General features: G+C 54.4%; 1 protein-coding gene across 2 annotated transcripts; it reads left to right on the forward strand.

Moving 5' to 3' along the window:
- The first annotated feature begins 9,549 nt into the window (after positions 1 to 9,549).
- On the forward strand, positions 9,550 to 92,194 carry GFRA2 (GDNF family receptor alpha 2). 2 transcript variants are annotated; one of them, XM_006180211.3, is made up of 9 exons: positions 9,550 to 10,306; positions 15,432 to 15,746; positions 21,466 to 21,549; positions 40,643 to 40,997; positions 78,477 to 78,586; positions 79,267 to 79,407; positions 81,378 to 81,550; positions 89,944 to 89,997; positions 90,787 to 92,194. In XM_006180211.3, exons 1-9 carry the CDS (start codon positions 10,267 to 10,269, stop codon positions 90,910 to 90,912), a joined length of 1,398 nt encoding a protein of 465 aa, XP_006180273.2. In that variant the 5' UTR covers positions 9,550 to 10,266; the 3' UTR covers positions 90,913 to 92,194. The 2 variants fall into 2 exon arrangements, with proteins under 2 accessions (XP_006180273.2, XP_032326740.1); XM_032470849.1 differs by lacking the exons at positions 15,432 to 15,746; positions 21,466 to 21,549 and having other exon boundaries at positions 9,551 to 10,306.
- The last annotated feature ends 48,276 nt before the right edge of the window (positions 92,195 to 140,470 follow it).

Below are 140,470 nucleotides of genomic sequence, written 5' to 3' on the forward strand. Positions count from 1 at the left end.
CGATGAATTAACAGTACCTGCCACGGTTAGGAGAGGCGGGTGGCTGAGGATGCTGCAGATGCAGATTCGCCTTCTTGGATCTCATCTGAATCTCTTCTCCTGGAGCCTGATTTCCACTATTAGAGAGCCATTACCTTGCATTAAGGCCTGTCTGTCTGTTCATATTTCTTTAAAATGCATATGCATCAGACAGGAGTACCAAGAAGGTATTGAAGGATTCAGTGATGATTGATTGGGATTGATTACAGAAAAGATCATTATCAGTTTTGCTAGTTCTGGAAAATGCAAAAATGCTCTGGCATCTCTTAAAATACATAGATTAGACCTTAGCCTAGGATGGATTATCCGACTGCCTTCCAAAGTGGCAGCTGGCTGAAAGGAAATGGGAAACCAGTTGGGTCTGGTGGAAGGCAAGACTGGATACTGGGGGTCTCCCATCAGGGGTCACCCTGCAATGGGGACCCTAGGGGGCCGGAGCTGACCAGGGGCACTGACCACCTGCGGGCGGGCACGAGTCCAGCTCTACTCTTCCCTCTGTTCAGAAACTCCCTCTTGGGGGAGCCCCCTGCTCCTGGCACTGTGGTCTGTTCTCTGTGGGCTGTGCTGCTGTCACCCACTTCAGGGGGCCGGGCTGGCGGAGAACCAAAGGTTTCATACTCAGCCTGAAGTTACTGGAGTCACTGGGCGGAGCGTGGGGGGTGGAGCATCACGTGCTATCAAGTAAGAGAGTCAGTTCACTGCGTACATCGGGAATTCTAACGAGTCCGACTTCCGTTAATGTACTAAGTCTTTGCAGAATTAGACTTTCAAGTGAAGAGCGTAAGTCAATCTGGTTTGAAGAGAACATGAATGGAAAAAAAAATCCTCTGGTCAGATTTATCAATTTTCCCTAAGAAGAACAAAAGAGGAGGAAGGAGAGGCATTTAGACATGGGAGACTTACCCCAGTGAGTCCAGTGACAGGGGTTCGGTGCTTTGAACCAGGTCAGTGATCCCAGCTCGAGTCTCTGTACTAAGGTTCTGTCAGGTAAGAGGAATCATTGGTTTGCTAATTCATTCATTCATTCATTCATTCAACAAGCACTAACTTAGCACTTACCATGTGCCAGCCTCTGATGATACGCGGATGAAGAAGTTAGGTCCTGTCTACACAGAGCTTTGAGTCAATGAGGAGTAGAGACAGAGGTGTGGACTGCCCATCCCTGGAGCAGGTGGAGAGGGCGGTCGCAGTCATCACCCTGGGGTGTGGGCTGCCCCCAAACAGAATGACTGCTGTCTGCACCTGCACAGTGCCTCATCCATGTCCAAGCACGACCACATTCAGCGTCTCATTTGATCTTCCTTCTCCCTCGTGAGACTGGCAGGGTGGGGGGTTATCATCCTGGGGTGCCTAAGGTCATACTTGTAGCTGGGGGCAGAGCTGGAGGCTAGAACTCAGGGGTACTCTTTGCTGGCTCACTCCATGGGTTGCACTGGGTAGACAATAAATCGGGGAGTTAGCACACGGAGACAGAGACCAGGAGAGGACAGAGATTCCAACAGAACATAGTCCGCCCTTCCTTTCTCCTTTTGTCCTTTCTTCCAACTTGGAAATCTTTACTGAGGTCCTACTACGTGCACCGTGCTACCCCCAGACAGTACTGAACTCCTTCCTGGGCCAGCAAACCCAGGTCAGAACTGGAACTTGAACCCTCATCAGACACTCATTCCAAAATGCCACGCTTGCCAGTTATGGTGTTGTCCCAGGAACCAGCTGGCAAGAATAAGGAGAATGGGACCATCTGAGGGGCGGGAAGACTGCAGGATCCTGGGGCCCTCAGCGCTATCAGCAGTGCAGACCCCCAAGTGCAGCGAGCCCTGCCCTCTCCAAGGAGCGGGGACTCATCCATTTTGGAACAGGGGGCAGCAGGCGCCTGGATCCCCTGGGAATGGCTCATTCTGGAGCCCCTTTCACGGGTGTGATGACCTCTTTTCCATGGTGATTTGGGCTGGGGAGTGGGAGGTGGGAACTGCACTCATGGCTCTGGTTGGGGCAGACACTGTTTGCACAGGGCTGCTGCCAGGGAGGCTGAGGGGCAGCTGGCTGTCCAGGGGCCTGTGCAACCTGAGGGACTTCTGGGAGACTCCCCAACACTTCCCATCCTTTGGGATGTGGAGTCAGGGGGAAGCAACTCAACCATCCAAGTTGCCTGGAACCTGGAAGGGGGGCCCCGGGAGCACCCTGCCCTGGAAAGTGTTTCTATGAAATGGTCTTACTTTTCATAATTAGAAAGTATTTTGTCTTGATTCTATTTTACTGAAGTGCTTAAGCAAAGGCCACCTCCGAATAAAAGGAGTCTGAAATCCAGGAGGACTGGATTCAAGTCCTAGGTCAGCCACCCACTGGCGGTGATCACGGACAAGTCACTGGGTGCCTTGTCTGGAGGTTTTCTCCTCTGAAAGGTGCCCCCCTCAGAGGCTGTTTGGGAGGCCTGAGGGAGACGAACTTATAGAAAAAAGCTTTGTGAGTTGTTGAGTGCTCTGCACTTGTTGGCTGTTTATTATCATTGTCATAAAAAGCTCCTTCGAAGCCTAAGAGCCTGAGGGCCCATGATGATTGGAATTCATTCTTTCCAGTTAAACAGTACTCCTGCCCCTGGGAGCAGGCAGACAGATAGGAGAGCAGGAAACACCAGCAGGTGAGGACTGCGGGGGTAAGGAGAAAACATTCTGGACGACCGGAAAAGAAGTTTCCAGGATGGGAGGCTGGGGTGAGGGAGGTGGGCATGCAGGGAGATGTTCTCATCTGGCCAAACTCTGGGTCGGGCCCAGGGGAGATGTGTCTGCTCAGAGAGGGGTGATCTGGTCCCCATTTTCTGTCCAGAGCCCTTGTGAGCTGCCTTCCAGTCCCTGGAGACGGAGCCGGGCCCTTCAAGTGACAGTCCATCTCAGGCCCAGCTCCGATGCTCCACCCACCTTGCCAGACTTAGCTAAATAAAGACATGGTCCCTGTGGGGAGCCGCTGGGGCTGAGAGCTCTCCTGGGGGGCTCCAGGCAGCAGAAGCCGGCTCCCCACAGCTTGGCAGAAGCAATCACTGCCCCTCTTCCTGGATTCTGCCTCTGACCTTGGGTAACCTGGTAGATTGCCAGCGCGAGACCTGGGGTGGGTGGGCGTGCTCAGGAGAGAGGCTGTGGGGTGGTTCCAGGCAGTCAGGGTCTGCCAAGTGCGGTGCTGGCACCAGCACAATGCAGGGGCGTGGCCAGGATGGTGCCAGCACAGGAGGAGTGCAGTGGAGTCAGGGCCAGTGGGGAGGAGGCTTGACAGTCAGCAGGGGATATTTTAAGCTGCCAGTAGCTCATCAGAAGGGCGGTTTACCATCTCAGCTCCTGCTGCCACTGGGGACTTGCGAAGGTGGCAGGGGAGGTACGGGGTTTCAGTGTTCTCAGGACACCTGCGATTTCTGGTGAAAAAGTTTAGAGAAACAGCCTTCCCCAGATCTGTCCTGGATGAAACAAACCACCGAAAAGCGATGGATACAGTTGCCCTCTCCTCGGTGATTCCCTTTGTGGGCGAGAGCAGCAGAGAGGCCGGGGGCCTTGGCTGTCTGCATGCTTGGTTTCTGTGTTAGAAGGTGAAACCTCACCCCGCCAGCGCGTGGGAGGACCTCATTTCCAGCCCTGGCTCTGCCACTTGCTGGCCGCATTGTGACCTAGGCCACGTCATGGGCCATCTTCAAGCCCACTTGGAGAGGATGCTGATTCTGTCATGCCTTCCTCCCAAAGGGAGCAGGGCTGGTGTAAGGGCTTCAATATCTGGGGGAAATAAGGTGTGAAACTGTGAGGCGTTATATCCACACAAGGTGGTATTGAGAGCTTCCAGCGAGTAACTCCCGCATCTGCATTCCTGCATCCCTGCTGAGCAGCAGTTCCTCCCCCTTCTGATGGGCTACCCTGGGGGCCAGGGCGGCCTCCCTCGCATAGGTGGGCTGCAGAGAGGTTTCTGAGGCCCTGGGGAGAGGCTAAGTAAAGCTAGATTCCCACCTCTTGCTGGTGTCTACCTCCAAAGAGGATGATGAAATACGGAGAACATTGACCGAAATCAATTAGAGGAATCAATGTCCCTGAGTGCAGTAAGCATTTCTTCCTTCCCACCCTGCCCCGAACAGCCCTGTTCACTCTATGGGAATCAGAAGGTTTAGTTAAACCCCTGACGGTCTCCATCCCTAGACTAGTTCGCTCTGACCAGGCTGGGCCTCGGGAATCTGGAGCAGCCCTGTGGGAAGGGAATGTAGGTGAGTGGGTCAGCCTGCCATTAGGAGGGAGACGGGGACGGGAACAGGGATGGAAAGTGCGCAGATGGTCCACACCTTGGGGCGCTGAGCTGGACGCTGGCCTGTGTCGTGATAAGACAGGGTCCTTTCTAGGCTCTAGACTTGAACTCCAAGGAAAAGGCCAGACACAGTCACAGGAAAGATAAAAAAGAAATTTCAATTCTCCTGATTTCTTTCCTCTGCTTCTGGACAGGGCAGGGAGAAAGGGAGTATTTCAGATGTTCTGAATTGGGACGGGAAAATTTATAGCCTGGAAAGCTGTCACTTTATTTATTCAGGGCACAGAGGTTACCAGGGCAGACCTTGGATCCCAACTGCCAGGGTTTGAATCCTGGTTCTGCCACTTAAAAGATGACCTTAGGCAAGTTAAATCACCCCCTTTTATTGGCCTTAGTTGTCTCATTTGTAAATTGGGGCTATGAATAGTAACTCCCCCTTAGAGATATTATAAGAATTAAAGGAATATCAACATGTATCTTGTCATAAAGTTGGTACCTTATTATTTTTTTCCAGTGACAAAGTCTGAGAAGTCAGGGCTGGTCACTTTACCCTGGCCTGGTCACTTGAGTAGAAGGTAACTTTCTGTTCTTTGAATCTATCACCTGTGTTGAATTTATCACCAACATCTTGCTGATTCACCTTTGAGATGGAGATTTTTTCCCCCTTTTTGATGGGGGGAGGCAATTAGGTTTACTTCTTTATTTATTCTTGGAGGAGGTACTGGGGGTTGAACCCGGGACCCCACACACGCTAAGCACGCGCTCTACCACTGGAGCATCCGCCCTTCCCCTTGCTGACTCATCTTTGCCCCGTCTCTGACAACTCCCTCCTCCCGTCCAGGCCCACTGCCACCTCCCGTTTTGGACCCTCGTTACCTTGGGCCCAGACTGTTAAAATCACCTCCTCACTGGTCTCCTGTCTCCATCCTTCAAAGTGCTGTCAGATCAATCTTCTGAAACACCATTCTCATCATGCCACTGGCCTGCTCAGAAACCTTCAGCGGCTCCTAGGGGAGCAAGTGAGAAGGCTTCAGTGCTTGTCCTCTGCCGTGCATCCCAATCAGACCCCCCAGACCTTCCCCGCCAGGCCCCTCCCCGCCAGTGTCCTTGGTTCCTCCCAACTCTTGGACTCTTCTCCAGCCTTTCTTACCGCTGTGCTTTGCCACGCTGTCCCCTTCCCACAGTGCCCTCCTCTGTGTTCAGCCAAATCCTACCATCCTTCAGGGTCCAGCTTGAATCCTACTTCCCCTGGGAAGCCCTCCTGAAACCCACCGGTCCTAACCCTTCCTTTCTCTTATATGGCCCCAGGGTGCTTTCGGGTTGCTCAGTGCTTTCATGGGTTCCTGACCTAATGTCACCTGTGCTTCCATGACAAGGGCAGTCCTGCTAGGGGTCATATTCCCCATAGCCCTTGGCACTGTGGTGGGGGATCCGGTAAGTCTGTGCTGGTTGATGGATTGTGGGAAGCCCCTGGTGGGAAGCGGCTGTCCCATGGCTGAGGGGACCTCTGCTCACCAGCTCCAAGGTTTCTGACATGTCTTAGCTGGCACCTTCTTTTTATGCATGATTGGCTTAAAAATTTTTTTGGGGGGGGGAGTGGAGGTAATTAATTAATTAATTAATTTTTAATGGAGATACTGGGGATTGAACCCAGGACCTCATGCATGCTAAGCTTGAGCTATACCACTGAGCTATACCCACCCTCTCCTGGTTGGTTTTCATCTCTGGGGCAAGGGAACCCTCTCGGCTTTCTTTGCTCTGCGGAAGGAAAAGAGGGGCTGAGATTCTGCTGGGAGCTGCACAGGTCTGGTCAGTTGAGCTGTGTGGTTAACGTGCGTGTGCGTGCGTGCATACTAGGGTGGGCCTGCAACCCTCCCTCCTTCCACTAGTCCTTCTGCTCCCCTGCTGCCCTTGCCCTCCAGAGAGTCCACTCCACCTGACATGGTGGCTTAAAGAGGTGAGGGGAGAGGAAGAGATTAACGGCTCAAGTGTCCTCTCTACCCCTCCCTGCACATGGTAACTCCTGGATCTGAGATGGCAGAGGGTCTGTCCTGGGTGGGCAGGAGGCTCATTTGCCCATGAGCTGAGGAGCAGCTGGGATGGGCCCTTGAAGGCTGATGCAGGGTAAAGTCCCGGGGGGTGTGTGAAGGTGTATCTGTGAACTTAAGTGTATGTGCTCGCGCCACCTGGGAGGCTCGCCTTTCTCCATGACTCCCTCCTGCAAGATCTCCTACCCTTGCCCCTCTACAAAGTCGTCTCCATTTCCCTTGAGTCCCCATTGCCTTTTATCACTGCTTCTTATCTGCCGCTTAGGGTTTTATGTCTTGTCATAGGTTCCTAATCCCTCCCCTGGATCCTGGAGGAAAGGGGTGACATTTTCTGAACAACCTTCAAAGAGCTGTTTGACCAGCTGGCCTGTGTACGGCACCTCATCTCTCCCAGGTTGGGTTTTTTTTATCCCCATTTTACAGATGAGATAACTGAGGCTCAGAGAGACTAAATTGCCTATGGCTAGTACATGTCTATCTGTATTTCCTCTGCAGATTTTGGGGGCAGGGGGTGGCAACCATACAGGAGATGCTCAGGAAATCGTGGAGTGACACTTGGACTCTGCCATATCTAAGAGCAGCTCAGGTGGAGGGTGGGGTCAGCAGAGAGTGAGGGGTAGTGGGGGATGCTGGTATAGGACAGGAGGAAAGAGAGGGCCCAAGGTCAGAGGGCCCCAGAGCCGTAACAAGCTGAATGTTGGTCTGACTGATGTTGTCTGCTGTCCTTGTGAAGACTGGGTAACCAGGAGGCCCTAAAGGACCTCAGCCACTCATTTCCGGCTACTAGATTCCCCTCCCTCCGCCATGGGAAATCAGTGGGTGCCTCTCCTGGGTGTCCATCATTCCTCTTCAACAAAGCTTCCATATATGCTTCAGAGAATTTTCCTTCTTATGCCCAGACAGAGTTAAAAGAAAGCTGAAAAAAATGTTTTGAGGTGGAAGGAGGGAGAGATATGTGCTCAGCAGTAATTTTGGAGCTTGGAGTAGGGCCCTTGGAAGAGGGAAGGCGTGCAGTGGGATACCAAAATGGGGTGGCGGAGGGCATTTGGACAAGTAGAAGGCTCTGGAAGCAGAAATGAGGGAGAAAGTTCATTTACACCAGGCTTCTAGCCTCTGGCCTCTGGTCCAAGCCAACCCAGAAATACAGTTAACAGATTTTCATCCTTTAACCGAAACTTTTCTGAAGCTGATTCCTTAAGTCCCTCAGTTTTTGGAAATAAGTCAGGAGAAGCTTTCAGATGTGAAGGCATTTCCTAGAAGAGGAGAGGCCCCGAGGAATGGCAGGGAGGGCGCCCCGAGGGGACTTTCCCCAGCTCCAAGCCCCAAGCCTTCTTGGGCCAGGTCCTACACTAACCCGCTAGGGCCACGCCTCCAAGTGGGGACCATTCAATGGCAGGGGGACAGGATGGCACGAGGGCCGATGCTCCAGGACAGGCCAAATGGGAGGCGTTCGACCCTCGCTCTGCGCTTCCAAGCCTGGAGAAGCCGCGTTCCCGCCTAAATCCGCAAAATGGAAGTTGCTCCCTCTAGCTTTTCCACTAGCGAAGGCTGCCGGTTCTGCGAGTGACCCCTCCCTTCGCGCCCAGGTCCATTACTAGCGTTTACTCTCTTCCAGAGTCTTGTTCATTTAAAACTGCTTCTTAAAAGGCACTACCAAATCCACCTTAGATCCAGCCCAGATCCGGTTTGGGGTAGCGCGGAAAGTTTACGTACGAGGCACTGCGTGTACCCCGCCCCAGCACACGGGGTGCGTGCGCGGAGCTGCGTGCAGGAATGTGTGCGCGAGAGCCGGGGGATGCAGGGCAGCCCTAACGTAGCTGAGGATGTGTCAGGTGGGAGCGTGAAACTGGGGTGCCCAGTGTGCGTGGGTGTGCCCGCGCGTGTCCACAGCCCACCGCCTCGCCGCCCCCGCTTGCCGGAACGTGTCAGCAACCTCACCTTTTCTTCAGCCCTCTCCCAGCCAGACGCTTCCTTTTTGGTGCTTCTGGGCGTTTACAGTAAATTCCGTGACTAAAACACGCCGGTGAGCCCGGCCCATGGACAGATGGATCAATCGCCCCCTTCCCGGATGGGGGAGGGGACCCCCACCCGGAGCCTCGGAAGCGGGGAGCTGCCGGCTGCCTTGGGAGAACTCCCCGGAGCCCAGCCCACTGCCGAGCTCCCACCGCGGAGCCCGGCGCCAGAGCCCGGGCCCGGGTCGGTCCCGGGCGCTCCCGCCGGGGCTGGGTGCAGCCCTTCTCCCCGACCCCTTAACGCGCGGTTTGGGGAGGTTCCTCGGCCAACGAGAAGGCGGCCAGGGCGCCCCGGCTCGGCAGCCGTCTTTCTGCACCCGGGAAAGCGAGACAAGTCTCGAAGGGCTGCGCCGCTGGGACGTGCGGGGGTCGAGCGCGCCGCGGGCGTGCGGGGAAAGTTCTCGAGCCCCGCGTGGAGAGCACACGTGTATGCGTACGCGGGGCTCGACCCGGGCGGGCAGGCGGCGCGAGGACGCTGGGGGCTGGCGCCAGAGCGAGGGTCCTTCTCCCTTGCGCCTTCGGGGACAAGCTCTGCTTCGGCTCCCTGGCCGAAGGATGCAACCGCCCGCGGAGGGTGCAGCCCCCTCCCCAGACCCCCGCCACCAAGCTGGAGTTTTTCTACCGCCCTTCCCCCCACGCCCCCGACATGGCTCGGGCGCCCGGGACTCCACGCCCTCGGGCCTCCGCTGAGACTTCCCAGGCCGCCGGGAGCCGGCAGCCCGGAGCGGGGCGCGGGCGGGGGCAGTGGGGGCTGGAGGGCGCTGCCCGTCCGCAGTGGGGAGGGGGTGTGGGGGATGGCGCGCGACTTGGCGGAGGAGGATGGTGCGGAGGCTGTGGTGGGTTTGGGCTGGCGCCCGAGCCTTGGCCGGGGGAGCCGGTCAGTTTCCGGCTAAGGCTTCGGGTCAATCCGGGGAAGGGCGGGCGGCACAGCAGAGGGAGCCAGCGGCGGAGCTCTCCTCTCGGCCCGCGTTCCCCGGCGCCACCGCCACCGCCGTGTCGCCGCCGCTGCAGAGTGTCGCTGCTGCGCCGCGCGCCCGCGCCCCGCGCCGCCAGCGCCTGGGAACCGGAGCGCCGAGCCCCGGGTGGAGGAGAGGGGCGCGGGCGCGAGAGCCGCGGCGAGGGAGCCGCGAAGGGGGAAGGGGGCGGGCGGAGGGAGGAGCAGGGAGAGGGAGAAGGGGGAGGGAGAGGAGAGCGAGGGAGAGCCGGAGAGAGCGGGAGCAAAGAGCGAGAGCCAGGGAGAGAAGAGGGAGGGAGAGGAGAGAGAGACACAGGCACGCAGACACACACGGTCACTGGAATTCCATTAGAAAAAAGTGACACGAGCAAGGGTTAGCGGGAGAAGATTTTTTTGAATCTTTCCTTCGTCTTGTGCGAAAGAAGCGACTCCGGTCTCTCGTCCTCGAAGCTCCCACTGGATTGTTCCTAGGCGCTGACACCCGTCGGTGGATTTCTTCCCTATTTGCGTTTTGTTCTGACCCCCGCCTTCGCCGCTTCCTTCCAGCCCTTCACTCTCAGATCGCTTCTCCCCCACCTCCCCAGTCCCCTCCCGGGAAGCGCAGGGGAATCGGACCCGCGGGGACTCGCGCCTTCCTGGACGAGCCGAGGGGAGGGCAGACCTGAGGACCAGCTGCCGGCTTGAAAGCAGATATACACACAAATACGTGTATATTTGATTTTACTGGGCAAGGGGGGCGTCGAGAGGCAGCCCACCGCCCTCCATTCCCACACCCCCTCCAGCCAGAGGCGAGAATCACAGGACTCAGGATCTTCCTCGGTGGACTAGCTGGGATCTCCGCATTGGATTTGGGGCTGATTATCGTTGCTTGGCTATTATTATTGTTGTTGTTGTTGTTTTTATCCAAGGAAGAAAGACAAAAAAACTGTGGGATTTATTTAACATGATCTTGGCAAACGCCTTCTGCCTCCTCTTCTTTTTAGGTGAGTACCTGCGGGCGGCGAGGGCAGCGTGTCCGCCGGAAGCCTGGGGCGGGGGGGAGGGGGCGCCGCGCGGGCCGCGCGTTCGGGCGCGAGCGAGCAGTCGGGAACGCCGGGGGCGAGCGGGGTGCCGGCGGGGTACGGACCCGCGGGTGCAGATCGCGGCGGGGCCAGCCGGGCCCCGGCGCCCCGGAACCGAGCGGGGCGGGCGGCGAGGATGCGGGCGGAGGGACGCGAGCCGCGGCTGGCTGGTTACGCGGGGGATTGGGAAGGAGACTTAGAACACCCAGACCCAGACCGTCCCCGCACACACGCACGCACACACACGCTTGCTCACTCGCACGCAGTGGTAGCGCTCATTTGCCTCCAAATAATTGGGTTCAAATTGCCGCAACTTAAGGAAAAATAATCCAACTCTTGATCTGGAAGAGAGCAGGGGAGAGGCTCAGTGTTGGGGAGAGAAGAATCCTGCCAGCCCCCCCTTTCCCGGCGGCTCCCCTAGTCGATCGCGGTGGGGGGCATGGGTTTCTCCAGGAGCTCCTGATTGGACATCTGTGGGGGCAGCGCTGGCAGCCTTCCCCCACCTGCCAATCAGCCTCTGGAGAATGCACCCTGCTTACCACTCTCCGAACCCCTTCTCAACGGCTCCACTCCCTGGAACACTTTTCAAGTTTCTCCCCACCCTATACCCTCCCTCCTGCCCAGACCCGAGCCAGATGGATGGGCTGGAGTGGGGGGTTTCCAGCCACTGTTCATTGCCTTCCCTTTGCCACCTCAGGGGCAGGAGACCCCCTGGCTGGTGGGAAGGCACAGGAGGGAGGCCAAAGTTTGCTTCCCTTGGGTGAAGGAGAGGGGTGAGGGAAAAAAAATCTAACCAGAACAAAGACCCCTGCTCATTCCATAAGCCCCCTCTCCAAAGGGCAAGGGGAGGGGCTGCCTGCTGCCCCCAACCCTGTCAGTCTCTTTCCCACCCCAAATTCCCAACCCATTAACCCTCTTTTTGTGTGATACGAATTCTCAGCTGCTGGGGAAACAAGGGTGTAGAGTGGGCATTCTTGGGGGTGGAGGTGAGGAATAGGGGTGTTTGCAAGGCTGTGTGCTGACCTGGCTGACCAGGCTGCTGCCCCAGCAGGTGCTCCAGAGAGGGAGCTGGGTAACGGTGTGTGTGGGTCCAAGGAGCACACAGCTACTTCAGTGTGGGTGCTGCTCCCACCACCCTGGTCTGCCTCTCAGCCGGTGGTGAGCCAGGCTGCCCAGCTGGGGCATGAGGGCACCCTTTTCCTTCTGACGGAGGGGAGAGGGGAGGCTGGGGGGTAGGTGCTGGTCACTGAAAGACATGGGAGGGGCATCTAATAAGTGTCCTCCTGACTAGGACTGAGGATTCGAGTTGAGGCAAGGTTGGTTGGCCCTGGGCCCTTTGCCAGCCCTTCTTCTTCCCCCTCCAGCAGGCCCCAGGTCCCCAGGAGGCCAGGCCCTGCTCTAGGGTGTGGCCTTCACTGTCCTGCCTCCCTGAGGCAGAGGTGGCTTTTCTCCGGGCCAAGCGGGGTGGGAGGGGCTGAGGGAGGAAACTGGGAAGGTGCCCCGGGTCCACGGAGCTCCTGCAGCCTTTCCCGGCAACCCTCTGTAAGCAAGACTCTCTCTCGGAAGGGGCTATTATAAAACCTGACCTTTTCTCCCACTGCCGGTTTGGAAACAGCTTTCTGGGGCCAAAAAAAACCGAGCAGGGCCAGGAAGAAAAGAAAATTGTATTTCAGGAAAAGCAGCTAGATTGCCTGCTTCTAAGCTGGACGTGCCCCTGGCCGGCAGGGCTCCCAGGTGTGGGTGCCTTCCCTTCCCAGGACCCCGGGTGGAAGACAGCAGCGCGGTGGAGGGGGGCCTCCGTCACCTCCAGGCCCTGCCTTGCCCCCATGCTGCAGGCAAGCTTGTTCCAGCTGTGGGGGCCGAGGAGTGACTGTGCTCCTGTGCACGTGTGGGTGTGCCGGCGGTCTGTTCAGAGATGCCTTCCCAGGTGTCTGTGACCCTGGTGAGAGGAGGGGGTGACAGCAAGGAGGGTTGGTCGGCATCCTCTTCGGTTGGAGACTTTCAGTTCCCTTCCCTTGAGAAGTCCGTTTCTGAAGCTGGGGTGCGGGGTTAACTGGGTGACCACAGGACACTGATAGGCTCTGAATTAGGCCAGCCAAGATCAAGGGAGAGGTTTGCTGTTAAGGAAATTTCAGCCGCAGGGCCCTTTCCTGGTGAGGAGCCCGCAGTTAGGAGTTGGTTGGAAACTCCACTTTCGGGAGAGGTTTTCTGGAGCTTGCGAGGTGGTGGGCCGTTTGCGTTGGGGGTATAGGGAAGCCCATTCCTAAGAACCAGGGCCTTTGGCGTGCCCCTCCCCAGCTTCTGAGTGAGGTGTAGGGGTGGAGAGGCCTTTCTGGCCCAGCCATCTTGACCTCCAGTGTTGACAAGCTCAGAGAGAAAATGAGATGGGGAAGTGATGGGGGAGCATTCTTGCTGGTCAGAGGGCCCACCCGCCACTGTCATTCTAGCTCTTGTGGGGGCATTGGATGCATGAGGGGGATTTTAGTTCTGTGTGGTCTCCCTGCATCTTTAGAAATTGTTCCGCGTGTCTTTGCTTTTCTTGAGGGATCTGAGTTTCCTTCTGACCTAGAACTTGGGAGCAGCACCAGGATGCCCCACAACCTTTACTCTCCTAGAATTCTCGGCCAAAGGTGCCACGTTGCCGTGATTTCTTTCTCTGGCTGGCCTTAATTGGTTCTGGGGGTCATGACACCAGCCAGAAGGGTCAGAGACAGGTGGCAGTCAGGGGGTTTGGCCAGAAGATGCACCGGCTCTCTGGAGAGCATCTCCCTGCTCTGGGAGCTGGCGGGATGAGGGAAGCCCTTGCTTTTGGCTCAGGCACCCAGGATACTGTAAGGATCATCCCTTGGGGCTCTAGACCCCACCTGTAGGGCAGGGCAGAAGTGTCCCTGTTATCCCAAATCCCTAGGCTTACTTCCTGACCTTTAAGCCTGTGGAGGATGCCCCTTTCTCATTTTACTTAAGACAGTGCAGCCTCAGGCAAAGCCAAGGTGGCGGGCGGTCAGGAGCCTGCTGGGATGCTGGGGTGAGTGAAGCCAGTGAAAGACCCAGGGCTGGGCTGGTCTTGAGGCTCCAGCAGGCCGGCCAGCTGGCTGGCTAGATGGGGCAGCAGGTGACAGCGAGGCTGGCTCAGCTCAGCTGCTTCTGGGTGGCCCAGATGCACCCAAGTCCTGCTCAGGGGCCTAGGAATTTGCTGAAGTCGGGCAATCAAGCTGCTGCTTGGGCTCGGGTGGAGGACTCTTCTCCAGCCTGCGCCTGAGCAGATGCTCCACTGTCTGTGGCCACATGCCACGCTGGCTTCTTCCGCGATCTTAGCCTTGCTACAGCCGTCAGCTCCTCCTCTCCCGAGGCAGAGGTATGGTCAGCGGGAGAAGGGAAATCTTTTGCTCTGGACCCTGAGGCCTTCTCCCCTCCAGCCCCGCCCCCTGCTCTCCTCCTGGGGTAGCCTGGGTCTCTCTGTTTCCTTTCCCCTCGGCGGCTGTCGGGTGACAGGCTTGCGGTGCAGCTCTCTGCCTCTAGGTGTCGCTGTCTCCCTGCAGTAGCTGCCCCCTGAGCGGGGCCTCCTGGGGGGAAGGAGTGAGAAGTGGTCACTGTGGGTAGAGATGGGAGTGAGGCCGGGGGGAATCTACGGGATTCTGAGGAAGGGGGACTTCTGCCTAGAATCTTGTTATGTCTGGGGGCAGAGTGGAGTAGAGGAAGCCTCGCAGATCACTCCTTGAATCTTGGAAAAGCCAGTCTTGGCTCTGGGCGGTGATGTGGCCCTTTCCTGGGGGCAGGATCTGAGCCAGGGGCTTAGAGAAGACAGGGGACAGGGAAGGTGTCTGTGTCTAGAGGAAACCTTTTTGGGAGCTTGCTTTTGAAAGGTCCAAGTGCCTTTTCCCTGTCCTTCCCCCCGAATCTCCTTCCCCGACCCGTTCCCTTCCGGGGACTGTGGGTTTGGACATTTGGGGCCATGGGTCAGGAGGGTGGACTGAGTTTTGCTCGTTCACCATTGGGGAGGTGAGGCTCCATGTGCGAGGCCAGGGTCAGCTTGCAATTGACTTATTATTCGGCTTCTAGGAAGAAGGAAACAAAGGAGAGACAGAGGGGAGAGTGTTTTAGGGGAGGGTGGGGAGGAGAGGAAGAAAGAGAAAAATAATGGGAGAGGGAGAGAGGGCGAGAGGTGAGGGGGTTTGAAATGGAGTCCCTGGGCCCGCAGCATTCCCTGGGGCTGGGGCTGGGGTGGAACCTTCTGGGGATGGTGTGTGGTGCGTGCTGCCTCTGGCTGCACTGCTGGAATGGCACGTGTGGAGGGTGGGGCCCCCAGGAAAATGCCTCCCTCTGGGTTCACCTTGCCCTTGGGGTCAGGTAGTCTCTCCCCGTCTCCTCATGAATTCTAGGAACCCAGATGGAGAGACTGGGGGGTCAGAGGGGCCTGTTCAGCCTGCGTGTGACCTTGAGTTGTCATTTCCCTTCTTTGGGCCTCAGTTTCCCCAGGGTGAAGTGCGGGTGCGCGCTGACTGCCGTCTCTAAGGGCCTAACGGGCTCTGAGAGTTAAGTCATCTGCTGCTGTGTTCAAGGCTTAGCTCGGTGCCTCGGCTGGACCTGAGGTTGCCGGGAAGAGGCCTGGGTGCTCTGAAAGTGAGATGCCGCTCTGCGCACCCCAGGAGGCCCTGGGGCCACCAGCCCTCTGCCGAGGCAACCAGCTCTCCGCTGAGGCCGTGGCATCCTTCTCTGGCCTCCTGGCGTCTCAGACTGTCTGTGGTCTTGTTCGGGCCTCTCGCTTTTCTGTGCTGCGCTCCCAGGCCCAGGGAGTCAGGTGGAACCAGGGCAGAGGGTGACTTTCCTCCTTTGGCTTTGAGGAGGGATGGTGGCCTCGTGGGGTCCTTTAGCAGCCCTTGCTCTGACCCTCTGTCTGTCGGGGGGGGGCTGCCTTTAGTCAGCCTCGATGAGCGCCGAGTAGAATGGGTGCGATGCTCCCAGAAGGGCCCAAGCCCCCAGGCCTGCCTCTGGGGTGGGAGCCTGCGGCGCCCCTCATTCATGCTTGTCTTCCCTCCCCACCACCCAGACGAGACCCTCCGCTCTTTGGCCAGCCCTTCCTCCCTGCAGGGCCCCGAGCTCCACGGCTGGCGCCCCCCCGTGGACTGTGTCCGGGCCAATGAGCTGTGTGCGGCCGAATCCAACTGCAGCTCCCGCTACCGCACGCTGAGGCAGTGCCTGGCGGGCCGGGACCGCAACACGATGCTGGCCAACAAGGAGTGCCAGGCGGCCCTGGAGGTGCTGCAGGAGAGCCCGCTGTACGACTGCCGCTGCAAGCGGGGCATGAAGAAGGAGCTGCAGTGCCTGCAGATCTACTGGAGCATCCACCTGGGGCTGACCGAGGGTAAGCCCGGCGGGGCCTCGACGGAGGCACAGGGATGAGGGTGGCAGCCGCATGGGGCCAGGGTGCAGCGGGAGGGCCTGGTAACCGGGTGGACTGGCCAGTTTTCTCTCTCTCCACCTGCCTGGGGAACCTGGAACCCAGAGGAAGTAGCTGCCAGACCCAGGAGGGCAGCTGTTGTTTGAGACACAGGGAGGAGAGAGGATGAGGCGGTGGTTGGGGGAAGGAGAAGGGGCCGGGGGGGCAGGAGAGGAAGTAAACCAGGGATGGCTGGATGGCTGTGTGGAGCAGTAACGAGAGAAGGTGAGGCCAGGGTACCCAGGTAGATGGAGATGTGAGGACCGACAAGAGAGAAGGGGCAGGTGCCTGCGTGCAGAGCTGTGAGCTGTGTCCAAGAGCAGACCGGCCCCTGCCACACCCTGATGGGTCTCCTGCCTTCCTGCTCCCAAGAGGCCTGCCCTCAGGTGGCTTCCTGATCCCACGCCTGGAACTAGGCGGCTTCACCAGAGCTCAGAGCAGCCTGGGCCAGCCTGCCTCCAAGGCCCGAGGCAGACCTGCCAGCCCCTCCCCTGACAACCATGTCCCCCCTCCCTCCCCCTCCAGACTGGAGGGTGGAGGATTTGCATATAATGGGGGACGGCTGGCCACCTGGGTCAGATGTTCTTTTAGTAATTCAGCCCCTGCTTATGGAGAGTCAACTGCCTGCTAGGCATTGTGGGAACAGTCAGAACTGCCAGGGCAGCGTCTTCCTTCATGGAACTTGTAGCCTGGGAGGGTGCAGGTAAGTAAGGCGCTTTCTGTCTTTTGGTGGCGTGAAAGCGCTGGGTGCTGTGGTAGCTCCCAGAAGGGGCATCTGACCCCTTTTCACAAAATCTAAAGGGCCTTCCTGGAGGAGGCAGCCTCTGAGCTGGGACTAAAGAGTGAGCTGCAGCTACCTGGTGAAGGAATATGGGAGGAGTGCAGGAGGCGGAGGGAGAGCGTGGGCCAAGGCTTGGACGTGAGAGAGCTGAACTCGCTCAGAGGCCTGCCAGTCGCTCAGTATGGTCCAGGCGGCTGGGAGTGGGGCTGGGTGAGTTGACCAGCACGTCTGGAAGGTTGTACGTGATGTCTCGGCCTCAGGACAATGTTCACGTGGTTCCAATGAGGAGAGTAGGTGGGAGAGACTGGAGGCCGCCTCTGTGACGCAGGCCAGGAACAATGGCAGCTGACGAGGCGGTGGCAGGAAAGAAGGCTTTAAGTGCTGTTCCCGTGGTAGAGTCAACAGGTCTTGGTGGAGGGCCAGAGGAGTCCGTGTGGGCCCCCTGTGTTCTGTCCTGGGTGTGTGATGGGGCTGTTCACTGGAAGCCACGAAGGTTTTGAATTGGGGATGGGCTGGGAGATGATGGGTTTATTCTGGGGTGGGTGCGCCTCACTGGCCCTGCCTGCAGACGGCTGGATGTGCAGGGCTGGAGCTCAGGTGAGGAAGGGGGACTGGACATAGGGCTTTAGAAGTGGCCATCAGCCTGCAGGTGGTAACCGGGGCCAAGGGAGAGGGTGCAGTCACTGGGAGGTGGTCAGGGACAGCCCTAGGACTGCTGACATTTAAAGTGACAGCAGACTCTACAGGAGGGCCACTCTCAGAGGAAGGCGTGTCAGCAGCCTCCAAGACTCTAGATCCAGCAGGAGAAGGGTGGAATGTGTCTCTGAGGTCCTTGAGGTGAGCACCTGAGGTGGCTCCTGGGAGTAGAAGCCTGGTTGGGGGTAAGGGCTGGGGCGGCAGGGAGCTGGGAATGACCGCTGTGGACGACTCAGATTTTGTTGTGAAGATGGCAGAGGAACAAAAGATAACTTTTTAAAATAAAAGATGCGAGAGGGTTGAGCAGTGTAAATTCTGAGGGAGGGCAGTAGCGATGGAGATGCTCAGGCCAAGAGGAGAGAGAGGTGCTCTGTGGAACTGTCCCCTTGGGAGAGGGGAGGGGTGAGCCTGAGATCTGAGCAGCAGATCTGCCTCCAGCTCCCGGAGAGGAGGGAGGAAACTGGGCTTGGGAGAGGGGTCTGGATAGCAAGGGATTCCAGACCAGTGGCCCAGAGGGTTTAAGGTGCCCTGAAAATAGGAAAAACCTGGCATGGAATGATTAAGTGTATCACCACCATTAGTAACGAAGTGATTCCTCTTAAATTGGGTGGTCACCTCTCCCATGTCGAGCAACCTCGAGTCCCAGAACTAGAAGTCAGCAGAGAGAGGGAAGCGGCCACAGAGCCGGGCATCCCCTTCTCTGTGAGTCAAGGAGCGGTCACCCCCCAGGCTGACTGTGTGCCCAGAACATAAAGGGCCCTGGTTCAATGAGCTGGATTGTTCGAATTCTTGTTTTCTTTGGTTTCAGTCTGAGGGAGATGGGGCAGAAGGTGGGTGGGTGGGCTTGCTTGCTGCGGGTGCAGGATGGACCAGGAGGGGGTGGAAGAGCTGCAGGCGAGAGAGTCTGGTGGACCGCCCGAGAACCTTGCCATCGGAGGGGCTTCCTGGGCATCATTGCATCAGAGCTCTGGGGACCTTGGTCGGAGCCCTGGGCGACCAGACGGTCTGATGACTGGATTTATGCTGCATTCAGGGCCCCTTCAACCCAGGAGGGCCTGACTGGAGACGCTTAGTTCCAAGTCTTAAGATGGTTTGTCAGTTTATTTACTCACCCAACATCTGTTAAGCACCTACTGTGTGCTTCCGGGGGTGAGAGCACTGGAGAAGCCGTGGTCCCTGTGCTGGTGTGTGCGGCCTGGGAGACTCTGCCCCCGGTCCCACTCTGGAAGGACTGACTCCTGCCTTTCTCCTTCCTCAGAACTCCCTCCCCTTGCAGATGGCACTGCCCCCCCTCTCCCACTGGATCTTGGAGCCAAAGGTGGTCTCTGTGCAGGGCTGACCAGGGCCTTTTAATAGCAGGTGGTGTTCGTCTGAGGGATGGGATCTCCCTGGGCGGGAACTGTTCCTGGTGTGGGGCGAGTGGCCTCCCGGGGAGGCTGCAGGCTTTGCCTCCTTTTTCTTTAAGACGCTTTGTAACCTGGTTTGAGCTGGGGGTGGGGGGATCGCGGAGAAGAGAACCCACGTGGGTTTGCACTTTGATTCTGGCTTCACTTGGGTCCCTGCTGGTGAGTGCCATTCCCCAGAGACTTGGGCCTGGCTTCTCCCTGTCCCTGAGGCTGAGCTCAGCGGTGCAGGCTGAGGACCCCAGCACGTGGGCAGAGCTGGCCGTGGCGGGAGTGTGGCCCCTACTGAGCTCCTAGACAATGCCAACTGCAAAGCACCTGGAGGTCGTCAGGTCCCACCCCTGTTCTGGTGGGAAAGCTGAGGTGCAAGGAGGTAGGTCGAGGTCTTCCTGCAAGCAAGCTGGTGGTGGGGCCAGGGCCCCGACTCCTTATCCAGGCCCCTTCCCGCTGCCCTGGGGGAGAGCTGTGGCCTTGGGCCTGTCTTCCCTTCTGCCATCACTGCCTCTATAACCATCAGTATTTACGCAGTGAGGCTGTCACCGTTGGCTGCACGGGGAACTTGAGACCAGGCTTCTTGCCGTCTGCAAAGGTGACACTGACGTTCAGGGTCTCCCTGGGCCTGCAGACGGGAAGAGCAAAAACCTCTCCCACGAGTCATCTCCCAGGTCATGGCCCCGGAATCTGACATCCTATGTTTGTCTTCAGCCTGGCGGCTGGGCAGGTCTCAGATCTCCCCCTAGTGAATTCCGCTGCCAGGGCAGGCGACAGGAGTTGACTTAAATAAGATGGGCCCCTCCCAACCAGTCGTGGAAGAGGCTCTTTTCCCCAGAGACCCACCTCCTGCCCCAGTCAATCATGCTAGCCCGTCCGTGCCCAGGCTCAGGGCCATGCCAGATGCAGGAGAGACGGACAGAGACAGGCTCTGCTCTGGGGTGCAGTCCAGCCGGCCGGAGACTGACATATGAGAAGTTAAGCAGCAATGGTGCTTGTGTAAGAGCAATTTGGTTTTAAAATAACACTTTTTATTTCGGGGGACAGTATTTTTAATGTTTAATGGACTCTGGAGCCAATTGCTTGGATTTGAAATCTGGCTCGGTCCACTTACCAGCTGTGTGACTTCAGGCAAGTGACTTAATGTCTCTGTGCCCCAGTTCCTTATCAGTAAAATACGGAGAATAATAGTGCCTACCCTCTAGAGAAATTAAGAGGATTACATAGTTAGTACATCTAAAGCACTTTCGTAGTGCTGGCGCGGAAGGAGCACGATCTAACATCGTTTTTATTCCAGAATGGATTCCTAAGCTCTAGTGTTATTTGCCCCTAACAGATAACCTGGCTAGTCACCCCACCCCGGGGAGTTTCTCCAGGGCTGGTGGGTGGAGTGGAGGATGCTGAGATCATACAGGCCCGGGATGGCTCTGCAGGTCCTGGGGGGAGGTGGGATTGGAGACAGGCCTGAAAGAAAGAATAACCTTTGGATTAGGTGAGTCGTCAGGGACCAGTGGGCACCCCCTGTGCGGGGTGTGGCCGGGCATAAGGATGCTCCTGTGAGGTGAAGTGAAGAGCGGGGGCCACTTCTCCAGGGGGAGTGCTCCTCCTCCGTGTCCTCTGGGGGCCGGACCCTTTTCTGGGGGTCCGTACTCTCTTCCGGGTCTCTGCCTGGTTCTAGCAGACAGACGCCTGGTCTGCGGACCAGTGGATGGCTGGCTGAGCCTTGAGGGCTAGCGTCTGGGTGACCTCAGGAGCCTGGCTGAATGAGTCCCTTGCAGGCAGGTTCCAAGGCCCTTCTTCCCGAGGCCGGCACCTTCCTGCCGGTGGCCCCCATGGGTGCTGCCCCACAGTATGTTCCTCTTTACGCAGGGGTTACCTGCCTGTGGCCCTGGGCCCTGGGTGGACAGGAAATCAATGTGTGAGGCTGTGGGTCATCACCTGTCTCCCCCGTCCCTTTCACACACACACATTCTGAGTGATTATCCATCGATTTCTCCTCACCATCCAGTCTCGAGAGGATATTTCGTTTCCTGCCGAGGCGCTGGCAGAGGGGGCAGGAGCCCCGATGAGGTGTGGTGGGTCTCCAGGGCAGCCTGGTGCCATTTATCTCCTGTCACTCGCTTGCTTTTCTGTTCCCTGAGCCTCCGCTGCCCTCCAGAGCCTCCGGTGCACCCCAGGGCCCCCAGGAGAGGGCTGAGAAGCAGCAGGTGGTGGGAAAGACAGGTAGGGAGTGCAGGAGCCGGGAACCAGTCAGACAGGAGCAGAGGGTCTGGCCTCCACTCAGCAGACCTTTAACCTGGATTCTTTTGGTGACATGATGAGGAACAAAAAGGAAATCCTGTCCCCTTAGCTTGGGCAGGGCCAGCCTGGTGTGATGGGAAGGAGTGCTGGTGTGGGGGCCGGGAAACCAGAGTCTAGCTCAAGCTCTGACATGAGTTGCTGTGCGACCTCAGGCAGGTTGCTTCACCTCTCTGGGCCATCTCCTGTGAAATGAGGATGTTGTACAGAAGGTTTATGGAGGCCCTTTGGCTTCAAATCCTGGGATTTGTATCTGGCCTTCCATGGGCTATCTCCCTTGTGCCTTCTTTCCAGAAGCATTCAGAAGTCCTCAGAGGGCCGGATGTGCAGGGAGGTCATGAGAGAGACATACAGGCTGTTCTGACCTGCTCTGGTCAGAGAGGAGTGTTCGGCACTCCATTCCTGACCTGCCCCGTGCCGCGCTTTCCCTCCGAGAAGCCTGTGAGCCTGCGTCTCACGTGCTTCTCTCTTCCAGGTGAGGAGTTTTACGAGGCCTCCCCCTACGAGCCGGTGACCGCCCGCCTCTCAGACATCTTCAGGCTTGCTTCCATCTTCTCAGGTGAGTGGGCTCACTGGGGCCTCGCCAGATCTGCTCTGGTCCCCCGGGGCGGCAGATGGAGCCTGGGGCTTGGCTCAGGCATCCTGCTTGCCAGCCGGCCCCTGAACACCTCTGAGCCTGGGGTCCTCATCTGTAGGAAGGAAGCCAGGTTGGGCGCGGCCTGAACCATTTATGGGAATTGCCTATAATTAGCCTGCCATGGGGTAGGTCTTGAATCCAGAATCTGGGATCGCTCGTCTATTTTGTCACCCATCCTGCCTGGCTGGGTCCTTCTTTCCAGCTCTTCTGCTTTGGGCAAGGGGCTGGACCTCTCTGTGCCTCAGTTTCCTCAGTTGTGCGACGGGGAGGGTACCTAACTCGAGGGATGGTCCTGAGGTCTGAGGGTGGGCTCAGTGTGCTACCGGGCACGTGGGAGTGGTTAGCCATGGTTGCCGGTGCCTCATATCACATCCATTCTGCTCCGGGGTTCCCTCTCTTCCCCGAGGGCTCCGCTGCTCACATCCCACTAGGTGGGGGCCTCCGATTCCCAGCCTGTCCTCCCTGGGCTTGCCGGGGAGCGAGAAGACCCATCTGAGCTCCAGCATTGCTCTCTGCAGTCTGTGCATAAGATCCCAGGGAGTTTTTTGGTTCTTTCTTCTTGGCCTGGTTCCCTCTGGCCTTTGGGTGACCAGTGGGCCCAGGGCAACCTGCCCCTGCTCGGGCCCTGGGGTAGGGGAGATGCTTTCCAGTCTTGGGAGCTCTGTCGGGGCTGGGATGAGCTCTTCCTGGAGTCACCACTGGTGCTCAAAGGGGGTCAGGGTAAAGTTGCTCATGGGACCCCTGAGTACAGGGCCCCAGGCCTCAGGCTTCCCGGCACTTTGTGGCGGGATGTGAAGCCTTCCAGAGTTTCCTTTGCTCTAAACCAGGGTTTCTCAGCAGCAGCACCATTGCCATTTGGCCGGGGTAATGCTCTCTGTGGCAGGAGCCGTCCTGTACACTGCAGTGTGTTGGGCAGTGTCCCTGGCCTCTCCCCACTGGATGCAGGCAGCAGCACCCCTCCACTTGTGACAGCCCAGTGTGTCCCCTGGGGGCATGGTCACTGCCAGTGGAGAAGCACCACTCTAAACTGGGAAAGGAGAGACTCTCCAGTGAGACCCCAGCCCTTTCAAATGAAGGATTCTCTAGGACAGTGTTTCTCAAGATTTTTCTTTCATTATTGCCCCTCTAAGGAGAAAAAAATTCCCTCTAACTAGAGAAATGCCGTCTGCTTGGGCTGCTGTAACAAGTACCGTGGACTGGTTAGACTTAAACAACGGAAATGTATGCCCTCCCAGTTCTGGAGGCTGGGGTCCGAGATCAGGGTCTGGCAGGATTCAGTTTCTGATGAGGGCTCTCTTCCTGGTTTGCTGACGGCAGCCTTCTCACTGTGTCCTCACAGGGCAGGGGTGGGAAGGAAGTGGGCGATTGGAAGGGGAAGATAGAGAAGAGAGAGGAGAGAGAAAAAAGGGAGAGAGATTGAGGGAAGGGAGAGAGGAAGAAAGACTAAGAAAATGAATTTCTTCCTCTTCTTATAAGGACACTAATCCTGTTGCGTTAGGGCCCCACCCTTATGACCTCACTTAACCTTAATCACCTCCTAAAAGCCATATCTTCAAATACAGTCATGTTGGGGTTTAGGGCTTCGGCATTTGGGAGTGGGGAGGGGACACAGTTCAGTCCATGGCAGCAAATGACAAGTGATACAGTTTTGTCAGGTAGGGTTGAGTCCTGGAGGCCTGCAAACCATTGTAATGTCTACATTTTCTGGCCGACCCAGGAACCCATTTTTGCTCCCTTGCGGGTGACACCTTCCTCTCTGGTTGAGAATGTGTGCTCCAGGGGATTGAGATGGGCTGATACACATGTACCTGGTGGAGACATCCTGGGCCCCATGAAAAGGGAGGCACTGGCCAAAGGCTGACCATCTGGATACAACCTCGGGCCCTGGCGGTGGGCGGGAGTGGTGGTGGGTGGAACAGAGATTTCGAAGATGGTCTGTGCATGGAGTGCCCTGCCAGGGGCTCTCACCATCATCTCGGCAGTGGGGTGAGAGCTGAGCTTCCCTCCTGGCCCTGCCTGTGGGCTCTGTGCTGACTCCCTGAGGAGCCCTTGCGCATCCCTCAGGGCTGGAGTGGGTGATGGGCTGACTGAGGCCCCTCCTTGTGCACTTTCTGATTCTCACAGTTGCTGGTTAGTTTTGGATGGGAATCCACCTTGGGTCACTCCTTCTGAGACAGAGCCTGGGGGCCCCAGCAGATGGAGGAGATGGGTGGCACCCGTTTCCTGCCCTGCCAGGAGCTCAGATGCTACTGCCTGGGTGGGGGCCATTGGGTTTACCTCCATTGTTTTGTTTGCCTCCAGGCTTCGTGTTGCTCCCTGTAGGTTGAAGGGCAGAGGCCCTCACCTCAGCCAAGGGCCCTGCTGCTTCCCGGACTGACACAAGTGTCTTCCGAGCAGAAAATCTTTCTGTAACGGACTTGACACTCCGGGACAAGGGTGTTGACAGGACAAATGAGGAAATGACTGGATCTGCAGCTCATTGAATTGGCTTCCTTTACCTGCTGCTCAGACATAACTGGGCCTCAGCTGACCCTGGATCCCTGGGCTCTGGGGACCGCTCCCCACTTGTGGACAAGGCCCTCCTTGCTCCTGTGAACCCTGCTCCACCCACAGCAGCCCTGGGGTTGGTGTGTGGGTGGCTCTTTCTGGGGAAATGTGGCCACATAGCTGGTGGTCCGGCCACCAAGAAACCAAGTGAGCGGGCCATGGTTGGGGGGGAGCATATAGCAGAGAGAATGCCGGATGGGGAGCTGGGAGCCCCATTCCAGCGCATTCTCTGCATGGATCAGTTGATGGGCTTGGGCGGGCCATTTCCCTGCTCCAGAACTTACTTTTTTTCCCTGAAGAAGGAAGGTGTGAGCTTGGAGCAGCCTTTTCTCCCTCCAGGCTCATGGATGGTGGCCGTGTTGTTGGCACCAGGGGGACTAGGGCAGCTTGAACCTTAAGGTGGTCCCAGGCCTCTGCCTGGCTGCCCGGTGGCCTGAGAGGTGCACCTGTCACCCCACTGTGGCTCAGTGGCTCGGAAGGCCCAGCCTCGATGACCCAAGGTCCTGCACTGATTCTTAAGGATGGGCAGGCCGCCGCCTGGCAGGAGTATATGGAGCCCCTCCCCACGTGCACACACTTACATTTGGCTGTGTGCTGCTCTGTCCCCAGCACTGTCTCTGTGCGGAAGCTCCCTTAGGCCGCACGGCCCCAGTGGGGCCCAGGGACTCAGAGAAGGGTGCTCTTGTGTCTTGGGGGCTCGGTTGTTACTGTCCTGGAACGTGTGTGTGTTCTTCACCTCTGCCCGCTCTCTCTGTGGGGGTTCTTAGGAAAGTCTAGCTGGGATTCTGTTAGCCAAGAGGGCTGCTGGGACCCCTCAACACTCTCTGACGCCGAGGCCCTGGGGGAAGGGCGTGTCCTCCCCTGCCCTCTGCCCGCGTCAGAGACGGGCACTGGGCTTGGTGACTGGGTCTGGGGGTCCTGGTGTCCAGTTAGTCCTGAGTCCAAGGCCAGGAGGGGAGCAGTCTCTCTGCCCTGAACCATGGGGACAATGTTGCTGGAGGCATCCGGGTGCCCTGCCTGGGGCCTTCTAGATGGGAAGGGAGATTTCACGGAGAAGAAGTGAGGTTTGTCCTGTTTCTATGGATTCAAACTTCCCCGGGAACCATGAAATGAGTGTTTCTGGAGGCAGCTACGTGCCCAGGAAGAGTGCGGGCTTGGAGCCAGACAGTGCTGGGTTTTGAATCCTGGCTCAACCGCTTAGGGCAGTGTGATCGTGGGCCTTGCTGGGCTTTTTTGAGCTGTAGTGTCCGTGTTTGTAAAATGAGAATGTGATGCCTGGTAATAGGGGCGGTCCAGAGGACTCCGTGAAGGTGGGCACAGGCAGTGACAGCCGTCCTCTCTGCTGAGGGTGCTCAGTAGAGGTGGGAGGCCTCCTGGGGGCTTGCCGTGGTGGAGGAGCTGAAGTTGAGAGTTCCTCCGCCCTCACGCACCTGTGACCCCATGAGTCCTGAATCCCAGCTGGTCCCAGCTGGGGAGGCAGGAGAGGATGGAACAAGGTGGAGAGAAGAGAGAAGGCTTCTCGGAGAGAGAAGAGATGGTTCTGGCAGAAAGAGGTTGCAGAGGGGTGAGGCGGATAGTGAACGAAGGGAAGTGCCCCATCCACCTGGGGTGAGGCCATCAAAGTGAGGATGAAGGGCAGTGGTTTCCCTTGGAAGCCGCTGGGCTCTACCTCAGGGAGAGAAGCAGCAGGCAGATGGCCTCTGCTGGGCTGTCAAGTGAGTGCGTCCTCTGTGTTCCTGGGGAGGCCAGGGGCCCCCGAGACCTCCAGCATCTGATATCAGCCTTGCCGGATGCCTGGGCACGGAGCCTCGTTATGCAAACACGTCTTGTCTTCTATAGCTAGAAGGGAACTCAGAGATCATCTAAGCCCACTTCTCACCTGACAGCAGTGGAACTGAAGCCCCAAGAGAAGGGACAGACTAGACTGGCATGCAGTCCTGCTTCTTCCGCTGCCCAGTGTGTCCCTCAGGCAGGTGCCTCACCTCTAAGTCCCAGTTTCCTCTTGCACAAACACGGGGCTGATAGCAACACCTACCTGCTCGAGTGTTTGTGAGGACTAAATGAGGATCTGCAGGGAGATGCTGGTCCAGTGTCTGGCGTATCGCACTAAAATATGTAGCTACTTAGAACTGACTGTGGAGTGGCTTCTCCAAGGGCTGCTGGCCGGCTGGGGCCGGGCTGGCCTGGAGCTTGTGTCTGGGAGATGGGTGCATGGCTTTTGGTGATGTCAGGCTGCTTCCTGCCCCCGATAGTGTTGGGCGGGGCCTGGAGTGGGAGGTGACTGAGTGATTTTCAGGGTCAGTGTGTCCCTCCTGCTGAGCTGCTGTGGCCTTAGCTGCAGCTAAGGGGACACAGGGAGGCTGGCAGGAGGCCTGGGCTTGGGACCTTTGTGGGTTGGGGGAAGAAACGATGAGTGGTGAGATCCTCAGTTGGCTGGCGAGCAAGCCTTGGGGGTGGGTCATCTTGCTTGGATGGAGCCAGGAGAGGCCTGGGGAAAGTTCTGGTTGGAGCTCCAGTGGGGGCTTAGGAGAGGAGGGAACCTACCCATGCCAAGAAGCCTTACTGATGGCGCCTGAGAGATACCACCCTTCTGCTTCATGTCCTCGCACTTGGTTCTTATTACAGAGCTCACACTCGTGTGCTGGGCACGCACGTGTGATTGTGGGTGTGTGTCTGTGTCCCTGCACCCACGCCGCTCCGTGTTCCCCGGGTGCCCAGCTCTGTACTGCGCCCCTGATGCGTGCCCACAGAGGGTCCTGGAATAGAGGGCGGAGGTGGGCTTGGAGGCCTGCTAGTCCTAGTTGGAATCTTGGCCTGGCCCTACCTGGCTGGTGGTCCACAGGGTGGGTCACTGGACCCCTCTGAACTTCATTTTCTCATCTGTAAAATGGAGCCTGCAAGGATGGGCAATGACGCTTGCCCGGCTCCCCCACTGGGCACCGGAGCCCAGAAGCTCCCTAGATGGTGGCCACGGGTGACGCGGTCAGGGGCTGGCAGGAGCCAGTGGTTTAGTGTGAGCTCTGAGACCTGCACCAGGAAGGATCCAGTGGTCCAGGCAAGCCTGAGGTGCCCCGCATGGGCTGCGTGCCAGCTGTGCTGGAGGTTTTGAGAAGGGCGGGGTGCCCGTGATGGCTTCATGGAAGAGGTGGGGCTGGGGCTGGATCTCAGAGGAAACCTGGAGTCTTCAGTGTGTTCCAGACACTCCCTAAGACACTGCTTTGAAAGGAATCAGACCACGTCCTCACTAGCCAGCGGGGCAGGCAGACGCCACTTAGGCACCCAGTAGGTGGTTTACTGATGGCGGTAGTGTCACCCCGAGAGCTGGAGGGAGGCTGCAGTTGGCGGTGCTGGGGGGAAATCAGGAGGGTCTTGGAAGAGGAGACAGCAGGATCTGGGAATGACACTCCTGGCAGTACCGTGCCCGGAGGCCAGGCTCAGAAGGAACCACACACCTTCTGGGTCTCGTGGGCTTGGAGGACAGTGACTGGAGGCCCTTGGGGACTCCTGCCCAGCGATTCTCTGGAACAGAGCTCGCTCGGCGTGACTGCCTGGCAAGGGGGCCCGGGTCCCCGGGAAGGGGCTGAGCTGCCCTGGGGTAGGGGAGAGCCTTAGCCCGGGGCTCCCGAGTCAGTCCCTGGTGAAGGTCGCCTCGGTGGCTGTTGTAGGGGCGGGAGGAGGGCTGGTCTTGGCTTAACTCCGCTGGCGGCCCAGGGAGGCCCCCTCCTTGCCCTGGCACCACTGAGGGGGCGCCGAGCCTTTGCGCACCAGCCCCTCCTCCCCGGGATCGCTGAGCAGAAGGTGGGCTGGTGCCTGTGGGAGGTCCCGTGCTGAGGCAGCCCCATGAGGAGGTGGTGGGGGTTTGAGCAGGGAGGGCAGGGAAGGAGCGCGAGGAACAGGCAGCCTGCCTCCCTGCCCCCCTGCCCCCCCCCCCCACATGGTGGCTCAGGCGATAAACTGCTTATCCTCAGGTTGTCTCCCTGAGCCGAATGCAGAAGCGTGTTATTTAAATTTCAAAATCACATTCTTCTTCTAACAGCTGTCAGAGAGTCTGAGTGTCAACGAAAATTGGGCCTTAGCGGCAGCCCTGTCACCTTTTACACCTCCCCCTTCAGGAAGAATTTGTCTGAGGGCCTAGGAGGGGGGTGGGGGGGAGGGAGTGTGAGGTGGGTGCGCCAGGGGACCACGGGAGGAGGCCACCTTCCCCACGGGGGGAGCTCCGCACTGCAGTCCCCTCTCCTCTCCGTCAGTGCGGTGACCCCAGGCTCCTGCCCGTGGGCAGAAGGATTTGCTCACAGAGGTGTGAGCGTGCTGGTGACTTCATGTTTGCTTGCCTTTGTGTCCAAGGAAGAAATTGCGATGGAAAAAAAAGAACAGGAGAGAACAAAATTTAACCCCAGAGAGAGGCATTTTAGTGGTAGAATTTCAGGTGCCGTGGTTGGGGTGAGGTCTCTGCCCGGGGGAGCTGGGGAGGTACTTCCTGGTCCCCTTCCAGTCGCATCTTCCGGGGCCACCTGCTGGCCTCCCCTTGGCCCTGTGAGGCAGGCAGACTCGGCCAGCAGCGGGGCTGGGGCGGCTCTGGGCTCTTCCGTGGCTCCTGAGATGGCTCTGCGGGGTTCTGTCCCCCCCAGGCCGGCTCCCCCGGCTCAGCCGGGAGCCCTGCTTGCTTCCTCTATCCAGCTGCAAGGCGGGGTCTGAGTAACCGCCCTGGGAGTGCTCCTCCCAACCGCCTTTTAACCCCGTGCACATGTAGACAGAGGAACACGTCTGATTGGGGTCCAGTGTGTGCAAGTGTGTAGTGTGTGGTACGTGCACGGGTGGTGCGCGTGTGTGAGGTTGTGTGTGGTGTGTGTGTTGGTATGAGGTGGTGTGTGTGTGGTGTGTGAGTGCGGTGGTGTGTGTGGTGTGTATGGAGTGGTGTGTGTGGGTGTTGTGTGTGTGGGATGTGGTGTGTGTGGGATGATGTATTTGTGTACGGAGTGGTGAATGTGTGTGTGTGTGGTGGAGTGTGTGTTTGTGGAGTGTGTGTGTGTGGTGTGTGTGTGTGGGGTGGGGTGTGTGTGCAGTGGTGTGTATGTGTGAGAGGTGTGTGTATGTGTGGAGGGGGCGAGTGTGTGTCGGGTGCTGTGTGTTTGTGGGTTTTGGCAGTGGCCTCCTTCTGCACGTGGAGGGGACGCAGGGGAGGCAGGCATGGAGAAGACCCGGGTAGGAAAGCAGGAGGGGAGAGGTGGCCCTTCCCTCCGGGAGCAAGCATGTCCTCAGCCCCTTTCTTACTTTCGCAGGGAAGCCCTGGGAACAGTGGTTGGGGGGAATGTGTAGGGGGGCTTTAGAAGATGGAAGTTTCTCCTCCTGATCAACACAGATCAGAGCACTGGACCTTCATGTTTGTGTTCTGGGGCTTCCTACTGTCTGGAGGTTATGTCCTGGGACTCTGGCCGCATAGGTGCCGTCCCTGCAGATGTGGTGTGTGTGCGAGTCCATCCCGCGGGCTCACGGAGCATCCCTGGCGTGTCATGCCCTGACCCGGGCGAACAAGACAGAGGGCTCTGCCGCTCTTACAGAGCTTATGTTCGATTAGCCTTAGACAGAGAAAAACCAAAGGAGCAACAAACAGATTATCAAAAACAGAAAGGAAGATGGTGATGAATGCTAAGCAAGGGCGAAAACAGGATGACGGACAGAGGTGCCTGGTGGCCACTCGGGATGAGGGATGCCAAAGTCTGGCTCCCGGGAAGGATCCAGCGTGGGAAGGTCTGGGAATGGCAGAGGGAACAGGAGGGGAGAGGCCCCCAGGTGGGGACCCCGTGGTGGAGGGTGGGACTTAGGGGTGGGATGGTGACGAGGTGGGGCGATGGTTTGGGAGGTGGCCACGGAGGCAGGCAGGGGCCGGATCCCGAAGGTGCTGCAGGCCAGTTAAGAGTCTGGATTTCATTTTAAGAGTAACGAGAAACCTTTGAGGATTTTAGATACCAGCGCGGCACAGCATGATTTATGCTTTTGGAAAGATGACTCGTGCAGAGGGAGAGTGGGTCTGGGGCAGGGAGAGCGGTAAAGACCCTTCGCAGCCGCCCAGGTGCTGAGCCGGCAGGAGAGATGGAGAGGACGCGTGGAGCCAGGAGCTGCTGTGGGCCGAGCTGAGGGGAGGCGGGGCTGGAGGTAAGGACGACTCTGCTAATTTAGATTTGAACAACCAGGGTACCACCATGTACCAGGATGGAGAAGACAAGGGAAGGAGCAGGTTGTGGGCAAGGAGTAGAAATCCAGAGTTCTCTTTGAACCACGTGAGGGCTGAGATGCTTGTTAGAGCTCCACCTGGAAATGCCACGTAGGCAGTTGGATGGAAGCCTGGAGTTCTGGGAGGGGTCAGAGTTGATGTAGAGATGGAGGGTCTTGAGCATAGAGATGGTGTTTAAAGCTGTGGAACCACGAGGTCACCTAGACAGAGAGGGAGGCTGGGGCTCTCCACGCAGAGCAGGACGAGCTAGCAAAGGAGGCTGAGACCAGCGCCAGTGAGGAAGCGGGAACCAAGTCAGGGTGGGAGGAGCCCTCCCCAGGCTGGAAGGCTGAGTGTGGAGCAGGAGCCACCGGGCAGGGTGCCCGGGGGGTGCGGGGAGGTGGAGCCGACAGTTAGCCGGTGTGCGATGATTCCTGAGAAAGGGCAGTGGGGAACTGGGGTCCGTAGATGACAGTGCCAAGGAGCAGTAGGGCGGTGGACTGGTGTCCGGAATCTCCTCGGAGGAGAAATGGTCCCGAAATGACTGTGAGGAGGGAGCGAGACTCCCACCACGTCTGGGCCAGGAGCTCAGCTGCCCACAGCCGCCCAGTGGTCGCTTCTTTCAAAATCAGTTTGCCTAAATGACCAAGTCACTGATTTTACCAGATTTATTGATCTGCCAGAACTTGTTTCTTTCCATTATTTTTAAAGCTTTTAGAAATTCACATTTGAATGGTTTTCGTGGCTTCTGAAGATTTTTGCAAATGGTCTTCATAGCTGGATTTTAAGATCTGTTCAGTTTTTTGGAATCTAAGGGTCAGGGAGTTGATGTAGACTTCTGATGGCGAGAAAGGTATATTTCATAATCAGTAAAAAAAGAGTTAGCTTATGATTGGTGCTTCCGGTCTTCCCACGTCCATTCATCACAAGTGAAAAAAAGCTGACCGAGGATTTAGGTGAACCACATCAATAGGAAGTGCCTCGATTTTGGTTTTTAACTGTTATGAATACAAAATTAAAGCTGACAGGCCACTGTGGGAATTGGTGTGAGAAGGGTAAAAATTCTAAATATTTTAGAAAAATGTGCCCGAAACTACATTTAAAAGGACACAGAGCCCTCAAAAGGGGCTGAAAAAGTTTCATTTAAATATGAAATAATGAAATTTTAATTTTTAATTGCTAGAAACAGAAAATTAAGACTAATGTGCCTTTTGAAGAATTGGAGAAAGAATTCTGACAGTGGTTAAAATTTGTCAAAATGTAGAACGATATTCAAAAGCAATTGATTTTCTTCGAATTGATTTGCAGTGACTTTGCCATTCATCAAATTGACTTTTGGTGGGTTGACCTACTTCCAAAAATGCAGATGCCCTGGAGAGTGCTGGGGTGGCTGTGGACTGTGTGGGGCTGGAGGTGAGGGGAGAGAGAATGGAGGATGCTAGGGAGCTGGGGCTAAGGCTGGGGTGGGTTGGGGGAGGCTGGGCACCCTGGCCACACTGGAGCTGTAAGGGGTGAAGGCTGGGGTCCCGCTGGATCCCTGGGCCTCCAGTGATGGCAGAGGACTGGCAGGCGGGCAGTGCTGGGGCTGGCCGGTCATTTCTCGGGGAAGCTGAGCCACCACTCTCATGCTGGATGGCGTGGAGCCCCTGGCCGGCACTCCCAGGGGTGTGGGGGCCCAGAGGTGAGAAAGGTCCCTGTCATCCTGCTCTCTTAGGCTTCTTGAATAAGCAGAGGGAGCTCTGAAGTTCTGCTCACCGATGGGAAGGCTGGGGACCCTTTTGTCTTTGGTGTGTGGTGTGTGAGGCTGGAGCGAGAGGCACATGGGACAGTCCACTTTCTAGCAGGGCCCTGTGAACATGGAGAGATGGAGTGGAGGGTCTTTCCAGCCAGGGAGCACATTTTTTTAAAACACCTTTATTATGGTGTCATTATCAGGGAACACATTTAAAAAAAATTTAATACAATTTTTCAAGGTTACTTTACATTTGCAATTATTTCAAAATATTGGCTATATTCTTCCACATTGTACAATACATCCTTGAGCCCATCTTACAGCCCATAGTTTGTATTTCCGACTCCCCCACCCCTATTTTGCCCTCCCCCCACTGGTAACCACTAGTTTGTTCTCTGTATCTGAGTCTGCATTCTTTTTTGTTAGATTCACCAGTTTGTTACATTTTTTTAGATTCCACATATAAGTGATATCATACTGTGTTTGTCTTTCTCTGTCTGACTTATTTCACTTAGCAGAATGCCCTCAAAATCCATCCAGGTCACTGCAAATGGCAAACTTCCGTCGCTCTCCACGGCTGGGTATCATTCCACTGTGTACACTACGTCTTCTTTGTCCAGTCATCTGTTGATGGACACTTGGGTTGTTTCCATATGTTGATAATTGTAAATGATGCTGCTGTGAACATTGGGGTGCATGTATCTTTTCTAATGAGTGTTTTTGGCTTTTTTTCTGGATATATACCCAGGAGTGGGATTGCTGGGTCATATGGTAGTTCTAATTTTAGTTTTTTGAGAAACCTCCATACTGTTTTCCACAAGTGGCTGCACCAAGTTACGTTCCCACCTACAGCAGGAAACAGAATCTTAAACAAGCTTTCATTGTGTACTGCTGTGGGCTAGAAACTGCTTGTGATGTTTGCTTCCACATGATCCTGTGTAATCTTTAGTGTGGCCCTGTGTGTAGACAGGGCGGGTGTTGTATCCTTATTTTGCAGAGGAGTAAAATGAGGCTGAAAGAGGTTGCATAACCTGTGTATACTTATTCTGCTGGTTGGTGGCCCAGCCAGGTCCTCCACCTCCCAAGACACTGCTGGGAGTCCCGGCTCTTAATCACCAGCGCAGCCCCCAAGCAGGACAGCCAGGGATGCTCATGAAGCCCATGGGGACAGTTTCCATTTGTTACTTGATTAAAGTCTCTCGTTCGCATCGGAACGTAAGCCCCAGGAGGGCAGGAGTTCTGTCACTTGTGTTCATTTCTCCAGCAGCGTTCCACACATAGTGGGTGCTCAGCCCATGACTGATGTAAAAGTTAATGAATCTTGGGTGGGTACAGCTCAGTGGTAGAGTGCACATCCTCGGTACCTCTGTTAAAAAAAAAAAAGTTAATGAATCTTGAGAGAGAGTTGGGCATGGGTGGCCTTGGAGGACAAGAGATGTGGAGGCAATGGTGGGGGTGGCTGCAACCCCACAGGGAAGGCGGGGAGTCTCTTCTCCCCACCCCTTGCTTTTCCTCCCCACCCTTCCTGCCTTCCATCCAGCCCTGGTTGGAGTTTATTTAGCCCACCTCTCCTGGTTGAGTGCCTCTCTGCTCCCCCTTGTGCCCCTGCTTATCTGGACTCAGTTGACTGTCCCCCTTTTTGAAACTGTCGTCTTGGCTTCCATCTCATTACCAGCATCTTCTGATTGTCCACCACCTCGTGGTCCACTCCTTCCCAGTGTCCCCTCCAAATGATGGCACGTGGAGCTCTGTCCCGACCCCTTTCCTCTTCTTTATTTTTGCCTTCAGCCTCGGCCACCTCATGTCGTTATGTGGCTTTAAATAGCCTCCAATGTCAGTGATGCTCAATTTTATCTCTAGCTCAGATCTGTGTCCTGAGCTCCAGGCTCCTTCATCCTCCTGCGTTTCAGCGTCCCCACGTGGCCATTTCATCGGCTTCTCAAACTTCAGTTGGAAACATTCCTTTCTGCCCCTCCTTCTTCCTTACAAGGAATTCCTGTTTTGCAAAAGGATTCCACCATCCACCTGATGCTCAGGCCAGAAACCTAGGAGTTTTCTTTGATTTCTCTCTTCCTTCCCATTCAGCATCCAACCCACCCTGTTGGCTTTATCTCTAAATTATATGCTGGAATGGGCTCATTTTCTTTCTTTTGACATTTTTACACACTTTCCAAGCTGCCACCATCTTCTACCTGCTACTGTGACAGCCTGTGCCTGGTGTCCTCTTTACCCCCACCCCTTCATGCGAACTCTGTCTTCCACACATCAGCTAAAGCACATGAGGGGTCAGATGATTCCCCTCCTTAAAACCTGCTAAGCACTTTGCAGTCTTAGAGCAAAATATTAAGTTCTAACCCTGCTCTGCAAGATCCCCCGTGATCTCCAGTGACTGCCCCTCTGGCTTCCTCTCCCTCTTACTTTTGCTTCATTTGGGAAGCTCCAGACACCTTTCCCTTCCTTTTGCCTGTAAATACGCTGAGCTCACGTCTGTCTCAGGACCTTTGCACCTGCTCTTCTTTTTGCTTGAGATTCTCTTACTTCGTATTCTTTGCTTGTTTCACTCCTATCCATCGTTCTTTCTCAACTTGGATAGGTTCCCCCCTCATGGCCCACTCATTCTCTTCCAAATTCTGCTTATCGGATTTTCTCCATCGCACTTACCAGCGCTTTAAATTGCCTTATTTATTTGTTTTTGTGTTGATCACCAGTCTTCCTCTCACTAGAATCAAGGCCCCTGGAGAGCTGGGAACTCTGTCTTTTCAGTTCACAGCTGGATTTCTAGGGCATGAAGTCAGCACATGAAAACATCTGTTGGCTGACAGCTGTTTGATCGGCAGGGACCCGGTACCGTGCGTGGAGGAGGCAGGTGCGGTTGTGAGCCCTTGTGCGTGTGAGTGTGTTGCCGTGTGCACGCACGCTGTTCTGTTCGCCCAGGGCAGGCTGGACTCCCCTCAGCCTGCTCGTAGGAACAGGATGGGATGGGAGAGCTTCCTTCTTCCCTCCAGCCCTGAGTCTGGCTCTGGTGTGTGTGGGGTTGAGGGGTAGGCCGGGGAGTCTCGAAGTGTAGAAAACCATATAGGTCAAAACCTGTCATTTTCCCGGTGAGGAAACAGGACCCAGAGAGGGCCAGGCTTCGTGGGGGGTTTCCCACACCCGGGAGATGCAGACATGGAATTAGGGCCCAGGTTTCTGATTCCCGCTGCTGTGGCTGAGCTGCAGAGCATGGGCCAGGGGTCCAGGGTCAGCTTGATGGTGGATGTGGCCTCCTGAAGCAGGATTAGGGGCAAGTGACAAGCTTGGTGGTTTCCTGGAAGGCCGGAAGGGAGAGCTGAACGAGCCTGGGTCCCATTGGCATCGTGGAAAGGTGAGCATCTCATTTCTGCTCCTCCAGGGAGTGGCCTGTTTGTGGCTGGAAGGTCTGCCTTGGTGGGTTTCTTAGCTGAGGAGGGGTGAACCCCCCAGGGGACAAGCTCTGGTGACAACAGAGGCCCATAAACTCTGTTCTGCCGGCGGTGGGTTTGGTACACTGTGGGCTGGGTCAGGGTGTGTGTGTGGCTGGGGAGCAGACCAGGGGCAGCTCTGTGTCTCCCCTGAGTCTCTGGTTCTCTAGCTTTGGAAGGCAGCCCCTGAGTCACTGGGAGCTTGGGAAATCCAGCTTCCTGGGCGCCGGCCTACCGAGCTCTCAACTGGAAGGGTCTGGCGTGGGGCTGAGCGTCTGTGGGCAACAGGCAGTTTGAGTGAGTCACAAATGCACCAAAGTTTAAGAACCTTGAGTCTACATCAGTGGCTTCCCTCCAAGGGCGTGCTCATTGCTGCCAGAATGGGAGATGGGTGTAGAGATAAATACTTTAGTTTGACGAGCAGTGCATTTTAACCTGTCTAGGAAAAATTCAGAATTAACATAGATGTTCTCATTTAGGCTAAATCTACATAGCTATTGAAAAATTTAAAAAGTAAGTCAGTTGAAGGGATTTAAACATGTCACTTAATTTAAGAAAGAAGGGATTTAAAGAAAAAATTATTAGTGCAGATGGTCAAATGGTATAGGTGGTACCCGGGTAACTGTGGTTTGGTAAACCCATCTTTATACAAGCAGATGTTTCAAGGATATGAGCTTGAAGTTCTAGGGACAGATGGTTGTTGGCTCAAGGCGGCACCCCAGGGGGGAAGAGAGGAGAGGTTCAAGGCTTGGCTGGGGTGGGGCAGCCTCTCTCCAGCTGGGCCCCCTTGCCCTGCTCTCACCGAGGGAGGGGATAAAGAAGCCAGAATGTGTCCCCAGGGGATGGAGCTGAGATTTCGGGAAGCACCTGGCGTGGTTAAATCCCACCGCCCTCTCCCTCCCAAGCAGCAGTTCTCATTTACTCCTTGGCCCATCTGGGATCTTCTCGGCAGGAGGCCGGGAGGGCGGGCTGGCCCAGGCCTGGGAGGGGTCCTGTGTGGTCTGTACAGGGAGGGGGCAGGGTGGGGGTGTAGCGTGGGCCTCCCTCCCCGCTCTTTGGACATTTTCATTCAGTGGCGGCGGCCCACGCTGGGCAAGGCTGGTGTTTGCAATCCAGCACCTTCTTCCTCCCCAGTGGGGACTCTTGAAGGTGAAAAGAAAGCCTTCTGGACCCAAGGTTAAGGTGCCTGAGTGCAGATGGATGTAGAGGCAGTGGATGGGCTGGGAAGAGGATGTCCCGGCATGGCATATGCTTCATCAGTCCCTCACTTACAGGAGAGCCGGCGCCAGGCCAGCCCCCAAGCCTCTCTCTCACCGCCATGGAGCCGGGCCGTTGTTGGCCCACTGGCCCCTGGCCCCACTCCAGGAGGATCAGAAGAGGCATCTTCCTGGTAACTAGGCGATTGCTGCGTTACTATCGCCACCTTTTTTGGAGTTTTTTTGGTTGTTGTTAGGAAATTTAACAATTTAGTTTTGGCCCAGGCATTTGCATTCCCCACCCCCTTAGCAAAAGCTTTCGCAGTTCAAGCTCCAAATGGAAGCCACTGAGGCTATAATTAAACTGCATTAGCTCCAGAACACGCCGAGGGGAGCGGGACAGAGCACCTGGGAACCTGAGCGCAGCCGCGGGCCGAAATTAGCTGCTGCTCGTTGGCGGCTGTCGCCCTGCTCCTCCCTGGGGTCCCTCACGTCCTCACTCTCCTCCGCCTTGGCCTCAGGCTGCTTGGCTGTTCGGTCCACCAGCCAGCCTCCCGACAGGTGCGCTGAACTGAAGGAACAGCCCAGCTGGCCCGGGAGAGCCCTCCCTTGGAGGCGGCGCCCGGAATAGCCTTTGTATAGACAGGCATCCTGGGGTCCCCACCTGGCCTGGGCAGAAGGCAGCAGCTCAGGGAACTGCTTGGGAGATCACGTGACACCCCACCCACCTTGGCCGAAAGCCCTTGCGTGGCTCCCCCAGCGTCATCTCTGGTGGGTCCCTCTTCCAGGCTCCATCTCCAGGCACCCTGCATTGCTGCCAGCTCCTCCCAGCCTGTGGCCCTGCCCTTTGTTCCCTCTGCCTGGGACCCCCTTTCCACTCTTTTTGCTTCCCCTTCCTCGTTCTGTAGGTTTCAGTAGAGCTATCGCTGCTTCTGTGACCCCCTTGATCTGGGCAGGAAGCTTTCCTTTCTGCTTCTTACAGATAGCACCCTGACCTCCCTGACGTATCAGCATCACTTCGGCCTTGACCCCAGCTGTGTGTCTAGGAAGTGTCTGGCCCATAGTCAGCCCTCCATGAAGGTTTGTTAATTGAATGGGTGGGAAGACAAACCTTGATTTTCTTTCTGCTCTAATTCCTCTTTTATTTTTACAAGAAGAGAGGGAACTTTTCTCCTTCTGCCTTCTGAGGGCTGTTGTTGGCTGGGCAGGCTGTTGGGGTGATGGCTCAGTCTTTGGCAATTGCTGTGTGGTCATGGGAGTGGCGGAGAGCTTTCTAGGCAGAAGCAGCAGCAAGTGCAAAGGCCCTGAGGTCAGGCCATGATCGGCATATTCCAGGAAGAGCAGGGAGGCCACTGTGGCTGGAAGGGAGTAAGTGAGCAGGGGACTGAGTAGGAAATGAAGTCATAGGTGGTAGCCCTGGCTAATGGAAATATATTATGAGTCCATATTTAAATTCTAAACTTTCTAATAGCTGTGTTAAAAAAGTTAAAAAGAAGCAAGTGAACTTAACCTTAATATGTTTGTTTAACACACTGTATTAAAAATAGTGCTTCAGTGTGGAATCAAAGTAAAGAAATATTTGAAATGAAATGCTTTATATTATTATTTCTTTCTTACTGAGTTTTCAAAATCTGGTGTGCACATCTCATTCGGGCTGGTGCCACTACAGGTTCAATGGCCACTTGCGGTAGTGGCCTCTGTGTTGGACAGCACAGATACTGAGCCTTGAGCGCCCTGGCAAGGCCTCTGAGTGAGACGGGGAAGCCCCTGGAAGCCCTGGGGTCCACGAGCATTATCTGCCTTACGTTCTAGGAGGTTCACGGCAGCTGTGATGAGAGGGGACTGTGGTGGGGGTGGGGGAGTGAAAGGACAGAGCAGGGAGACTGGAGGGACTAGGGAGGCCCTTGCTGGCATGCTGTGCTACGGCTTGGACCAAGGTGTTAGTGGTGGTGGTGAGAAGCTGGATTCTGCATGGATTCCAGATGGATTCTGAAGGAAGAATGGCCAGGTCTTTCTGATGTGGCGTGTGAATGAGAGAGCGAAGAAATGCCAAGATTTTCAGCCTGAGCCACTGGAAGGCTGGAGTTGTTTTCAGAGGGGGTGGGGACAGCCTTGGGGGAGCACATGGGGTGTGGTCTGAGAGGCAGGTGTCAGCCTTTCAGGTAGAGTTGCCGAGCAGGCAGTTGGACAGAGAAGTGTGAGGTCCCCGCCCTGGCTGGGGATATAAATTTGGGAGCTGACAGCTTATTGATGGCATTTAAGGCTGTGCATGAGTGGAGGGTCCCGGGGAGTGGGTGTCTATAGAGAAGAGAGGGGCTGAGCAAAGGAAGGTCCAGTCACTCCCCCAGGCCACGCAGCTTATCAGTAGCAGGACCAGGAATCAGTGCAGAAGCCTCAGTTTCAGAACATCCAGTCTTAACCAGTCCGCTGTTCTGCCTCTTGGTTTTCTAGCTGGATTTGTGAGGTCTTCGAGAGGGCCCTCCTCCTCCCTGGCTATGTCCAGCAGAGCACCCAGCAGGGAGAGGGCCGTGCGGAGGTGGGAACTCCATAGCTCTTTAGTGACCACGTGATCAGAGCACTGGGGCTGTGCAGGAAGTGCTGAGGGAGGGTAGATGTGGCCTCAGCACTCCTCACCCTAGCCCCTCCCATCCCCTGTGGGGCGGGGCCTCACACACAGGGGCTGGTGTTCAAGAAAGATGGAAAAGCATTTGTTACATGGATGGAGAATGACTGAAAGGCTATGGCTCAGCCATCCTATCGGTGGTTCTCCCTGGGTACCACGGTGCTGGTGGCATCTGGGCTCCTGCTCTGGTTTGCTGCCCCGTACCCATGCGGTGCCTCAGTTTCCTCATCTGTAAGATGAAGAGGTAGGGCTAGGTGATCTCCCATCCGGCTCTCACCTGATCATCGTCGTGAGGGGGGCCCTGTGCAGACTGGATGCCTGCCTCCCCGCTCTGTCTGTCATCAGGATGGACAAGGGGTGCTCTGTGGGTGGGAATGGGCTGGTGGTGGGGGGTCAGGTGGTCCCTCTGCCGTGGGTTCCCTTCAGAATGGCTCAGACTTGGGGAGTGGGGTGGCCACCACAGAAGGAGCCTGACAGTTCCCCAGAATTACAGCTTTGTGCCCAAGACGTTCTGCTTCATGGGCAGTGGCATGAAGCTTGAAGCCACGGCTGTAACACTGAGGTCCGAGCATCCAGCACGTCTGCCCTTCGGTTGGGGAAGGGCTCAGCCCTGCCGGAGTCCCGGGCTGGCCTTCAGCCCCCACCTCCCTCTGCCGAGCTCCCAGCCTGGCGCTTGCTTTTAGTGGTCTCGGCACTCGCTGGCCGCAGTCGCACCCTTCGAAGCACGTGGGGGCGGTTTCAGTGGCTACAGTGGTGGGGGCGAGGATGGTGCTCTTGTCCCCTGGGTGCTGAAGATCCCATGATGAGAACTGCCCTCCCAAGGGCCAGCAGTGCTCCCTGACCAGAAGCCCTGCTCGCCGGTGCAGCCGCTGGGTACCCAGGGGCCCGTCTTGGCTTAACTGCTACCCAGTTGCGTGCCCTTGAGCCAGTCCATTAGTTTCCCCACTTCCCACTTTTGCACGCAGGGCCACGGACACCTCGTCGCTTGCCTTTTGGGCTCATGATAAGTTTTAAGTAAGACTCTGTGTTAACAGTCGTCATCCTAATAGTGCCCCGGATGTACAGCTTGCTCGGTGCCAGGTGCTGTCCGCAGCACTTTGCAGACCTGACTGAGTGAACTAGCTCATTTGGTCCTCAGCTCCGCCTTGCAGGGCGGGCCTGCTGAGTGATCCCCATCTCACAGATGAGGGAGCCGGGGCACAGAGCAGGTGGGCCTGGGCGGTGTCCCCAGCCTGGGCCTCTGACAGTCCCCTCCCTCCCCTCCAGGGACAGGGGCAGACCCGGCGGTCAGCGCCAAGAGCAACCACTGCCTGGACGCCGCCAAGGCCTGCAACCTGAACGACAACTGCAAGAAGCTGCGCTCCTCCTACATCTCCATCTGCAACCGCGAGATCTCGCCCACCGAGCGCTGCAACCGCCGCAAGTGCCACAAGGCCCTGCGCCAGTTCTTCGACCGCGTGCCGGGCGAGTACACCTACCGCATGCTCTTCTGCTCCTGCCAGGACCAGGCGTGCGCCGAGCGCCGCCGCCAGACCATCCTGCCCAGCTGCTCCTACGAGGACAAGGAGAAGCCCAACTGCCTGGACCTCCGCAGCCTGTGCCGGACGGACCACCTGTGCAGGTAGGGGCGCCGCAGCCCTGTGGGGAGTCGGCCAGGTGCGCTGCCTGCTCAGCGCTCCCGGGTCCCCTGGGCTACAGTCCTGAGCCCGGCAAAGAGGGTGACTCAGACGTGTGCAAGATGAATTGTCATTCATTCATTCATTCATCTGTTCATTCATTGATTCATCCATCCATCCGTCCACTTATTCATCCATTTCATCCATCCATCCATCCGTCCATTCACTCATCCATCCATCCATCCGTCCATCTGTCCGTCCGTCCATCCATCCATTCATCCATCCATGCATCCATTCATCTATCCATCCAGCCATTCCTCCATCCATCCATTCACTCATCCATCCATCCATCCGTCCGTCTGTCCGTCCATCCGTCCATCCATCCATCCATCCATCCATCCATCCATTAACCCATTCACTCATTCATCCATTTCATCCATCCATCCATCCATCTGTCCGTCCGTCCATCCATCCATTCATCCATCCATGCATCCATTCATCTGTCCATCCATTCACTCATCCATCCATCCAGCCATCCATTCGTTCATCCATCCATTCATCTGTCCATTCATTTATCAGCACAGGTTTATTATTTGCCTGCTGGGTGCCCAGCTTCATGCTGAGCACCATGGGGAAACCAAGATAAACCTTCCAAAGAGCTCCTAATTTAAAATCATAGATCCTAGAGGCTGGAATCAGAAGGGATCTTCAGTGACTTGAGGCCCACCTCTAAGGGAAGCCCCACCCCACATTCCAGTGAAGTCCTGTGGCAGCCAGGGAAGGGCTGTCATATGTCTGAGAGGCAGCTCCTTCCACACTGAGAGCTGAGCCCGGCTAGGGTTGGGGTGGAGCATGGGGGGGCTCTGATGGTCCTGGGTTTGACTCGTGGCCTCTACACTTAATACCTGTGTGACTTGGAGCAGGTTTTTCAAATGGCCTGAGTCGCCATCCCTTCACCCATGAAACAGGAATAAAAGTACCCACAGCACAGCGTTATTGTGAGGGTTAGATGACATGTGTGTTAGAGCTTAGCACAGAGCCTGGCATACAGTCATTGCTTAATAAGTGTAGCCTAAGTATTAGGAAGTTTTATGTTTTGTTTTGTTCCGGTGACTTGAAACTCGCCTCTTGTGTGTTTCCCGTCTGTGGTTAAGCATTTATTGAGCTCCTGTAGCATCCAGCGCATGGTTCGAAGGCCTGGGCATGCAGAGGTGAACCCAGTCCAAAAGGAGAGACAGAGGGGGAGAGCAGGGATCCCAGTGCAGTGGGCTGAGGGCTGCGGGTCCCCAGAGGAGGGAGCGCAGGGGAGGGGCGCCTGCCTCAGCCTGGGGGTCCACAGGACGGGGCTGTGAGCTGAACCTTAGAAAATGAGGAGAAAGCTAGGGAATGAGGCCGCAGGCCAAGGCTGGAGGGAGCGAGAGGGCCTGGACTCATGAGCACCTGCGGGTGGTGGGTGCTCGTGGAGTGTGGGCCACGGGGTGTTGAGGGGCTGGCCAGAGGTGAGGCTGCCGGGGAGACGGATCCAACTGAGCAGATAAGCAGAGATTGCTTGCTGTATACAGACAGTGGCCTATTGGGTGGTTTATCCCATTAATCCTTGCAACAAGCTTACAAGGTAGGTACTGTCATCAAACAGAGACACAGACAGGGACTTGTTCAAGGTCACCCAGCTCGTGTATTTCAGGCTGGATTCGATCTTCAGTGCTTTCCTTCCACTGCAGCCCACGGGCCTGGCCTGAGACAGCGGATGTGGGTGTGGGGAGCAGTGTATCAGTTCAGCAGGGATTGGTCAGTAGCCTCCACAGGACTGGGTGACTGGTTGAAAGTTCCCTGGAGGCAAAGCCGTTTCTGTTTTGTCTCCTTCACACCTTGTCCTGCGCAGAGCCTGGTGCGTGGTGAGCTTTCCATAGATGTTACTAGAATGGATGCATGACTGGTGACCGCCATGTTTCCTGGCTGAATAATTATGGGGCAACAGACCCATTCAGTGGTGAGGGGTATTGGATGCGCAGCATCTGAGGGTTGGGGGGCATTACCATTCTCATGGCAATGCCTGGGGGGCATTTGGACCTATGGGCCTGGAGCTCAGTAGAGAAGCTGAAGTGGAGAAATGGGTTTGGGCATCTTGTTGGTGATTAAAGCCATGGCAGTGATGAGACGGTGCAGGGAGGGTTGGTGGAGCCCAGGAGGGAGTCGTGCCTGGAAATGCCTGAGGATTTGGGCATCCTCTGTGTTCTGGCAGTGAGAGAAGCTGTCGGTGTGGACAGTGAGGCAGAACTTCTGGAAACACCCGTTCTTCAGGGAGGGGTGAAGGAAGTGGAGGCTGTGACAGGGAGGCTGGGGGGTGGAAGGACAACCAGGAGAGAGCCGGCCAGAATCCAGAAGAGAAAGGGCTCCTGAGGGAGGGAGGGAGTGGCCGCAGCATGGTGCCTCACAGTGTGCGTGCGTGCGTGCGTGCGTGTGTGTGTGTGAGTGGGGAGTGTGGAAGCCCATGGCAGCAGGTCCAGCCCCACGGGGAGACAGGAGCGGAGGCGGTGGGTAGCAGCCACCTTGTTGCAGGGACCTGGGGACCAGCTGTGGTGGGAAGGGCGCATCTTTGTGTCCTGGGAGCTCGGGGCCTGTGTAGCTGAAGGGGAAGCGCTACCTTGGTTTGGAAAACGAGCTGGAGTTCTGAGAAGGGCAGATCCCTGGAGCTCACAGGGCTGGGAAAGCCTGAAGAAGGTAGTCTCTTCTCTGCTTACTTAAAAAAATACCTTATTGCGTACAAAAAAATGATTGGGGCGATTTAAAGTAAAACTATGTGAAGAGGAGGAGGGTTAGGAGGAGACACCTGGGGCCCACAAAAGGCAGTCCGGAGCAGAGGCCGCACGTGCGCTCTGGCGGGGCTGCTGGGCTGAGAGAAAGCGACTTGATGGGCCACGTGTGACGGGAGGAGCTGGCTCATTCTTGGATGGAGACGCAGTCTCGCCTTGTCCTAAATGCTAAACCGTCTTTGTCAGACGGTGCGACACGCAGTGGAGGTGGGACAGCAGGTTGGAGGAGGGACCGAGGGGCTGGAGGGCCAGCCTGAGTCCCAGCCCAGGGACGGCCAGCCGGGGCGGTCAGGACCGCGCACACCCGTGGGCCAGGTGCCCCAGCACCGGCGGGCAGCCAGCCTGGCGTCAAGGCTCACGCAGATGTCTCTCTACAGGGGAGTCTTGAGCAGAGGAGCCTTGTGAACGCCATCTGCCCCCTGTTAGTGGTGTTCATAAAGAAGGACAATATGTGCAGCTTCTAGGGAGATGGGAGAGCTTGGAGCAGGGTGATTTTGGTGGCCTGTGTGACATCTGTGTCTCTTTAAAGAGCCTGGGATGGGTTCTGTTTGTTTTTCTGGGGGTGAGAGGAGCCAGGAATGGTAGAACTGGGGGATAAATGTCATGTGGTAGAATCAGAAATGATGTTTAAACAAGACCGAGTATTGGGAGAATCAAGGATGAGGCCATCCCAGGATGTACGGGCTGCTGGTTTCTGAGAAGCACAAGACAAGCCTGTGAGCTCCATGCATCCTGATGTCAAGTTAAATGCAGCAACCACAGGACTGATGAGCGGTGCTGGGTCTGGATTCTTGAGTTGGGTCCTGCGTGGAAAGTTCCAGGCGCTCCCGGATGTGGCGGGGTGAGCTCCTGGTCTCGAACCAGGGTATCCCTCTACCTCTTCTTCCATAACTCCCATCCCTGTGCTGACTTGAAGTATGTTCCTGCCAGTGGGAGGGCAGGGATGAGGGCAGAACCCACGTTTAGGCCGAGTCTGGCAGGATTTAAGGGATTGTGAAGCGTGGCCGAATGTCCTTTGGGGAGCTCTGCCGGTGACTCAGAGTGGGTGGGAAAAGCGCACGAGGGAGAAACAGAGGCAGATGGGTGGCGGGTGGAGGTGGTTGCCATGGTGACCGTCTGTGCTCCCCCTGTGCCTGGTCTCCCAAGTGGTCCTGGATGGACCATTTCACCCTGCATGCCCTCGGCTTCTTCATTGATCAAACAAGGATGCTCCCCATTCTCCGAGGACCCTTCCGGGTCCTTGGATCTGAGCCTGCCACAGCAGCTTCCCAGTCTGCCTTCTCCCCTTGCGCCTCCACCTGAGGTCATATTCCCAGAGAGGGGAGCTCTTAATCCAAGAGGAAGTGATCAGAGGTGTTTCGTCAGGGCAGATGGTGTGGGAGGGCAGATCTGGGAGAGGCGTTGACTTCTTTCCACACTCTTGCAGGCCTGACTTGCTAATGCCTGGACCGTGTCCTTGTGGTCTGTGGAGGAGCCTGGGAGGTGGAACAGAGCATCGGAGAACAGGCAGTTCTCCACTCCGCTCAGGAAGGGGTGCTCTCCCTCCCTTCCTGGCCTTGGCTGCCTGCCAGGGTGGGCACCACAGGTGGAAATCTTGACTGTGAAGTGGGAGAGCCCAGTGGCTTGGTGTTTGGAGCAGGAAGTGAGGAGCCCCAGGCCTTCCTTTGCTGGATGCTTTAGCAGGCAGAGCTGGCCTTGGTGGGGGTCACGGGCGAGCCCCTCTGGGCTGACTCTTTGGGAGTGCGTCCCTTGTCCGCGGCATCTCCTAGGACACGCCCTATGCTCTAGCGCTGTAGCGCCGTTTCCACCTCACTGGGCCTGCCTGGCCCCCTTTACCCTTCATCTTGGGGAGTCGGCCTGGCTGTGCCCAGGCTTCTCCCTGAGTGTATCCTGGCTCAGGACTCCCCGCGGGGGGGGGGGGGGCAGCTCTGCCAGTCCCGCTCACCCGGCCCTGCATCAAAGCAAGCCCGCGGGTGTGCCGTGTGGCCCGCCTCGCGCCGGGCCTCGAGCGTCCCCTGGGTGGTGTTCGACGGCCCCGCCGCGCTGCCTGATGAGATGGCACTAACCACAAAGCAGACGGGTTTGAAGACGCCTTGGTTCAACAAGGACGTTCTCTTGCTGGGGCCCGGGGCTGTTGGAGGAGTTTCTGCACCCTCCCCCTGCTCTTTGGGCCAGGGTCAGCTTGGGGTCAGTGACCGAGGGAGGAAGCTTCGGCGAGGGGGAACTCCCTGCTCGAGCTGTGGGTCCGGCCAGTCTTGAAGCTGCAGCCCGAGAGCCCACATCCTACCTTCTGCCTTTGTTTCTGTCCCATCGTGGGCCTGAGGGCTGCAGACGTAGGACCGGGAGAGGAACTTTCCTTTAAAACGCTTCTGATATGGAGTCTGGAAAGCCTGGAGAATCTCTTGGAATGATTCCATGGGGTTTGGCTGAACTCTCTTTCCCCAGCCCCCCAGTGGGCCATGACCTACTATTTTATTTTAAACACAGTCTTCTGGTTTCTACTCTCTCAGCTTACACTCATTACAAGGATGGTCCAGATTGTGCACACATGCCTGTGTGTGTGTGTGGTGTGTGTGGTTGTGGGAGGTGCTGTGGGGAGGAGGATTGTGATGTCCTGTAAACCGTGTCCCTCCAGGTTTCGTTTGGAGAGGCCCCCTGAAGTTCCCTGTTCCTCTTGGTCTGCCAAGAGGATATAAATAACTCGGCGCTGGCCTTGTGCCACATCTCAGGCTGTCATTTAACCTCTGGGTGCCGAGGATGGTTATAAATAGATCCCAGCCTGAGGCTACCCTGGCTGCCCGGGCCCCTTTGTGCAGTGGACACTGTCCTTGTTCGAGAGGACTGCTGGGAAGGCAGAGGGTTGGGGTCCCCTCCCTCAGCTGTCTGCAGGGACTGGGGGAGGAGTCCCTTCAGCAAGACCCCCGCCCCCCTTGCCTAGCTTGGGCATGTCTGATGTCTGTAGGCAGGTGGATGGACAGCTCTGGTTTGATTCTTGGCTCCTAGGGGCTGTCCCTCAGCTTTCCTCTGGACTCTCTGTAGAATCTGTTGGCTGATGTTTTTAGCAGGTTATCTCTAAATGTCAGCAAAGAACATCCACATAGAGGTAGGTGGGTCGTGGGGCTTTCAAGCCTTTACTTCTTCAAAGGAGAGGGTCTTGAATATCTTGAAATCATGTGTAAACTTTTGTATGCATGCTCTAGAGAGAAACTTGTTGCTTTCATTAATTCTTGAAGGACTCCTTGACCTCCACCAACTTAAGAACCTCTGCCTCCTCTAGACGGCCAGCTTGGATTAGCTGCCTGGAGGATTGTAACTCGGCCTCCTGGCTCAGCAGCAAAGAGACCTGTGATTGATTAGTGATGCCTGCCACTGGTATGGGAGGGGTGGACTAGGTGCCTACCTGCTAGAACCCAGCCGTCACTCCTGGGACCAGTGGCTCGCCAGTAGCAGGAGGAACGGGGGTCTTGAGGCCATTCCTATACTCATTTGATGACTGTTTGTTGATCGTCCATTCTGGGCCAGGCCTCGTGTTGGGACTGGAGAGTTAATGAAGTAGGTAGAGGTGCTTACAGTCCAGTGATGGGACACCATGCTTATTGTCTCTGTGATGGGCTGGAGCCACGTGGTGAATTACATGACAGTGTTTCTACCCAGATTCTCTTGAAAGCCCAGGTCTCCTCTGTTTCAGGCCTCCCTGGGTCACTCTGGTGGCACAGAGAGCAGCTGTTTCGTGGGGCAGATGAGCCACAGACAGAGGAACCTTGTTCAGGGGCCTGTCTGGCCTTGAGCAGATTTCGGAGCCCAGCAGCTCCATCTGTCTCCAGAGCAGACCTGTGTCCAGGAGTGCCATGGGGGTAGAGAAGTCACCATCCTGAAGAAGACTTAGCCAGCAAGGCTGCAGTGGAGGGAGACTGCTGGGAGGGGCGTGGGGTCCTCTGCCCTGCGAGACCCTGAGACGCATCTTCCCCTTGGGACCCCATGCTGGCTTCTGCTGCTGTCCTCAGTAGGGCCCCTGCTCACCCCTGAACTCTGGGCCAAGGGTGCCCAGGTTATTCCTCTTGGAAGTTCCTGTGGCAAATCGACAGGAGCCTGGGATGTTGAACATGACTAGAGACCTAGTTTGCAAGGCAGGGTTTATGTGGCTTCCTGCTCCGGCTGCTGCAGGGTGCTCAGCACGGCTGAGCAGGGGAGGCCTTGACCTTCGTCCATCCAGGCTGCTCTCTGGGCACCTAGGCTCCGTAAAACTCACACCCTAGAGAGACGAGGTGCACCCCTTGTCTGGCTAAGGCTCCCGCTTGTGGAGTTCTGTGTGAGAGACTCACTCCATCATGGGGTGATTGGTGGGAGGAAATGACCCACTGAGGAGAGAATCAGAGCCCACGTCAGTGCGGCCTGTTCACACGAGAGGCATCACCTCCAGCTGCGTGTGTGCGCGTGTTCACGTGGGGCGGGGCACGCTCTCAGCTACCCAGCTGGCGCTTACCTCCCCGGCTCCTTCATTACTTCTGCTTCCACTCGGTGACGCGGGCTCTCTCCTTGCTGCTGTCTTTGTCCACTGGGCCTGCTGTAACAAAATACCATAGACCAGAGGAAATACTTCTTTGCAGTTCTGGAAACTGGAAGTCCAAGATCAACGTGCTAGCACGGTTGGGTTCTCGGTGAGGGCGCTCTTCGAGGCACGTCCTCACGTGGGCTTCCTCGGCGCGTGCATGCGGTGTTTCTTCCTCTTTGCATGAGGGCACTGATCCCATCACGAGAGCGCCACCCTCTTGACCTAATTCCTTTTCAAAGACTCCACCTCCAAACACCATCACACTGGGGATTAGGGCTTCATCATATCAATTTGGGAGGGACACAGACGTTCAGTCTGTACCTCCTAGACTTACATTTCATTCAAAACCTGTTTTGTCTTCGTCTTCCTGAGCCCTCCCTTAGCTTCTCCTTCCACGGACGCTTTCAGGAACTTGTCTGTATCCTTTGTGTGGCACTGGTCACACTTTATCTTCCCAATTAGGTCTCTGTTTTCTTAATGGAAGCGTGGTTGATTTACAACGTTGTGCTAATTTCAGGTGCACAGCGTAGTGATTTAGCTACACACGTGTATGTATATCTATTCTTTTTCAGATTCTTTTCCGTTATAGGTTATTACAAGATACTGAATCTCAGTCCTTGTGCGACACAGTAGGTCCTTGTTTATCTAGTTCATATGTAGTGGTGTGTATCTGTTAATCCCAAACTCCTAATTTATCCCTGCTTCTCCCTAAGTCTCTAATTTGTCCCTCCCTCCCCCTAACTCTCTGTTTTTTATGTTCTTATATATACCTACCATATATATGTATGTGTGTGTGTATATATATGTATCTATAGTGTCGATTTATTTATTTAACAAATATTTACTGTGTGCCAGGCACTGTGCTAGACACCAGATATAGACAGTTACACAGAGAACACAGTTAGAGATGGTCCCCGCCCCACTGGAATTTACAGTCTAATGGAGGAGAAGGACAGTGAGCAAAGTAAACAGACAAGTATGTGATTAACATCTTTGAAAGGAGCAGGATGTAGAGATAGAGAATAATGGAGGAAGCAGGGAGGGTCTCCTTGGACAGAGCGATCCGGAAAAGTTTATCTGAGGAGATGACATCTACACTGAGACCTGAAGAATGAGGAGGCAGCGGTCAGACAGGCGGGAGAAAGAACAGCTCACGTGCAGGAGTTCGGGGAGAGGGACAGAACCCGGCACCGGCGGAGCGGTGAGAGCAGGCTGGTGTGGCTGGAGCACAGGGGACTCAGGAGAGACGGGCAAGCAGGGCCGGGTCCCCTGGGGCCTGGCAGGCAGGACACGGAGTTTGGATCTGTTCTGAGTACAGTTAGAAGGAAGCTTCTGAAGCCAACTAGTGACATGATCGAGATTGTGATATAAAAAGACGACTCTGGCTGCTGTGTGCAGCATCTTAGTGGAGGAGGTAAGAAGGACCTCAAGGAGACCAGGGAGGAGGTTATTTTCTTATCAGTAGATCAGAGATGATGGCAGCTCAGACCAGGGGGGTGGCCATGCGGAGAGAGCTGAGTGGGTAAATCTGAGGTATTTCGGAGATGGGAATGATAGACCTTGATGTGGGAGCGAGGGAGACAGAGGAACTCAAGGGTAACTCACGGACTTCGGGCTTGAGCAACTTGGTGGGCGATGGGGCCATTTTCTGAGATGGCGCAGGCTTGGAGGGGGAGACAAATCAGGAATTCCATTCCAGGCATGTTAATTTTGAGTTGCCTTTGAGACATTCCTATCGGGAGTTTGGCCGGAGGTATAAATTCTGGGGACCATTAGCATATTTATGGTGCTTCAGGCTCGGGGAATGTGAAGCATCTCCTGGGGAGAGGTGAGCGTGGGAGGAGGCTGCTGAGAACGTGCCTGGCCCCCCTGTAAGTGCCCAGCAAGTGTTTGGGGGTGTTATTACGGCGCCACAGAAGTCACAGGAGATTTTTGAAAAAGAAGGCGTGGACAGCTGTGCCGGACGCTGTTGAGAGGTTAAGAAGGATGAGTCACCACTGGATGTGGGGAAGTGGAGGGCGGTGGTGACCTCTTCGACAGCAGTTTTGATGAAGTGGTGATTTCAGAAACCTGATCAGAGCTGAAGAGATGTTTGTTGGTTGGTTAAGTCAGAGCTTCCCGGGAAAGATCCTCATGGAAAGAGTACCCATCCAGCACGGAGAACTTGCTCCAGTCCCTTCAAAGGAGAATCAGCCGAGGAGAACCCAGCACTGGCTTGGCTTTGGGAAGTGTGGGGTGGGGGTCCTGCCAGCATGGGCAACCCCATGGCACTCGGTGGGTCCTCGGACCACACCCTCAGCCAGGGTCAGTCTGTGACCCTGAGGTCACGCAGGCTTGGGACAGCCCGCGGTGTGCATCACTGTGTGTGATGGTCTTCGATGCTGACTCGTACACTGTGACGTGATTAGGACCCTGATACCCCCACCTCCCATGCCCTCCCTGGGCTCTGAGGGGCCACCAGACAGTTGCCCCTGATGCAGTTTCTCCAGCCACAGCCAGACGTGGGAAGAGAACTTCCCCTAAGAGCTCCGGGCTCTTCTGAGCTGGAAGATTCGGAGACCTACGGGTAGCTCTGTTATCCCAGGGTCTCTGAGGCGGGCAAGCATATCAGACCACTGCTGGCACCCTCCCGCCTAGCGCAGAACCAGGACGCTGAGTTACGCACCAGGGAGCTGTAAGATGCTCACGCAGAGCGGAAGGGGACTGCGGGGATAGCTGCTCGCACTCCAGCCCTGGGTGCATTGCGCGGGTCCAGCAGGGGTCCGCGTGAGCGTGTGTGTTCCCCGTCACCCCGGCCCGTGGTGGGCTGGGGGTGCTCTCTGAGCACGGGGACGCGCCCAAGGAGAGACTCCCCAGGTGTGTTCTTCAAAGGGCGGCGTGAAGAGGCTGGAGCCGCAGTCCTGGGTTCTTTAGCGTCGTGGATCCTCTGTGCTCCTTGTCAAAGCGAGGACTGTTATGCCTACGTGGAGCCTGGTAGCTCACCCTTAGGCCTTCCATGGGGCTCCGTTTCTAGGTGCTCAGTGCCCAGGAGGCCGAGGTAAACCACAGGCCTGCCCACGCAGCCCCCGGGCTAGTGCTGGCTGTGAGGTGGAGGGCTGCCCCCAGGCTTGGAGGAGGCGTCTGAGCTGGAAGGTGGAGTCGGCCTGTTCCAGCAGGCGGCCCTTCTGGTCCTTGCAGAGGGACTGTGTGTGTTAAAAGATGGGGGTGGGGGCGGTGGCGAGGGAGGCAAGGGAGGACCAGCTCATAAAACCTTTGCACATTTTGCCAAGGAGTCTGCTTTTCAACAGAAGACAATGGGGAGCCATGAAGTATTTTAGGCAATAGAGTGACATGATCCAGCTAGTGTTTTAGAAATATCCCCTTAGCTGCTGTGTGCACGGTGGGCCAGAGGAGAGAGAGAGGCTGGAGATGGGGCCTGCTAGAGACCCACTGTGATGGGGCCTGAGATCAGGGGTGGGAGGGGAGGGGCCGGATCTGAGCCCTTCAGAAGGACTTGCTGGATGTGACCAGCTGGCTGGCGGAGCCATTCCGAGAGAGGAGAGGGGCAGGGGGTCTGGGCAGAGGGTAGATGTTTGGGTTTTGACCTTGTTTGTTGGGAAGCCTTTGGAACACACAAGTGGGAATGTTTATGTGGGAGTTGGGAGAGAGGCCGGAGCTTGCGGTCAAGATTATGGGATTAAGTGAACTAACGCAGGAAAGGCGGTGAGCGCAGGGCCAGGCCCACGGGCCCACGGTAAACACTGGTTCCTTCAAAGAGCTCATAAGCTCATTTGGGGAGACAAGGCTCACGCGTGTGGAAACATTTAGTACGAAGAGGAGGCCCTGTTTAATTAAGTGTTGTAAGGATTAAACCGCGTGCTGCAGGCGTTCAGAAAAGGGGAGTGGGGTGGCCGGGAGAGCCACAGGAGGTGGCGTGGAGCCCGGGTCCTGCAGCTGGGCTGGGAGGGAGGCTTCCAGAAGGGGCCAGGTGAGGCAAGCAGGCCTGGGCACGGCCTGTCCCAGCAGAGAGGGTGTCCTGCTCGGAGCACAAGATGCCAGTGGAGGGAGGAGCGCGTGTGTGTATGATCAGAGCTTTGAGATGCCCTGGGGAGACGCTGGGCAGACAGGGACTCCCGCAGCCCCCCAGCCTCCCGCCTGTCGTTCCCTTTTTTCATCCGGCTCAGGGTTCTCCAGCCTGGTCGCTAAATGAGAGGAAGAAATAGAAGCAGGAGAACAGAGTCCGGGGCCAGGGGCTACACTAAATCCCAATACTACTGCAGTGCACCTCTGCCCATAACCGCCTCTGTGATCTGGTGGGAAACTGGAATGAGTTCCCCATCTACAGAGCAGAGGCTGGAGGCCCCTTCCCAGGCCTCAGGTGGGTGTCAGGTTGGTGACTTTGCAGGTCCCTGCTGAGCTGGTGTAACGTGGATGTCCCGCCTCTCGGGGTCGAGTGAAGGGGGTGGCTTATGTGAACCGGGAGGCTCCCTCCCCTCCCTCTGCTCTCTGTCTTCTTTTTCCCGATTTTCCAAATGAAGCTCGCTTACTGCTTTTGCTGGTTATAAAACTACGCACTCACTCTAAAACAGAATTTCAGCAAGACGGGAAGGTATACTCAAGAAACTAGAGAGCACCCTCAATCTTAACACCCTCGAATAACCCTGAAATTAGTTGATGTTTTGGAGAATGTGTACTTCCAGGCTATTTAAATATGCATATCCATATTTTAAGGAAAATGAGGTCATGTAGTACATGCTGTTTCGTAAGCACCTTTTTCTGTAAACATACTGTTAACATTTCAGCCTTGGTTAACGTCTCCACACGTCCAGGTTTTCTGGTTTTCGTGGTGGTCTCGTTCGTCCTGTGGGTGACATACAGAGCGTGTCTTGGTCCCCGTGCCCATTCAGTCTGTCATGTAAGGAACGTGTGTCTGGATTGGAGCCTGCCACGTGGAAGGGGACAGATATTCTGGGCCCCTGGGAGGGAAGGGGTTATTTGGGCAACAAGAGAGCTCTTGGCTCCCCGACCTGGGACTTCGTCGAGGGGAAGCGGAGGACGGGACTGGACTGAAGCGGGGTCCTCACAGTGGGTGGGCGTGTTTCTTGGTTGTTCCCATTTGTGGGTTTGCGTTGTTCTCCACTGAGGGGCCATTAAGGAGAGTGGAGTCGGTTTCTTCTGACTTCGTGGGGCGGTACGCCGGGCGAGGGCTGCACCGAGCAGTGAATTTTAGAATGGAAAATGCAGGGCCCTCATTAGCAGCCGTTCAAAGACAAGGAGAGCTGATGCCCAAAGTGGAACAGTTTAGGAATTGGTAGGTGTGTCAGCATCATCAAAAGATGAGCCGGCGGGTCACAGTGAGAGCAGGGCTGCGCTCCGCGTCGGCGAGGGCTGGAGAGTGCTGGCGGGCTGAGCCTGGAAGGAAGGTCGCTCCGGACTCGTGGCATGTTTCCTCCACTTGGTTCTCCTAAGTGTTTGTTTCTCTGGGGGAGTTTTAAGTAAACCAAGCAAGGATCGTTGGCTGCTACTTGCTAATCCTCCCCTCGTTCCAGCTGGGACGATTGGAAATCCCTAAGAAATCAACAAATAGAAGCTACCAAGTGGTAACCAGTAAGCCCCGGAGACCCGGGGCTGCAGAGCAGAGGCAGGGGGGGCTGCAGAGCAGAGGCAGGTGGGCTGCCAGCCCGACCTGGTGCTAATGGAGGGGGGCGTAGAGCTGTGCTTGGAGGACAGGTGGCTCTTGTTTCCTGGAAGATGCGTGGGGCGGGAAGAAAGCAGGGCAGGTGGACAGGTCTGGGGGACCCCCACCCCCTCCTTCTCCCCGCTGGGAACTCATCCACAGGCGCCCAGCGGGGAGGAGGAGGCACTTTGGCCACCTCTTGGCTACCTCTTCTGCCTGTTTCCCCTTTTGCAATTTCATTGTATTCTAGTTGCTTTAATTAGGGCCTGTGTCTTTAAGAAGGATGAGCTGGGAGAGGGGGCCTCAACCAGAGCAGCTGCACTGGCCGAAGATGGGGGAAGAGAGGGCCCTGGGGACCCACTGGCCTGAGCATCCCGCCTCCTGCATGGCTTGAAGGAGGCGTGGCTTGGAGAGACCCGCGTGTGAGGGTGTTAACAAGGGGCGCTGGCACAGGTGGGGCCTTGGCTGCTGTGTCTCTGACGTGCCTCTGCTTCATTCATGTTGGGAGGAAGGTGTGCTGTCTGGAGAGGTGGCAGCAAGCCATTGCTATGCCTGAGAATGTTTCTGGGGATCCATGACTCCACCTTGAAACAGAGCTGGAGGAGGGCTTAAAGCTCATCCCAACCAAATTTCATTTTTAAGATGAAGAAGCTGAGGCCCAGAGAGGTACAGTTATCCACCCACAGTCACACAGCTAGGGAGTGGCAGGACTCAGGCCTAAAGGCCAGATCTTGCCTCCCTGGGCAGTGCCCTGTCCTGCAAGGCAGCTTGGCAGAGTAGAGGGCTAACTCATCAGGGAGTCGAACACCGGGTCCCAGACTTGGGACTTGGAACGTCTCTGAGTTTCCTTGTGTAAAGAATGGACAGAGTCAAATCTGTCCACCTCATGGGGCTGCCATAGAACAGAGAATGAGAGAAGATCTGTGAAGGTACTGGCAATGCTGCAGAGAATCCACCCCCTCCCTGGCACCCTTCCCTATGATGTTTAAAAATGTGATGTTTCCCAGCACCGGGTGCTGGCCCGTAACCTGGAGAGGAAGGTGGGCAGCGGTGGGTAGGCCCCCCAGAGCTGGGAGGGGCGGAGTGTCAGGGGAGGCTTGGTGCTTGAGTCCATGCGGAGCCCTGCAAATGGCTTTTGGTTTCTGGCCCTGGACAGAAGGTCTGAGACTAGTTGGATTGTGGGCTAGACCAGACCTCTGCTGCCTTCCAGCTCTTTGCAGGGAGCTTGTCAGACAGTCCTGAGTCCCTGTGGTCCTGCCAGAATCCCAGTGCTTCGGTCTAGGGCACATTGAAGGCTGGGCAGGAAGGGGTGGGGCGTGGGGGTGCCCATCTTGGGGAGCCCCAGTCCAGAGCCCCCTCCCCAGCCCTCCCTTTCTCCATCAGGGCTCACACCTGCATCGCTCCTGTTCCCCACTGCCCTCTCCCCTCTGGATCAACCTCTCGGAGGTCAGTGGCGGAAAGGAGCGGGGAGAAACAGAAACGATGACGACTCTGATTTTTTTTCTCCTGTCGGAGCCTGGGGAGGGTGGTTGTTTTGCTTCCTGGACCTCAGCGGAGAATTCTCTGCCAGACAATCATCTCGGCGCTTTCATTGCTTTCTGATGCTTCTCTCACTGCACAGGGTCGGCTATTAAATGGTCATCAAACCTCAGCCTCTATCCCATCAATAGTCATAAAGTTGGGGAGATAAAAGCCATCACTTCTCCATTATAGCTGAAAGCAATACTGTAGATAGCTATTTTCTGAATGCTGCGGATAGATGTATTTTAACTGGAGCAGGGTTTCCAGTGGCCCCCAGCTCCGCCGTGGGTCCTGATGGGTCTGGGATAACCTGCCAGGTGGTTAAGATGGAGGAGGGGCCAGGGCTTTCTCTCTCTTTGTCTCCTCTCTCCTTGGAGGGTTGAGAGGGCACATTCTCAGGATATGGGGCTGTGGGCGGCGGCTGCATTGGTGGGGCTGTGGGCTTCTCCCCTTCGTTCTGACCAGATTCCATGCATAAATGCAAGGATTGTAACCTGCTCATTCTGATCAGAAATGACCAGGCTCTGCCTGATCTCCGGCTGCGGGCAGGCCAGGGGTGGGCCCAGGGGAGGTGCCTGGTGATTCGAGGGGGGATCAGGGCCAGCAGGCTGGGTCCCAGTGGAACCGGAGAGGCTGCAGCCTGAGGAAGCTGGGAGACGGATGCGGACCAGCGGGAGGACGCCTGCTTCTGATGTACGATCCCGGTAGCTTCTCACAGACGAGCAGGCCATTTGGAAATGGATTTTGCAATCAAACAGCTCTCCAGTGAGCAGCCATCAGATAAGTCCTCGGAATGAGCTTTTCCAAGCATTCCAGCCCCAGGGCTCTGTTGCTCTTGGTTCTGTAAGAATCTGGGATCTGCGACCTCATGCCCCGGACCCCCACCTGCAGCCTCCTCTGCTGGCCCTCTTTGCAGGTGCCTGCGCCCAGGCGTCCCTGGACGTATACTTGCCTCTGCTTTTCCTGCCTCTGGGGTTTTGCAGGGACAAGCTCCCCTGCCTGGGCCTTCCTCCTGACAACTTGGGAAGTGCCCATTCCTCTTAGGAGACCCTTCGAGGTCGCCACTTCCTTGAAGCCTCTTCGAAGCCTCTCCGCCTTCCTGGCAGATGTGTTCTCTGTTCCCTGGGCTCCAACACCACTTGTCCCAACCCCGTCAGTGCTGTTCTGAGGATGCACTGCAGTTGTAAAACGTGCATGGAGTTTAATCCACAACACTCTGGGGTCAGACCACCTTTCCTGATTTTTCTAAATGGGCTACAGTTTGCCGCCTTCCCAGCCTTGCCGGCAGGAAATGCAATCCCAGGTCAAGGAGGTGCCCCTGACGGTGGCCTGCAGGGTCCAGGCTCAGGGCAAGGGAACCTGCAGGGGGAGGGGGAGGGGGCTGCTCCTGCCGGCCTCACAGTGCCACTGGGTCCTTCAGCATCCGCTGGGCACCCCGGGCCCCACAGTTGTAAACGCCACTGATCTCAGACTTGCCTAGAGAGACGCCCACCTCCCACCAGTCACTTCCCTCAAGGCCTTGGGGCTCCCTGTTCGGCAGTTCCCAGTGGTCCCACATGTGGGCCCCCAGGCAGAGGGGCCCAGGTTGCTTCTAGCCTTCTCTCCTGCACCAACAGCCTTCTCTTCCCTCTCCATCCCCAGGCCCTGGCGCCTCCAGCTCTCCGCCTGCTTTCACAAGGCTTCTGAAAATAAGGCCTCTCCTTAGCGGCAGGGACACTCAGTCCTCCCGGCCTCAAAGTCCCGCTTGCCTTCTAGAAGGGGCACGTGGGTGTGGGGGGAGGAAGGGAAAGCACCTTTCACATTGTAATTCTTTCCTGTGCTTCTGGGCCTCCTCCCCCACGTCGTCCGGCTCGCAGCCGGCACGTGGCCTGTGCACCGCGGCCGGTCCACTTACCCCTGCGCCTCGCCCAGCGCCTGGCACAACCCGGGGTGCAGGAAATCCTTGTTGAGCCCCGGGATGCTCTTTGTTACCTCTAACAGAGATTTAGGAGGGAATGTAACCTTCTCTTTGCGACACGGTGCTTGCTCCCTGACTGCCAGTTAATTCGCACAGATGGCGTACGGCGACGCCTTCGGGTGTTACCGACTTACAGCGGACTGTTGGCCCCTGCGCTAATTAGCCCCAGACACTGTGAGTTTTGAGTCACTGTGCTTTGCTTTTTCAGTGTTTCTGTCTCCTCTGCCGTGTTTGCTGCCACTTCCCACTGAAGGTTCTGTCTGCCCTGGGAGATCCCCTCCGCCACTGGTTTCTTTCGCTGGATTTCCGCGGAACAGAAAAGCCGGTCACCTGCGTGCTGGGCTTATGTGTGCAGTAGGTGCCATCAGGCTCTAAGTGAACAGAGAAAGGATTTTCTTAGGAGTGAAGTATCTGCTTTAGTGCACAAACTTTATATTCTCTACACAGGCTGCTTCCTTGTTCTTGGCGGGCTGCCTGAGGGGTGACCTACAAAAGTGTCATGGTGGAGCCTTTCGGATTAAAAATATATGTATTTTAAGATGACTTTGGAAAAGGGACAGAAGAGCCTGTTAAGGCATTTTGGAATTAGAGCTGGCTACGCAGATGGGTAGAGATGGGTGAACTCCGTCTTCTCTGTAAAATAACACGGCCACATCTTCGTTACCTGCAGTTTTTCCCTGATGACCTTGGGTAACAACAGTTTGACTTTTTTTTTTTAATCACTGATGGTGGGCCTGGGGATTCGGATGAGGAAGGCTTTGGCCTGGGAGGGGTGGGGTTGTGGTACCAGCAAAGGACATCGTCTCATCCTGGAGCTGTCCCTTCTGCACTGTGTGATGACAGGCACCTGAGTTGGTGATGGGCATGGGGAGGCCCGTCCCAATCAGGGTGCTGTGAGGACCAGGTAGAGACGGTGTGTGGTGAGGGCCTCTTTGCAGATGCAAGAAAAGTGTGAGCCAGGGTGGTGTCAACAGTTTGACAGACAGGACCAGCCCTGGGCCAGGATTCCTGGGTCCTGCCCCCAAACTGTCCCCGTTCCTCTGGGAACCCTCCGAGGCTCTCTGCATCCTCTCGGCATTTGCTCCTTTATCTCAAAGCAAAGAGAGTGAAGGAAGTGATGCTTATCTCAACTTCCATGTTTCCTGGACTATTTCTTGCCTGATTTCTGGAATGTGGGAGGGAGAGGAGAGAGTATGGGACTGAGGACAACCTTGGGTTCAGGGCCTCAACGAACTTCCTGCCATCCAGTGAGGTCGGAAGTCTGTCTTGTGGTTCAGAAGTTTGTATGAGACGACGCAGGCGGTGCGTGTGTGGCTGCATAAGGTGTGGGGACAGGGATACCAAGGGGGGTGCGGTACGAGCGGCTGAGCTGGTGGGACAAGGGCTTCTGCTTGGGGCCGGACTGCTGCCTCCCCGGTGTGCAGATTGGAGCTGAAACCAGGGCCTCTGGGCGGCCGCTTCCTCACTTCTGGTGTGAGGGCGTTGGGCTCACTGGTCTCCAAGTCTGGACCTCTGGACCCCAAACACTGAGAACCTGAGAAACCCCTTTATCTTCTTTCCTCTTCCATCCAAGGGGGGATGTCTAGGGTCTGCCCGATGGGCCATCGTCTCCTGGGATTCTCTGGCTGGGTGCATAGGATGGATCATTTCTCTGGAGCATTCTGGGCACTGCATCTCCAATACCAGGTTTTCCAGGTCTGAGCGCAGGTCCCTGGGCCCGCCGGCTATTCCGTGTGGCATTTTGGGCTTCCCAGGCCCAGCAATCCGGGGACCAGGCAGACCAGGGTGGATGTGGCTTCCTAATTCTTGTGGCCAGAAGAGCAAAGAGGAGGGAGCCACTCCCTGGTGACTCTGTCCAGGGTGCTTTAAGCCCTCTGGGGACGGCGGTGGGGAGGGAGGGGGACAGCGTGCGTGTTCTCTGGGGGCGGAGGGTGGATTCAGAGGAGGGCATGTGTTGCCGTGGAAGAGGGCTGGTCTGCGTGAGCGGGGCTGTGTGTGGGCTCTGGGTTTTATCAGCTCGCTCCACCAAAGTGGTTTTGAACTGCAGGTGCTACTTGTGTAAAGAAATTGCTATCTTCTTCAACAGTAATGCAACGCGGGCTCTCGCATTTGTAAAAGGGGAGAATCTCTAAGTGGAAGGAAGGGCAGGCGGACCTCCTGGGCCCCACCCTCCTCTCCCGGGGCCCCTTTCCCTTGGAGATCTCCATGGATGACCACCTCCACTTCCTGCCCGTGATGGGGTGGGGGCTTCGCTACTCCTTTTTAACCCCGGGCTCCAGAGCGGATGCCCCTGCATTTTCTAGTACCTCACTGCAGAACTGGGATCGGGCTGAACTGCTCATGACCCTTAAATGAAGGCTTGGGGAGACGAAGGAGAAGCACAGATGGCAGCCTGAGTCTGGGTTGTCTGTTTCCTCGAGGCCCGGCGTGCTCTCTGTGGCTACCTGCCCCATCCCCGTCGTACCCAGGTCCTGGACTCCCTCCCTCGCATGGGAGAGGCCATTTAGGATCTGCTTCCCCGGGGAACAGGACTCAGACTATTTTGTTGTCCAGACCCCAGAGAGCAAGGCTGCCAGAGGGGACCTGTCCCTTCCCCTTGTAGCTGATGCTGCGGACGCCGCCCCCTAGGGAGACCATGCTTGCTCAGAAGGACGTGGCCTTCCAGGGCAGGTTTCTGGGGTTCTTGTGTGTGAGGTACCCAGTCACTGAGAAATTGTCACAACCACCCAGCCTCAAGGGCTTTCCCAACCCTTTGAGGCCGGCACTAGTATTATTTCTCTACGTTCAGGAAAGGACACCGAGGGCCAGAGATTTTAAGTGACTTGCCCAAGAGCATACAGCTGATAAGGAGGTGCAGAAGTCTGAAGCGGGGCGGGATCCAAAGGCTGTATTTTCACTGTTACTCGGCAGCTTCTCCAGATGTGGCCCGGGTGCTCGCACGTCCATCACTTGCGGTTCTTACCAAGATGCTGATTCCCAGGTCCCTCCTAAAACCTGCTGAGACAGCTTCCTAGGTTTCTGGGCCCAGGAATCCGCTTTTCCCCAGCTCCCTGGGTAATTGTGTTCACCGTGAGGGGTGACTGGAGTTGGTGCGGGATGGGGTCCTGCAGAGAAGGTCCTGGATGTGCAGCCTGGCAAGCGAGCCTGCTTTGTTGGTGCCCCCGTGAGTAGGAGGATGTTTGCTGGTGTCTTGTCCTTCTCTGTGTGCTCTCGAATTCTTCCAGCGGTGCCTGGGTTGGAGAGGGGCCCAGATTTATCTGCCGTCCGCTTGTGTGGAGCATCCGAAAACTTCGATTTTAATATGCAGCTGGCGTTTTTACTATTAAAAGGACCCCTGCTTGTTTACCTTTTGGAAAACAATCAAAGTATTTGCTGGGAATCCACACACTCGTTGGAAACCGTTGGATGTTAGGGCAGAGAGACCACTGTGGCGGGAGCAGAACACATGGCTGGGCCCGAGCCTTGAAGGTGGAGTTAGGGCCAGCATGGAGGCCGGATGAGGATGGGGAGCGCTCCTGCCGGGGTCTGGCTGACTCCCATCCCAGCAAGTCTGCTGCCGAACGCCGCATCCTGCACAGCCTCTCCTGCTCCTGTGCTGGGGCCCGCCTGGTCCTGGGGGGACGTAGGATTAGAGTCTGGGAACCTGAGGAGGTGAGGCCTAGGCCCCACAGCTGTCCTTGCCTGGGGAAAAGCACAGTGGGAATCGCTCCCCAAGGGTGTCGGGGCTGCAGGGGCAGAGGAAGAGTGTGACCCCCAAGGCTGGCGGGCCCTGGTGAAGTTCGTGAGTTGATTTTGCGTGCGGCAGGTAGGAGGGGCCTCCGATGGGCAGGTGCCGCTCAGAAAGGCTGGGAAATGCTAGGGGAGCTTTCTGAGGACGGGGAGAGGGCGTGGGACGGTGGGTGCCCTGGCACTTGGTCGGGAGGAGGGGCTGGGATCCGTCTGGAGTGAGTGAGGGGTTACTGCGGTTTCCTAGGCAGGGAGAGGAGCTGGGGAAAGACTGTAATTTTGAGGGCAGAGATGAAGAGCAGCAGGTGGGCTGTAGGCCTGTCAGGGACCAGCCTTCCTCACGGTGACAAAACCCAGTGACTCTGGAGGGAAAAGGGGCCGAGCGTGTTCAGGGCCAGGCAGCAGTGGCTCTGCACCCGTGACTGGCCCCACCTTGGAGCCCCTCGCTTGGATTCTGCTGCCGCCATCATTCCCAAGCCCGGGGTGATGTCCCTCCCGCACGGAAGCAGCGGCCCGAGCCCACCTGCCCCTCTGAGAGGACTGGCGGCCTCGGGCTTGTAGCCAGACAGGCCAGGGGTCAGGCCCCAGCCCTAGCATCGCCCAGCCGTGCCCCAGTCCTTTCTCCAAGCCTCGGTTTCCTTCTCTGTCTAGTAGGGGAGTTTCTGAGGATTAAATGCCTTAATGCCTTTAGAAGTGCTTAGTGGACACCCAACAAATGCTCAAAATCGTGAGCTGTTATTATTTACTATTAGTTGGGTAGGTCTCTTGAATGCAAAGGTAGGACTGAAAGGAAATAACTACAGAAAACATAAACAGCATAGAAACACAGGTTTCCATGGTACAGGTTTCAGATCCCAGGATCTGGACTGATTCAGCACATCCTCGTGGCTCTCCCTGCTCCGGGTGGGTCATCGGGCTTCTGTGAAGGTTTCCCTCTGACCCCCTGCCTTGGGGACATCTTAGCCTCTTGCTGCTGGCGACTGGTAGCCCGTTTTCTTGTGGCAGGAGCAGGGCTGCAGGTCTGGTTCCTTGTCAGGAGCTGGATTGGAACGACCTAGCTCTGAGATCTCAGTTTTGGGAGAAACTCAGAAACCTTCTCTAGGCTGAACTAACTGGTATTAATCATTGACTCCCCAACTTCTGCAAGCTGGTTGGCTCTACTCTGAAGGTGGGTGGCAAGGATGTGGCTGCTGCTGCCCGCCTCTGCTCCCTTCCAGAGCAGGAGGGGTCAGAAGGGATGGATCTGGGGGGAGGTCTGCTGTATGAGGGTGCGTGGAAGCAAGTCCTAGCCTGGAAGGCTGGTTGGTGTCTGGAGATTGTGCCTGGGCCACGACCGCATTGCAATGGGCCATTGTCTCCTAGTGAAGACACTGAATGCGTCCCACAGAAACTTCAGCAGGAATGGCACCTCGTGTGATGCCGGTACATGTGCTGCCTGTATTTGAGCCTCGGGGGTGGTTGGGGGCATCCTCTACCAACTTCCAAATGTCCCCTGGGACGTGATTATCTTTTTATTTCATTTATGTTCAGTTCCGTGCACACGGACTTACCATAGTCTTGGGGTCCTGGACACCTTCATTAAAATGGCAGCCTTCACCCCTTACATATCCTTTGTCTGCAGATCAGCAGCCACCTGAGTGCCTTTCACAGTTAGCCTCCCAGTTCGGGAGGGCTCTGCTGAAGGCCTTCTAAGAGCCCATCTCTATTTGCAGACCTGCTACCGCAGAGGAGTATACTGGGTACTCAGGGGGTAGCCCTATCCACTGTCCAGCTGGTCTACCTTCCTCATTGCCACAGATTCATTCACGTATGTTAAAACCCACTGTATCCCATTTCAGTGCAATGGTAGATTCTACTGTTTCCTTTGGACACGAACATCTCCATCACTAGTGTATCCAGGTGAAATTCAGCTTGCCTGTAAGGACATTTAATTTGTGTCCAGTAGGCCCAGGGCAGCAAGAAGGGGCACCAGGAAATGCCAGGCCCCCATTAAAGACTGTCTGCAGGAGGGGATGTGGTCAGGCTGTCCTGTTGGGACACATCACCTTCCTGGGCAGGAAGCCGGAGGACGCTGCCTGGGGCTTGGGGTCAGATATCATCAGCCTGATTGACTGATGTGTCCAGGCTCTTTGCCTCTTAGGTTGTCCTCTGGTGACTTTCTTTGAGCAGACCCTGACTGCACATGGCCCCTCTTGTTTCCTGGAGGGCCTGGGCCATGGTCTGCAGCTTCCACCCACTGTGCCCATCAACCTCCATTTCTTCTTCCCCGTTTGACTCCCTGCACTGGAGCCTTGTCTGTCGAGTCAGCCCTGCCATCTGCCAGCTGCCATCGGGATCCACCTTGGCTAACACACTGAGATGCTGCCTCCTACTTCCTACCCCAGGTGCCTATTGCAGGAGCAGGCTTAGGGAGCTGGAGTCGGAGGAAGTGGTGGTTGCCCAGTGATGTGAAGGCCAGCCTGCTTGCTAGCCTGCTGGGAAAAGGGCTGAACGAGCAGTTGTGGGGACGTTCCCTCGGTTCAGAATTCCCCTGGGGGCTTACAGCTTTCCAAGTGGGCCTGGGGAGCCCTGCCCGCTACACTCACTGAATAGAAGCAGGGCTGGGTGGTGAACTCTGTCTTAGTCTATTTGAGCTGCTGTAACAGAAATACCATATCCTGGGGGCTTATAAACAACAGAAATTTACTTCTCATGGTTCTAGAGGCTGGGAAGTCCAAGATCAAGGCACTGATGGCAGTGTCTGGTGAGGCCCGCTTCCTAGTTCATAGATAGCTGTCTTCTCGCTCAGTCCTCAGGTGGTGGAAGAGGTGAGTGAGCTCTCTGGGGTCTCTTTTCTAAGGGCACTAATCTCATTCATGAGGGCCCCACCCTTATGGCCTAACCACCCCCAAAAGGCCTCACCTCCTAATGCCATCATACTGGGGACTGAGTTTAGATACATAACAGTCAGTCTACAGCAGGCCCCTCAGAGGCTTCCTTTTGCCCTGGAAAGGCTGTTCTTTGCATCCAGACTTGGGGACATTACTCTAAATTCTGCCTCAGGAACCCACTCATTCATTCTCTCCCTTTGCTGGGCCCAGTTCCCTCTCTGCTGCACCGTTGGCCCTGTTGGCCTTCCCTCTTCTCCTGCGTCTGCCCCTGCCTGTGTCTTGATTTCAACTCAGAGGCTTTTATTTCCCCTTTGGACCTTGCACTCTGGTCCCCTGTCCCCTACTCCTTGAACCGCAGCCTCCGCAGAACCCTGCAGAGTGTATGTGAGAGACTCAGTGGAAGCAGTGAGGAATTTTACCAGGCCTCAGGATCAGATTATTCTGAGATAAATGCATTCAAACACTTGGTGAGCTAACTAAGAGTCTTCTCACTCCTGACCTGGTGTTGTGTGTTTACGTCAAAGTCCCCATCTTTTTTCTGCCCCACGGGATGGTCCACCTTCATACTTTATCTTTCTATTTGAAGCCAGTTCAAATCTCAGAAGCTCTGGGGGTCTGATGTTGCACTGGCTTATAGTAGAGGTTTCCAGAGGGCTGGTGACTGATCCAGTGGGGCCCCGTGACCACCTGCTCTCCTCAAGTGGCTTTCCGTGTCCTCTCTGATTTCCATCCAGCCCACTCCTTGTGGGAGGTGCTGGTAGAAGCTGACCTGTCTCAAGACCGCAGCAACCTGTAACCAGCGTTGGTGCGTGTGCTGTCCAACAGGAGGGGCACGGCTCCCAGCCCTCTGATGTCAACCTGGAGTTGTCACCTGTTGTGGAGTTGGTGGGTGGAAACAGGGAGGATCTGCCCCAAGTTCAGGGCTTAGGGGAAGGGCCTGTGAGTGGGAGGACTGAGGACTTTCTACCTGGGGTTAATGGAAGACGTGTGCGGTGCGTCTGCCCGGGCAGCAGGGATCTTCACTGTGGGCATGTGTACGGGGACGTGTACGGGCTGGAGTCCTTCTTGCAGGTGAGTCCAACGGTCCATGTTCTCTCTTCTTTGGACGCTGGGTTCTGTGTGCTTCACCTTAAGCTGACAGGTTGGAACCCCTCCGTTTATAGATTTTATTTTTTCAAAGCCTTTTTTTGTAAAACACTAACCTCAGCGAAGGAGAAAGAAGAAAAGGAAAAAAAAAAGCTGAGTTCAGCAGCTGTAGTTTGCTGTATTTTTCATCTTGCATCAGCAAGTTGGGACCACAAATAATCTGGTCTTACATGCTTCAGCGATGCTGCCGCTTAAGACTCGGGCCTCCTCCTAAGGCAGTGTTTTCCTGGGAGCCCGCGGCACTCCCGGTCCCTGGCCTGCTGGCTCAGGTGCGGGAGTGGGGGGCCAGGGCCGGGGGTCCCAGTGGGAGGCGGAGCACAGCAGGGAGCTCTGGCCAGCAAGGGGGTGGGTCATTAATTTCTGAACGGTTTCTGAAATCAGCTAAACATTTCCTTTTAACCAGTTTCCCCAGCCTCACGTCCTTTGTTAGTTCAGGGAAAAATGTCATTCATAATGGATGTTGCCTTGATAAATTGCTCCCGGGAAGCAGAGCGTTCTCATTAGTCTGTATAATGAGAAAGACTCCTAGTGGTGGCATAGCTGCCCAGATATTTGCCTGATGGGAAAAATACTTGTCTATGCAGTCGTTTCTGGAAGACCCAGAAGGAGGATGCTGGGGGACGAGGCTGAGAGCCAAGGTCCTCTGCAGCCTCTGTGGCTCCGAGGTGGGGGGTGTGTTCCCCAGTACTCGCCGAGCGCAGACCCGGACCCCTGGTCCTGGTGGGTCTGGGCTGCAGGGGGCAGGCTTCTCCCCATCTCTGCCTCACCAGCCTCCTGTCCCTGCTCTCACTCCCTGCACATCTTCTCTTTTTTAATTATTCCTGGGAAAAAAAAGAGTAAACATGTGCAGGGTGAATTCTGTTTTTCAGAAGTACTTTTGCATATGTGGTTTCACTGTTTGCTTTTGCACAGGAGTTTTATTCCAGCCTTCTTCTGTGCAGGCGTCAGGGCTATTCTGACACTAAGAGGGGCAGTGATGTTTCCAGGTTTATGGCTTGTAAGCAGCGGGAGTTTTGACCCAAATACTTCACCTGATCCTGATTCCCTTTGCCCTTCTGCTTATTTGGAATGGACAGTTTCCCCGGCCTTTCTGCCCAGAGACCCATTTGATTTTCCTCTGTGGGTCCCCAAGGCACTTGTTCACGTTGAGAGTGGTGCTTAAGGATGTGTGTTAATTCTTGTAGGCCACTGGGGCCTCCTTTAGTGGATGGCTGTTACCAGAGATAGCAAAGATACTTTTCCAAGTTCCTAACAGCCACCAGGCAGGATCTGAGGAGGGGAGGGAGAGAGACCCACTCAAGGACATTTTGGGGGGCTGACCTGTCTTGGTGCCCAAGTGAATGCAGTGCCAATGCATTTTGCTCTACTATCAGCTGAATAATTTTCAGCTTATAATTTTATTTTTCAGCAGGAGGTGTTTGGAGAGTTCTTGGCTCTTTTCCTACTTAGAGGAAAGCCTTCTGTGCCTTCAGATACAGTCTCCATCCATCCATCCATCCATCCATCCATCCATCCATCCATCCATTTATTCTTTCCTCCTTCCGTCCCTTCCCCCTTCCCCCCAAAGGCTCTTGGGTCCCTATTTGCTGTCAGGTACTCCTCTGGGCACTGAGGATTCAAACACGAATAAAGTGGTTTCTATTCTGAAAGAACTTGTAGTGTAATGGGAGGAACAGATACAAAAAATATAAATTATAATATGGTTGGTGGGGCGGACATATTAATTGGAGTTTGTGAAACATGTTTGGAGTTGGGGCAAGGCATTCCCAGAAAGTTTTCTGGAAGAGCCGGCACCTCCTGGACCGGGTTTGAAAGGGTGAATTGGAAGAAGATTTAAGGAGCACGTGGTTGGAGGAGGGCATTCCCGGCAGGAGGAGCACTGGAGGATAGGATCTGTGAAGCATCACTGTCGGGGAATGGGTACCCTTTGATATTGCTCCAGGGGTGTGGGTGGAGAGAGAGGAGGAGGGTGAGGACAGATGAGATGATGAGGTCAGCAAGATCCTGATTATAGGGGGTGGTTCTGGGGAGGAGGCAAATGAGGGGCTCTTGAAGCCCAGGACGTTTTCCTTCAGGGGCATCAGTGGGGCTGTAGTCACCAGAATCAGAAAAGCCAACGCCAGCGTGCTGCGTGGGAATCCAGGTTACTCTTCCCAGAAATGCCTAGACCTCTTTTAGGGATGAGGATGCCCCGGGTGGAGTAACTCACCCAAGCCGGTACTCCCTTGTGACTTGCAGAGCTGAGGCTTGAACCCAGGTCGTTTGGGGCCTGGGACTTTGTCTTTGTCCCTGTGCCCCTCCCCCTGGTCTGCAGTTTAGGCCAAGTTTTCTTCCATCTGTTGTGCTTCGGGAAATACAATTTGATTTAAGAAACTACCTGAATCTCTGTAACAATGTGCCACAGAATCAGAGGGTTTGCAGGGACTTCGAAGGCTGAGAAATGCATCCTGGAGAGGTCGGAGGGAGGGGAGGTGCTGGGAATAACAAAGGTAGGGAGGGATCTGGGTCTTTGAGTGGGAGGTGCTCAGCTTTTGGAATAGGAAGAAAAAGGGTTGGACAAGCTTGAACTGAGAACACAAGAACTTTAGCCAACGAGGCTTCAGGTGTCAGCGTCTTAGGACCACGCGCTGCAGTGAGGGTGCTGATGTGAGATGCAGACCAGCACTGGGACCTTGCCGGCTCCTCGGCCCCCGTGGACTTGTCTGCTACCCCCGCCTTAAGGGAGGGGACCAGAAGCTTTCTTTTCCAGAGCAGGAGAGAGGGTGGCAGTGGGGAGGGAGCGAGGGAAGAAACTAACCTCACACCACCGGCCAGAACCGTATCAGCATTCAGAGAAAGTTGAAAGAAACCTTTCAGCTGGCTGGCTACCTAGCTCAAGGCTAACCACACTCTTAACACAATAATAAGTCAATCCTCACTGAATAATTAAATAGAGAGCCTTCATAAGTATTGACTTAATGTGACAGCAAGTCTATAGTGATTCGGGGTTTGCTTATGTAAACACAATCTCTTGTTCAGCTTACTTAGCAGTTCAATGAAATGGAACAGTCCTTCAATTAAAATCAAATGATGCATACGTTTAATTCTTTTCTCTTCTTACCGGGTAATAATAGGTTTGGAACATAGGTGAAGGGATTGGGGAAAAATGAAGAAAAAGGTTATCTGCCCGTCTGCCTGGGTTTTTAGAGGACATGAAGGAGTGTATCCGATGGCACCCGTCTCTCCGTCCCCGCCGGGAGACCCATGTGGGCGCTCGGGTTGGCTTTTGCTCCATCCAGACCCTCCCAGTCCTCTCCTAGAGCAGGCTTCGGTGGGCCACTCCAGGCGGTGTGTCATCTCTCGATGGTGGCCTGGGTCCAGTTGGTTGCGTCTGGTCAGCTAGGGTCCAGTGCTCCAACCACAGCCCTGTGCAGGGAGTTTCCTATGGACGCCCTCATGGCTAACCTGGAGGAGAGAGGGGATGCTGGGTGAGCTCCGGATTGGGTGGAAAAGGGGGGAACCAAGGAGGAAGGGGGTACCTCCCTGATTCCCTTGGGTGACATCAGAAGAGAAATAAGCCTCCTTCCTTCTGAGGCTTCAGAATGCTGGGGGGGGAGGGGGAGGGGGTTGAGGAAGAGAGGGCTGGGGAAGGGTGGGGACGGCGGGGTGGAGGGGAAAACCCACTGGCTTTGGAGCTCAGATTCGAAGCTCGGCCTTCTGCCTTGCTGCTGTGATATTAAGTGAGTTAATTAACCTCTGCATGCCTCTATTTCCTTATCTGTCAGACAGAGGTAATGACGCTCACTGCGGAGAATTGTCAGAATAAAGCATGATGATGTGAGTGGAAGCACTTGGTGCGACTCTGTACAAATGCAGGAGGTGCTGGTTAATAGATCAGAGATGTTGCATTCCTTTGGCCTGAAGGGAGAGAGCCCTCTCTCTACACAGTGTCCCAGGCTCAGAACTGGCCCGCAGAGTCCCCTAATCTCGACAATAGCGTAGCAAGCGTTTATGGGGCGCCCACCGTGTGCTGGGCACTATCCACGCATTTACGCCCATTCCCTCATTCAGTCTTGTCCAGATCATGCAGGGAAAGTACCATTATAACCCCCACTTTGCAGATGAGGAAACGGAGGCCTGGAGAGGCTTCATGACCCAGTCAAGGTCACACAGCTGCTGAGTATCTGAGCCGAGGTTCAAATCCAGCCAGCATGACTTGATGTCAGAAGTTGGACCTCGTGGCCGGGTCTGCTTCTGCGGAGGGGCTGGGGTGGAGAGATGGGGTTCTCGAAGAATCCAGGACCTCCTGGGGAGGAGATCAAACATTTCTCCTGGCAGGTGCCTGCCGTGAGGTCATGGTCACGTCCAGAAGGGTTCAGTCTGCATTTCCCAGCGAGGTGTCAGGCTCTGTCTTCAACCCGCAGCTCCTAGGGATCGGAGCTGCCCTTCAGTGAAGGACCAGCTCTCTGAGATGGTAGCTTTGCTCTCTCAGCGTGTTTCCCTTGGGACCCAGGGTCAGTTGCATTTTTTAAAAAAATTTATTTATTTTTTGAATTTGTGTGTGTGTGTATGTGTGTGTGTGTTTTGTTTAGGGGGGAGGTAATTAGGTTTATTTTAGTGGAGGTACTGGGGATTGAACCCAGGACCTTGTGCATGCTAGGCATGCGCTCTACCACTGAGCTCTATCCTTCCCCTTTTAATTTTTTTTTTGATTGGAGATATTGGAGATTGAAGCCAGGACCTTGGGCTTGCTAAACGCGCACTCTACTGCTGAGCTGCATACCGTAGTCCCCCCAGTTGCATTTGTTGATGCTTCTGGAACCAACAACATTTTCTCTCATCAAAGATTTCAAAAAATCACTGTTTATAACAGCTCAGGATTCCTGAGGCCTCATTCAGTTAAACTTAAAGAAATAATTACCATCTGAAAGCAAGTTTATTAAATGAGAACATAATGAACAGTGTCTTCTGTTAGCATCTTTTGAAATTTACTTCTGGATCTTGTCAGTTCACACACTTGCCATTTTCCCTTGTTTGTAATGAGGGCACATAAACTATATTGCCTCCTGCTTTTTATCCCTTAACATGATTGCGTGTCTGAATTTTCATATATTGGCACAATCTACGTCCTTGTTGTTTTTATTAGCGATGTGGCTTTCTGTGGCTTATCCACCTGGGCCATTTTTCTCTAAGTGAGCTGGGGGAAAGAATCCAAGGCCAGGTCCGTCTTCCTTCATGAATTGTACCATCATCCATTTTCCAAGTGGCTCCCGCCCAAGTGCTCCTGCAATCCTGCCTGTTTCACATGGTTCCACAGACCCTTTGTGGGCTTGTGTTGAGGTGGGTGTCCTTTTGAGTGTGTGGTTTTTCTGGTTGCTTTGAACTTGGACAAAGAAGATCAGATAAAAGCAGAGAGCAAAGCGAAGCAGTAGTCAAGAATTTTTCTGTTTAAAGCGACAGAGACCCAACTAGTTTAAGAAAAATTAAACAGGAATCTGTTGGCTTCCAATAAAACACAGACAGAGCAGGCGTGTATTCCAGCACTCAAATAAAAATGGGTCTCCCACTGTCTCTCCCCGCCTCTTGTTTCTGCTTCTCTCTGCAGGTTAGCTACATGTTTATCTTTCTTGTGTCTGTGAGGCTAGAACTATGGTCCCAATTTATCTGGGCTCACATCCGTGGTGTCTGACAAGCAGAAAGAAAAGAATGTCCTCCTCTGCTCCATTGGGAAAACCTCAGAGAAGGGCCTTCTTTGGCCTGGCTTGTGTTACTTCCTGATTGCAGTCAGTGTATGACCAGCCACTGTGGCCGGGAAGAGTCGTGTGGTTGGCCCAGCCTGGGTCATGTGTTTACCTGTAGCCCAGCAGAGCAGAGAGCCATGGTTGACAGCCTGTAAGAACTACTTGACCAGAGGAGGAAGTCCCCAACCCACCCCTAAGGGGAGCTGCTATTCTGGCCAGAAAGAGTAAGTGTCCACTCACACTTAAAGAATAAACAGGGATGTCCCAACACCACTTGCCAAAGAGACTGGAAGCAACCTAAATGTCCGTTGACAGATGACTAGATAAAGAAGATATGGTACACACACACACACACACGGGAATACTACTCAGCCATAAAAAAGAATGAAACAATGCCACTTGCAGCAACATGGATGGATTTAGAGATGGTTATACTGAGTGAAGTCAATCAGACAGAGAAAGACAAATATATGCTGTCACTTATAGTGTGGAATCTAAAAAAATGACACAAATGAACTTATTTACAGAACAGAGACTCACAGACATAGAAAACAAACTTATGGTTACTAGGAGGGAAGGGGAGGGGGAGGGATAAATTGGGGGTTTGAGTTTAGCAGATACAAACTACTATATACAGAATAGATAAACAACAAGATAAACTGTTGTGTAGACAAACTACTGTGTAGCACAGGGAATTGTAATAACCTATAATGAAAAAAATATGAAAAGGAATACACACACACACACACGTAACTGAATCACTATGCTGTACACCAGAAACTAACACAACATTGTAAACCGACTATACTTCAATTAAAAAAAAAGAATAAACGGGGAAGGAAGCCAGTGGATTGTGGATTTCATGAAACAAGTGGTGACAGTCTCCAGGAGGAGGCAGGGAAGGACGGGGGACCAGGCTGTCTGCCGTGAGCCCTGGAGGTATCAGAAAGCAGGCGTGAGGGGGAGACCCATTTCCCCTTCCTCAGCGTCACGTAACATCGAGCCCGCGTAACCGCGCCCTGCACCGCACTGCCGGCGAGGACCTCCGAAAGCCATTCCGAAGGCACGTGCGTCTGTTAGAGCCATTTCCTCTCCATTCCCAGAAATCGTCTGTGAAGCCCATCAGAAGTAATTTGCATTTCTTGGGGACCCTTCTTCCCCTCCATGAAATATTCACGTGCTCTGTTCATTAGCACGTGGCTGTGCTGGTGGCCCCCTGAAGCACTGTGAGCAGCGGTGGGTCACAGCAGCAGAGCTGGAGAAAAGACCCTGTCCTCACTGGCAGGCGCCTCGCCCTGCTGAGCTGGCTGTCGGGTGTGTGTGACTGTGTGACCCGCCTCCTAAGAGCTGCCGTGTCCTTGCTGTGAGATGCGTCTCCTTTGTGGTGGGGTTGTTCAGAAAGGTCAGTGAGATAACCATGTGTGGCTAGTAGCACGTAGATCCTCAGTAAATATTCGCTTTCTTTCCTCCTCCTCCGATGCTACGACCAGTCGAAACCATAGCAGGTACAACAGGGTAAAGGGAACTTTGTGAAGCTGACAAGGGCTTTAGACACAAAAGCCAGGTGTGGATGAGCACTGGGGTTCTGTGGAGCAATCTACCCTCGTATCCTTCCAGGCCAGACAGATTTGAGAAAGTCTGTGTGTTTGGGAAGGAGTTTACAATCTGGACCAAGGGAGGGATTCATGACCAAGAGGCGCCCATCCATTCTCTTGGCTAAGGGCAAAAAGCATGGAAGCAAGAGGTGTGTATCCAAGTGTAGCTGTATATCCGAGTGGAACTGTGTGTCTGTGTGGGGACGGGGGTATGAGTGCGTTTGGTGTGTGTGTACAGACATACTCTTAGCCATGTAACTGCGAGCCTTCCTGGGCTGTGGCCTGAAGCATTTCTCTGTTCCGCTGGCTGGGCTGGAACGTGAGCCTGTTTAAAGCTGAGACCAGGGAGTGGAGTCTGAAGGGTACCCATAAACCCAGCCTTCGTCAGAGTCATCTGGAGGGCTGGTTAAAGCACAGATTGCTGGACCCCGCCACTGGATTTCAGATCTGTTAGGTCTAGGGGGGATATGGAAAATTTGCATTTCTACTAAGTTCCCAATTTTACGCTGATGCTGTGGGTCTGTGGACCACACTTTGAGAACCCCTGAGCTGTAGGAAGCCCACCCCCTCCCTTTCTCCTCGCCCCCAAATCTGGTTGATTCCACATGTGTGGGCTGGCCTTTGCGCTGCCATCTTTGCCTCTTTGCCCTTTGCAGGAGCGCATCTGCCCATCAGATAGGGTTGCCAGATCTTAATACAGGCTACCCAGGTAAACTGGAATTCCAGATAAACAATGAAACACTGTTCAGTATAAGTACATCCCAGATGTGGAATGGGACGTACTTATACTAAAAATAATTCATTGTTGATCAGAAATTCAAATTAACTGGACATCCTGCATTTAATCTGGCAACTGTTTAATCAGATTGGGGGTCAAGTGTCTGTCTCTGCCTGTCTTGCTGCTTTCCTGTGATTGAATAGGTTGCAGCTGCTGATGAAACAGGCCCAAAGAAGGTTTGTGTGTATCGGGCAGATCCACCTGCTGCCCGGAGCTCATTTGGCAGTCTTGGTGCAGCCTCGCTGAGGTGGACCTGGCTTGTGTTCGCTGTTGGTTCTCCTGCTGGCTCTCTGTTTCTCTCTTTGTCTCTCTTTCTCTCGAGCCTTCTTTTATGCCATCCCTCTTATGGGGGCTCTTCAAGGCAGAAAGCTGAGAAGTGATGGGGCTGATTGGGGAAAAGTCTGTTTCTGCCAATGAGAGCGGAGTCCAAGAGACTGGTGACTTCACGGCGTCTGCAGGGACAAGAGGCATCTGGCTGGGAGATGGCTCAGACATCCCCAGCTGGCTCGTCACACACTGTGAAAAGGATAACATTTGCCTTGGAGACTGGACCTACCGGGACTGGGCTGATTCACTCGTGGTTGGAGCTGAGCGTCTAGGGCTGGAAGGAAACTGACACCCCTGGTCTCTGCTGCTGATGGAGGGAGCCGGCTGCCGTGGACTTGGGTGTGTCTTGAGGGAACATGAACGATCAGAGGCCTCCCGGTGACCTGGATGTGGCGTCCCCCTAAATGGCCCTTTGTCACTCTGGCTTGCCAAGCCTCCTGGATGCTGAGAATGGAGAAATAGAGGAAGAGAAAGCCCAGCCATTTCCCCCCCTTCCCTCTGCTCCTCCTGCCCCCTCCCTGTGCTCTGGGGGGAGCCGTGTGGCGCGCCGTGGGGGAGGTGGGCCACAGCCTCGGAGGCGCAAGGCGACTCTTCCCCGTGCTTGCCCCCGGCTCTGGCAAAGGGGCCTGTGCTGCTCCTCCTGTGTCCTCAGTGTGGCGTGGAGAGTGACACGGCGCTCCAGCAGGGTGACTCTGGAGCCTGGCGGAGAAAGAGGAGAGCCATCTCCCCACCTTGGCAGGGTCAACAGGTATCTTTCTTCTCCATCAGACACAGGAAAAAGCCATTCCCTGTTTGCACCTGCCAGTGGCAGGCACAATGCTGGGGACAAGACATCTGGTGGAGAAGAAAGATAAGGGCAGTGCCCCCCCCCCACCATGTACCCCAGCTCCCCCGTGTACCTCCTGGAGAGGGAGATAGGCAGGCACGGCCCACCCTGGGGATGCTGAGCACAGAGACACAACTGGCCTGCCCAAGGTCACACAGCAGGCGAGTGGCAGGCAGAGCGTGGCCATGTGACAGCTGCTCCCCCCTCTGCCAGCAGCTGGACCTGCCCCTCCCCTCCTCACTGAGGGGTCCCACTGGCCCGCAGCACCTGGTGGTGGAGCTCTTTTACCTTCTATTTCCTGGCTTGCTTCCTGTACCAGCCCCCTTTCTCCGGATGACCTTGTCTCTCTCTGCGTGGGCTTCATTTTCTCCTCATTTTCACACTTTCACTCGCCTCCAGCCTGGGGCCCAGTGACATTTTGAGAGGCCTCGTGGATGGTGAAGCTGGCAAGGTCCTCAAGGTTCCCGCTGTCAGTGACTGGAGAGCCAGCCTTGCAGAAGGGAGGCAAGGCTCTGTGTGCAGGTGGGGAGTGGAGCTTTTGGGAGGATGGAGCCAGGCTCTCAGGTCTGGACCAGTGGGCAGCTTGCTCCCTCGGGACGGTGAGCCAGCACTGACCTCTCACGCAGCCCTGGACCTGGGCCTGGTGGGCACTCTGCCCTGGCCCCATCAGCTGGGATTTCTTCTCTGACATCACATCGACATGTGTGCCATTCCCATCCTTAGTCTGTCAGTCGCGTGGCAGGGGCTCAATACATATTTGGAGACAGGATGAGTGGATGTCTGCCACTTCCTCCTCGCCCAGAGGAGTTTGGAGGAGATGGATGAAGAAATCAGTAGAGTCTGTCACTCTCGGAATGTCTGTTCCAGTTGGAGAGACCACACAGGGCGATATCAGGAAGGCTCTATGCGGTTAAGTGTGGAATTGCCTGGTCCAGACTGTAGGTGTAGTTGGAATACAGAGGTGGGAGACGTCCGCATGGCTGGTGGGGCAGGAAGGGCTTCGCGGGAGGGACTGCCGTGAGCACTGGCGAGGTGGTAGGAGGGGTCAAGCCCTAAGTGTGATCAAATGGTGTTGGAATAGACTTCTGTTTCGGCTCAGAGATGCTGTTTGAACATCTCTTTGGTGGGGAGGAGAGGGTGACTAGCATCTCTCCTGGTAATCTCGCAGCCCCCCGCCCCGAGGTGCAGGGGCTCAGTTCCGGCTTCACGCCACCCACCCGCAGCCCTCCTCCCTGCTGGGGCCTGACCGGTTCCCTTTGGCTCCTTCCACAGGGAGACATTTGGCCACAGTGAGTGACAAAGTCACTGACGGTGCTGAGTTTCCTGTGGCTGCCGGAACAAAGGGCCACAAACTGGGTGCCTTAAAACAGAAATTGATCTTTTCACAGTTCTGGAGGCCGGAAGTCCAGAGTCGGGGTGTCAGCAGAAGGGAGCACCATCCCATGCCTTTCTCCTAGCTTCTGGAGTCGCTGACGGTCCTTGCTGGTCTGGGCTTGTAGGGACGTCCCTCCAGTTGCTGCCTTGGCCCTCATGTGTGTTCTCACTGTGCGTCTGTGTCTCTTCTGTAAGGACACCAGACGCTGGATGTTGGGCCCGCCCCAGTCCACTGCTCATCTTGGCTGCATCTGCAGAGAGTTTATTTCTGAGTAAAGTCATGTTCATAGGTACCAGGGGTGAGGACTGCAACGTAGCTCTTGGGGTGACACAGTTCAGCCCACGCTAGCTGTTTAGAGATTTTGATTTGTTTGCCTCCAAATCCCCTTTGCTATGAAAGTCTGTGTCCCCTGCTGGCCCCCCGACAGGTGTCTGGAGGTCTGGGCCGTGGGCAGCGACCACCCCCCACCCCACATCACCCCATTCATCGATCTTTTCTCGAACTTGCTGGTTCACGGAGCGGGGTGGGTGTGGGTCTTGCTGTTTAAGACCAAGTCTTATTCTGTAGGGTTTGGTGGCTTGGTTGGAGATGCTGCTTTTCCCTGTTTGGGGGACTGTTTGAGGAGACAGAGGGTGTATTTATGGGCAGGACAGAGGGCCGAGACACTGCAGATTGACAAGGTACCTCTACAGAGGAGCAGGATGTGGGCGGCGGGACCGGCCGGAAGGGGCAGCCCCAGTTGTCCGTGTTCTGGGCCGGAGTCCTGGCTCCATGGCTCACTAGTCCTGCGGTCTCGGGCCAGTCAGTCAGCTTCCTCCTCTGTGAAGTGGGATCATGGTAACGACCGCTTGACAGATCTCACAGAGTTTCTGTGAAGATTACATGATAAAAGGTAGACATGGAAGGACCTCTTCTTAGGTAATGTTTTTATGGTCGTCAGTGATGCATGACGTAAAACTGACCCTTTTCTCCACGTTTAAGTGTCCAGCTCAGTGGCTTTAAGAGCACTCACGTTGCTATGCAATCACCACCACCATCCATCTCCAGAACTTTTTCATCTCCCCAAACCGTGAAAATACTTTTTCATCTCTAAACTGAGAGCACTTTTTATTCATTTGATAAATAAGGAAAATGAGTCCTCAAGAAGCAAGGGCCCCTCTGAGGGCTCCCAGCGCGTTCGGGGCGGGGCTGAGGTGAGACCCCGCCCCCAGCTCGCAGCTGGGAGCTCATCTTCCATCTCCTGCACCTGCTGCCCCTGCAGGTTGTGGGGGTCTGTTTGCATGAGGCCTCACTGGGGTCACATCCCTCTGGAGAGCTTCCTCCTTCTCCCAAACCCCATCCCCCAGGACCGTGGGCCCTGCAGGCGAACCAGGATTTGTCCCCTAGTGGGACCCACGCAGCCGCCTGTGTGGAGGGTTTCTTCTTTGATGGTCCTGGTTCCTGTCAACCTCTTGTCTGTCTGTCTGTCTCTACCTGCTCCTTCGTCATATGGACGGAGTTCCAGTGGAGAAGCTGGGGAGCTGGATTCAGGGTGATCTCTGGGATGGCTTTGTGAGCTACCTCGTGGTGCAGGACAGAGCACAGGCAGGGAGGCAGATGGCCTGGGTTCTGGTCCTTCGTGTGGCTACCACGGTGTTCTCACCGAGCCCGTGTTGTCGAATTCCTGCAGTGTGCCCATCATGGGGAAAGTACCCGTGAACAAGACCTTAGTGCTCGCTGCCTGCAGCTGCTGTGAGACGTACATGATGTGGCAAAGGGCACCCGCCTGTAGGAAGCCATGGCAGGTGGGGAGGAAGGCGATGCCCCCAGCCAGGCTGGTGGTAGAACCCCGGGGCTAGGGCGCTAGGGCAGGGGGAAGAAGGAAGGAGAATGGCCGTGCAGGTTAGGCTTGCGTGCCCTGGGCCCCTCATGCCCCTCGACGTCCCGGTGCTGGGGGCTGGGGACAGACCCGGGTAAGACAGTGGCTGCCTTCAGGCGGCTCACGGTCGAGTGGGGAACACAGAGCTGCGTGCCGGTGATTCTGAAGGCACTTCATCCATGCCGACAGAGGAATGGATGATGACAGGTTACATTACCAGGGGAAGGAAAGGCTGATTTTGCCTCGCGGGATGGGGATGCTGGTGGAGGGACGGCAGGGGAGGCTTTGCTTTGGTTTAATACAGAGGAGACAGGTCAGGAATACCCATGAGATGTCTCAGCCCATGGGGTGGGGTGGGGGGCCACTGCTGTTTTAACCTCCCTAGAGGCTGCCCCTTTGCCCACCAGATGGATCCTGTGAGGTGGCTGGACAGGGATTTTTGTATCCATTCTGTGGGTGGGAGTAGTGATGTGCTGAAAGACTTGGGAGCAGAGCCCTGGGTCCTGCCTGGGTCCTGCCTGGGTCCCAGGTGTTCTCAGCAAACCCACCCCGGGTACCCTCTGTGTTTCCCTGACTGAGACCCACGCAGAGCGGGCCTGGCATCAGCTGGGTGCCTGGCTCTCCAGGAAGTCTGGTCCTCAAAGGCCTTCTAGCCTAAAGCCCCCCAAAGCCTGGTGGTCTCCCTGGCTTCCTGCAGCTCTGGGAGGCTCCTGGAGGGCAGCCCACTAACCTGCTCTCTCCAACGGGTCTTCTCCTGACACCAGGTCCCGGCTGGCCGACTTCCACGCCAATTGTCGGGCCTCCTACCAGACGCTCACCAGCTGCCCGACCGATAATTACCAGGCGTGCCTGGGCTCCTATGCCGGCATGATTGGTAAGCCGCCCCGCCTGGGCTCTCCGTGGCTCCCAGCTGCTCCAGGTTCAGACAGAGGCCGAGGCCCAGCTTGGGGCCAGCACGTGAACAGCTTGCCCTTCTCTGCACGGTTTCAGAGAGCTGTGATGGAGGCCGGAGCAGAAGCCAGCTCTTTATCACGGGGGAGGAGGCCCCAGGGGCCTCAGGAGGCTTCTGAAATTAGAAGAAAGTGTAGCATTCCTTACCTGACACAAGCAGTTTCCGTGAACCATCTTATTTAATTCTCACAGCAGGGGTTGGTGTCTCCACTTTACAGGTGGGGAAACTGAGGCTTAGGGAAGCTAAGTAACTTGTGAAGGCTCACCCCACTACTCCATGTCGGTCCTGGGGTCCAAGCCCAGGAATGAGCCACGGTCTTCCTGACTCAAGGACGCACCCTCTGCTTGTTGGCAGCAGGAGAAAGCGAGGGCCCGTGCTCTGGGAGGGGGCTCCTGGGTGTCCCCTCTACTGTCCTGTCTGTCCTCTATGCCATGCCCCACCCCGCCCCCTGCCGACCCCTTGATTTGGATCATGAGCTGGGCTGTGTGTTTAGGGGACAGGTGGGAGGGAGAGAGGGGTCCCAAGCCTCTTTTCTGTTGTGTCTGGGGTCTGGGGGCCCGAAGGGAAGTCTTACTGCCCCTCGCTCCTCTCTCCCTGCCCAGGGTTTGATATTACACCCAACTACGTGGACTCCAACCCCACTGGCATCGTGGTGTCGCCCTGGTGCAGCTGTCGTGGGAGCGGAAACATGGAGGAGGAGTGTGAGAAGTTCCTCAGGGACTTCACCGAGAACCCGTGCCTCCGTGAGTCCTGTGGTGTCCCCCGCACCCCGGGAGCCCTCCCGCCCTTCACATCCCAGGGGACCCTGGAGCTCTGCCCCCGCCTTTCCCTCCTTCCCTCTGGGTGACCGATGACATCTGTGGGGCTTCCCCCGCATGGCGGTTGCTGACGTGGGCTTTGTGCCCTTGGAGAGTCACGGCAGAGCTGTCAGGAGGCCAGCCTGCGTTCCCACTGGAGGCCTTCAGCCTCTGTTAAGTCAAGGCCAAAGTTTTCTGGTCTATTACCCTGACAGTTTCAGCCAGGTTCCTTTGGGGACAGCCCTGTGGTGGGGGTCTCAGTACCTGCCACTGCTCCTTTTAAGGACTGATTTCCCCTTGGAACTGGACTTTGAAATCATCAAACTCAGTCCCGAGGCTGGAGAGTGAGAGGTCAGCCGCAGGCTCTGTCTGCCTGGTCCTTCTGGTCTGACACCCTTGCTGCCCGCACCCGTCTGAAGATCTCCTCCCCTCTGCCTTCCCTCCTTTCTTTCTTCCGTCCATCTGTCCATCCACCCTTTCTGACGGGGGGTTGGGGGATGGAAGTCACGGTGCCTGTCATTGGGCAGCTTGCCGTCCGGAGGAGATGTCGTCAGGGGGTCAAGATGATCACAGTGCGAGAGGAACAGTGCAGGGGTGGAGGTCTGCACGGGGCTCTTCAGGAGCTGAGGGTGGGGATACCAGGTCAGCCTGGAGGAGGGGGCCTCTGAAGGTATGCCAGAGGCTGACCCCCTGGGGGATCCTGGGCACCCATCAGCTGAAGAGGCAGGGAGGGCCTGCCAGTCCACCCTGGGCAGAGGTGGGCTGTGGAACTGCAGACCACTTAGCCTTGCACAGAGCACAGGCATGCCCAGGGCCATCTGCACAGGTGGCGAGAGCCCTCCTCACGCGGGGCCTTGCAGACCTGAAGGCGTTTGGATCTTAGGGTCCTGCAGGTGGCGGGGCTGGTGTGCGGGTCACTGAAGGGGTGTCACAGGTGGTCATATCCGGTGTCGGAAGGCTCACTCTTGGGTTCTGGTGTGGAGGGGGTGGGGGTAGGGGTGTGGTCCTCGCAGGTGACAACACCGAGTCTGCTGAAGGATGCAGTAGGTGCTCACAGGAGAAGACAGTGCCCGCTGAATCAGAGCAGTGGAGGCAGGGTGGAGTGGAGGGGCGGAGAGACCTCTCTCTAGGCGGTGGGTTCGGGAAGTGTCCTGGGCGACTCAGGTTTCAGACATGGGAGACCTGGGTGGAGAGAGATGGCACCTTCAGTGCTGGAAACACAGGGGGCCAGTGTTGGGATGGGAGGGCGTGGTGTCTCGTTCAGGTGGTGATGGGATGAACTCGAGGTGCATCTATAGGATGGATACTTGGGGACACAGTTTTGTCCAAGATGCCCCATTAGTTAGTTGGTCCTGAGTGAATTCGTGTAACTGATCGTGTGGGGGTGGGTGAGGCCACCTGGGGAGGGGGGCTGCGTCTAGGGCCACCAGAATGTCAGCAGCAGCAGGGAGGGAGGCCCAGAAGCATCTGAGCTGGTGGGGGAGCCAGGAGAACATGTGCCTAGAGGGCTGGGGGTGGGGAGGCTCCTGAAGGGGTCATGGTCTGCAGCGCTGAATGCAGCCTGCCGAGAAGACGGGGCTCGGGCTCAGCGCTCTGGGCGCTGTCCGCTCCTCCCCTCCCAGCTCCCCAGGCTCCCGCTGCTCCTCCTCCTCTATTTTTCTTCTTCCCTCCTCATCCAGTGCGTTTCCTTCTATTCCAGTTTCTCTTTTCCACCTTCCCTCGTGCTATTTTCTTCTCTAGATGTGAGACTTTGTTCGGTATCTGAAAGGGAGCTTCAGCAAAGTTAGCTTGGGCGAGTTCCAACCTGCCCCCAGCCCTGGGTTGTTACCGGGAGGGTCACAGTTGGGATGGCGAGGGGCAGAGTGATGGAGGTGGCCCCTGATTTCTCTGTGTCTGCCTGCTCTCTCCCCCCACAGGGAACGCCATCCAGGCCTTTGGCAATGGCACAGATGTGAACCTGTCCCCTAAAAACCCCTCATTCCAGGCCACGCAGGCCCCTCGGGTAGAGAAAACGCCTTCTTTGCCAGATGACCTCAGTGATAGCACCAGCCTGGGGACCAGCATCATCACCACCTGCACCTCTGTTCAGGTGAGGGACCACGCCGCTGGGGAAACGGAGCCGGGGTGGGCTGAGGGCTTAGAGGAGCACCAGGTGCCAGAGGCAGGGTGGGAAATTAGACTGGGAACTGGGGACAGGGCACACAAGTTCCTCTGTTTGGGTCAGGGCCTGAGAGGCAGAAAGAGCTGGCGGGGGCTAGTTATCCGTGCATTCGTTCACTTTGCATCACCTTGCAAGCATCAGACACCTGTTCTGTCACAGGGCTGTGCTAGACACCACGGGGGTGCCGGAGGAAGGTCACGGTTACCATTTATTAACCATCTGCTAATTACCAGGTACTGTGCTAGTAGACTCTGCCTATTGTATGGAATTCTCACACAATGAGCTGGGATTCTAGTTTTACACACAGGAAACTATAACCCAGGGATGTTAGGCGGCACACCCAAGGTCACACAGCTGGCTGGTGGTGGAATAAGATTTCAAACCTGCATCTGACTCCCAAACCTGTGATGATCATTTGTTTGTCTGCATCCATCCCTCCCTCCACCCACCCACCCACCCACCCACCCATCCATCCATCCATCCATCCACCCACCCATCCAACGTGTGTTAGGTAGTCACTGTGTGCAAGCTCTTATGCGAGATGCTGGGGAGACATTGGGGAATGAGGCTGACAGGGTCCTGTCCTGTTTTGTGGTCCTTACAGTCTTGTCGAGGGTCAAACAGTTCAACGAGTACCAGACTTGGGCTCCAATCAGTACCACAATAGGGGACGACATGGGTGGTACAGGGGACACACATCCGGGGCTCCCCACTCAGCCTTCTCTCTGCCGAGCTGCGCTCTTGCCGTCACGCCATTTGCTACAGTAGATTCTTGGCTTAGGAGGTTGGTTCTAGTCAGACCCTCCAACCTGCCACACACACACACACACACAAACATCTAGAACAAAATGTTTAAAAGAGAACCTAATGCAGAATATAAGGGAGAACAGAAGAGGGCGGGAACAGCGAGGTGTGGGTGGTGGGTCATAGGGGATGTTTTGGCAGGAGTTGGGGCTGGAATTGCTAGCGAGGTTGCTGGGGTCTGGAGCCCAGCCCGTGGTGGGGGGCGCAGGGTAGGCAGCTGTGGGGGTGGGGAACACAGGCCTAGCCCTGTGCAGCAATGGTGACATCAGTCTGAATGAGCTGGGCTCATGGGGTCACCAGTGGGCACGCACTACAAATGTAGTTTCAGTCTTGCAGGATGTGTAAGTCCTGGAGAGCTGGTCACAGCGATGTGACTGTCGTTAACAATATTGTGCTGTGTGCTTGAAATTTGCTGACCTTAGATGCTCTCACCACAAAAAAGAAAAAAAAAAAAAGGAAAATGGCAGAGGTGCGAAGTGATGGATGTGGTGATTGCCTCGTGACGAATATTTCACAATGTATGTGTATATCAGGTCATCAGGTTGTGCCCCTGAAATGGATACAATTCTCAGTGGTCATTCGTAACTTCCATAAAGCCAGAAATAAAGGCAGAAGGCATTCGGAGTGCCCGGATGAGACCTGAGCAGGGGTGAGGCCTGGTGGAACCCGTCACACCACAGCAGCCGGTGCTGGTGCCCGTCCTGCTTGGGAAGCCCGCCCCCTCCCTCCCCAGTGGGCACCCTGTGCTGTTAACAGCTGACCTCCAAGTGCCCTCCAGTCAGTCCCAGCGTGGGCCCCTCCACGCCCCGCTTCCCTCCATTAGGCTGCCCCTCCTGACTTGGGCTGAGGGGCTGTGTCACCCTTGGGCGGCCCCTAATTACACTGGGCATGCTTGAGCGGCTGCCGGCAGGGCTGAGGGTGGCTCCGCAGACGGTACCGGCTCAATTTCATGCTAGAGTGGCGGGCAGCCCGGCCGGCCAGGGCTGGGCCACCTGTCAGGAGACTGGGCTCCGGCTTGGTCCACATGTCCCTCTGGGGACTGCCAGCCCCCCTCCCCAGCCCCTCGGGGCTGGCTCACCTGGGGAGATGCCCACTCAGCAGGGGGCTGGGGACCTTCCCTGAGGCTGTCACTGAGTCACAGTGGGCGTGGAAAAGTTCAAAGCGGTGGCCTCGTGCCCACTGCAGGCCCCTTGGTGCCTGATGACTCTGATCCCCCCCCCCCCCCCGTTTCCCTCTAGCAGTTTGCTAAACTGTTGCCTGGTTTCTTTCAGCCCCAGCCTGGTTTTCTGCAGACTCACCACCGTCTGGGAGCTTGTCTTCCACTTGGCTTGATTCCAGTGGAGTTCACGCACGACCTGTGTGTGAGATGAGTGTGTGTGGGTCCCTGCATACGTGTTAGGTGTTTTGAATCCCGGGGGGGCTGCCTGGCAGGGGTATCGCCTAGGCCTGGCCCCAGTGACGGTCCATTCGGGTCTACGGACTGAGTCACTGTAGGCAGGACAGCCAGGACGGCCTTCGCAGGAGGAAAGGAAGAGAAGGAGCCCTCAGAGGGGCCCACCCACCACCAGCCCCTGCCCCGGCTCCTCTCACAGGCACTGGCAGGAAAGGGCCTCTGATTCTGTTTTAATTACAGTCTTTTTAATGAGCACCTACTACTCCTTGCCAGGTGCTGGGACTGCAGAGGGAATTAGCCCGGGTGCCCACCCCCCAGCTCGGCTGGAGGCTGGCCTTGGGGGTGGGTCTGTCTTCCCCGCCACACTGCCGGACGCCCTCCCCAGCTCTGCTAGCTTGGAAGGGCTCTGTGGTGGCTGTTGTGGGGCCCTTGGGAGTGACAGCCACCCATGCTACAGAAGGGAGTCCCTGAGTGAGGGCGGAGACTGAAAGCTGAGCTGGGTGGGAGGGAGGGTGGGGGAGGCTGTGCACCCCAGACAGCCCTGGAGAGAGAGGCAAGGCCACTTACCTCTGTCCCCATCCACAGGCGGGCTCTTGGGAAGCCTTAGGGACCCTATTCACTGCCCCAGGGATGGCAGCCAGCTGGGGACCCCAATGTTACGATGCATGGGCCCTGTGAGATTTCCTCCCTGAAACCCAGAGGATGCAAGCCCCATGAGGACAGTGACTTGTCCACAGCCCCCGCCCCTGGCTCCTGGACAGTCTTCTTCTGGCTTCACTGAGCTGCCTCCTCCTCCACATCTGCTCCCCAAAAGACGTTCCCACAGTGGGGTGGGGGCTGGCCTGGGGGAACTCTGTCCCATCGAGGGGCTGCTGGGCAGGAATGGGAGTGTCTTAGACACCAGAGAGAAGCCAGGAGCTTGGGGGCCCCCAGCTGGCCCACAGGCTTCCCCTCCTGCCCGTGATCCCCTCTCCAGTTGGCTCTCTGGGACTTGGAGAAGGTGTGGCAGGACCTGCAGGACGGTCTCTCCCTCTGTTCCTGCTATACACGGGTGCATGCGCACGTGCACACACACACACCCCCTGTGTGAATTCCCTCCCTCCTGATGGTCCCCAGAGCAGGAAATCTGTAGGAGGTGGTCCATCCTGTACCCTCGTCCACGGCCCTTTGTTCTGAAGCCCAGCGGGGCATCCCCGGTGGAGTCCTGAGGGCCAGGCTGAGCACGGTGCCGCCCTTGCACTTGTCGGTCCCTCTGGGCGAAGGGCCGCTCCCAGCCCTCCCTTCCCGCCTCTGCTCTTTAGTCCTACGCAGTGTTATGTCCTGGGTGGCCTCCCTGACTCTGCTCAAGGAGGACTTGCTTAGGGCTCCCTGTTGCCTCGCTCCGGCCCCCATCACGATGTGTTCTGCCCTCACCACCAGGAGAGCATCCCTGGGGAGGGGCTGCATCTCACCCCCTTGGGAGCCCTTATGACTGAGTGCACAGTGCCCAGCGTGGGGTAGGTGCTCCACGCAGGTTGAGAGAAAGAGCCCAGAGTCCCTGATTCGTTGGATTTTTTGGAACTTCCTGCTCTCTGTTCTAGCGAATGGTCTGTTCTGTTGCCCGCAGGCAACCCTGTTCAGCCTTCCTCCCTCTCATAGACGCCTTCTGTGGCTGAGAGGGTAGGATGGGAGCCGGCTTTCTGTGGAGGATGCGGGAAGACTGGGTAGGTGACTCTTGTCGCCTGGTGGGCCCTGGGCTGGGGCGGGGCCGGGGGGCAGGGCAGACGGGCAGTGGGTTTGCGCTTTCCCTGGCCCTGTTTGTTTCCAGCGTCCTTGGCACTCCCCGCAGGCTGCTCTGGGCCGGTTTTCAGGGCCGGGTCAGATAACCTGGAGGCTCAGCTCTCCTTGTCTGCACCAGCCAGTTTCTGCTCTCACCCTTGGTACCGCCCATCCCATCTGGGGGATTAGAATGGGTTTATAGGGGCTGCCATGAGCCGCCCTCACCACCCGCCTGCAGCAGACTGAGCAGCCGACAGCCACCTCCGTCTCCTCCTCCTCCCTGTTCCCTGGATGGGTCTCTTATCTGGCACACGGGCCAGTGGCCATCACCGCATGGGACCCAGAGGGCCGTCAGTGTGCCTGTGCGCCTATGAGGCACCCATTTCTGACTTACAAATTTGGTTTGTTTCAAAGCTTTGAGAGGCTGGAGCACTCCTTCTTTTCTTCCCTCCCTCTGGTTCCCCTTTGTAGCCCTTCACTTACTCATCCATCATACATTCTTACTGCACATCAGTCTGTGCCAGGCACCGAGGCTGACGAGCATCCTGGGCCAGTAGCTTGGACGGACAGGGTGCACAGTCAGATAATTACGGGGCAGGAAGTGACAGGCACACCGGGAAGACTGATAAGGTGTTAGGGGATCCAGAGGAGGGAGGCTGCTTTGGGCTGGGAGTGGAAGCACAGGGCTCATGGGCCAGGTGAACCCTGCCGCTTGGAGGAAGTGGGAGAATTGAGCAGGTAAAGACACAGAGATGCGGAATTGGGTGGGGTGGGCAAGGAGAGCGCAGAGGCAGGGAGTCAGGGCAGTGCAGAGCCAGCTGAGGACGAATCTGGCCTGCTGCCTGCTTGGGGAAATTAAGTTTTGCTGGAACACAGCCACACCCTGTGTTGTCCGTGTGCTGCGGGCAGAGTGGCGTCAGGACAGATGCTACGGCCGGCAAAGCCTAAAACAGTCATTCACTGGCTTTTTGTAGAAAACGTTTGCCTCCCTCTGACCTAGAGGACACAGGCCACGGGTTTGGGAGGACACAGAGTTCAGATATGGAAGGAGAGGGTGAGGAATGAAACCTGATTTGCAGGTTGAAGTGGGGAGTGTGGAGAGGCTATTGAAGGCCTTTGAACAGGGAGTGTCTTGATGAGAACCGTGATTTGGGAAGATAATCTGACAGCAGGTGGGGATTGGTTGTCAAGGGAGAGAGGCTGGGGGACCCGTTAGGAGATCTTTGCGATAGTTGATAGTCATCAGAGGTAAGAAAGGCGGGGTTGTACCAGGTGGACGGCAGGGAGTGGAGGAGGATGAAGAGATGTGAGTTACCGGAGGTGGGTGTGTGCAGAAGGGAGGCGGCCAAGGGCTCTGAGATTTGGGGATGGGGCCAGGAACAGAAGCAGGGGACACAGGAGAGGGTGGGCCAGCTCCCGCCAGAGGTTTTCCCTTTGAGACAACACTGGACCTGGTCCCTGGCACCTGGACCAGACCGGCAAGACTCTGGGACTCCGAGACCCACGCAGCTTTGGGAATGTGAACAGAGGTGGCGAGGCAGAGGAGGAAGACGATAATTTCCTTCCAACTTCCTGGGCAAAGGGCTCCTCTGGGAGGAATTTCTGAAAGGATGAACCTTGTCTTTGCTTCCATTCTCCCTCCCTGTGCCCACCACCAAGACAGTCAGGTGAGATGGACACCGGGAGTGGCCTTAGCAGGGTGTGGCCTCAGGGGACAGCCTGCAGCCTGGGGGGCTTGGGGGGGACGCAGCCTCTTTCCCACCTCCCGCTTACTGAACTGGTGGGAGGTGACTGCGGCTGTTTATTTATTTCTCTCATCGGGGTGTGAGCAGGGCTGTGACTGGCTCATCTTTGGAACCCCTGTGGGGAGTGGTGGGAGAGTTACTGACGAGGGAGGCGGTGGGTGAGTTTGAGCTTAAAGCTTCGCCGCTCGGTAGTGGAACCTTTCTGTCTGCGTCTCCGGAACCCACCACTTTCAGAAGAGTTGGCTGATGGGCGAACACCAGCACTGACCTGTGTGTCCAGGGTGGGTGAGGGGGCCTGGGGTTTGCCTTTGGGGAGGTTCCTGCAGTCTTTACTTCCTCACTGTTTGCTCTGCTTTCTGGACGTCAGGTGGAGGGGGGGTCCACCGGGGCCGAGACTTCTCCCTGGCTTTGCTGCTGGGCCCCCAGGCCCCCAGCTGACCCGGATAGCCCCTTGCGGCCCCAGTCCTGGGAGTTTGGATGCAAACTCCGCTTGGCTCAGCATCAGGCTGTGGATTAAGGAGCGTTTATACTTGTCCAGAGCTTTGCTGCGCCATATGCACCATTCACATATGGTCACGGAGGGTCAGTGAGGTACGCTTGACTATCACTATTTTATAGACAGGGAAACCGAGGTGCCAGTAGATAAACAGACTGAACCAAGGGTCAGAGGCTGAACCGAGACCGGCGTCCCAGATTCTGGCCTCTTGGGCGCTTCCCTTGGATCAAGGGGCTGTTCCACAGGGAGGGACGCAGGATTAGAACCCTGCAGTCTGAAAAGGAAAGGCTGGGATGGGTCTACGAGGACACAGTCTTCAAGCTAGATGTTGAGCACTTGAAGGAGGTACTTGAGGGCAGCAAGGGGACACCTGGTGTGTCACCTGGTCATGCAGCACGCGTCCTGGAGCCTGCCGGGCTGAAATGCCATTGGTTCAAAAGGGCTTGGGCAAGCGCTGTGGATGATGGATCCAAGGTGGGTCACTTATTGGGCACAGGAGGGGTCCTGTCCTGATTCTTATGGAGGCCAGTCCTAATCCCCAACCAAGTCCCTGCGACCCTGTCAGAAGCCACACACTGAGTCGGATTCCCTTGGGGTTGCCCCAGGGAGGTACTGTCTCTTTCTCATGGAAATTTGAGCTGCTAGGAAGAAGACAGGGATCCTGGAGGGGCGGGGACAGAGCTGCTTACCTGCACCGGTTAGAGCTGGAAAGGATACCAAGAAGAAGAGGTGCTGGGCTGCGTGGCACAGACCTTGACAGGCATAAGATGTCACAGGTGGGGACCCGGCAGGAGCTGGGAGTTTGTCAGGGAGGTGATGGAGTGAGGATTAGGGGGCAGTCAGGTGGAAGGCAGTGGTGACAGCACAGCCTCGGTGATGGGGTGGACAGGCTGCATCATGCGGTGACCTCCCGCAGCCCTCTTTGGAGCTGCAATTGACCCTGGGTGGTAGAATGCAGTCCTTGGGTCTGGAAGGGCCTTAGAGACACATCCTTCTTTAGGGACACAAGCTGGTTGGTGGCTTGGCCAGGCTGGATCTTGGTGCCTGGAATCGCTGGTACTATGGTCTTAAGTAGGACGCTCCTGGGTGGGGTCCCGGTTCCATCTCAGCTGTGCTCATTGTCACGGTGGTCACGTCTCCACCATTGGTAGTGACTCTGCTCTCGGCTGGGGCCTTTGTGTGACAGCTGGGGTCTTGTTTAGCTGACCAGATGCCCTGAGTGCAGATTGCCTATGACGTTGAAGGGGTTATTACCATTTCTGGCCAAGAGCAGGGATTTAGGCCTAATTTCTTGGGCTTCCCAGTTGCTTCTGTTGGCAGAGCCATTTGAGGCCAGGCTAGAAACAGCACATCCCTCAGCTGGTTCCCATGAATCATGATGATGATGGTGACAACAAAGGACTGCTCTTCATGGTCCTGATCGAAGGGGTGATGCCAGGGGTAGAAAACCCAGGGGTCATCACCAAGCCAGCTTTCCTTTTTCACTCCTCACCTGGACCACAGAGCTCCCAGGTGCCACACATCTGTTCAGGCCGAAATGGCCAACACCTGGCACCATTGCCAGATGTCCGCCTGACGTGCGCCAGTGGCAGACATCACTAATCGATCGCAGCTCTCTTCCCCATGAACACAGTGAGGACTCATGGTCTTTGTATTACTCGGATGCCAGTTCTGATCTGTGGCATTCATTCATTCACTCACTCATTCATTCGTTCATGGACATGTAAATAAGTGTCAGTTAACAAACGTTAGCTGAGCGTAACATTTATTGAGCTGCAGTGAAGCAGGGAGAGAAGACATGGTCCCTGCTTCACCAGGAGCAGCTCTGGGTATGGTGGACAGACACGGGAGCGGCTTGTTACTATATTATGCTGTAAATTGGAGAGCAGAGTTAGACGTCTCTTCTCCAAGAGCCCAGAGGAGACAGGACCTGATCACTGCAAGTATCAGGGAGGGGCAAGGGTCTCTGTGTTGCCAGTGCTCTGTGTGAGTACCCTGTGCTCAGTGATGCCTGCGGTGGATGGCGGGGCCGCGGGATGTTTGTTCTCATCTGAGTCATGGGACAAAGCCCAGCCAGAGACCCAGCCCCGGTGACCCATCCTTACTAGTGTCTTCTCCCCAACAGGAGCAGGGGCTGAAGGCCAACAACTCCAAAGAGTTAAGCATGTGCTTCACGGAGGTGAGTGAGGGGCAGAGTTGGGGTGGGTGCATGGGGCTGGGCCAGAGCGGGTTGTTTGCCAGGCGAGCCTTGGACTTAGGGCCCCCAGATTCCATTGCATGGGCTGGGCTTGCTGAGCTGGTGGCTCGCCTGGACCTGGATGGGGGCTCACTCTGCTGGGTGGAGGGATGTGGGTGCCATGGCTGTGGTCAGGGCCCTTACCTGTCTCCTGGGGTGAGACGCAAGAGGCTGCTCTGAGCAGAGGCCCTTGCACAAGTCTTCCTGACTCTTTAAGACAAGTGTGCCCAGCAACCTGCCCTGTGCACAGGAGTATGTCTGTGACTATATGGTATATGTATAACTTAGGTGGGAAGAAAAGACAGTATAAAAGTCTACAGAAGGGGAGAGAGCTCAGATAGGATGTTCAGGGAAAGCTTCATGGAGGAGAAGGGATTCAAACAAATTTAGGAACAAACAAATTTAGTTTCTCACGCCTCTCCTCTCTGGAAGCAGGTCCCTGTGGGCCCTGGGGGCTTCACCCCTCTCCTCGCTGGTCTGCACCTGCAGACCCTCTTCCTCACTTGGCAGCGTCAGCCGGGCAGGGAGAGCAGCCCGTTCTCCTGGGGACTGCTGCCCTGCCTCCCGGAGCAGCCAAGCTGCAGCCCGGCTCCGCGGAAGCCCAGCGGTGGCTCCGAGCTAGCGCGAAGGGGGGTCCCCCAGTGCCCGGGAGGGGTCACTTCCAGGGTCCTCTCCTTTGCCTGATGCTGGCCCTGCTCTCTCTGCTTCTGTCCCCTCTCTGCCTGGCCGCAGCTCACGACCAATATCATCCCAGGGAGTAAGAAGAAGGTGATCAGACCTAACTCAGGCCCCCACAGAGCCAGACCGTCGGCTGCCTTGACCGCCGTCTCCTTCCTGATGCTGAAACTGGCCTTGTAGGCTTCGGGAGCCGCATCGGGAGGTTTCTGAAAGCGGCTCAGACGAGAACACCCGCCTGACAAAATGGAAACACACACAGACACACACAGACACACAGACACACGCGCACACACACACCTTGCAAAAAAAAAGTTTTTTCCCACCTTATCTCTGAACTTGTCTCCTTCCAGGTTTCTTCTCTGGAAAAGTTTTTCTAAACCAAACAGGCAAGCAGGCGGGCAGCCTGAGAGCTGGCCCAGAGGCCCCCTGGCAAGGGACACCCAGCACCGAGCAGGGCACAGGGTGTAGGAGTGCCCGTCACTTCTCCTGGTGTGTTTCTCTCTGGACCCGGGCAGGGCAACAGCCCTGCTGCCCAGGGGACTTGGGGCTGTGCCTGACACGGGCGGGGGTTGGGAGCAGGATGGCAGCCACTGTTCTCAGTCTGCTGACTCTGGGGACCTGCTGGGGGCTGGCAGGGGGTGTCGGGTGGCAGAGCAATGAGGCCGGGCTCCTGGAGGTCCACCTGGGCACCTCCAGCTCCTCCACCTGGAGTCAAGGTTGGAGTTTATTTGGCCCCCTTCTCTGCAGGCTGGGCAGGTCTGCGTCTGACCTGTGCAGGGGTGGGGCTCTGAGTCCCTGGCCCCCTAGTGTAGCATGAGGGACCGGGCAGCTCCAGGGGGCTTGGGAGCTCAGCCCACCTGGGAGATCCCGTTGCAGGTAGGGGGTAAAACTTGGGTACCAGCTCAGGCTGCTGCTTCCTCCTTGATGGCAGGAGTTTTGAAATCAAAGAGAAATGATTCTTTTTCCACTTTCTTGGTTTCTCATGGGTCCCAATGGTGGGTCTCCCTTCGAGGGGAGGGGCCGTCGCCGAGAGGGGCCGAAGAGACCACGGTGGGCCGTCTACCTGTCCCCAACCCCGGGCTCTGCACCCCGCTCCTCCTCTCTGCTCCCCGCCCCTCCCCCGCCTTCCCTGTCCTCATGTCCGAGACGTCCGCCAACTGTATGTACATAACACGCTCCTCTCAACATATATGTATATACACATCCGTATACATATATCGTGTGGTTCTCCCTCCTTTCCTTTTTTTAAGAAGCAAAACTATCGAAATAATACCCTAACAGGCGAGCGAAGATGTATTATTGTAAAGTTTATTTTTTTTAATGATGTTGTCTATAATGGGGAAGAAGGAGACTGGCTCCCTGTGTCCCCCCGCAGTCGGGCTGACCAGGCTGCGGAAGGGGGCTCCTGATCCGTACCACGCTTAGCCGAGGCGCCAATAAACGTACTAGGACGCGGCCTGCCTTCTGCCTCACTCCCGGCGTGCCTTCTCCCCTGTTTTGTTCATGGCCCGGTGCCAACTTCTTGGCTGCTTCCCTGGGGCTCCTGGTGGGCCTTGGGGAGAGTGTGTGTATCCGTGTGTGCGCTCGTGTGTCTGTCCCGTGTGTGTCCTTGGAGCGGGTGATGGAGCCCTATTAGGAGATGGTTTTACACTTGGTGGGTCTGAGGTCCAGGCTGTGCTGAGCCTGGGAGGCCACTCACCTGTCATCTCCTGCCTCCCTTCCCAATCTGTGCCAATGCCTGCTGGCCCCCAACTGGAAGAGAATCAAGTAGCCATGGGGCTGAAGGAGGGGACAACTTGATGTCACATCTTCAGTATGTTTTTGTTTCAAGGCTGCCTGGGCGGCTGTGTTGGGTGGACTGTCAATCTTATGTAGAGCGGGTGGTGTCTTCCCACTGGGACTCCTGGTGTTTTTTTAAGGTTCTTGGTTGTGAAGGCAGGGACCTTGCCTCTTGGGTCCCGGCAGAGAGGGAAGACCATTGTGGCCCATCCCTTCTCTTTCTCCATTTGCCACCCAGGCTCTACCTGGACACTGCGCCTGCCACATTCACCTGGCGAGATTCTCCCCAGAGAAGACCAGGGGGATGCCTGCTGCCTTGTGTGTGTGTATGTGTGTGTGTGTGTGTGTGTGCATGCTCATGGGTGTGGGCTTGCGGGTGTTCACGTGCACCTAAGAGTATGCACACAGCCGAGGGGGTGGGGGGAGACTGCCAGGAGGCGGTTGTTCCCACTGGCAGCATGACCTTCAGGGCTGCACATGATCCCATCCTGTCACCACTGAGATGCTGCTTTCCAGTCTCCCAATCCTGGGTCCCCTCAAGTGGCTCTTGTTTCTGGCTGCACATGTGCTGGGAACATCAATCCACGGTGGCGATCGGCGCGGTGTGCTAGGTTCCAGCCTCTGCGTGGTGGGACCGTAAGCCAGCCTGCACTCTACCCCAGCCATCTGTGGGTAGAGTAAGACAGAACGGCGTGGGGTTCACTTGGGAATTCATGTTCTTTGCAAACAGCAAAGACTGGTTAACATAGAAGGCTTTGTGGGGATATGGCTCAAAGAATCAGTAAGAGGTGGGAGGACCCAGGGAGTCTGGGGCAGGAACAAAAGGACGTTTGAAAGGACAGGAGGCAGAATCTCTAGGGTCAGGATGCTGCTGCCTCTCTGATGAACGACAACCAACTGTCATGCAACTGGCCGAACCGGGGCCCCGTGCCCACCTCCTGCCCACCTCCTGCCCTGCTCGGGTGGGAGAGGAGGCTACGTCGTGTCTGGTGTTGCTGATGGGATATAAGCCTTGGCTTGCGTAATGCGGGAGAGGAAATTTCCCCGAAGGAAATGGGGGCGCCGTTCTGAAGAAGGAATAGAGCCCGGGCAGCTTTACTCTGCCTTAAAACATCTCCCCACATGGGTATCACATAGCTGCAGTTTTACCATTAAATATTCATTCCTCTGGTTGAGACGATTCCTATTCTCTCTGATCTTCTCAAAATGTACAAATAAAACTGGGAAGAATAAAGTTTTCCTATCTTAATGCTAACTAGTTTAATGGTTTGAATGAATCTTAGTAACATTAAGACATTTGGGCCTAGACATTGAGATTAGGCTTGGGGGACCGATAAGGGGAGAGAAAAAAGAAAGAAAGCAGGAGTTTGGTAAGGGCCACCAGAGGTAGACCTGAAATTAATTCAGAGTTTTTGGGAAGAGTCTTCCATACGAAGTACATGTGCCTTTACCCCAGAGGCAGCAATGTCTAGAAAATGAGGGTTTTTTTTGCCACTAGCTTTGTAGGGATTCATGATCTGGGGAATCACCTATCTGCAAAGCTGTCTTATCCTGTTTTCTAGGCTCTAGTACCTTGTCAAGACTGAAACCATCTAGGGGTGCTTCTCCCCTCCCCGGAGAAGCTTCTAGCCCGGGACAATTTTGGTTCTGCCAAGAACCCAGGCTTCCTGCCTGGCGCTTGCCCTGACTTCCTGCCAGCTTCCTGCCTGGCGCTTGCCCCTGCTGCCCTCCTCTCAGTGCAGTTAGGACCCCTTGGACGGGACCTGCAGCAGCGGCGGGGGATGCCAGCTCAGGAGCTCAGAGGACTTGGCATCCAGTGAGCTGTGCCCTGGTCCAGGGCGGCCCCCGTAGTGTGGGCCACGTGTCTGGGTCCCTGCCTTGTTATGAGATGAGACACACAGCTGTTATCTCGGTTCCCTGCCCCCCTGGCCCCACCTCTATAACCTGCTTGGCAACACAGGTTTCCCAGGACTGCCCAGCCCTGCTCTTGTAGGTCATGCCAAGGACTTGATGCCAGGGCTAGAAAGAGGAGACATTCAGGGGTGAGGCAGACCTGCATTTGAGTTTCAAATCTGCTGCTCACCAACTGGGTGACCACGTTCAACGTGAGCTTCAGTTTCTCACCTGTGAAATGGGGATGGCGGTCCCTGCCTCGCAGGAGGGGTGTGGGCATTAAAGGCCAGGCTCTACTCAGCGCCGGGCATCAGTCATGCCCCTGTCCTCCCCAGCGGCCACGTCCCTGGGCCTCTGTGGCTTCTTGGCACGTGCTTGGTCGGCCCCGACTCCTCCTTTTGGCATCAGGAGGAGCTGTGCTGGAGGTCCATCCCATCTCCCTTCCTCTTCCTTTTTTCTGTGCCCCGAGATGCTTTCCCGGATTCCCTGCAGTGGACATGAGAGCACGACCACTCTCAGGCCCTGGACTGGGCTCTTGGAAGCACTGTCAAATGGAGTTAAGAGGGTGGGGAGAGAAAAAAAGGAAACTTCCTCTTATTTGTAAAGCAGAGTTGATTTGATCTGCGAGTCATCGGGGACAGCGGCTACAGAACGTCCACATCTCACGCCCCCCCAACACCACGCCGTCGGCGCACCAGCTCAAACCCGAGAACAGGAAGCACTGATTGGCAGTGGCAATTGATGGGGGTAGGCTGGTGTGGGGTCCCTGGTGGGGCTCAAGGCGAGACCAGAACAGCTTAGCTCCCAGGGGTTCTCGGGAACTCCCTGCAGGGAGGGAGCCCCAGGCCTCCAAGCCCAGGTTTTGGGAACAAGTCTGGGGTCACCAAGAATGCTTTGTGAGCAGACTCATCTCTGCCCTGTGGAAAAAAGGGCTAGCAATTAGGTGAGGGCTTGATGACCTATGTAAGTCCATATTCTGTCCTCCAGAAGTCTGGGGTGTACTGGAAAGGGTGTCGGGAGACCTGGGTTTAAACTCTGGCTTTGCTGTCCACCACCTAGCGACCCTAGCTAAGTCACTGAACTCCCTGAGCCTCAGTAAAGTTGCTCTAGATCGGGGATTGGCAAACGGTTTCTGCCAAGGACTGGGCAGTAAATATGGTAGGCTTTTGGGCCATGCCACCTTGGTTGTCCTAAGTACCATGTTGGCCATTGCAGCTTGAAAGCAGTCAGAGGCGCTATGTAAGCGATGGGGCCTGGCTGTGTTCCAGTAAAACTGAATTTGCGAAAGCAGGCCTGGGCTGGGGTTGACCCGTGGGCTGCACGTTGCATCTCTTACTCTAAACGATCTCTGAGACCAAGCTCTCCATCCCAGGCTGTCTGACCACGGAGCTTCGGTGGCAGGGAGTGAGGATGGGTGACAGGGCTGAAATCGCCCACATGTTGGAGGAAAAGAGAAAGCAGTTCGCCATTGTGAGGTGAACATGTTGTTTGAGGACTCGGAAGAAAGGCCCTACGCTGGGCGCAAGGTGCGAGGGCAGGGACCAGCCTGTGGGCCGCACACATGGTCTGGAGCATGGGAGCTGCGTGAACGATTATGAAGCTGTGCTCTGTACAGGGGGACAAATGGGCTTGAAATTCGGCTGCTCTCAATTCACCCATCTGTGCATCCACCTGGGCCTCAGCCCTGAGGAAGGGGGGTCATTCCCTGGTTTGCAGAAGGAGCTGTGTGAGCTGGAGGAGTACCTGTGGTCCAGAGCAAGGGAAGCTGTCACTCTGGGGTGGCAGAGGGGAGAAGGTCACGCGTGCACGCAGAGAAGGCGCGGCCTGGCAGTGGGGCCCCGAGAGCCCCTGCGTGGCTGCGGGCAAGTCACTTAACCCGGCTGGGCCCCACGTTCCTTGTCTACAAAGGGAAGGGTCAGAGGCGCTGCTCTACGTGGTCCCCGTCCACAGTAGGCTTCTGTGATTCTATGACCGTCAGCTATTTCTGAACTCACCAGCCCAGCGCAGAATAACTCGGAAGGAGATTGAATTCATCCCTCTTTCAAAAAGCACCGCCACCCAGCTCGGTTGCTTTAATTTTTCACCAAGCATCTTATGCAGAACCGTGGATTTCTCATTCTGCGCGAGGCTGATGGTGCTTTGTTCCATTCATTCCCTTTTCCGGAAGACAAGGTTTCCTGGAAAATACACTCCCATCAGGGCTACTTGGAGCACCCGCTGAGCCGGCCCTGACCTCCCTTCCCGGGGAGGACGCTCTCGAGTCACCACCCTGTCCTGGGTCCTGCTGGGCAGTCAGAGGTCATGGAGCCTCCTCCACTGGGGCCACCCAGGCAGAGGTGACTAATTCTCATCTACCATCCCCGTGGGAGGCACTAGTCCCACCACCACGGGGCGGAAGCTCTCGAGGCCAGAGAGAGGCTTCCAGGAAAGCCTCCCCCTTGATTATCCCCCGAGCCTGCCCCGTGGGCTGACCTCTCTCCTCGCCTCTCCCGCCAGCCCACAGGCGGGAGGTTGACAATTTAAAATAAAAGCTGTAGCTCTCACTCGGCTCGATTTCTGAACTGGCGTCCAGCCTGCTTGGCCAAACAAATCCGTGTGGGACGACACCGCTGCCCTAGCCCATCCTTCACATTTGTCCTCGGGGGAAGATGAAAGGCCCTTTTCTCAGGGGCTCCAGCAACCTGAAATCACTCTTAATTCTCACCATGTGAGAAGGCTGGGGGAGGGTGAGGCCGCAGTGACGCGAAGGGCGAAAAGGCCTGCCTCCCGGAAGCATATTTATAGCATCTCTGCTTGGGGGCTGCCGTAATAGCCTTCTCTCCCAGCAGAGGAGATGGACTTTATTGATGATTGGAAATGGTCCAGAGGTGCTGTCGTCCCGGGGGATGGCGATGACCCCTCATGAGCCCCTTAAACTCACCCGAACCCGTGCATCTTTCTGTCCAGCCCCAGGGCAGCTCTGGGCTGTCCGAGGAACAGCCACACTGCTGGGTCCCTCCCTGCCGCAAGTGGGCCTGGGGCTCAGCTGGCGCTCTGGGCCTCATTCCTCTTTGCTGTCAGCTGGCAGGAATTCCTACACGCCCTTCCAACAGCTGCCCCGCATCTGCCCGGGCACAGGGACCCGGCAGAGAGCCGGCAGGCCGGGACCTTCTTCCCCACACATCGGGGGACGGCTCTGAGTGGCCCCATCCTGGGCATCTCCATGGGGACTCAGGCATCCACAGCCTCTCCATGAAATGTGATGCGGTCAGGACAGCGGGGGACTCAGGGGTGCTCCTTCCTCTAAATCACTGTAACTGATCATGTGACTGATTTCCGGTGGGAGATGGGTGCTCCCAGGGGATCCCCTCAGGTTCTGTTCATCTTCTGCGGGACCTCTGACATTCACCCCTGGGGGCTGCTCCCCCAGAGATTCTGCCCCTCCTTCTCCGCTCCTCACTCCACCCTCTGTTGTCAGGCCGGGGCTGTGTCCTCGGACACCTTTCCTTGCTGAAGCAGTCCCAGCACCTCCATCTTCTGCAGGCAGGCGTGAGGTTTTGACGGCGGATATGGACTCTGGGTACGGCTCTGGCTATGCTTTGAGGTCAGCTGGCTCCCCTCCGTGCCTGTGTTCTGTTTGGAATTCGGTTTGGCACACACTTAGAGTCACAAGCACCCTCTTCCGGGAACTGTCTTTCATCCTCCTCCTCTCCAGCCTTCTCCTGCCCGGCTGGCTTCCTCCGGCGTCACCTTCTGGTGCCGGCGTTTGGTTCAGTATCTGCAGGCCCTGGAGAAGGAAGGCTTTCCTCCTCCTCTGCTTCAGGCCAGCTTGCTCTTCCCCTCAGCGGCTGGACCCAGTCGAGAAGCATCTTGGGGGATCGTCCACCCCAAGTCCCTAGACAACTTCCCTCTGGCCCTGTCGTGACCATCGCATCAGCATTCTTCCCATTGTCTGGTCTAGCCCCCTCACAGAGCCCTGTCCCCTCCACGAGGAGTGGAGCTGAGAGCAGAAACTACGACGTTCACATCGGTATGTTAGGCAGCCTCACTCCCCTCGGGTGATTTGTCCAAGTGTTGCCACGCCCCCCCTAGTTTTAGCCTCTTCCGATTTCATTGTGCACTGTCTGGCATCCCCCGTCAGTCTGGGCCCAATTTCCTCCCATTTGAATTAATTGGGAAGTTAAGGGAGACTCATCTAAATGAATAAAAAAGATCTTAACTATAGAGTCTTGCTTAACAGATGCAGTGTAATCTCTGAAGTAGGAGAGAGCCTCGGGGGCCTGGCCTGGCTGTCCCTCCCACCTCCTCTCCAGCCACTCTCTCCCCCGCGCACCTGCCCCCGCCTCCTTGCTCTTCCTTGAACACCCCTGGCTGGCTCCCACCTCGGGGGCTTTTCAGCGGCTGTTCCATCTGTCCAGGATGCTCTTCCAGTCAATATGGCTCCCTCCCTCACTTCCTTCAGGTCCCTGCTCAGATGCCAGCTAATTAAAAAGACCTTCTCTGTCCAAGGTGCTCCTCCCTGCCCCCTACTTCCCATCTCAAACATCTACTTTCCCAAAGCACTTATCACCTTCTGATAGACTACACTCTGAGCACACATATATATTCATGTGTGTGTGGGCTGTGTTGGGTATTTAAGATCTATCTCCTTCCATGACAGTGTAAGCTCCAAGAGGGTAGGACCTTTATCTATTTTTTTTTCCAGCACCATGTCCTTAGCACCTACTATGGTGCCAGGCAGAGAAGGACTTTAGCCAGTGTTTGTTGATTGACTGAAAGAAAGTAGATTTGGAGTTTCAGTGGGTCCCAGGGGAGTGTGAAGGTGGAACATTGAGAAAAAAATGGGGAACCAAAATCTTGAATTGCCATAGAAGCCCAGAGAGTGCTGGCCCGGGTCACATTTTCCCTGTTGCTGAAGCAAGTCAGGGGTCTACACTGCATCCCAGGCCACACAGCACATCCTCAGCAGCAAGGCTGCAACTAGAGCCCTGGACTCTGCTTCCTAGTCTGATCCACCTTTGGTTTCTTCTCTTAGGTGGTGACATCCTTACCCTGGAATCTCATTTAAAAGAACTTAATTTGCCTAGCAAACTCTCTTCTGGTGGGTAGGACAAAGGGAAGTGTCGGTGGAACCTGCGAAGCGCCATGGATTTTGGCCTGGCCGGATGTGATGAGGGTGTTGAAGGGAACCCTGTGGGGAGAGCATCTGAATTGCCGATGGAGCATCGGACATCTGTTTAAACAAGTTCATCTGAGCTCCTCTGTGGGAGGCTTATCCTGTAATCTAGCTGACTGCCATCTGCATTTCTGCATCCTGTCCCTTTAAATAACTGCGCATCCTGGAGTGCCCAGTCTCACCCTCCTGGTTTTTTTTAAATGACATTCCAGCGCAGAAAAGCCAGGCCTCTGCATGTCTCTTTCTGAATTTGCACCAAGAGCGCGTTTGCTCTGCCCTGCAGCCAGATGTCTTGGTAAACAAATACTCCGGGAAGTTAGTCTGGAAAAATCTGCCAGGGCGTGAGCCTGAGCGTGGACGGGTCAAGGAGGAGCCTGGACAGAGAGGGAGGAAAGCGGGGCAGGGGGTTTATTTACCCAGTGGCCGTTACTGAGGATAAAAGGGGAAAACCTGGGCTTGCTTGCTCAGGTGTGGGACTGAGAAAGGCCGTCGGCAGAGGGATGGAGCCTGTTAGAGATCATCACGCCGTTACAACCAAGATCCGCAGCTGCCTCTTGAGATGGACAGGAAATAGATCCAATCTCAGGAGGACGGTGAGATGGGAAGATTCCGGTGCGCCCTGGTGAACCAACTTCATGAAAAGCCCATTTGGGAGAGCGGCCTCTTGGTGGTAATTGTCCTCCCCGCCGTCGGTGATGGAGAGTGAGGCACCTTGGTCGGGAGCCAGGGCCAGGGGTCAGGGGCCAAAGCTCCTCCACTTCCCTCCTGTCAGGGGTCACAAAGATGCTGACTTTTTTTGTTGTTAATAGCTGGGTTTTTTTCTTGTTGTTGTTAATAGTTGGGGTTTTTTTTTTTTGTTGTTGTTGTTTTGTTTTGTTTTTTTCAAGACGCCATTGGTTACAGGGAACGGGTGAAAAGGATTTTAAATATGCAGATATTTGTCTCATTGTTCTCTAGCTTTGTTTGTTTGCTTTTTGGACGGGAGTGATTAGGTTTATTTATTTATTTTTTTTAATGGAAATACTGGGGATTGAGCCCAGGACCTTGTGCATGCTAAGCACATGCTTTACCACTGAGCTCTACCCTCCCCCTGCAAAGATGCTGACTTTTAAAGACAAACGAAAAGGGAGGGGTCAGGCATGGCTGGCCCTGCGTCTTAAGTTTTCTAAACTTGCTGACAATCCTGTATTTAAAAGAGTGGAGCTCAGTGGATCAGCTCGTCGGTTTCCGGCCTGTGGGACCTCACGTGTTCTCTCTTTTCCACGCTCCCCCCCCCCCCCCCCCGCCGTGAGGGGCCCCGGGGGTATGAGCGCACTAGTGAGTATATATGTGTGCAGACACACGGAAGTTTCCTGTTGTCAGAACATAGATGGTGAGTGGAATTGCTTACTCGTGTGCAAGTCTCTAAACCAAACCCCAAGTTCCTTTGTGGGAATCTGACTGATTAGCAAATCACAGAAGGTGGACCGAGAAATGACTGGACCTTTTGAACTTGGCCTCTTCGGCCGGACCCTGCATCCATCCAGCAGCTGGAGGTCTCGGGTGACCACGAGGACCACGATTGGTCCTGGCAGTGCCGGGGGGCAAGCGCACTCAGCCGGTGGTTCCTGCTGCCTGTCTGCCTGCCTCATTGTCCAGGGCCATTTCCCTCAAGTCCCCGTGAAGGCATTCTTCCTGCGATAATTTGTAACTAGTGAAGAATTTCACTAAGTCCGTCACTTGGCTTTTTAAAATGCCATTAGGTGTTTGCATGTGACCTCAGAGAGAAATCAGAGGGAGAGTGGGCGGGAAGGGAGAAGCACACGGAGGAGGCTGGTGGGAAGATTTTCCCTCTCACTTGGCCTTCCTGCACTGGGTGGAGATTGTCTCCTCATAAAAGATGGGTGGGATTTTTGGATACTGCATCCCTTTGGATAGGGTCCAGGATGTGTTCTTCCTTTGGGGAATTCTGCCCCTGGCCCTCAGGGCTGCACCAAAGTGGCCGTGTCCTTGAGACGTAGGGCAGGCAAAGGGCACCTCACAAATGCCTCCCTGCTGAGAAGTCCCCGTGAGTGGGGACACTTGGCTGGCTGCTCCACCAGGATGGGCCAGGCCTGGAGGAAAAGGTGTGAGGGAGAAGATTATCTGCGTGGGAGTCATGAGAGCAAGGCTGTGGTCCCCCTCCTGCTCTAGGTCACCTGCCTCTGTCAGCCTCAGCTTCCTCTCCCATCAGGTGAGTGGTTTGGACCAGGTGCTCATCCAGAATGTGCAGCACAGGTGAGAGCTGTGGTGGCCAACACACAAAGCTGGCCCAGACGATGGGCTTGTCTCAACAGGGCTCAGCTCAGTTTCCAGGCCTTCAACAGCAAGCGCCAGCGGTGTGACCGCGGGAAGGCACTGAACCTCTGTGTGACTCAATTCATCACCTGCAAATGGGGTTAAGTGACACTTACTCTGAAGAGCTGGGAGTATTGGATGAAGCACCTAGGGCCGGGCCTGGTACACAGCAGGCGCTTGAAATATAGGTTCCCTCCTCCTTTCCTTGTTTCCTCACGGCCCCCTCCTACATTCTTCTTGCTCAGCTGCTGCGCCAAGTTGGAGAACTGGAAAGCCGCATAAGGCCCCTGCATTAGTTCGGTTCCCTGAACAAGTGTGTGCACTGGGGATGCTCCGGCCTTCCACCCTCGGCTCCGCTGGGGGATTGCTGGACGGGACAGCCACTTCACGGAGGTTTGCATTGTCTGCAAACCCATTCAGGACAGGCAGTGCCCCTGAAATACGGATCTATGTGATCTTAGACTTGAGTACAGGGCAATGAACTCCCCCTGGATGTTAGACCGCTGTGGAACCAATCATATGTCACCGTTTTGTTTTAGTTGCCAGAACACTCAGTTAAATTGTGTGCCTAAGAGCTGTAATGTCTGGAATATTTGTACTACCCAACCCCTCTCACACATCCTTCAAGGAAGCTTTCTCTGACTCCCCAAGTCTGGTTCCATGCTCCTGGGGTTCATGCTTCCTTTCAACAGAACACTGTGTCAGGCTGTATCATTTCTCTCTCTACACACATACACACGTGCGCATGTGTGCGTGTTCATGCACACACACAACTTTAAGTTCCCTGAGGTCAGGGAGTGAGCCTCTCAGCTCAGTACACGCAACACAGGACCTGGATCGGGAACTTACGACGTACTCAATAACTAGAGAGATGGATGAATGAACAAGTGATTCAGTACAATCAGATGCAATCTTCTTCCCTTTCTACTCTCTGAGGTCTGATCTTTTACGATTATTGCAGGTCTCTTAGGATCAACACGACTTCAGCTTTTTGGAATTATGTGGGGTGACAGAAATAAACGAACAAATAAATAACTGCATTTCTCTTCCACGAAGCCTTCTTGGCCAACCCCAGCGGGTGCGCACCTTGAGCTCAGGAACATTGATTTTGGAGGGAGGCAGGACATGCATTTTCTGGCTCTGTCATTTACCAGCTGGGTGAACTTGGGCCAGTGGCTTTGCCTCTAAGCTTCCATTGTCTTATTCATAAAAATGGAGCTGATGGAATTTCCCTCGCGGGATAGTGGAAGATTCAACAAGATCGCGTAAGTAAAGTGCGTAACAGAGGTCGTGGCCCAATGGAAGCGCTCAGCACACATTTTTATGACGAGCGGCGGAACATCTCCAACACCATGTGCCCCACGTGTCCTGTGTTCTAACTTGACTTTTAGCTCCTGGAGCCAGACACCTCGCCTGATGCTCCTCTTGTGTAAACTTGACCACCTGATTCAGTGCTCGGCTCACTGGCTCTGCAAATCCCCAAATAAACTTCTGATACCATCGGAAAAAGTGACCAGGCAAGTATCAGTCTGTTTCCACGTGCCTTGTAGCACGTAGCTCTGGGAGGGGCCCTTGAGGCTAGGCAATCTGACTCTCGTTTTATAGTGGGAGAAACTGGGGTCTAAGCAGTTTCTGCTAAGCAGGCTGGCTGGGACTCTGGATCCTGACATCAGGCAAGAACACCTTCCCTGCTGTGTGTTGCCCCACTTGGCCGTAGGCAGAGACCCTTGCCGGGGACAGGCTGAGCCTGGCTGAGGATACGGGCCTCTGAGCACGTGGCTCTGGGAAGCTGTCCTGAAGCTGCTGTAATTACCCTTGTGGAGCTCTGTGTTTCCAAAGGGCTATTTCACAGCCATGATCTCACTTCCTCCTCGCAGGAACGATGTGAGGTAGGTTGGTGGTGGTTTTCATCTGGATTCTCTGAGAGAAACCCGAGGGCCAGAGAGGTTAAGTGGTGGGGTGGGGCCCCCCTAAACCAATTAGTGGCCGAGCTGGGGTAGGAAGCTGTAGCCTGGGACCCCGGTTCAGTGCTCTTTGCTCTGTGCCCGGTAGGGATGCCACCAGAGGCTGTGTCTAGCCGTCGGCGCCGTCTCTGAAGTTTGCTCTGAAGTGGATCAGAGCCTGAATCCCAACCAGCCCAGCCTGCAGAAGCTGAGAGGGCCTGGCCTTTTGGTGAGGCCATCTTTGCCCGTGGCTTACAGGGGATAATGGCATCAGGGGAAGGTGAACTTGAAGGCCTTGATTCGTCTCTGGGGCTGAGTTCAAAGTCAAAAGCTCTGACAGCATTGCCAAAGAGAGCATGAGCAAAGTGGTCCTGTGGGGGCTGGGCGCGTGTGCCGAGCGAAGGCTCTGAAATTTGCCTCTGAATCTGTGTCATGTCTACACATGCCTCCATTCAAGGTGGCCACCCGGACACCCACATGCATGGATTGGCATTTTGCAACTTTCCAAATGTGAATCACAGTATAAAATTAAATTCACATTTAAGGGCCTTTAAAGCATAGCCTTTTTATTCAGCAGCTTTTTATGAAGCCCTCACCGATTTATAATCTACGTGGGTACTCACTCCACAGGGCTGAGAGCTGGGTGTTAACCCTTAGCTGGAAGAAACACATCTCCCGGACTCAGATAGATGAAGTCCGGTGTTGCTTCTGACTCAAGGAGGCAGGTGATCTGCCTGCCACTCTTCCCTCCGCCCTGGTGACCTACTTTTTCTCCGGGTTCTCTGGAAATCAGAGCCTGAGATGCAGGAAAATGTATTCATTTAACACCGCTTATCCAGAGTCGGTTTTGTGCTGACCACACGGAGCCCACAAAGCAGCTGCCTTAAAAAGTGCCCGATGGGCTAGCCAGCGGTGGGCGCACCCCCTTCCAGTGCTCGGGGACGGCCGGTGCCCATAAACTCTTGCCCTTCACCGAGGGGCTGGAGGAAGACCTGGCAGTTGCCCCACCCCAGCCCCACCCACCGTGGGAAGGTCCCCCGGCTTTCGTCCTGCTCCTTGGGGTTGATGGGCTGTTCTCGAAGGTTTTCAATGACGTCTGTTGTAGGGAGGAAAACCCTTTCCCGGTACTTGGGCTAGGCAAGCGACTTTCTCTTCGGTCTCCTTCTGGAGAATGACTTGGCCCTTAGGGGGTGTTTCTTCCACTTCTGTTGGGGAGCATTTGTGCTAATTATTTGCCATCTCGGTTACATAACGGGCCTTTGTCAGCGGTTTTCCGATCAGACCGTCTGTGAAGTTGGGATTTGCTGTGCTGTAAGCATTTCTGACGAATGCTCTGGAAAGCCCACGGTGCTGTAATTGTGCTTCTGTCCTGATGGGCTCCGCTTGCCACCAACCCGGACCTCAGGCGCTCTTGTCACTCTGACAGCTGCTCTGAAGGGTTCTCGATCCGGGAAACGCTCTGAGTCCGTCTGCATCGGTGGGGCCCAGCACACCTCACTCTGGCCTCAGCCGGAGCAGGAACATTTATTGGACGAAGCAGAAAGAGCTCCCCTATAGAAAATGCAGGCCCAAGCTCGGCCCTGGACCCTCTTGTTAAACGTTAGGCTCAAGCTTCAAACTTCATTAACTAAAATCACACCGATGGCAATGACAGTGGCCAACATTAATTAAGTTCCTTTTAGACATTCTACGAGTGTTATCTTCCTTAATCCTAACAATAGTCTTGTGAGGAGGTGCTATTATTCTCCCCATTTTACAGGCGTGGAAACTGAGGCTAACAAAGGTTTATTACCTCGTCCAAGGTCACTTAGTTGTGCTAAGTGGTGGTGCTGAAGTCCTCAGATTTGAACCCAGGGCCTCTTGCTTATTGCTTTGTTAGCCCATCCAGTTTTACGAACACATATTGTATGTTTTCCATGTGTCCAGCACTGAAATGCAGTGGAAGTCTTTGCCCTGGAGTAGCTCAGTGTCTAGTGGGAAGGCCTTCTTTGAAGCATACGACTGGGCATAGCCCAGGGAACAGTACCCTAGTAGAGAGGCTGCACAGAGCACACAGTGTCGCAGCTGCCCCAGGAGGTTGGCTGAGGGTCGGGGTGGCTTCATTGTGGCAGTGGGGTGTTTGAGCTGAATCTGGAAGAATGGGCAAGAGATGCCAGGTGGCCAAGGGGGAAAGGGTAACCAGGGCGATGAAACAGCACATGCAAAGGCACAGAGAGATGAGAGCCATCGCTGCCTCTGAGCCTCTTGGGTTACTTGGTGTGGCTGCAGTATGACCTGCCCCATGCCAGCAGGAGGTTTGTATGTCTGCAGGGGCAGGACCTACATGAAAGACAAGGGGAAATTTCGTAGATCTCAACGTCTTGCTGAGGCCCATCTCTATGATCCATAAATGCTCTTCTCTCTAAACTTTCGGACTAAAAACCCATTTTGCATGTCCCCTTTGGTGTCGGTGTCCCAGGATTCCGCCCCCTGCATTGGGCAACTACAAACTGCTGAAACCAGTTATATGCTCTGGGGTGTCTTGGAATCTATGCCTTCTTGCAAAACCCCACCCCCAGCCTTAGCACATAGGAAGCACCCACTAAACTTGTAACTTGTCTTCCTCTGTTCCCTCACCCCCATCCACAGTGACAATGAGCAATTTGAAGCCTAAATTGGATATGTTTAGTGTGCCACATGTTTAGTGTGTCCGCTAAACTTCTTCAATATCTCTTATGTCCTCTCATAAAATCTCAAGTCATAGGCGTGAACTAGGGACAACTGGGGTGAACATTGGCCACAAACAGGAATGGCTGGGGGAACATGGTAAATTCAGACTTAGCACTCACCACACTTATCACCCCATCACACACCTGCCTCAAGACCCTGCAGGTGGAACTCATCCTTTTCTCCCACCCCAGCCCCTGCCTGTGTTCTTGGATTGGAAGATTCCATGCCATGAAAAAGTCAATTGTCCCTAGATTCATTTATACATTTAATATAATCTCAGTAACATACCAATAAATTTTGTTTTCCCCCTGGAACTAGGTAAGGTATTCTAAAGTTTAATGGAAAAATAAATAAGCAACCCCCGCCCTGAGAAATAACAATAAAAACAAAAGAAGACCAATATGAGGAGACCAGCTCTACCAGACAACTTGAAAATACTTAAACAGTTTCTGTAGTGAAAACAGTGCGGCGTTGGAATAGATAAATAGACCAGTGGAACAGAACAATCCCAAGATAGCCCAGAACATACACAAGAAATTCGTAAATGATACAGGTGGCATTTCAAGTCAATGTGGTAAAGATGAATCGTAAATAAAGATACTGGCACAATAGAATAGCCATTTAGGAAAAGACAGATTTGGCTCCGTACTTCATAACATGCATTGGGAAAAATCTCCTAGTGGAGCAGAGATTTAAATGTTAAACACAAAGATAAAAATGCTTTAAGGAAACGCGGAGATCACCTTAGACAGGGATGGCTTTTCCAAACTATAACTCAAAATCTAGAAGCCAAAGAAAAGATGGAGAAGTTTGACTGTATAAAAATTAAAAAAAATTGATGCACGGCCCAAACATCGTAGAGTCAAAAGACAAATGACAAATGGAGAAAACGGTGTTTGCAACGCATATTACAAAGAGCTACTCCCGCTAAGAATTAAAAATAATCAGAAATCAAGAAGATCCAGAACTCAGTAGAAAAAGGGGCAAAGGACACGAACGCTGAGTTCCCAAAAAAGAAATGCAAATGGTCCTTTACCCTCTGAATTGATTTGCAGCCTGTTCCTATTGGGAGGGATGCAAATTAGAAAAACTCCCCAGAGAGAGACCATTTCTCATCTCTCAGATTTGGCCAAACTCTGAAATCATGACAAAACACAGTGTTGGCAAAGTTGTGGGGAAGCACTTGGTCTCTGCCATCGCTGGCGGAGCACAACGTGGGATAATCCTACAGAGGGAGCACTGAGAATGTCTACCGTCATCACAAATGCATCTTCCACCCAGCAGCCCTGCTTCTGGAAATCTGTCCCATAGACACAGCTGCACAAGCGTGGAATCACATATGTACAGAATCACTCACTGCAGCATTGTTTATGAAAACAAGACTGGCCACAGGGCCTGGGTGAATAAATTAGGGTACGTCTGTCTACCTAGTGGAGAGCTGTGCCGTGGTCTGAACATACAGGGATCATCAGGGCGTTTTTGGTAAGTGAAAAAAACAAGGTACCGATCATGAAAATAGTACCATATTTTTTGTGAAAGAATTGGAGGAAATAAGAAAAAACACGTTCCTTTGTGCTTATATTTGCATAAAGAAGCACTGGAAAGATAAACAAGAAATGGATCAAAGGGGTCTCTGTGGTGGGGACGAGGGGAAGTACCAAGCAGGGCTTCTCTGGGTACATCTTGTTACCAAGCTTGGGCTTTCCATGAATACAGATGTGTTTGCCTGACTTGTCCTGGAAGGCTGACTGCCCTGATCCAGCCAGATCATAAGAATCATTTGGATGACTTGTTAAAGTCAATGCAGGTCCCAAGCCCTTGTCTGTGGTGGGCCCTGGGAGCGTGTGTTTTCCCATAAGCACCAGGTTCTCCTTCGAGGGGGAGGTTTGGTGAAGTGCTGAATCTCATCCTTGGCCCCACGGAGCCACTCGGACAAGACCGTGCCCATGAAGGCCTTGACTCAGCGCCATGGTTCTTAAACTCGGAAACCCAGGTCCACATGTGATGGACTTGAAAATCTCCTCCCATCGCCTGGGGATCCCGCTCTGCTGCCCCACGAGCCTGGTCCTCGCATCCCGCAGAGAATCACTGCACCGTTTGAGGCTCGCGTCCAGCAATCAAAAGCGCGTGGCTGCGCTTTATCTTCCACAGTTTGCATTGTGAAATGACATACGTTTACCTTTGTTTTTAAATATGAAATTATATTACTATGCTCTTGAGTATATATTTTCAAACTACAGCCCACCTTGCCCAGTTCCCCAGGGAATTCTGAGAGCTTTGATGGCTATTCCTACCCATCCACCCAGAGATGTCACTCACCTACCCCCCAAATCTTGTCCAAGAAAAACTGATGGAAAAAACTTAGAAGAGGTCCCTCTGATCCTTTCTCTTCCTCCAGGAAGTACTCCTGCCTCCTCTGTAGAGGAGATAATGCAGAGGGGGACCCCAGTACTGAGAGATGGCTGGGGGTCCGCATGACAGCCCAGGGGCCTTGGGGGGAGTTCTTGGCCCTTTCATCTCCCTTTCCTCTCCTTCTGGAGTTTTTATCCCTGTCCCACAGGCTGTGTGTCCCACAGGCTGTGTGTCCCACAGGCAGGTCATCTTGGCTGCCTCGCCTCCTTGCTGACTCTGGATCTAGGCACCAGCTCGTTCGTTTTGAGAGGTTTACAGCTGATCTTCAGAGGGGAACAGCAAGGACTGTGAGGGACGTGTAAAGTCTGGGGAAGCGGGACCACGGTCTTGGTCCTCAGTTTTGAGGCTCTGGGATGTTATCTGGAAGTTAGCGAGATGTTTGTGCAGATGTTTGTGGATGCCAAGCGTGGGTCCCTCAAGTCCCTCAGCCTCCTGAGGATGCTGCAGGGGGGACCCAGGAGGCCTCTGGGTGAATAGCCTTCCAGCTGGACTCTGCAGTCCCACAGCCGAAGGGGCAAGATGTTGAGAATCATGCTCTGAGCCTTGGAGACTAGGCATGGTCCTCCGAAGCCTGGCCCTTTATCCCACCCTTTCCCAGCCACCCTTTTCCAACGTGGTGTATTTTGGAATCAGGAGGAAAAAGTCTGTTTCCGTCTTGTTTCTCCTCGAAGTCCCCAAGGACTAACGAGAGCACGTCTTGGAAAGACTTGGGGTTTTTGATGTGCTGCTGACAGCAAGGGATTGGGGGCCAGAGCTCAGCCTGGGCCTGTGGTAGGTACTGGGTGGGAGGTGCTGGCAAGGGCAGCGGCTTCCCCTCCGTGCCTCCCCGACACTCCGCTCTGCCTGGATCCACCCGTGACCCTCACACCCCACTTGGCTGCACGTCTCCGCGTAAGTCGAAGGGAGAAGTGGCTGTGAGACGGGGCTGCCCCGCTGCGGGCCTCAGCTTCCCGCCCAGGGAGCCGGGTGGAGCGGGGGCTGCTCCGGGTTGCCTCCGGATCGCTCCCCAGCTGGAGCCCACGCTGCTGCCGGGCCCCCGCCCTGCGCTGGCAACTCTCTGCAGGCAATTTGGGGTGAAGGGAAGCCTGTTTGCGAGGCAGCATCTCTCGGCCTCTTGCCCAAGAGGCCAGAGCCGCTCTTGCTGGACTGCTGCCGTGGTGGGTGAAGGGGAGGCGAAGAGGCTCCAGCCGTCCCCAGGCTGACAGCAGAATGCACGTGGGGAGGCCCGGGCCCACCCACCCACCCACCCCTCCTGGGCCTGTTCTTGCTGTGGTTCTGCAAACAACCCCATCTGGAAACAGATTTTTTCCCCAGCCCTGTTTTCTCTAAATTGGGGTAGCAGTTCAGGCCCCATTTCCTGCCACCCCCTCACTGTCTCCTGGCCCGTTCTCCCAGATTCTGGAGCCAAAGCATCAGGGGGGATCCAGGCTGGTGAGGCCGGGCTGTGGCTCTCCAGGGGCCCTGTAGTGGAGGGGGGTCGCCACGTCCACCCTCTCTTCCCTGTCCTGCCTTCAGCTGTGTGAGCTCAGGGGGCTCAGGGAGGGGTGTTTGGAGCGACGCCACAGAGATGGGAGCTGTTGGGAAAGTTCTCATCCTCAGCGGGGCATCGAGGGCTCTGTGATCACAAATAGACCCGTGCACGTGAAAGGTACTTGCAGGAAACTGCTTGCAGGGAGGATCTTGTGGCAGCTGAGGAAGGATGCCTTTAGGACATCCCTGCTGCCTTTGGGGTCCCTCCCAACCTTCTAGGGTCTCCCGCCTCTGTGAGCCTGTCTTGACCTCTCACACTTGCTGACACAAGTGCCCTGTTTCTTGAGTCCCCCACCCCCGACAGAGCCCACCCCCCAACGTCATGTGCTCGTCTCTTCTTTCCAGGCACAATTAAGTTCCTCTGTGCGCCCAGGGGACACAGCCCTGCCCTGGAGGAGCTGACGGTCAAGTGGAGGAAAAGATTGTTATTATACAAAAGAATGAAATAATGCCTTTTGCAGCAACGTGGATGGACCTAGAGGTGATCATACCGAGTGAAGTCAGTCAGACAGAGAAAGACAAATATCATATGTTATCACTTACATGTGGAATCTAAAAAAAACACAAGTGAATTTATTTACAAAACAGAAATAGACTCACAGACATAGAAAAAAAATAATAGTTATAGAAATAGACATAGAAAACAAACTAATGGTTATCAAGGGGGAAAGTAGGGGCGGGGGACGGATAAATTAGGAGTTTGGGATGAACAGATACACACTACCGTATATAATATAAACAAGGACCTACTGCATAGCACATGCAACTACATTCAATATCTTGTAATAACTTATAATGGAAAAGAATCTGAAAAAGAATATATAACTGAATCACTTTGCTGTACACCTGAAACAAGCATACTTTTTTTTTTATTAAAGCGTAGTTATAAGTCAACTATACATCAATAAAAAAGATCATTAATAAAGTGATGAATGCCACAGGGTCTGCCCACACAGTCCACGGTGTCCAGGAAAGGCCGAACATTCTCTCCCTTCCCACCACGCCCGTCTTCCGGAGGAGAGCAAACCAATGGATGCGTTTGCTCCAGGATTATTTCCGCCCCACGCAGAGGAGCTCGTCAACCCGAGAACCACATGTCCCGGAGGGAAGGACACTTCCTTGTGGCTCTCGACGACTCTAGTTTCTGTCCTTTTCTTCTTCAGATCCTTAACCTGCACCTCACTTCTGGAAAGCGGCTAAGATCTCATACAGATGAACAACATATGGTGGGTACGTGTGCGTGCGTTTGAATACTATTTTTGGAAGGAGGCTGGCGTTGGGAGTGCAGAAGCCTGGATTTAGATGGCTATTAATTAGCTTTGTGACCTGGGGTGATTCATCACACGTCTCTGGACCTCACCTTCCTTGTCAGGGAAGGCAGTGCTACCTGCCCCGCCTGCTTCCTGGCAAAGCTACTAGGGGAGGATTAAAGAGTGTCTGTGTGGGTGTTTTACCAACGTTGGACAAGGTGCTCTCCGATTACTATGGGGTCACGCCTGCCCATCCTGGCATGTACCGTGACACAGGCCTTGCGCCATCTGGCAGGTGGAACCAAGTAGGAGCTGGGGCTCTCCCTGCCCACATCCCCTCGGATCCCCCTCCTGTGAACGCGTCTGTGAGTCTCTTCCTGGCTCCCGTGAGCTTTTGCTCCCAACACTTGCCCCCGAGAAGGATGCCCTGGCTTTGTCTGTGACTGGCTGTACCGGGTAGAAGCTCCGGCTCCCGGTCCCACCAGCAGGACAACTTTGATGTATCGCTGACCCCGGAGGCATCCTGCTGAGGTCACCTTCCCGGGCCTTGGCCTGAGGCCCTGCTTGCACTGGTTCTGGCCCCTTCACAGGCTTCTCCCAGGAGAGGGCTGTCTGAGGACCCTCCTGTCCTGTCCTTAGAGGGCCCTTTCCGCAGAAGCTTGGAACACCGGGGTCTGCTTCTGGGGAGCTCGATCTCGACCTGGAGGCAATGAGCTCTTACGTTTTAGCAAGGAAGGGTGAAGAGGGAAGAGAAATGGTCGAACAGCTATTTAGCACCTACTGTATGCTAGGCACTGGGCCGGATGTTTACTACTTCCCCCAAAATCTAGGTGATTGCTACACTCGCCCCTTTAGAGTTGAGGAGAAGCTCAGAGAGCTGAGATAACTCAGCCAGGTAACGATTTAGTTGAAGTCTGGCCCTACACTCTTTCTCCTTCATTCTGCTGCCTCCCTGGTATGCAGTGGTTTAGGGGTTCCTGAGGCTGGCTTGGGGGGTGCGGGTGAGCCCGGCATCTCCTTGGGCTGGCCTGGGACCCAGAGTCATGGGACTAGGACCAGGAACGCGGGGCAACCTTCGGAACCATCAGCTTCTCCTCTGGAGGGCAGTGTGTGCATGTGCGTGTGTGTGTGCGTGTGTGTCTGTGTGTGTGCAGGGGTGGGGGCTGGGGAGGACGGCATCCTCTTGCCCTCGTAATGAGGTTTAACTACCAGTTGTTTTTCAAGGGCTTTGAAGGCCAAAAGCTGCGGAGAGAAGCTGGTTTCTAACCGTATCTGTCCTAAACTGCTTGAACACCAATCAGACGCCTTTTGTCTCCCCATCTTCACTGACAATGGCCAGTTGTCGCTCTCCTGAGCAGCCACAGACACCCTGCTACATCTCCTGCCAGCTGGAGGGCGTGGGAAGGGGACAGCTCTTACCTTTTATTTTCTCCCTGCCTGGTCAAAAGACAGGCGAGGTGGCTGTCCTCCTGGGGACAGATGATGAACAGAAAGCTATGTGCCCTTGGCCACTCTCACTTTCTGGGCCTCTGTTTCCCTGTCTGTAAAATGGACATGATCACACCTGCCCGGCCTTCTTCACGGAGTCGGTAGAGGAAGCAAGGAGAGAGCCGGCACAGAAGGACTGGCAGGGAGACGGCTCCAGCCCCCCTACACCAGCGTGAGAACAGCGGGCTTTCCCGGGGTTGCCCTTGCTGGGGGCGGGGGGCGGGCAGAGTCCTTGCTGCAGGGTGGACCCTCCGTGGGGCAGGGCACCGGCGCAGAGCAGCCCGGCCCGCAGCCTGAGGGTCCCCCGCACGCCCCTCCCCGCACAGCCCTGGGCTGAACTCTGCACGGGCCTCCGTGGTATTTGCCAGATATACGGTGTCTGCGAGAAGGGCCTCTTATGAGTCAGCGTTCAAATATGTTACCGGCTCAATAAACAGAGGTTTGTTGTAAATTAAGGAAAGGAAGCGAGGTGCCCGCACCAGCCCTTGTTCATCTACTATTTTCTATTAGCAACACTTTCCCCTTAAGTAGCGCATAATTCCCTGTTCTGGTAGGGAGGCAGCTTGTCAGGGCGCTGTGGCTGTTGGTAGCTAGACCTACGCAGCAAGGTCAAGAGAGGCAGGGCCGCCCCCGGGGGGCTGGCTGGGCTCCCTGGTTGCCCGGCATCCTCTGGGCAAAGTTAGGGCTGGGGGCGGGGAGGTGAGGGGCAGCAGAGGCTGGTGAAGGGAGGAGCAGCCTGGGCAGGGGCGAGGGGCAGATCTAGAAGACAAGGCTCAGACCCTCCTCTCTGGGGTGAGGTGGGCATTCCACCGCTGAGGTCATGGCATCCGCGGGAACCCTGCGCTGGCCGATCGGCAGGCTGTTGGCAAGGCGTGGCCCTTGCTGGGAGAGACTGGCCTGGTGGGTGCTGGGGCTGCCAAGACACAGGGCTCAGCCTAGATGAAGGAGGCCTGGTGGCGGTGGGGAGGGGTTTAAAGTGAGAAATGCTCTTGAGGGGTGGGGGACTTACGCATGGAACCCTCAAAAATCCAGCCAGGCTGTGCTTGGCTGGGAGGGGACTCTCCGGGGAGCTGGCTGGCTGGTGAGCCTCAGACTGGGAGGCATTTTCTGGCATGTTCCACTCCCCAGCTCTTTCCTGGCAGATCCTACAGGGCCCCACCCCACCCACAGCCCCACACTCTGAGGCTGGAAGGACTTGAGTGTCCCAGCCAGCCTTTCCCTCCCCTGCCCCCATTTGCATGGGACTCTAGGCTCCTGAAATGTTAGGGATGTGGGGAGGGGGAGGGGAGGCCCACCTGGTCCTTGACACAAATGCCCACGCAGGTGACACTGAGCTGTCGCCACTCCTGTCTGTCCCTAGCCACCATCCCTGAGGTTGAGGCCGGGGCACCCCTGGTCCCACCATCGGCCCTTTTAGATGTGTCCCTCTTCTCCCCTGTTTGCTGGGGACGGAGGTAGAGGAACATTATTTAGCAAGGAGGGAGGGCAACCTTAATCCTCAGTCATGTAGGCAAACCCCAGAGTCTTGTTTGTGCCTTGAGGATGCAAGCTTCTGACACTGCAGGGGCGGGAAGAGGCTCAGGGAGACGTGTTTGTCCTTCCCCTGGGGCGATGCTCAGGGTGAAGCCCAGCAGCTTGAATGAAAGTGGGGAGGAGACCACAGATGGGATGGAAAAGGGGGTTCCACAGCATTTCCCCACCATCATCAAGCAGCCAGAGTTAATGGGGACTCCGGCCAGCTCCTGGTCAGCCCCCTGAGTTTATGGATGGAGATCCAAGGTCCACAATTTGACAGCTTCTTAGTGGCATGGGGTACCCTTCCCCTGGCAGAAGAGTTTGCAGCTAATCTGCTGGAAAGGTAGGTGCCCAATACATTTTAGTTGGATGGATGGATGGATGGATGGATGGATGAATGAATGAAGAGTGGGATGGCCTCTGGGGGTGGGTGAGGAAGGGGGAGGTCCAACCAGAGCCCCTGAGCTTCCCCGCTTTCCCCCTTCCTCCTGCCCTCCCTTCCAGAATCATGGCGGGCACAGGCAGTGAGAACACACTGGAATATATGGGGGCAGCTACTGGCAGCCAGAGGCCAGCCCCCCCGCCAAGGACTTCTAGGATCGATGTCTCACTCATTTGCCCATAACTCTTGCTCCAATGCTGTGCCACAGCCGGCTGGTTGGGAAGCTCTGGGTGCCACTGTGCACCATGGGACTGGGGAGCTGGCTGGAAGCAGGGGCAGGCTTGAGGGGTTGGAGATCCTGGCCTGGATGAATGGGAGGAGAGTCTGGAAGGTTCTACTCCAGGCTTCAGAGGAGAAGAGAGCCTCGTTCTCTAGTGACACAGACGTTTTTTCCACCTCTGATCACGATCACAGCTTCTCACTGGAGCAGCTTGGTGACTGAATGCCTGACTTGCCACTTCCTGGAGCACTGATGCTGCCCGCTGCAGAGGGAACCTTATCCCACTGCCCCTCCCCCACCTCCCTCCTCCCCCCCCCGCCTCCCCCTCCCCAGCTGAGCAGTTCCGCTCCATCACTCTGAGTGCAGAAAAAGACCCCCCCTTATGGTAGACATGAAAGGCTCTCTGGGTTTGTGGGATGGAAAGAGAGCTCACCTCAGTCCAGTTAGGGGTCAGGGGAGGGCTTGGGAGAACTTCTGATTCTAGAGGCCTCTGTCCAATGTCCAGTCTTACCTTGCCAACTTGATTAGAAGTCTGCCTTCCCTCTGTGTCTCTTTTAAAATTTATACTCTATTTAGCTAAGTCTTCTCCACACCCGAGGATGCAGTTTCTCACGTGGAACCTCTGTGCCCCACATCTTGGGGAACACCACCCCCCAGGCTGGTGCTCCAGGCCTGCCCTGTCCCTCGGCCACAAGCCTACGGAGTCCCTGACCAGACTCCTCCAGACGTCCCTGACTGTCCCCCTCCGGTCGGGGGCTCACTTCAGTGTCGCCATGGGATACAGTGGGAAGAGTGTGGGCCCAGGATGCACACGTCTCATCTCAAGCCTGGCCCTGCGCTGTGATCGTGGGCAACTCAACTGATCTCTCAGGGTTTTTTTTTTTTTTTAAACCAAATTTAAAATAGATAAAATAATTTCCTTCACAGGTTGGGGTAAGGATTATATGGCAGTCTATTTGTAAAGGGACTTTGCAATACTCTAAGCCACTCTGTGACTAATTAATGCTTATGGTTGTTCAGCTGGACCCGGGATCTCATGGTTCTAGTCAGTGTTTCGCTAGCTGACTTGTCAGAGGAGCCAGGCTGTGAGGACAAACCCCAGCTGGGGGAGTGTTGGAGTGAGATTCTGGGCAGCTCCTAAGGTGAGCGCCCCTGGCTTACCCTTGGCCCTCACTAGACACACACTCCATGGATAATTCACACCTCCTACAGGTCTCCGTCCTTGGGACACATCAGGAGACAAATAGACACGTTCGTCCAGGTCCAATGAGAAGATCACAGTGAGATTAGATTTGCTGAGGAGGAAGCAAGGAAAGGCAGGGAGAGCCTCCACACTGATGCAGGCCTGACCCCTGCAGAGGGAGGAGGGGGCGGGAAGGCGGCTTGGGGGAGGAAGAGCTTCAGACCGAAGTGCAGTTCAAGAAGCAGCTGGGCCCGGCTAGTGGGGAGTTCTTGAACCTGAGTCGGCCATCCGAGGAGTCTTGCCTTTTGGGAGGTTGGGCCTGTCTTAGTACCTGCTGTGCATGGTGGCTGGCTGGGGGCAGCTCCGGGAAGTGTGGCCCCAGTACAAACGTGGTGGTGGGTCCCAAAGGGCAGAGCCAAGATGAGGGGGTCAGTTACACTTCTGGCAGCAGGGGTCTGAACAGTACATTTTCGTGGCCACAACAGACGAATGTTCTTATTCTCATGGAGTGAGGGAAAACAGACAATACTCAGTACCCACAGTAAACAAACAAACAAAACGGTCTGTTGGAAGTTTGTAAATACTATGCAAAAAATGGGGCAGTGTTAAGGAGATTGGAAGAGCCAGGGTGGGGAAGGTTACAACTTAAATGAATGGGCAGAGCAGGGTCTCCTTGAGAAGAAGACACTCAGGCCAAGCCCTGAAGGAGGTGAGGGAGTTAGCTGTGTGGATAGGTGGAGAAGAGTGTTTGATGACGAGGGAATGGCTTGTGCAAAGGCCCTGGGGTAGAAGTATGCCTGGTGTGTATGAAGAACAGCAAGGTAGCTGATATGTCTGGAATGGAGTGAGCGAAGGGGAGACTGATAGAAGAGGGTTTCTGAGGGGGGCAGGCCTGTAGGGCATTGCAAAGACTTAGCTTTTACTCTTGAGTGACAGAGGAGACTTTGGAGGGTTTGAGGAGGGGAGTAACATACTCTTACATTTTAAAAGGATCAGTCTGGCTCTGTGTTGAGAGTAGATTCTACGAAGCTAAGATGGAAGACTGGAGACCAATTGAAAAAGATGACAGCAGTTCAGATGAGAGATGCTGATGGCTCAGACCAGGGTGGTGTCCGCGTGGAGGTGGTGAGAAGAAATAAAGGGCCAAGTTCTGCATGGATTTTGAAGGTAGACCAAAAGAATATTCTGATGAGTTGTTGAGGGAAAGAGGGGACTTAAGGATCCACATTTTTGGCCTGAATAACCAGAGGATATTAGTGCCAGAACCATAAAAATAGAATGTAGAGCTTTCAAACCAGCAGAGAAAAATTTATCTATCCAGTGGGAGGGAGGAAAGAAGGAAGAAAGAGTATGGAAAATGGGAAATGTGAAATAAAATGGCAAACATAATTCTTACTATAACATCCATTTACAATGATGTAAGTGGATTAAGCTCATAATTCAAAAAATAGAGACTCTTGAAGTGGATTAAAAACACAAGATTTAGGGTTACACTTTCCACCAGAGACACAAGGGGCTGGAAATAAAGTGGTAGAAGAAGATACAGCCAGCAAATACGAACAAAAGAAAATTTATAAGAGGGGAAAAAATGGAACATTCCAGTAAGAGGAATAAAAGATCAGAAAACTATAACAATCATGAAAAATATATAAACATCTAACAATATACCATCAAATATATATGTGTGTGCTTTTACACAAGCACACATATAAAACAGCTAAAGCTACGTGTAGGGAGAAATACATAAACCGACCATTTCACTTGAATATTTTAAACATATTTCTTTTATAACTTGATAGAGCAAGCAGATAAGATTGATTAAGTCTATAGAATATTTGAATAGCTTGTTTAATAAGCTTAATGTCTGTGTATATATGCACACATATAACTTTATAGCTAACAAACGGAAAATACACATGTAGATTCTTTTGATTCTATGTAGAGTCACAGAAATGACCATAAATCAGGGAACAAAGGCAGCCTCAATAAATTCCAAAGAACTGACTTCATTCGAATAATGTTCTCTGACTGTAAAAGGATAAAACTTGAAATCAGCAAAAAAAAAAAAAAAAAAAAAAAAAGAAAGAAAAAACACCAGAAAAACCCCATGCCAAAACCACGTAGGTCTGGAAACTAGAAAAAAGGCACTAATAAAAAGCCTTCGGATGAATGAAGGAATAATACAGCAATGGCAAAATATTTAGAGCTAAGTGAATGGATAAACCGCATGATAGGATTTGTGGGACACAGATAAAGCCGCACTTAGGACAAAACGTATAATTTTAAATCTATTTATTAGAAGACAGAGGAGGGCAGGAAACAGATGAGCTAAGCTCTTATCTCAAGAGGCTGAAAAAGTAGTGATGGAATAAGCCTAAAGAGAAAGAAGGAAATAATAGACATAAAGGCAGAAATCAATAAAGAGCAAATTGCAATTAAAAATCACAGAAGTTGGACGACGCTGATTGTAGGTCTTTGGAACAGATTAATAAAATAAGCAAACCTCTGGCAAGACTGAGGGGGGAAGAAAGAGATGTGACAAGATAAAACTGGAAGAGTAAACTGACAGACAACCGATTTTTAAAAAAATTATTAAATAGTATTCGGAACAAATATTACAAGACACGAATCACTTTGGAAAATCAGATGAATTGGATAGCTTTCTGGGAAAAGGAGAAATGCCCAAATTGGCAAACAGCAGACAGAAAACTCGAACAGACCAGTCATGAGTAAAGAACTTAAAATTATAGCCAGTCTTTCCCTTTAAAACCCTGGGCTCATGTCACTTTACAGTTGAGCCCCACGAAGTATTTATAGAGAAAAATAACCCCCGTTTTGTAGAAGCGGGTCCAGAAAACAGAAGAAGGAAGAAAAAAAAAAAGCTGTCTGATTGATTTAATGAAGGTAGTTTAATTGTTACTCTTAAACTAGACAAGGAAAGGAGGAAAAACATTATAGGCATGTATCACTTGTAAAAATGGATGAAAACAATACTAAATAAAACATTAGCTCATCGAGTCCAGTAGTGTATTAAACAACCACTGCGGTCATCTCGGGTTTATCTGAAAGATGCAGGAGTGATTAACCGCAGAAGGTCCCGCAATTCACCACATTCATGGACCAACGGAGGAAAAAAATCATATGATTAGCTCAAGAGATGCAAAAAGCATTTGATAAAGTTAAATACCTTTTTTTTTAAACAAGGATAATACTAATTAAAAAGATGTTCAACACACATTTATAACAATAACCATCAACATAATACATTTCACAGGAAACTAGGAATAGAGGGGACTTTGCTGACTCTGGGAAGGCTGCTTATCCCGAACCTCCAGCAACTCCCTGCTGAATGCAGAAGCGTGAGCATCATTGTTCTGTTTTTCAAGAAGCTGATATGCGGACCCAGGTCTGCCCGGGCCACAGATCTCATGCTGTTTCCTGCCTGTGGGACAAAGGCTGAGGCATAGACAGGCTCTAGGAATGTTCTCTGGAGCAAGACAATTTTGGTTGATGAGAACAGAAACTCAGTTCTGCAAAGAAGTGGGGACTCCATCATGGATTTGACAGGGACAAAAGCGTTAACTTGTAAGTTTCCCTAACGCATAACGTGTCTTGTCTGTGAGCAGGAGCCTGTCTGTCTTGACGTTGGCTCCCAGTGGCTCTCACTCGGTGTAGCGGGATTAGTGAGTGAGCCACTTTTCTGGCACAGGAGTGCTTGGTGGTGAGCGGAGAAGTGATGTGACGTCCACAGATGCCATCTGGAAGCCTTTGGTAGACAGAGGAAAAGCAAGGGGTGGAGAGATCTGAGCAGCAGTCCTGCCGGGGGCCCTGAGAATAGAAATCACTGAGAGCATTTTTAGACATTTGTGCTGATACTGGTGGGTACAGCGCCCTTTCTCTTTAATTTTTAAGAAGAACTCTAGTCAAGACAACACTATTTTCAACCTTTGAGTCTTTTGCTGTTCTTGTGGAACCCAGGGGCAGGAAGTGTAGCCTGGTTCCCAGAGCCCGAGGGGTGGCGTTGGGGGTGGGGCGTGGGGCGTGGGGGTGGGGGTGTCCTGCCCCCTCCCTGCCTCTCCCCCTGAGGCCTCGTGCTGAGTGTTCTCTTCACTCTCTTTCTCCCTCTTGCTCTCCCCCCACCAATCCCGTCAGATCCACGAACATTTAGGAGCTGGGGAGCAGCAATCTTGTGCAAAGTGCATGAATATTTCACATCCTTGACTTAAGGGACCAACAGAGTCTGGCTGATGCCTCTTTGACCCAAATTCAAATTCTTGTAAGAAGGACTCTAATGGCCTTAGCTGGGGTCAGGTGTCCGCTCTGCTCTAAGCTGTGTGGTCAGCGATGGGACAGTGAGAATGGGCGGGACAGAGTCGCTGGCACAAACATGGCTAGAAGGGCTCATCCGTGGGATGGGAGCTTGGACCTCAGAAAAGGAGGTGTGGGGTGGCCGAATTCCCCAGGTTCACTCTGTACCAGTCTTAAAAGACAAAAAGAACAGAGTCTTCTTAAAAGCCAGAGTCTGGCTGAAGATTGATGTCATGTGACTGCACATGTGGAGTGGTCCTAGGATGGCGCCAACTAAGAAACGAACCATCTAGAAGCCATGTCCAGTTGCTGCCTGGTGAGTTCTGAGGACACAGAGCTAATTCTAACTGGGAAGGGGCAACACGTGAAAGAAAAGAATTCATAACAGCTTGACACCCTCCGGGTTGAATCCAGCAATTTTATTTTTACTTGTTCAGGAGGGGGGAAAAGCCACCGCTAATTTCACAATTACTTCATTCCAGAGTACTTGTGAAAAATGACTTCAAGTGTAAAATATTGTCTACTAAAGAATTAACTTAATAGATAATTTGGATTCAATTATTGGCTCAATAGTAAAATTTGCTGGGAAAAGCGCAGGCAATATTTTATGACTGTCACATGATACAGCGGTTGTGAAATTAGTTATTAATGACCTAGGAGAGAGACACTTAAAAAAAGTCAGCTGGGGGAGGGAAATACATCACTTGGGCCGGCTCCAATGAGAGATTCTGCCTCCTCCATTTCTCAAGTGATTCCAGTTTTGCTGACTGAACCTCTTGCCTTGGCTTCTGTCCTTCCTCTCCCCATGTGTGCGATTTGGGGCTTGAATCATACGTGAATTCTTTGGCAGCAATTAGGAGCTGAAGGTTGCCACCATCCATCACGTCAAGGGGGACGCCGTCTCCACCTGCCTTAAGATCTGGGGGCGACCCCTCACCCTAGCTGCCTGCCGTTGAGGCTCTCCGGCCAGCGCTGTGTGAGCACCAGGTGGACTTTTAAAGCTAGTGTGAATGGCACGCCATTTATTATCATTACTTTCCGCCTGTAACCTGCCTCCAAGTTGAAGGGGAAATTTTGTTCAAGTCCCCCGGGCTGTCTTTGAGGGTGAAGATGATGCACCTTCATTAGCGCTTTTAAACCTGTCGTGGAAGCTGCCTTCTAAATTCACTTTAAGTGGCATTTGTTCTTGCTTCCCCAAAGTGCTTTTTGGGTCCCTGCTCCATGCCCCGCGTCGTCAGGGACTGTGGGGAGAAGGAGCGCGAGCTGAAATGTGCTCCACACTCACCTAGAGCTCTGACCTAGGGGATGCCCCCTAAAGCAGTGCAATGACAGCGCCTTCCAGAATGAGGAAGCTGTCAAACTGAACGGCTGCTGCCGTGCGTGGCACGTAGGGTGGGATGTGGGGACAGAGAGGGTCCCTGCCAGAGCAGCAGTGGGGGAGGCCAGATTCTGTGCAGCATTCCCAGAGCGGTGCGAAGGGGAGGCTCATTCATTCCACATTTACGGAGTCAGGTCCACCGCATGCCAGGAGAGCTAACGCCACGTGGGTCCGGGTGCTGCAGATGCAATGCAGACCCATGTTTCATGTGATTCGTGTGTGTGTGTGTGTGTGTGTGTGTGTGTGTGTGTGTGTTTTGGGGCCAGAGGAGATGCCAATAATCAACAAATGTTTAATAAATAAATTAAGCTGTGTATTAGAAGATAAGGGCTACAAGGAGAGGGTATACAGCGAGGTAAGGGGGCCTGGAGGGGTGGCTAGGAGCAGGTGGGGCAGCCAGGATCGGGCTCGCTCAACCCATGATAGCTGAGTCAAGATTTCTAGGGAGGAAGTGAGGGATTTCATTTTGCAAGTCTCTGGGGAGAAGACTTTTCAGGCCAAGGAACAGCCAGGGTCCAGGCTGGGAGGCAGGTGTGGGCTTGGTATGTTTCAGGGGTGGCAGACAGGCCGGCGGCTGGAGCTGAGCAAAGGAGTGGTGGAGGGCAGAGGGAGGGGAAACTGGAGACGTAATAGGACTGGACCACGTGGTAGCGTCCTGTGAGCCATTGTAAGGACTCACCTCCTTGTCCAAGTAAAATGCAGAGTCATTGAACGGTTTTGAGCAGAGGAGGCATGTGATCGGAATTATGTCTTCAAGGCATCCTTCTGCCTGGCATATTGTGACTAACTGTAGGGGCAAGGATGGAAGCTCGCTACTTCTCCTGAGAGCACCTGCCAAGAACCACTTCCCCCAAACCCCTCCCGTGGTCTCGGCTGGGAGCTGCAGAGGCATCTGCACTCAAGGTAGGGTGTGGATTAGCAGACAGGAGGGGGAATTGCTCTCCAGGCGGAGAACAGGTCAGCAGTTAACTTAGTCACGGGGATGAGCAGGAACTCAGCAATGCAGTGAGCCGGGTGTGTGTGGGAGCCTGAGAGGGGAGCCTGGACAGGGCTTGAGCTGGGCAAGTTAGGGATGCTGACAGCTCAGTGGGTGTGGGCCCAATCGGAAGAAGCAGCAGGTGTGTACACGCGCGCGCGCGCGCATGCGTTAAGGCGGTAGAGGAGCGCAATTACGAACATCAAATCAAGCTAATTTACATGGATAAATTGTAGCTAGTGAAGCTTGGCTTGCAGGTCTGACTTATTTAGGGCAGGAGGGGATCGGCAGGGGGCACCCCTCAGGTGTGTGAGCGGCAGCCTGGCCGTCCTTATAAATAATCCTGTCATCCCCAGTTAAGTCCTGGTTACTCCATTGAGCACCTGGGGAGGAAGCATCAGGGCGATTTCAGAAGCGTTTTCCGACCTCTCCCCCTTTCTCTTTCTGGAACACTGGAGGACTAATCTTTTATGAATAAGCTTGATTGCCCTATAGTTCTAATTATAAAGATGAAATATGTTCAATATAGAACATTTGAAAAATATAGAACGATATAAAGACAAAAATTAAGAGAACTCCAGTCTTACCACTGAGACGGCCACTTTAACACTTTAAGGAATTCCTCCCAGTCTTTTTTTTTTTTTTCTATATATGAATACATTTTAAAATAACAGAATTCCTTACTTATTGCTTTTTCAGTCTGTGTTCTGGTTTTTAAAGATTTAAGATTATATTTTGAGACTTCTCCTATGCCACTGCTCTTAAATGGCTGTAATCATCTACTTTGTGTACACACAATAGCGTTTTAGCCAATCTCCAATTAGTGGGCATGAGGATTATTTCCAGTTTTTGGTTCTTATAAATAATATTGCAATAAAAACATTGTTTGTAAGTCTTTGCTTCTACCTCTGATTATTTAGGGCACATCCCTAGAAGTAAGGGTCCTGTTACATACAGTCAAATTAATTTCCAGAACATTTATGTGTGTGTGTTTTGTTTTTGGTTTTAATCAATTTATACTGCTAACAACAGTAATAGAGGATGATCATTTTATGGCACTAGATATTATTGTTAAAGACATTTAATGGTCATTTGTATTTTTATGTAGAAATCTATATCCTCTGCCTATTTTTAACTGATGTGTTTTTATTTTTAAATATGAGCACTCTATATAATAATGTAAAAAGCATTGCTTAATTAGACACTGATTTTATTTTATTCCGATGTGCCATTTGCCTGTTTATTTATAAGAGGGATTTTGACGTGCACAAGTTTAATTTTGTGTGCAGAACATTTTGTCAGTTTTTTCTTCTTTGTGCTTACGTGGTCTTTCCCACCCTAAGGCGAATTAAATTTTCACTTATATTTTCTACTTATTTTGTGATTTCATTGTGATTTATGAGTTATAAAATTTATCCACCTGGAGTTAATTTTGATAAAAAATTTAAAAAGATTATTAATTAAATAATTAACCAAATATCGGTGCTAACCTTTTCTGATTGGTTGGTGATGACATCTACTTTTAAAATACCTTTATATACGTGTGCATTTATGAACTTTCTGTGTACTGTCTTCATCCTTTCATCAGCTCCAGACCGTTCGATTCCTGTCATTAGGGTCAGTTTGAATACCTGTCACTGCAAGTTTCTCTTTTTGTGATATTTTTGGGAAATCACTGCATGTTATTTTTACAGACGGCCGTTGGGATCACCTAGTTACACTTACAGGAAAAAATTCCATGGGAATTTTGGCTGGAGTTGCACTAAGTTTATAAATTAATATGTGAAGAAATGACTATGCAGCTTTCCTGTTCACAAATACACAGTCCCGGCTCCTGTTTTCTTTAAATAGAGTGCTGTTTTGTTTGTACAGGATTAGGGTGGCCCTCCTGGCTCCCAGGGAAGATGGGAGCAGGGCACAGAGGTATAAGAGAGGCAGAGAGAGGAGCCTGTTGATGTCCACCCTCACATTTGACCCTACACCCTCTACTGGGGTCCCACAGGGGTCTCTTTAATGAGGCTCACTGCCTGGAGGCCCAGGGCTGCTCACACCTGACCCGGAAGCCTATGCAGTCATCGCTTCTATTTCTAGACCTTGCTGTTCCTGTCTTATTTCCACTTTCTTCACTTCTGATTATTTGTCTGGCTCTGCATTTACAGTTTTGTGTAGCGCTGGGCAGGTAGGTGGCTAGAAGATAACTTGCTCGGCTTCAGTGTAGGGGGACATTGCTGTAGGTATGAGGCTGGATTCGCCACACATCCTACCTGAGCTGGCAAGATGCAGGGTCTGATTGCTCAGTATGATGCGCAACTCTGATTTCCTGGCCCAAGCACTGAAGCAAGTTCAGCTTATTTGCAGACAACCGCCGGTCGTCTACACTTTTGGACTATCTTCTTAGTTTCTCTGTCTTTCAATCTCCAGATAAAGCCAGAGTTGTACCTCTTGGCACATGTGTGTGGTGTGTGAGTGTGAGTGTGAATGTGAGCATGTGCTACTTAAAAAAATCCATCTAGACAGCCTGACTCAGAGCCTAGATCACCTCTGGTCCCCATTCTCTATCAGCAGCACCTGTTCAGCTCCCTGACTGTTTTCTCTTTCTTTGAGTGAGGAGGTCAGTCTTGCTGGAGCCAAAGGCTTGTATTAGAATGGCATCACAATAACTTGGACCCATTGGGTTGGAAGATCACCCTGGCCCTGGAGATTGTCTTGAGACAGAAGTGGTCCCAGGGTGCCTCTAAGCCTTCAAACCTGTCCTGGAAGTCCAGGTTGATGAGACCTTAACTTAGATTAGACTTGAATAATCAGACTGTGATGCTCTGGACATCCTCATTAATCTGCTCTAGGGCTAGAAGGGAATTCCCAGGACGCATCCTTCTTCCACTGCCAGCTCCGTCCTCCAGCCTGACTCGGCCTGGATCTCAGCTCCTCACCCTCACCCTCGGTCACTTTGGGATGGTGATTGGGAAGCTGGGTGGTTACTCTCTTCATGGTTTCCTGGTCTTGGTAGGAAGGAGAAGTTGGAAGAGGGGGGCAAAAGCCTAAAGATGTGCTCCAGGTCAGCGTCCCTGGTTCTCATCACTCTTATTATTTCAAAATAAGTTTCCCAAAAGGGTTTGTCCCTTTGAGAAGCAGAAGGAAATAATTTTTTTTTTTGGTAAAGGGGAGAAGAAGGGAGGAAAGAGGAAGAAATTCACCATTTACAATCGTGCCTCGGTATCCACTGGGGGTTGGTTGCAGGGACCATCCACACATACCAAAACCCATGGATGCTCAAGCCCCATAGTCGGCCTTCTGTATCTGTGGATCCAGAAATACATGATCTGTGGTTGGTTGAACCAGCAGGTGCAGAATCACCCCTCATGCCCCCCCCCCCACCCCGCAGATGGGGAACCCCTGGTGGATGCGGAACCGTGAACCCAGGGCCAACTGTACATTTATGAAAAAAATCAGTGTGTAAGCAGACCGTGAATTTCAGACCGGTGCCTCCTTTCTTATCTATAATTTAAATGTCCAGTTCCGTTGTGAAATTGTTTTATGAAGAGGAATGCTTTGCTCATGCTCTGTCCACCATGTCGACCCCGACTCAGGTGTTCCTGGCTTGCGTCTTGGCAACTTTCCTCTGCTCTTCAGACTTCATCTGTCCTCTTCTTGCTCTTTTCTTGCCTTGTTCCCAGCACACCTGAGGTTCGCCCCTCCCCTCTCTCTTTCTTGCAGGAGTTGGGCTCCGTGTCAAAGTCATACAGAATTGTCTAATTATAACAGATTAATCCGTTAGGATTTATGCCTTTCTGTTTACTGGCTGGAACTATCCATTTCACAGCTGTGGCTCCCACATCTAACCAGCTAGCAGGCAATTTAAATATAGAAAGCAATTTAACCTAGTTGGATACCAGGCATCTCGCTTAATGCAGTGCATAAATTTTGAAGCTCTTTGCTCTCAGCCCTCAAAAGGGCAGCCAGCAGCTTCATGTCCTGGAAAGAGCTGGCTTTTCAGGGAATTTACACCCCAAGAAGGGGTCCTGCGTATTGGATTAAAAATAAAGGAATCTTCAAATGAAGTCAGGGGTTGTTTTCAGGTCAGTTCAGCTTTCCCTTTTTCTTCCTTTTTTGGGGACAATAATCGTCCGCTTAACTGAACTTTCTGGGGGTCTGACATCAATTGGAGGCTACCTTGCTTTCTTCTCTCTCTGACTTCCATTCATTGCCTGTTTGAGTGAAGTGTTCTTTTTGTATAATAGTTGGGGTCACCCTGCTTGCTGAGAGCTTGCGGTCTGCATGACACCACGTCTTAAGCCTCGTGGTACTCCCAGCCCCTGGCCCGGCACTCAGCTTGTAGTGGGCTCTCAGCAAATGTGCGTAACAATTGGAAAAAGAGGTGGGGGATGGTCATGTGACCTGACAAACCCAGCTCTAAGCCCCAAACTCGAAGACATGGTGTTTAAGACACCCAGACTCCCATGATGTGTGAATGCACAGTGACCTCTCTTCAAGGGAGGAGATGAGCAGACAGAGATGTTTTGCTGAGAAAGAAGAGGACTAGGAGGCACATGGTCCAAGTCTTCAAGTACTGGATGAGCTGCTAAGACCATGTGGGATTGGATGCCCCCTTTTCTTTCCCACATGGCCCCAGAGGGCAGAGATACTAGAATAAGGGATGGAAGTTACAGGAAAAAAGAGTTGGATTTAACTTATTTATAGAAAGAACTTTGCATTGATCAAAGCTTTTTTTTTTTTTTTTTTTTTTAAATAGAACTCTCGACTTCTAGAGTTAAGAAATTTCTCACAACTATCTGTCCTTAAGTGGAGGCTGGACAGACACGGACAGGGAGGCTGTAGTGGGTTTTAGAGCCAGACAGGACCAGAGACCTTGAAGATGCTGTCTGCCTGAGCCATGACGTCTACCTGATCCATGACGTCTACCTGATGCTACGGCCACTTCTGCATCTGTCTTTGGAAATCTGGGACCTGAAATACAGGCTGTTTTCTCCACTTCTTCTGCCAGAGAAGGCCTTGGAGAGGGCTGGGAGCTTGCTTACTGTGCAGTCCCTGAGCCAAGAGAGGAAATGCAGGCTCACTGGCTTGAGTTTAGTGTCTCTCAGGGCAGCATGGTCATGGCGATGATGGCTCGCGATGATGGCTCACGATATTGTGTAAGTTTCTTAGAGCTGCCGTGACAAAGTGCCACAACCCGAGTGCCTTACACAACAGATGTGAGTCTCACAGTTTCGGAGGCTGGAAGTCTGAGAGCGAGGAGTTGGTAGGGCCACGCTCCCTCTGAAGGCTCTAGCGAGGGATCCATTCCAGGCATCTCTCTTAGCTGTGGGTAGTTTCTTGGCACAACCCCAGACTTCATGTGGCATCCTCCGTGTGTGTGTCTGTGTCCAAATTCCTGCCTTTTTAAAGGATATCGATCACATTAGATTAAGGGTTCACCCTATTCTGGTATGAACTCATCTTAACTAATTACATTTGGAAAGACATTATTCCCCAGTAAGGTCACATTGTGAGGTACTGGGGGAGGGTTAACTTCAACATATGAATTTTAGGGGGATAATATTAAACCCATAGTAGGGTGAGAGGGGTGAGCTATGGAATGGGTGGTTTGATTGTAGGACCCAGTGGACCTTTGGATGGCTTTCTCTTTTTTTGAAGTCATAATATGTACATATATACATACAAATATATAACTATATCTGTGTATTCACTACTTTAAAATTTACTGGTTAGTTTGCTCATTTGCAAATATCATCAGCTTCATCAGTTTTCTATACAACTTACACAGCCTTTATCATCATTTCTTTTGGGGGGGAAGTAATTAGGTCTACTTATTTATTTAATTTATTATTATTATTATTATTATAATTATTATAATAATAATTATTATTAATTATTTTAAATGGAGGTGCTGGGCATTGAACCCAGGACCTTATGCATGCTAAGCATGCACTCTACCACTGAGCTACACCCTGCCCCCTGGATGGTTTTTGATGGGTGTGGAATAACTTTAGAGGGTCCCAGTGTGAACCACTCCATAAACCCATCCATCTGCTCTATATAAAGTCCACCTAGGTGCGTCCTCTTTTTTGAGCTCTAACAGTATTTGGGGTGCATATCACAGTTCGGCCCTTAATTGTGTCCTTACACTGTTCTTTGGTTCGTATAAAGAAGCTATTATCGAGCACTGCTATATACTTGAGGCATGTGATATATATAATATCTCAATTAACGATGGCTGTGAAATGGATGATAGTCGTCCCATGTTACAGGTAAAGAAACAGATGCATAGAGGATGTTCTGTAGCTTGCTCAAGGCCATAGAGTGAGTAGGTGGCCTAACTGGGATTGCAGCCCCCGCCTATTTGGCTCTGGGGTGCTGCAGAATGTCTGAACTGGTTCATAAGCTCCTCAAGTGACCGGCTTCCCCTTGCATTCTCCTCGCTGCGCAGATGGGTTCGGGTTCACTGCAGGTGCCCCTTACGGTTCCTTGTGGTGAAACGCCCAGGTCTGCTAGATGACCCCTGAGCCCCCTTTCAGGTTTAATACTGCGTGACGAATGATCCCGTTTTTGAAGATGCATCGGTTCTCGGAATCAGGAGTCCTGAGATTACTCACAGAGCTGGTACAGGATGTGCAATAGTCCCGAAGTGGGACCGGGTCAGTGCTGAACGGCCCGTCGGATGGGTAACCGGGGGCAGCCGGGGTCCTTTGCTTTGAGGTCAGAGGCTCTGGGTCTTCATTTCTTCAAGGGGCATCAGGCCTTGGCAAATAGATTTCCACTCACTCCGCTCACAAAGGTCTTACTGATAAACCAGAGTGCTGATTTATGAATACACAGTGAGGTACAGGCCAAGAGGACCGAACGATGGTGGCAGCTGGACCGCGCACTCTCTGCTCTCTTCTTGAGAAGCAATTCAGGCCTGAAAGTTGGTAAATATGGAAAGAGGCCAACAGGCTGGAGGCCATTGTGCAAGTTTACCATCAAGCTGCTGGAACCCGACCCCATCCTTTTCTCTAAGCTCCGCCTACCAAGCAGCCAGCGTATTCAGGGCAGTAGGTCAGGAGGCCTTTTCTGGGGACGCTCACACTCCCACTTTCGCTCTCAACCCAGATGCTCCCCGATGATATTCATGACAACCTGCCCTTCCTTACATAGCAGATTTCATGGCGTTGAGGACACGGTTCGACGTTAGGCTTCCTGCCTCTGATGACCGGTATTTAATTGAGCATTGATCATGAGCCGGGTGCCGCGCTGTGTGTTGCTGGGGGGCCACCGAGAATGAGTCCTTAAGGAACATACAAATAGATGCTAATATAACATAGTGAGTAATGATGGGGCGCAGGCACTGGGCGTTATGGGGCATATGAAGGGGCTGGGGCTTCGGGAAGGCCTCCGGGAAGAGATGGTGTTGGAACTGGATCTTGAAGAGTAAGAGTTAGCCAGGACCAAATCAAAGAGAACAAAGCAAAGAAGCAAAAAACTGCCTGGCACGGGGAGAGGTAGCAACAAAAACACGGATGCATAAAACAAGGGGGGTGTGTGTGTGTGTCTTTATGTGCACGTATGTGTGTGTGTGTGTGTCTAAAAGTGGATTGGAATTAGAGGTTGAAATGCTGGGAGATGAGGTGAAGTAGCTGACAGATCACGGAGCACCGTCTACACTAGTTAGGGGGCAAAGACCTCCTTAGCCCTGGATGACAGGCTCACTGAAATGTTCCAAGCAGAGAAGGGCCGTGGTCAGACTGGGGTTCTCTGGGGAGCTGGCTGTGCAGAGGCTGTCCTGATGGAATTCCTGGAGCCTCCCTGCTCTCCTCTGGACACGTCATGGAGGCATCACTCAGAGGGGAGGGAGAGGGGTTGCTTCTTCTATATGAGGACACAGCTCTGCCCGTCTCCCAGTAACTGCGTGCTGGACCAGAGGGTCTTATTTCCCAACCCAACAGGTGAGATTTTGCATTCCCTTTCTTTTGGAGGTTTAGAGTTCTCTGTTCTGGAGCACACTGTGGACTGATGAGAGCTGCTACAGGTTGGAGAAACAGTGTGTGTGTGTGTGTGTGTGTGTGTGTGTGTTTGTGTGTGCACTCACATGTGATCGTCCAAAACTCTGAGTTTGGCATTAACCAGTCAATACCTGAGTTATCCTCTCCTGCCTCTTAGCATCTATTGCAGCACTGATTACATTGTATTTATAATCTTTTTCTGTCTCCTCTCCTTGGCGGTGGACAGAGACCATCTGCATCATTTCAGAGGTAATCCCTGAACGTCGTAGTTGTTCAATGAATGTTTGTGGAAGAGGCGAGTACCTGGAAGAACACGGGTGCGTGGGCTCCTGGAGCCGGCAGAGGACGCTGAGCGAGGCAGCCCGCCCTGCCCCGCGGCTGTGCCGGGGGACGCCAAGGGCATTGTGTGGTCTTAAGTGGAGGGTAAGGTCTTTGATTAGTGTATTGACAGTTTGAGGGTGAGACTATGCTTTGAAAACTTGTCTCCTACAGGAAAGTCATCTGTCAAGAGAGCCCCAGGGTGGACGGCTGGTTTTCCCCATCGGCTGGGCCCTGGACATGGTCACCAGGCTCCCTGACTGCCTGGCATTGCAGACAAACCACAGGTGGGAGGTGGGGCGGGCTTCTCGGGACCCACGTTTTCCCCTGCGAGCCCATCCTTCTAAGGACGGAGCATGCTGTCATGTGATGGGTATGGGTACTGGCTGGTCAATTCAAAAGGACCGCTGAAGCAGGATATTGTAAAAAAAAAAAAAAAAGAAGAAGAAGAAGAAGAAGAAAATAAAAAGATAAGTATGCACTGTAAGCATTTTATTTTAATTTGAAATATAGGAATGTGCAGTTATTTGTCAATCCTTCAGTGAAGGGTCAAAAGCCAGCCTTTGGATATGGGTCTGCTAATCAGGGTTCCCCTTCATCCTTCTTATATCAACCACACCCATGATGCATCGGCTCAGAAGCCTAGTTTGGGTTTCTTTACAATGGAGCAAGCACTCCAAGCCCCGTGCAAAAAAAATGTAAGTGCAGAATTCTAGATTTTTGTGGATTACACCCACCGCTTCCTCCCCGCTCCTCTAACCCCGGTCTCAGTCACTGCACCTTCTTTAACAACACTCGCAATGCTGTGCCTTATCCTGTTCCCCCAAAGCGTTCAATATGCTCTCCTTGGAATCATCAACTTCCTTTACACACTTACGGTTTATTGTGTGGCATAATCTTTAACCTAGTTGCATGATCAATAGTATAAGTACGATTGGCAACAGATTCCGGATCAAGAGACAATTGGCTGCCGGGAGAGGGGGCCCGGGCGTCCCGGGAGCAGCCCAGCGATCCCTGGTACTCAGCGGGGCTGTGCGCCCCCGTCGGGGGAGGAGTTAGGGAGCACCTGCCCCAGGTCCTCTTGTCCTCTGCTGGCCTGTCACGGGTGGGGCATGGGGCCAGAGCTTTCTGATCTCCCCTCTATTCTGGTGCTGAGTTTGGACCCTCATAGGAAACACAATCTAATCGAATCGAATCCTTCTTTCCCTGCCTCCGCCCAGGCTTCTCTCGGAGGTCCCTGTACCCCTAGAGCTCTCCTGGTTTCTTGTAAGTCACATAGATGCAGGGCGATCTCCCAGCTCTGTCACTTAACCGGGACCATTAAACTTGACCAACAGACTTGGCTCCTTTCAGTCTATCACACTGCACTGTTGTGGGAGTAAATTAAATCAGGTAACGGTGTTTAATAATAACTCACATTATGGACTGCTTACTGCGAGCCAGGCAGAGCTTTACCTAGATTACCTTATTTCATTTTTGCAAAAGCCAGTGAGCTAGGTGCTTCTGATCCCAACTTACAGCAGAGGACACCGAGGCTCAGGGCACTTAAAAAGCTTCCCAGGCAGCAAGCAGCAGAGCTGGGCACACCACGGCACCCACACCCTTAGTCTTCAGGAAATGCTCCCTCCTATCCCACGGTAGATTTGCCAGAAGTGCACAAAAATCATAAATGCATTTCCACTCTCAGCCCTGCCTTCCCCCATCCCAGGAGGGCGGGGCCAAGTCTGCCCCTTTATCTAAGATAATGCCAAGTGCAGTTGGCAGAGAGGCTTGGGGGGTCTCAGCCTCCCCTTCCGTTGTCTAGTGCTGCCGTAGGGAGGTGCCTGCCCAGCCAGGAGCCACACTTCCCAGCACCTCTTCACCCAGGTGTGGCTGTGTGACAGAGTCTTAACCATTCCTACACTGGACTCCCCAAAGCCTCCACCTCTTCACCCAGGTGTGGTCACATGGTAGAGTCTTACCGCTCGCAGCTCCCAAAACCCTCCCACGGACCCCTCACCTGTCCCTTTCTCTCCCTGGCTATGTCGGCCGTCAGGACCACGCACTGAAGATAAAGGCTCCTCTGTTGACCTGAGTCCCTAAAAGACTGTGCAATGCAGGGTCCCCCTTCCCACCTGCGGACTGGACTCTAAGAGAAAAAGAATGGAGCCTCTGGGATGTTGGGGTCTGTCTGTTACAGCAGCTAGCACTGTATTCACTCAAACACATGCTGGGGGGCTTTTGAAAATTGTTGGAAAGATACCACCGTGAGCCCCCTAGAACATCCTCCATGGCTCACCACATTTTTGTGGAGTAGAATGTGTTCTGATGAGGATGTCGTTAGACACCCTACCCCTAGTTTATGGAAGCCGAAATGGCAAGTTCAACTATCTATCTGCCACCAGAAGTTGTAGTGAAAAAAAGTGCCGGGGGGTGGGGGGCGGTCAGGAAGAGCTCAGGTCAAATTCCAGTCCTGTCATTTTCCAGCTGTAGGAACTCAAGCAAATTAATTCATCCCTCTGCTTCTTGGTTCCTTAGATAAGGCATAATAATACATTCCTAAAAAGCATAATAATATCTACCTTGGAGGTTTGTTGCGGGGATTAAATGAAAGTGACAGTGTCTGGCACACAGTGGGCTGTCTGCAAATGGCACTTTGTTTATAACGCATTCATTTGATGAAGGCGTAATGAAAACCCCTGATGTGACCCCCAAACTATTTGAGGAAGAGAAGAAGCAGGGTCTGCCCTGGGGAGACGGCCCTCTGAGTGGGAAACGTGACTGACACACATGAAGTGGTCGAGGGCCATCTCTCGGTGACACTGGACGTGTGCGGGGGCAGTGGGGCGTGCGGGCTCGGAGCAGTTCAGAGAAAGATGTCTGGATGTCTTGGCTGGAGGGAGACATCCTGCGGAGGGTGCTGAGGAGGACATATGGGTGGGTCCTGAAGGAGAAGGAAGCGAGGTGACTACTCAGGACAGGGCCTCTCTGGACTCCTGGTCAACGTTTGTTGCCTGTTACTGGGGAGACTAGAGTGATGAAGGGATGGGAGGAGACTGGAGGTGCTGGGTTGCTGGGTTGAAAGCTGTGCACTTGAATGTGCCCTGCATACCTGACCACGAGCAGGTCACAGTGCCACCTACGACAGTGCCTGCTGCCCGGCTGGGACCAGGGAGGGCGTTTGCAGTCAGAGGCTAGGGGAGGAGCTTCACTCTGGAGCCCGCACAGGGATTTAGCAGCATCACCAGGCAGCTGGCTCTTTCGTCGCCAAAATGCGGACCACGGTCCCACTGTCTCTGGCCTTGGTTGAGGCACCAGGAAGGATGCCGGTGACACAAACGGATGCTGATTTCCAGGCAGTGGTCTCTACTGCCACTTCCATGGCATCCTTTATGAGACAGCCTCCACCATTTTCAGCCAGGAGGCCAGAGCAGCTCCTCCAGGGACTGACTGCTAGTGGCGTGGCACCCCCGAGTGAGGGCCAGCACAGCCCACCGCGAAGGGGCTCCTTGTTGGTGACCCAGGCCAGCAGTGCCCCTCTCCTTCAGGCTCGCCGGGCGGCTTCTTAGCTGCCACACATCCCTCAGGTTCAGTGTTTTCCAGGTTAATTAATCCTATTATTATCCGCACTGTAGTCTATAATTAGGCACACTGCGCAATTATCATCATCCATTCTGTATTACTGATGTGCGACCCGCCAGCCGAAGAAGATGATTAATTATTGCCCTTTGGATTGTGTTGCACGCACGCACGATGCACCCTCAGTCCCGATGCCGGGGTCTGGGGCTCCCTCTGGGGTCTGCACCAGCTGCATTGCTGCAGGGTCATCCAGTGCGCACAAGTGAGCCAGCCGGCTGGGGGAGGGTCTCCTTGGACTAGACCAGAAGTAGGAGCATCTTCAGCCAAACTGGGAAGCAGGGCACGGCCCCCAGCCTTCTCATCCAGGCCTTTTCCCCCAGGGACTGCCCCTTGCTGCCCTCAGGGATCCAGCCATGCTCTCCCCCAACCCCGAAGGCCTTCAGCACCTGTCCTTCAATGGGCTTCCAGAATAAAGGCTACTATTACCTTCATTTGAGATATCTGCTCCCTACAAAGTAGGTCTTAGAATTCCTATTTTACAGATGAGGAAGTTGAGGCTCAGAGAGTTGTCTTACCCTGCTAAGGAACTGTGGAGATGAGATGTGGCATTTGCTTTACTTAGAAGTCAACCCTTTCTCAGCCTAAAGAAAGGAAACTCGTTTCATCAGGGATACAAGGAGACTGGTGTTTTGACGCTAAAAAGAAGAATGAAGGGGAGGATTTCATGCATTCGCTGCCAGGGAGTGCAGAGACAGAGACACGCAGGCAGCCGGGCCTCTGAGACCCCTGAAGCCACAGACTGTGTGTAACTGGCTGCAGCTTCCAGGGAAGCCAGGCTGCCCGTCTCCTGGCCTGTGTGTGGCTGTTCCCACCCTGCCCAGCCAGGCGGCTGAGTGGGAGATGCCAGATGTAGGAGCCAGACCTGGGAGCTGGCTCACCACCCTGTCTCCTGTATGTTGTGGGGCTTCTGTGGGGGGACAGTGACAGGCCAGGGCAGAGACAGCCCCATCACCCAGACTGTGTGTCCTCCAGCACTCACGGTGTCTGGGAGCGGATGGGGTGGGGGCGACACTTTACTGGGGACTTCTGGCTTTTGGATAGACCACGGGAGAAGGCAGGACCCACTGCATCCGTCTCATTATATCCTGCTCTGCATTTCCCCTCTGCCTCCCACAGACGAATCCAGGGGAATCAAGGTAAAATGAGAACAAATGATAGGCCTGGGAAGGAAAACTGTCATGGGAAGGGCACCTTTCTGCTTGGGAGAGAGGGTGGATGATGGGGACCCCCTGGCCTGCCAGCCAGCAGGGAGGTTTATTTCGTATGTTTGCGGAGGTAGCGGGCACACGAGTGCCAGGGCTTTCCTACACCCCGCTCCTCCTGCACTGCTTTAATCACGCTTTTCCATCTTCTGTATGTTATGATGGTTTGACATCTTGGAGGCCCTGTTGGCTGCGAGGAGACTGCCCTTCCCAGGGCTGTCTGATTCCTAGAGAAAACAAACCAAGTGCCTCTGAACTCACCTTTCTTGTACAAACCAGCCAACCCCAAGTGCATACCCCGAGCATCTCTTTATCTAGCTTTCACCCACCGAGTCAGTATCGCCTGCCCTCAGCCACCCCAGAGGCGGGTGCTAGACAGCTGAACACCCCCCTATAACCTAGAGCGTGCCGACATTGTTCAAGCCAGCCAGTCCTCAGCAGTCACCCCTGGCCGGCCTTGCCTTGTCCGTGAAACACACAATAGAGTCTGTGTCCTGTCCTTTCCATTCACTCCTGCTTCTGCCTCCTGATGGACCCTGGTGTTTCCCCATGTGTCCCTGCCTCTCATTTCTGGGAGGAACTGTGGGTAACAATAAAATCTTTCCAAGGTGTTAGCCTCTCCATGTCATCACTCGGTCACCTCCATGAATTCAAACCCCATGGGGACATTTTAATACAGCTCCCACCAGGGAGGGTCCTGCTCCATGACCCCCCAGAGGAGCCCGGCCTGGGGCCTTGGTGGCGCGTGTCACAGTGGGGACGGCTGACTGGCATTGTCCCTGTGGTCTGATGGACAACTTCTGAGCAGGGGATGGGATGATGGTTCTTAACTCCTTTCATTTATTTGGAAAATCAAGTTCGCCCACCCAGTTCTGTGTGTATTTTTCAAGAGGTTTGGGGTCACCAGGTTAGGACCTCCCGGAGTGGGAATGGAGGTTACTGGGAGCCTCTTTGGGTGAGGAGAAAGGAGAGGAAAGTGGCCCAGAGCACGTGGGAGTGCAGGTGAGAAACAGGGAGGCAGAGGCTCAGTTTCCTCATCTGTTAAATGGGACTCAGAGCACTTACTTCCTTCGCATCATGGGGATCTGAGCAAGGGTGACTCAGAATCCATGCGGAGGCTCGTGACCAGCAACCTTGAGGCAGAAGGGGCGTTTGGGGAGGGTCAGAGGGCAGGGATGACTTGGGGATATACGGGGTGGCAGGGATTTTCCAATTAGGTTGAGGGATGGGTGATTCATCTTTGCAGTGGTTCAGAGGCTGGCTCTGGTTCTCCACAGACCCAGAAAGTAAAACAATTTCCCTGTGGCATCATTTCCAGAGAGAAGATGAGGAAGTTAAAAATTGCTGTAATGATAATAATGCCCCGCCCAAAATAAATAAACAAGAGAACACACCACGTGGTTTGGGGAAGCTCCAGGCTCCTTCCAGGGCCCCGATGGCCCACGGCTGCTGGCTGACCTTGGGGGATGCGCTGGTGCCAGCGGGGAAGCAGCAGAAGGACTTCCGGCGACTCCCGTGGGGGCCTGGTCTCTGCTCTCAGAGGCTGGAGCCCTCCCAGACTGGAGCAAGTGCGAGGGCTAGTTGTGCGGCAGGTACTCGGGTCGTGGGTCCCTTCTGGTGGAAGTGACCAGCGTGGCCCTGGCCGAGCCACTGCAGGTCTGTGGGGCTAAGATGCCCCCGCACCTGTGCTCAGAAGAGGGACCAGGCACTCGGCAGTGCACTTGGAACTGTCGGAGGGGCTTGACATGCTACTTTCAGGGTCAGAAAACCCCCCACAGAAGTTTTCCTCATTCATGTGTTCCTTTCCCATCTCCTCCTGCCTCCCGCCCTACTTTTCTCCCTCTTTCTTTTTTCTCTCTTCCTCCTTTCCTTTCTCCCTTGCCTTCCCTCTCCTTCCCTCTTCCCTGCCTCTCCCCCTCCCTTGCACTTCTAACACCCAGCACCGAATTCTTGGTGCACAGAGATGAATGAAGCCTAGTGTTTGCCCCTGAGGAGTGTTCTCCGGTGTCTAAGTCTGCAGAGAATGATTAAAAACCACTAACCTGCGGGGGAAAAATACCAGAGCTTCCCTCTATCTGATCGGAAGCATCTCGCTGTCTTATGAAACCTCAAGGTGGCTGTGAATTCCTGCCCCTCCCACAGGTTCTGGGAAGGACGGAGCAGCAGACGGTGCCTGTGCCTTGGAGTCGTCTAGGAGTCTCATGCCTCCTGACAGTGTGAACGCCGGGAAGGGGCACCTAACTCACCTGGCTTCCTGGAGGAGGCGGCTCGTGAGCTGGGTCCCCTGGAAGCTTCCAGATGCCCTGGCCCTGCGCACTCTGTTGTCCTTGCTGTGTCCCCCGTGGAAAGCAGCGTCTGCGCTGCAGGGGACGGAGTGGAGGCTGCTGGCTGCGCTCCTGCGCCCACTTTGGGTTGTTTCTGTCCCTTTGCAAGGTGTCCCTGTGCTCCCCCAAGTCCCGTCTCTAGCCCAGACCCTTTCCTGCGCTCTGCAGTGAGCGGGTATCTGCCGGCTTGCTGGATAACACTGCCCATGGTGGGTGCTGTCAGTGTACGAGGCGCTGTGCTCTGTGATGACAAGGGTCGTTGCATTTAATCTTCATTGTCCTGGGAGGCAGGACTGCAAGGACGAGGGAGCACAGCTTGGAGCAAGTCACCCAAATCTGGGTTTATCTGGTGTTTTTCTCACGTTTAGGCTGAAATCATGCTTTTAGGGGAGGAAGATCACAGAGAAGCACCCTTCTCATCACCCCATCTCAGGGGCACGTGTACCAAGGTGATGCTGCTGAGGAAGTGTCTGCCAGGTGTGTCCACTGGACAGTTACGTTTCTCTCCCCACTTTCTGTATTCTACTCTTCAGAAGCGAGTCACCAAGAGCAGCCCATGCTCGAGGGGCAGGGGAGAAGGGAATTAAAATCCATCTCCTTGGGGGGAGACTGTCAACGTAAATTATTTGGAATTCTGTATGGGAGACTATGTCTTCTTCCTCATTCATTCACTCCTTTATTTTTTATTTATTTTTTTAAATCTTTTATTTTTTAAATGGGGGCACTGGGGATTGAACTCAGGACCTGGTGCATGCTAAGCAGGTACTCTACCACTGAGCTATTACCCTCCCCCATTCATTCCTTTATTAATTCATCATTTATATATGTCAGTATGGAATCATGAGCCTTTCTTGTATACTTTGCATTATGACCCAATACTATGTTATTTCTTTGAGGCTCCAATTGTTCCGGCTTTGGCCTGTGGGAGCTCCTTCAGGTCGACTACTGTGTCCAGTTGACATGCCCCCATCTCTGTTTTTGCGAGCACATCCTTACTTCCTGCCTCTACAAGGTGCTGTGGGCTTGTGCACTTGTTTCTTGACCCTGCCTGAGAGTCAGCTGTTTCTCCAGGTGCCCTGGCTGTCCTCTGAGCGGAGAGTTGTATTAGGAATGAAGGTCTGGGCGCTCGGTTTGCTCACTTGGCACTGGGCGGAGGATCTTTGAAAAATGCGAAACGAGATACCTCTTTTTTTCATTTGGAATAAGGATGAACTTACCGTGATCATCTGGCTCCTGGCCACCTTTTCAGTCTTGTTTTGAGCCACGGGGCAGCTCTGATGAGCCCATTCGTGTTCCTCAGACAAACCTTTGGACTCTCTGTGTCTTCCTGGGCCTTTGCCTGGCTGACCCAGGGTCTCAGCAAAATGCCCCTGGACTCTAGCCCTTGCCCGCCTTGCTCTCGTCTTCCAGCCCCCAGGAAAGCCCCTGAACCCTGGCAGCGCTGGAAAGAGAGGTAAGGAGAGAGTGATGCTCCAAGCATTTGTGCTGCGTTCTGCACGCGGCGGTCTCTGATGGGAAGCCTGTCCCTCCCCCAGAAGGCTTTACTCTTCTCTACTCAAGGTGCATGAAGCCCTGTGAGTCCCCGTGACCAGAAAGCTAGCATTCCCTTTTTCGCTCCTGGAGCTTTCCACCCATGTGTCCCCAAAAGCACCGGTCCATGGAGCTGTACGGAGCTTGCAAACACCCCTTTCCCTCTCGCAGGCGAGCTTCCCGAGGGTGCCAACCGCGACTTGCCCCTCTTGGCTCCTCAGTTCAAGGCTCTCAGTAAGAAATGTATCAAGT

The sequence above is a fragment of the Camelus ferus genome, chromosome 31 (genome assembly GCF_009834535.1).
Source record: "Camelus ferus isolate YT-003-E chromosome 31, BCGSAC_Cfer_1.0, whole genome shotgun sequence".
Lineage (NCBI taxonomy): Eukaryota > Metazoa > Chordata > Mammalia > Artiodactyla > Camelidae > Camelus > Camelus ferus.

What these genes read in the sequence shown, in the direction of transcription:
- GFRA2 (XM_006180211.3), top strand. Translation starts at nt 10,267, where the DNA reads ATGATCTTGGCAAACGCCTTCTGCCTCCTCTTCTTTTTAG. An exon ending in CTGCCTCCTCTTCTTTTTAG is followed by an intron (nt 10,307 to 15,431) that starts GTGAGTACCTGC and finishes CCCACCACCCAG; the next exon opens with ACGAGACCCTCCGCTCTTTG. An exon ending in CGGACGGACCACCTGTGCAG is followed by an intron (nt 40,998 to 78,476) that starts GTAGGGGCGCCG and finishes TCCTGACACCAG; the next exon opens with GTCCCGGCTGGCCGACTTCC.